This window comes from Mustela erminea, chromosome 18 (genome assembly GCF_009829155.1).
Source record: "Mustela erminea isolate mMusErm1 chromosome 18, mMusErm1.Pri, whole genome shotgun sequence".
NCBI classification, from domain to species: Eukaryota; Metazoa; Chordata; class Mammalia; order Carnivora; family Mustelidae; genus Mustela; species Mustela erminea.
The window spans coordinates 37506696-37647230 of record NC_045631.1 but is presented as its reverse complement, the minus strand read 5'-3'; the positions used below and the strand labels follow the sequence as shown (position 1 = coordinate 37647230).

General features: G+C 48.6%; 3 protein-coding genes, 1 long non-coding RNA gene, 1 other non-coding gene and 1 pseudogene across 9 annotated transcripts; 4 read left to right on the top strand and 2 right to left on the bottom strand.

Moving 5' to 3' along the window:
- The first annotated feature begins 1165 nt into the window (after nucleotides 1-1165).
- On the top strand, nucleotides 1166-1265 carry LOC116578565 (annotated as a pseudogene).
- An 11350-nt stretch (nucleotides 1266-12615) lies between these two features.
- On the top strand, nucleotides 12616-15528 carry LOC116578193. 2 transcript variants are annotated; one of them, XR_004280765.1, is made up of 4 exons: nucleotides 12616-12709; nucleotides 12852-13170; nucleotides 14833-14955; nucleotides 15075-15528. It is a non-coding gene; the product is annotated as an uncharacterized LOC116578193 (long non-coding RNA). The 2 variants fall into 2 exon arrangements; XR_004280764.1 differs by having other exon boundaries at nucleotides 14833-15528.
- Nucleotides 15529-18099: 2571 nt separating this feature from the next.
- On the bottom strand, nucleotides 18100-19874 carry HOXB13 (homeobox B13). The gene is made up of 2 exons (XM_032322983.1): nucleotides 19177-19874; nucleotides 18100-18392 (listed from the first exon to the last, which is right to left on the bottom strand). Exons 1-2 carry the CDS (start codon nucleotides 19787-19789, stop codon nucleotides 18139-18141), a joined length of 867 nt encoding a protein of 288 aa, XP_032178874.1. The 5' UTR covers nucleotides 19790-19874; the 3' UTR covers nucleotides 18100-18138.
- A 33948-nt stretch (nucleotides 19875-53822) lies between these two features.
- Nucleotides 53823-86370, bottom strand: TTLL6 (tubulin tyrosine ligase like 6). 3 transcript variants are annotated; one of them, XM_032320397.1, is made up of 16 exons: nucleotides 86050-86370; nucleotides 81653-81748; nucleotides 79146-79364; nucleotides 77567-77604; nucleotides 76539-76657; nucleotides 76267-76397; nucleotides 74583-74739; nucleotides 73511-73654; nucleotides 72582-72667; nucleotides 66584-66809; nucleotides 65109-65284; nucleotides 62782-62970; nucleotides 61746-61920; nucleotides 60513-60782; nucleotides 55530-55896; nucleotides 53823-55043 (listed from the first exon to the last, which is right to left on the bottom strand). In XM_032320397.1, exons 1-16 carry the CDS (start codon nucleotides 86151-86153, stop codon nucleotides 54784-54786), a joined length of 2757 nt encoding a protein of 918 aa, XP_032176288.1. In that variant the 5' UTR covers nucleotides 86154-86370; the 3' UTR covers nucleotides 53823-54783. The 3 variants fall into 3 exon arrangements, with proteins under 3 accessions (XP_032176288.1, XP_032176289.1, XP_032176291.1); XM_032320398.1 differs by lacking the exons at nucleotides 81653-81748; nucleotides 86050-86370 and having other exon boundaries at nucleotides 77567-77607; nucleotides 79146-79230; XM_032320400.1 differs by lacking the exons at nucleotides 76539-76657; nucleotides 77567-77604; nucleotides 79146-79364; nucleotides 81653-81748; nucleotides 86050-86370 and having other exon boundaries at nucleotides 76331-76397.
- Nucleotides 86371-86833: 463 nt separating this feature from the next.
- Nucleotides 86834-126119, top strand: CALCOCO2 (calcium binding and coiled-coil domain 2). Of its 2 annotated transcripts, XM_032320401.1 has the most exons (13): nucleotides 97920-98023; nucleotides 105681-105870; nucleotides 111592-111694; nucleotides 111846-111979; nucleotides 112994-113119; nucleotides 116116-116204; nucleotides 116775-116844; nucleotides 117444-117566; nucleotides 117830-117916; nucleotides 120403-120498; nucleotides 123045-123180; nucleotides 124489-124517; nucleotides 125048-126119. In XM_032320401.1, the coding sequence occupies exons 2-13, from the start codon at nucleotides 105691-105693 to the stop codon at nucleotides 125222-125224; spliced, it is 1350 nt and encodes a 449-aa protein (XP_032176292.1). In that variant the 5' UTR covers nucleotides 97920-98023; nucleotides 105681-105690; the 3' UTR covers nucleotides 125225-126119. The 2 variants fall into 2 exon arrangements, with proteins under 2 accessions (XP_032176293.1, XP_032176292.1); XM_032320402.1 differs by lacking the exons at nucleotides 97920-98023; nucleotides 123045-123180; nucleotides 124489-124517; nucleotides 125048-126119 and adding exons at nucleotides 86834-86856; nucleotides 119123-119284; nucleotides 119559-119638 and having other exon boundaries at nucleotides 120403-120494.
- LOC116578643 lies at nucleotides 108137-108321 on the top strand. Its single transcript, XR_004281008.1, has one exon. It is a non-coding gene; the product is annotated as a U2 spliceosomal RNA (small nuclear RNA).
- Nucleotides 126120-140535: the final 14416 nt, after the last annotated feature.

Below are 140535 nucleotides of genomic sequence, written 5' to 3'. Positions count from 1 at the left end.
ACACACACACATATATATATATAATGCCTTAAATGAAAAGAACTGCCAGTTATCTGATTAAAAAGAAAAGTTCCTTTTTCTATCCCTTTTCTCCCCGCTTCCTTCCCTACCCTGGCTTTCCATATATCAAGCTGTTTTATCACCATCTGCAGGGGCAGCCGGCCACCTGCCATAGAGCTGATGGGCTGGTGACAATACACGAGGAACTGTCACCTCACAAGTTCAGGGGCAGCATCAGAATAGTCCCCAGTGGCTAAACCACTTCAACAACCTCTTTTACTTTAAAGAGATATACATTATCTGATTTAAAAAAAAAAAACTATAAAAATGTAAGTAAAAAATCTCCCCCACCCAATGTCTCCCTCTCTCCCGTTCTCACTGTCACCCTGTCCCCTCAGAGAAACCACTGTGGCTTTCTATGTCCTTGCGGATTATCTTTATGCAAATGATAACTTTGGTGATGATATATTCTTGTTCCCCCGCTTTTTAGACAGAAGGTAGACGCCTGTAATCTTATTCTATCTTTTTTCACTTAACAATCAGGATTTTTTTTTTTAGATTTTATTTATTTAATTATTGAGAGGGAGAGAATTAGAGGACAAGGGGGTGGAAGGTCAGAGGGAGAAGCAGACTCCCCACCGAGCAGGGAGCCCGATGCGGGACTCGATGTGGAACTCAATCCTGGGACCCCGGGATCATGACCGGAGCTGAAAGCAGTTGTTTAACCAACTGAGCCACCCATGCACCAACAATCAGGATTTTATTAACAAGTGTTTATTGGGGTGCCTGGGTGGCTCAGTTGTTAAGTGTTGCATCTGCCTTCAGCTCGGGTCATGATCTCAGGGTCGGATCGAGTCCCACCTCAGACTCCCTGCTCCGTAGGGAGCCTGCTTCTCCCTCTCCCACTCCCCCTGCTTGTGTTCCCTCTCTTGCTGTGTCTCTCTCTGTCAAATAAATAAAATCTTTAAAAAAAGAAGAAGGGAACACTGAAGACTTCGGGATAAAGAAATGACTTATAGGGCCGAGACAAGATGAGGTGGTATGGTAGGCATGTCATTAGTGCCCTAAGATAGTATTAAAATCTTCTCTCTCAGTTTACATCGAAAAGCACCCCCTATCAAATAAGCTTTCTGATTTTCAGTTTTCCTTTCCAATGCAGTTTCAGGTGCTCGCTTCGGCAGCACATATACTAAAATTGGAACGATACAGAGAAGATTAGCATGGCCCCTGCGCAAGGATGACACCCAATGCAGTTTCAGTTGTGTGACAGGTAAATGCATGGTGGTTTCCCCAGAATATACTGATTTATTCACGCCCCGTTTATTCATTCATCCAACTGGTATTCATCTAGCACCTGGAGAGTCAGGACTTGGGGCTCTGAAGTCAAGGTCCCAAGCTATGCTATGAGGGCAGAGTGAAGAGGGTGATTTCCGCAACCTCTTGGCTATACCCGCTGTCTCTCTGGAACAATGTGACACAGAAAGCAAAACCAGAGCTTCAGAGAAGCTGTCCTCTCCCTCGAATACCAAGATCAACAATGGTCTCATTTTCCCCAGACTTTCAGCTCCCTGCAGTGGGAAGGAATCAGCAGGAGAGTCAGGTGGAGAGAGTGAGGTCCTGGTCACCAGTGTGGATCGTAAGGTTAGCCAAGAGAAACTCAGGGCAGAAAATTCTCTTGCACGTAACCGGGACTCGATGGTATATCATTGCTGGGTTCAGTTCTCCCTTTGGAGGTTCAAGATTGAGGGGCCGGGACGGAAATGCCTCATGGCCACTTGCCTCCCCGCCCCCGACCCCGATTCTTCTCATCTTTGCAGTTTCCTGCTCTTAGAGAGCAGAGGATAAGGACTGAGGTGTCATTTAAGCTTCCGGACAGATCTGGTCAGTCCCTTCACTGAAGCCGAGGTGGCAGAGGTAGCCCCCTAGGAAACCCCTTGGCAACTTGGAGACAGACTTCTCAGCCCAGAGAGTCACACTTCTGCCCAAGAGCTGTGCCAAAAACGAATCTGGGGCATGCAAACATTCAGAGTACAAACAGGACATGGGGCACGGGAGAGGCTTCCGAGGAAACCTTCTCGGGGACAAATAAAATGCTTTTATTGAGAGAGGTCTTGGGTCAGTCCTCCAGATCATCTCTGAAATGAAACAAGAATCCGTCTCCAGTTACTCACCCTGGGCTGCAGGAGGGGCTCCCTCCCAGGAGGAAACCCCTGGTTGCTTTGAGAGTGAAGGCGGGGTGGGAATCCTTTGTTTCAGAGTCTGGCTCACCGTTGGAAGGAGATCAGCCTTAGGCAAGGATGTTGTTGATTCTCAGGTCCAAGCCCAGTTCTGCCTCTAAAGCCAAGTTCTCCCCATTTGGGGCCATGCTGGGAAGGGGACAACGCTGCTTTTAACTGCCGTCTACACACACACTTGACAGGGGTCCCAGACGCCACGTTTTTGGCCCTCCCATGCCTCAGACCCTACCACACTAAACATCCAGATGAAAGATACAGGTAGGCACAAACTGACTTCTCCTACAGGCCACTGATGCTAAAACAACTGGAAATTGAGATGACTTCATTTTGGTTATCCAACTATTTCAATAAAGGGGAGAGAGAATGAAGAAAATACTCTTGAGTCTTCAGCTCGAGTGCCAAGCACACAGCACGTGACCCCAGATTCCTGGAGGGACACAACTTGCTAGGGCGGTTTTTTATGAGTGATAAAAACCACGACAGTACATGAAATCAACCACGTGTATTGGGATACAGCTGATATTCCGTGGCAATGATGTAAGATTCGTGGTTTTTTTGTTAAAATAGACACCAAGATTCAGAACTTTGTGACTATTTTGCTATGATAACAGCTGAAAATGACCCTTCAACCACCCATCTTGGGGAGATCCCCACCACCATCATGTCTAAGAAATCAGGGTCCCCAGTCCCTATGCCCCCACTCCAAGCATTTCAGATGCCATATCTTCTGACAGGCTGGAGTGTTAAGTACTTGTACTCTGTTCAGTCACGTGGCTAATTCTTGTCCTGACCGTTTCAACCATCTCCTTAGATCTCCCTGCATGACATCGAAAGTTCATTGATCATCTGGACAATACAGCTGGAGTGGGAGTAGAGAAACTCTGTGGGAGGGGTGTAAAAATGGGTTCAACCCTGAGAGATCTTCGTGAAATTTCTCCTGCTCCCTTCATTCAAACCTCTTGGATCTACTCTCGAAGCGCATAGGGGAGAGACAAAAGCCAATGAGTAAAGGCTTCCAAAAACAAACAAGGGGCTCCTGGGTGACTCAGTCAGTTAAGCAACCGCCTTTGACTCAGGTCATGATCCCAGGGTCCTGGGATCGAGCCCCTCATCAGGCTCCCTGCTCAGCGGGAAGCCTGCTTCTCCCTCTCCCTCTGCCATTTCCCTTGCTTGTGCTCTCTGACTATCTCTCTGTCAAATAGATAGATAGATGATAGATAGATAGATGATAGATAGATAGATAATAGATAAAATTTTTAACTTAAAAAATAAAAAAACAAGGTGCTGCCTCCAGGGTATTGATTTACCCTCTCTGTAAAATGGGGCAATTTTTTCCCTGTACCTCACACAAGATAGAAGATGAGATGGTACACAGGTACTTGGAAGATTAAAAAGCACCATACAGGGGTGCCTGGGTGGCTCAGTCTGTTAAGTGTCTGCCTTCGGCTCAGGTCATGGTCCCAACATCCTAGGATCAAACTCCATGTCAGGCTCCCTGCTCAGTGGGGAGCCTGCTTCTCCCTCTCCTAGCTGCTTGTGCTCTCTGTTGCCATGACTGTCAATCTATCTCTCTCTCAAATAAATAAAATCTTTTTAAAAATTTTAAAAATAGGGGCACCTGCGTGGCTCAGTGAGTTAAAACCTCTGCCTTCAGCTCCGGTCATGATCCCCAGCGTCCTGGGGTGGAGCCCCACATCCAGCTGTTTGCTCAGCAGGGAGGCTGCTTCCCTCTCTCTCTGCCTGCCTCTCTGCCTACTTGTAATCTCTGTCAAACAAATAAATAAATAAAATCTTTAAAAAAAAATAATATAAAATAAAAAATAAAAATTTTAACAATATAAATAAATAAATAAATAGCACCATACAAACATAAGAGGGCTTTCTCATGGGAGAAAGCTGGGACTTGAATCCAACCCATCAACTCAAAGTTCACTGCTCAATCCAATCCACCACAGCTGCTGTACACAGATGTCAGCTCTGTCTGAGACCAGGCCAAGGCCATGTCCAGAAGCAGATCAAAGCACAGGGGAGAGCCTGAGTGGTGTGTCAACCTGGGGGACCAGGACGTGGGACCCGAGAAATAAAGTCAGCTCCTAATGCTCTCTGGGCTCAGAGGGGTAGCTGCAGAAATAGCACTGGGTGTCCTTCCTCTTGAATATTAAAATGCTCATAATACTCTCTCCATGTCCCAGATTATGATGTGGAGCTGGAAATTAGCATTCTGTTCCAACATACTGTGGCACCTTTGCTTTGGGGGTTGAAATGACGGTTTTTAATAAGCTGGCTCCAGGCACCCATCACCAGTAATGGAAGTTCTGCCCAGGAAGATAGATCACTTCTTGTTAAAAGACCACAGGGCAATAAATTTCCCGTCATAACTCAGCTTCCAGATCAGGACCCCAGAGAATCGCTTCCATTTTTTAGCACGAACCAACCCCTCTGCCCTGGCCCCTGCCCCTGAGCCGCTGGGCCCCAGTGATCCTGACCATTGACCTCGGTCATGGTTTTTCTTTGCCCTGACTCTTTGCACTTGCATTTGGCGGTTCAGTGAGATCCACACAGATGTAATTTGTGGATGCAACTGTGCTTTAGGACTGGATGGGTGGAGAGAGTCTACAAGAAGTACCAGAGCCTGAGTCTTAATGCTGTTATCAGCAAACACAAATTTCTGCTATCCCAAGGATCCAAGTCATTAAGACTGCACGACAAGCTTATTATAGAAATTCTAGTAAATGTAATCATATCCATCCATGTTGGGTTTTTCTTCCTCTTACATCTGAGCACTTGCGCCAGTTGTAGGGAAATTAGGACTGTTGTATAAATAATTTGATTTTTAAAGACGCCACATAGCTAGTGAAGTTAAACACATTATCTACCCTATAATCCAGAAATTCTATAGGAAATGAGTGGATTTTTCCACCAGAAGAACTGTTCAAGAATATTCATAGTAGCAAAAAATAGAAACAATTTCAATATCTATCAAGAGGTGAATGGATAGGGGCACCTGGGTGGCTCAGTGGGTTGAGGATCTGCCTTTGGCTCAGGTCATGATCTCAGAGTCCTAGGACTGAGACCCACGTTGGGCTCTCTGCTCCGCTGGGAGCCTGTTTCCCCCCCCCACCACCACCACCACCTGCCTCTCTGCCTACTTGTGATCTCTGTCTGTCAAATAAATAAATAAAATCTTAAAAAAAAAAAAAGGGTGAATGGATAAACTAGTTGTGGTATGTCCATACAATGGAATAGCATAGAGCAGTTTCAAAGAATAAACTACTGATACACACACCAACGTAGACAAATCACACATTTTGTGGAATGGCATAAAGCAGACCCAAAGAGGCTACCATATGATTCTACTTATATGAATTTCAAGGTAAAACTAATTCATAGCAATGGAAATCAGAATAGCAATCATCTCTGGGATATACTGAAAAGGAACCTCCATGGGTGCAGGAAATGTTCTATATCTTGTTCTGAATGATGATTCCATGGGGAAATATTCTTTGAGCCATGTATTTAAAAATCAATGCACTTTATTGAATTATGTTCTACCTCAAAAGTGGGGGGGAGAGAAGCTTTTTTTATAAAACACCCACAATATCTTTTCCTGACATAGAAAGATGTCTTTGATGTCTTCATCAGATATTAAAAATCCAATTTCAGGGTGCCTGGGTGGCTCAGTGGGTTAAGCCGCTGCCTTCGGCTCAGGTCATGATCTCAGGGTCCTGGGATCGAGTCCCGCATCGGGCTCTCTGCTCAGCAGGGAGCCTGCTTCCTCCTTTCTGTCTCTCTGCCTGCCACTCTGCCTACTTGTAATCTCTCTGTGTCAAATAAATAAATAAAATCTTTAAAAAAAAATCCAATTTCATTCCAATCCTAACTGAAAGGGAATTAAATAACAATGAATTCAAAATCAGGGGCGCCTGGGTGGCTCAGTGGGTTGGGCCTCTGCCTTCTGCTCAGGTCATGATCTCAGGGTCCTGGGATCGAGCCCTGCATTGGGCTCTCTGCTCAGCGGGGAGCCTGCTTCCCCCTCTCTCTCTGCCCACTTGTGATCTCTCTGTCAAATAAATAAAATCTTTAAAAAAAAAAAAAAAGAATTGAAAATCACTGGGCACCTGGCTGGCTTGATTGGTGGAGGGTTGTGAGTTCAAGCCCCATTTTGGGTGGGAAGTCTACTTTAAAAAAAATTAAATTAAAGGGACGCCTGGATGGCTTAGTTGGTTAAGGATCTCCCTTCTGCTCAGGTCATGATTCCAGGGTCCTGGGATCGAGGCCCGCATTGGGATCGAGACCCGCATTGGGCTCGAGCAGGGAGCTCGAGGAGGGAGCCTGGAGCCCCTCAGCAGGGAGCCTGCTTCTTCCTCTTCCTGCCACTGTCCTTGCTTAAGAGTGCCTGCTCTCTCTCTCTGACAAATAAATAAATAAAACTTTTTTTTAATTTAAAAAATTAAATTAAATTAATAAAGATAAATAAAAAGTAAGTGAATAAATAAAAAATTAAAATGTCATAACTGAACTTTTTTATGAATAAAAAAATCATAGCTGAACACTCAGCCGTGGTTGTAACTATCCTCTATCCGAAGGACATCAAGAAATGACTGGTGCCAAATAGTTTGAAGGGTTTTCTCCTCTCCTCCCGCATCCCAGGGACTAAGAACGTGTTCCGGCCAGCACACAGGGCCACACCAGGTAGTGCCAATAAAACCAGACTCAGACACCAGACAGCACTCTGGGCTCCTCCTTGTCAACTGGGAGGGCAGTTATCCCCAAAGGCTCTGGGTCCTGTTGGCCATCTCTCTAAGTGAAAAAGTAGATGGCAACACAGATCCAAAATTAATCTTTTTCCTGAGATTTTAAAAAATTTTTACATCATGTACAAAGCAGCCCACTTCTATTTCCCATGACAATGCTAGCAGGGTCAGCTGCTTATTTGTTCATCTTAACCTTCTTTATAAACCTCTTCTACCCTACTTTTACTCCTCCCCTGCTCACCAGGGAAATTCAAAGCCACGGAGTGGAGCGCAACTATAATAGAAAATCCGGGGCACCTGGGTGGCCTCGGGTCATGATCCTGGGGCCCTGAGATCCAGCCTCACATCCGGCTCCCTGCTTTCTCCCTCTCCCACTCCCCCTGCTTGTGTTCCCTCTCTCACTATGTCTCTCTCTCTGTCAAATAAATAAATGAAATCTTTAAAAAAAAAAAAAAAAGGAAAAGAAAACCCATCTTTACTTAACAAGGGCTAGCGCTGGGGGCAGGGAGAAGGGCCAGTCTCTTTTTCTCCCCCTCAGCACTAGCTGTCAAATATTTACTTTGGGGCTGTGTGAACCTAGCCAAGGGGTGCCTCGATCCAGTTTGGGCTGGTCCCCACCCCTCCCTCCCTTCCTCAACCTGTTTCCTGCATTGTTCTTTCTCTATGGAAACAGACATAAATTTGCAAGAGTGTGAGAGCAGTTTAAAATTTTTGTAAGTGTACCAATCTTACGTGTTCCGCTTAATTAATCTTTCACAGGCATCCCCACCCGTGTGACCACCACCCTGATAGAAACGTGGAATATTTTAAGCACTCTAAAGGGCCCCCCTTTTGTTCCCTCCCAATCAATACTGGGGAGGAGGAATTTTTTACCTAGAAAATGTGAAGCGTTCTAGTGTTTGTATTTTGAAGATTCAACTCCCATCTCCCTATCGAACATACTTAGGGGCATAACAGTGTTCTCTTTCTCGCTGATGAATTATTTTTAAAAGTAAACATAAATGTAGAAATGGTTTTCCACCTGATGACATACCTCAAGGACTAGATACTATGCAATCCTTAAAACCATGCTCTTGGAGAACATTTAATGACACGGAGAATAATATTAAATTAAAAGGCAAGATACACAAATGTTCATGCAGAAACTCAGTTTTGAAATCATATGCATAGGGAAGGAAAAACAACTGAAGAAAATATTAGCTTTGATAAACTTTAGGTGGTAGACTATGGGATGGATTTTATTTTTGTCATTGTATTTTTTATCTTTGAGATTCTGGATGATGGAATTTGTTACTTTTCTAATTAGGAAAAAAACCTATTTTCTTTTTAAATGTGGATCAAACAAAATGACAAACACTTGGGGAAATGGTTTTCTAAATTACACAACTTATTTTGTGGCACATTATGTGGTTATTTATTTATTTATTTTTAAAGATTTTATTTAGTCACTTGACAGAGATCACAAGTAGGCAGAGAGGCAGGCGGGTGAGGGGGGGAAGCAGGCTCCCCGCTGAGCAGAGAGCCGATTCGGGGCTCCATGCCAGGACCTTGGGATCATGACCTGAGCTGAAGGCAGAGGCTTTAACCCACTGAGCCACCCAGGCACCCCTATGTGGTTTTTTTAATGGCATTTTGAAGACTGTAATAACCTGGAAAATTGCCTACGATGTAGTTAGAGTATAGTGTTTCTTAAAATCATGGGGCGCCTGGCTGGGTCAGTCATATCAGGATTTGAGTTCAAACCCCACAGTGGGCGTAGAGCTTGCTTTTAAAAAAAAATTAAAAAGAAAAGAAAACCAGGACAGGATGCGTAGAACTAAGGTGGGGAGGAGGGGACACAAAAGTCACTATAGCAGTGGTTGTAAAACAGGAGTACCAAAATCTCAAATGGAAAAAAAAATGTTTTAAATGCTTAAATGCTTGTTTACTAAAATTAGTTTTTAAAATAGGCATGGGTTTAAAGCTCCACATTTTATTTTCTGTGATCTGGATATGTTTTTTGTACTTTGAGGGTTTTTTGTTTTGTTTTGTTTTTTTTAAGGCAAGAATGTTGGGGGTAATCATTTCAATGTGTTTTAGTCTGAAGCCTTTGGGCAACTTTAGATGTGGCCTCTTTTACTCAGAATCGGATTCCACAGAAAAGGTTGTGTCCAACACTGTAAATCCTTAATTTTTACAAACGCGGGACCGGACTAACGCAAAAACGACCCAAGTGCCAAACACTTACTACCATTTCTGGGAAGCTCACTCCATGAGATCTTGACATTTATTTTTCCACACAAACGCCTTCGTTTCCGATCGATCCCGTGATTTCTCCTGTACAGAGATGAGGGGAGGCCAGCGCAGGGATGTGAGAATCGAACAACAAACTAAAATTGAAAAGCCCTTCTACCGGCTTCTGCCTCCCCGCCCCCTCCCCCTCCTCGCCCCCAGCTTCCCACCCCCCACTACACACACACAAAGTCCTGATTGCTTAGGGTGCTCCTGGTCTGGGTGCCAACCTTGGCCCCACCTGCCCTAAAAGATGTGGCCCTGGTCGGTGAATTTGACCCAGGTGCCACGCCTCTCCCCCATCTCGGGCAAAGTTAGACAAAGGGAGAAGGCCTGGCTGGGGTCTTTCCAGGACCCAGAAAGCCTGGGGATCCAAGGTCGCCGAGGAAGATGAAAGGACAAACCCCTTCGATCCGAGTCCCGTAGCAGGCAAAAACCAAATGGGGGGCTGGGGAGAACGGGGAGCCTCTCATCCCGACAACTCCCTCAGGCCTCTTCTCGGGTTTGCCAGGGTGGCGCTGCCTCCCGGCTCTAGATCTGACCCCAAATCAGGAGGCCAGGTGCTTCTTCGTTGGTTCGGCGGTATTGGGTGCCTTCTTGACGGTCGCCGAGCCGCCAGGGAGGGGAAGCCGGCCGCCACCGGGACCTGGAGTAGCGGAGTCCCCCCTACCCTGCGCGCCCTGTCCCCAGGACACTGCAGTTTATGCAGCCAGGAGGAGACCGCAGGATAAAGTCTTTGATCCTCCCTTGCTCCAGGATCCTAGATTCCTTAAAAAGAAAAAAGGAAAAAAAAGGGGGGGGGCAGGTGGAGAAGAAAAAGAAGAAGAAAATGGAAAAAAACCCAAACCGGCAACTCCGTCTCCACAGGCCGCTCTGTGTAGCCTCCGCCGCCCTGTCGCTGGGAAGGCCGCGCCAGCTTCCCGGGTCTGGCGTCTCCGCAGGCCAGTATTTTCTCGGCCACGAACGTGGGGGTGGGGAGGACGCCCCATTTCCCAAGTTCAAGGTTCCAGAGCCTGAGGAGACCGAGGGCTCCTTAGGCCTCCGCGGCTGCCGGCTGCAATCACCCGACCGAGGGAGGGGCGCTTTGGAAACAGAGGCGACCTTCTCAGAATAACGTACCCGAATGTTCTCTAATAATCCATCTGCTCTAGCTATTATTCGTTGGGTATTTAATTTTTTTAAGATTTTATTTTTTAAGTAATCTCTACACCCAACGTGGGGCTGGAACTCACCACCCCCGAGATCAAGAGTTCGGGCTCCACCGACTAGGCCCGTCAGGCGCCCCTCCTTTGTTATTTATGCCTTTGTTTTTCCTAGGGATTAAAAAAAAAAAAAATAGGGGATTTTGCTGCCTAAAAGTAAGGTAAGAAAACATGACTTAGGAAAGTGAAAATGAAAAAGCTGCCATTATGTCGATCCTGACTACTACACGGCTCTCACTTGCTGGAGAGCCTCAATAACCGGGATTTTTAACGCAGACCTGGCAAGTTTTCCGCGCAAGACAAAGAACAGACGCTTGTTGATAAAGCAGTGCAGGCTTGGCTGGGAGCGGCCCGGCCTCTCCGTTCTGGGTCCTTCCACAACCCTCCCCTGCCCCCTTTCTCTCCGCCCGCTCCGCGCCCGGATCCAGCTCTCCGAGGGGTGAAGGAATGTTTATGGCCTGGCTCAAGTTCGATGACAAAACCCTGCGTGGAGGGGGAAGGGCAGTGAACTTCAACCGTCAGTCGGACAAAGGCCGAGCGCAGGTCTAGGACGAGGCTAGAATGGAGAGCCCAGGGTCCTCAGGAAGGGTACCAGGCCCGCTGTCTCCTTTCCCATGCCTGGGGCCAGCGGTGCCCGGCCGGTAGCCGACGCCGACATTTGGTGCAGTCCCGCCTGCGCGGGAGTGGGGCGGTCACCGTAGGAACGGCTACAAGCGGCGGCTCACTGCGCAGGCTTGGCCCAGTCTCAGAACCCGGTGCTGACGCCCGTGCCCGCTCCTCTGCCTGCTCTTCCCAGCCAAAGCCCCGGGCCCCACTGATCTCTCTGCACAGCCTGCGTTTTCCAGCCTCCTCCCCGAGTTTTGCTCGCATCTTCCCTCCTGGATTTATGTTATAAACATCTTTCAAGGTGTTACTCCAAGACCTTTTCTGGGAAACTCCCTCAGATGCAACGGGGAGAGAGGCGAATCTTTCTCAGTCCTTGTGAGAAAGACTTGTTCTGGTTGTAGTCATGGACCCCACCACGCGACGTCAGAGGTCCCATCTGAGGAAGCTGTAGACCCAAGAACTGGCGGCAAGCGTGAGGCAGGGCTCAGTGGAATGGGAGACGGCCTTTCCAATGTCTCTCCAAAAGCCTCCCACTCCCAGGGGAAGATTCTGCACGCGGTAGGCCCTGGGTAAATGAGTAGTTCATTGAACTAAATTTCCGTTTGTCTTTAATCACGTGTTGATGGTGGTGTTGTTTGCACTTATGCAAATCTGCCTGGTGCACCCAGGTGAAGGTAGGTCTAAGGAGTTTAAGTGCACTTGTGTGGCATCAGAAGCTGGCTACTGATGCAAACAGGTGTTTGCCAGTGTGCAGGGGGCCCTTGTGAAAAGGGGCATGCAGGAAGAGACTGGGATTCCTGATTTCTCCAGGTGGTGTAGACAGAGGATTTTAGACATTAAGAGCTCCTGCTTTGGGACGCCTGGGTAGCTTAGTGGGTTAAAGCCTCTGCCTTCAGCTCAGGTCCTGATCCCAGGGTCCTGGGATGGAGCCCCGCATTGGGCTCTGTGCTCGGCGGGGAGCCTGCTTTCCCCTCTCTCTCTACCTGCCTCTCTGCCTACTTGTGATCTCTGTCTGACAAATAAATAAATAAAATCTTAAAAAAAAAAAAAAGAGCTCCTGCTTCGGGGTTCGGCTCTGCTGCAGCAGGCCGAGGGACTCTGATCAAGTAATTTGCCCTCTCTTGGTCTCAATTTCCTCATTTTATGAAGTGTGCGCTCAGTTGTAGGTTTTGTCAGTGTGAGAGCAGTAGCTCCGAAGGGGGCATGAGCAGGAGGCATTCGCTTGGAGTGGAGGGAAAATGGGTACCGGTGAGTCCAGAGTGTGCGTGTAGATTACTGTGTTCCCCTTAAAACCAAAGGATTAGCAGTGTCAGTGCCTAACGACTTGGGCAAGTGCCCCCCTCCTGCAGCTCTGAACCCTGTCCACATAACACCAGCAGCGTGGATCCCCTCCAGCTGCTCCTCAGATCCTGGCGCTTACCAAGCTTCTGGAAAGGATTCAGGAATGGTGGGGGGGGGCAGCGGTTCAGAGACTAAAATAGACTGAATTTGTTTTTTACGGTTTATGTATTTAAGTCATCTCTACACCCAACATGGGGCTTGAACTCACCACTCCGAAATCAAGTCCCACGCTCTTCCCACGGATCCAGCCACGCGCCCTCCGATTTATATTTTTAAGGCCAGAGCCTTTCTCTTAACGGTGAGTTAGTCAATCATCAGTGTTTTCATTACAGTTAATTTTCACTGAGTTTTCAAAAATAGGTGTGTTGCAAAGAATTCTGATTTTTAAATAAGAACAATAGCAGTAGCATTAACAATAATATTGACTTTGTCTCTGCCAGGACTCCATCCACTCGGAGACCAACAGCGGTCATCTGGGGGGCCTGGTGGCTGGCCCTCGTTCCCACCTGCCAGCCTGTCCCCTGCCCAGGCCACGCCCGTCCCGCATGCTACGAAGCGCTTTCCACTCCCGCAGCTGCGCGTCTCTCCAGGAACCAAAGTGGAGATGCCCTCGCCTGGTGGTCAGTCTCTGGGCTCGAGTTCCTTTTACCCGCCCTTCCTTGCCAGCCTAGATCGTGGACTCTCCGCATTCCTGGGAAGACCTTTCCAGAGCTTTCTGAAGCGGGTCCCAGACAGAGCGGCAACGCCTTCAGCCCATGGGTCAGTTCGTTTACCTTATTACGGAGAAACGCACTCTTGGAGGTATTGAAACTAGCCAGTCCCCGGTCTGAGGAATGGGTGCACAACACTCGTGTTCTCTCTGCAAAGGCCGGCCGGGGATTCAGCTTGCGTCAAGGCCTTGAGCTCGGCAGGCGCCGGCCTGGAGGTTTCAGCCTCCGGAGCAGAGCGGCGCAGGGCTCCGCTGGCTCACCTTAGGCTAGAGGAGGAAGGAGAGGAGCGCGGCACTGGGTGCTCCTCTCCCAGCAGAGTCTGGGGCGGGGCTCAGGGAGAAGGCGCACAACAGAAGGCTCCCCACTTCGGGCGAAGGCCGGAGTGTCCCCTCCCCAGTGCATACAGAGGCCTCCTCGCCTCCCCCCAACCGCGGAGTCCCCAGCCCTTCTTCAGGTCCCTCCAGGCTTTCCCCCGCGGCTTGACCTTCTCCCGCCTTCCCAAGACCGGAGGTGCCCCCCCACCTCTCCTCCCTCTTTCCCCCTCTTCCTGCAAAGAGTTTAAGAGAGTAAGGGCGGAGGCGTTGAAGACCACCTACCAGAAACTTCAAGTTCAATGGCAAAGTCCCTGCCCCTCCCTCCGGGCTCGGGCAAAAGCTGTCGCTTTTCCTCATTCTGGGGGCGACTGAACTCTTGCTGCCGCCGTCCCCTCTCTCACTTCGGGGGCAGTTTAGGGGAGGGGAGCCAGTGGTGGAACTCTTTCCTTCCCCCCATCGACCACCCCCCACCCCCTTTCTAGACAGAAGCAACTTGTAGCCGACGGAGGCAGGAAGGCTGGCATCAGTGCCCCCACTGGATGTTTTTAAGTCTCTCTCCAGGCCCAGATCAGCAGCGGAGGCGGGGGGAGGGGGGGTGGAGGTGCGCGACGAGGGAGGAGGGGCGGGTGGAGGGGCGCGACGGGGGGGAGGGGCGGGGACGGGGAAGAGAGGGGTGTCCCACTCAGGTGAGAGGCCGAGGGCTCGCTCTAGGGCTTTCTGCCCCCTTTCCTGGAGAGGAACTGTTCAAGTCTGGGAGAAGAAGAGACAAATTCCTTCAAAAACAGCAGCATGGCCTTCCTTGGCCCCCGCGCAGCAGGCGCCCCGCGCTTTATTGGAGGTTTACGTATCTAACCCACCATTGTAGTAGCTCTGCCGCTTCTATTAGACCGGACGCAGGCGGCGGCGCAGAGCTTCCCCCGAAGGAAGCCTAATTAAAGTGCAGCACTTAGGGCCTCGGATAAAACTTTAATGAAGGGGAGGCGGGGAGGGCAGTTTTCGCGTTGGAGGAGGGGAGCCGGGCCGCTGGGAGCGCTGGCGGGGCTGGATCAGGGCCTTTTTCCAGCCGCGGGGGCAGCTTCCGGCTCTGGAGCTACTCACAGTAAGGCGGGGGGAGGGCGGGGGACACAGCGGTGCGGATTCTCCGCAGGCCGCAGCCACGGGGGGAGCGGGGGGTGTCCCGAGCGGCCAGCAGCGTTCGCCAGCGTGAGTAAAGGACCCCAGGGCTGGAGCCTCCCCCCGCCTAGCTCTCCGCCGGGCTGCCGCGGGAGTTTAGATTCGAAAAGAGCTTCCAGAGGTCGCGTCTATGCAGTTCTCCACCAGTGCCCCCCCTAATTCAGCCTCCGGAAGCCTAATAAAATACAACGGCTTTGGAGTTAGGCCTGATTTCGGTTCTGCAGCCGGCGTAGACGCGACCCTCTGATCCCGTTTGGACGCCTGCTGAGACTCGCAGCCGGAGGTGTTCAGCTCGGAGTCCGGGAGAGGGCGTGGAGGGCAGCTCCGAGGACAATTATGCCTCGCTGGTAGATAAAGACGCTCGGGGGTATTTTCGGGAATCTATTTGTACGCTTCCCCGTGCATTTGTTTATGAGAATGTTGTCTGAATTCGCCTATTTATGAACGTTGTGTTCGCATGTTTCAGGCTGAATAATTTTTAGCAAGACACGCTGCCCAGTAGCTGCAGATGGCCCTAGTCCAAACCAAATCGCTGCAGACAAGCGACTGCGGGTAGATGGGTTTTGTTGAAATGGAACACAAATTAGCGAGAGATTTTTAAATGCTCGGTCTCGGTGGGAGGGTGTCTAATTTGCCTCGGGAGTAAAAATGGTGTTTGGAAAGGGGTTTCATGAAAGGATTTAAAGCCAAAAGAAATTTAAATTTGTTTTGTTTTGCACAGGTTCCAAGTTCATCCCTGGGCGGGGCGAGGAGGGGGGGATATGAGGGGGCGGTGTCGCCGCGAACTGCTCTGCGGAGGAAGATAACACTCCAGCCGCCTGACGTCCTAGACCCGGGGGAGAAGGTGCCGCAGTCCTGCTCCTGGAAGCCCGACTGGCCTGTTTATTCCACGTCTCTCGTGCTGCCCTCCTTGCCTTCTTCCTGGCTCTCCCGCTCGCTGGACCGATCCATCTGCCGGTACGTTGGCCCAATTCCAGGCGGCTCCGGATCCTGGCTCTCTCACAAGCTGCCCCAAACCCTCCACCCCCGGAGGCCCGAGACCCCAGGCATCCGAAAGCCAGAGGCTCCGTTGGGGGGTTAAGGCCCAGCCGCCCGGCGAGTTTCCCTGAGATAGCAAACTTCTGCCGGCAGGGGGCGCCCTTGGCTTTGTAATAGTCCACAAACTCACATTGAGTTTATAATAAATCTCTAAAATCCCAAATCTTTTGTTCGTTCTGGAAATTATTGCGAACGGGTAATAGAACGAAAGTTTCAGTCCTGGTAACGGTGTGGAGGAGATAGAGCCCTGGGAGAGCAGAGTCTCGAGGTCTCTTTCAGGCCTCCAGCTAGGCTGGCTAGTTTAGTCCTAAAGTGTCAGCCCCTTGTGGGGCTTTTCCTCTCCTCCTGTGGGGACCCCGCACCATGGACCCCCCTTGATGTGTCCCACACCCTGCCCCCATGACCATAGGCACTGAAGTATCGCCATTTCTGAAGTGGTGAGGGAGGGGTCTGCACACACTATTCTTGAGAACCTGCAAAGTTCAAAGCTACTTGCGGGAGACCCTTGAAGGAGACTGTGAAAGGCAGGAAGTAACTTCCTCTGAGCCAGGCGCTTTACCCAAGAGCTTAAACTGAACCACGGGGCTTGGAAGATGGTTGTTGTTGTTTGCTTTTTGTTTTTTTAATCACAAAATTGACACACACACCCCAAAGCCCACAGTCTCTCGAGACCCAAGAGGGGAGGGTGACTGGCAATCTTTGGGGCCTTTCCCCTTAGCCCTGGGTTCCTCTTTGATAAATAGATTTTAGGAGAATCTGAGTTGCTTCCCATCTCATTCCCAGGAGAGGAGCCAGGACTAGGGTCCCACCCAACGGTGGGCTGTAAACACCCCAAACCCTGGGCAACACAGGGCTTCCTGGAGAACCACGAGGCTGAGCCAGCTCCTAGAGGCCATTATGGCAGTACCGCGGGCCTCACAGCTGCTTTGATGGAGGCTTGGATCGTGTGTGGTGCAGGTCCTCTCCACTTGGAACCTGGGCTGTGGATCGCTGGGAGTGTGTCTGCCCGGATGCCCCAGCCCAGGCTACAGGAAGACCCAGGGCAAACCCGCTGACTTGGCTGGGGGACCATGGTCTTGAATCCCACAGGGCCCTGGGCCCAGGTACACAGCAGGAGCGAGGCAGCACAGAGGTGAAGACTCCGTGTCAGGGTCGTGTCAGGGTCCTGGGCTCTGCAGCTCTGCAAACAGCCAGTCTGCCCCAGGTTTCTGGAATTCCATACTATGAGTCTCTGTCTACGTGGATGGAGAAAAGAGAGTTGGCGCCAACGTGATCTTCCATCCACTCAGGGTTCAGGGCACTTGGACTAAACCAGGGCAAAGTGACAAGGAAAGAAATCTGCAGCCCCAGTTGCCTAAGATGCCTGACCTTGGTCTCTGGGTTTCTGCCACCCGCTGTTCTCCCCTGACACACACACACAAAAGGGCCTGTCCCATTTCCCAGGCCTGAGCCCCCCTGCAAACTTCTCTTGGTACCAAGGGGAGGCAAACAGAGGGGGAATAGGTAGTGAAGGGTCATTTTCCGGTTTTCTCTCCAGCCTGGCTATTCCAGCGTGTTTGCGATGTGCCTGCCAGTAGGGTCACGTTCTACTCTCTAGTTCTGTTACTATTTGTGCCTGGAAGGGGCACGTCTACAAGGCCACAAATACCTATCTCATGCAGCTCCCAAATGCCCCATGAACCATAACCCGGACAAAACCACCGGGAAGGTTAAGGGAAGACTTGGAAAGTTTAGGGAAAGAAATGAGAGATGGAGAATTATCCAGGCGCTTTCTCAAACTCAGTTTTTCTGCAGGAAGGAGGACTTGGACTCAGGAGGGCAGCTCTCTGGCTTCGTTTTCACCCAAGGACAAAATCTAAGAGTTCACAGTGGGACTTTCTGAGACGGCCGGGTACAACCTTGGGAGTGGGCAGGGAGGAAGGGAGGGAGGGAGAGGTGCCCTCTAGGGTTGTCCATCCTGCCCAGGGGTCATCTTAGAAAAATGCTAAATAAGAAACAGTAGTCCCAGGGACGAATCTGCCTTTTCTCCTCTCTGCTGCAGTTACTGGGATGGGGGATGGGATTTGGAAACGGAAGTGGATCCAGAGGAAGCTTCCCTGCCTTGGGTCTCCCTCCAAGTTTATTCATAATCAACTCAATTCATGCAAGCAGTTTCTAAAGTGCTCTTCAGAGCTCTAATTAGAAAATACGAAACTAATTATCATAGTAACTCATACTGGTTATGGTGATTACTGCCACCACCAGGATGAATGATTATGACTGCCACGGGCCCTGTGGGTGGTGTGTTACTCTGGTGAACTGAATTGTAACTCTGGGCCTCATGGGCACCCTAGAACACACAGGGGCACCCAGGCCATCCCTGAGGAACAGCCCAGGAGCTGTGGCCTGGGAGCCCCTCAACAGAGTCCTGTGCTTTAGCCTGGTACCCTTGGGCTCTGGGTCTCCCCAGGATACTCCCACTTCTCCCCCACCTCCCCAGCCAGGGATCTCCCTCACGGATTAGTGGTGGTCTTGACCTTGGCCAGGACTTTCTTCTCCTTAACCCGGCGGTTCTGAAACCAGATGGTGATCTGGCGCTCTGAGAGGCTGGTGGCTGCCGAGATCTTGCGCCTCTTGTCCTTGGTGATGAACTTGTTCGCTGAATACTCCAGCTCCAGCTCCCGCAACTGGCCCTTGCTGTAAGGAATGCGCTTCTTTCGGCCACGTAGGAAGGCGCAGCCATCTGGAGGGTGCTGCACGCCTGACTCTGCGCCCAGGAGAAGGAGGGAGAGAAAACCTCGTTCAGACGTCTGCCCGCAAGCCCAGGCGAAGACCCCCGGCCCTACAAGCTAAGTAATCCTACAGGAGCACCCAGATCACCTTCTGGACATGCATACACTCTCCCCCAGAGCACCAGGGGACACTTTGACTTCGGCTGGTTTCTGATGACCGCTCAGGCTTGGAAAGACCAGGCTTCTGCAGGCCACCGTCACCTATCACTGCCCTCTGCAAACACACCCATCACGCATGGCCAGACCTTTGCCCACAGTCACACATACCCACCCTCACATGCATTTTCAGCCTCTTGGCCACTCTTATAGATCCTGCAGGCAAATTAAGTAGAGAAGGGCATGCATTTACGCGCGCGGGCACACACACACCACACACATACACACACGACATGCACACATATACGCACCCCTAAGTTATGACTTCAGGAAATCTAAAATTTGCTTTGGAAACTGAAAAATTCATCTGAGACAAAATGAGGGCTTGAACTCTTTACAGAATATCTGATATCTATGTTCCTACCCAACCCACCTCCCCTACTCACTGAATTGAGTCACTTTGGTGGAATTAAACCTGGGATCTGAGAGGTGGAAACAGCTTGAGCCCCGCAGCAGCAAAAAGAACCAAACACTCGGACCTAATGAAAAGCTGGTCCCAAGGCCTCCTAGGTTGGCAAAGCCCACAGCCACGGCTCCCATGACAGCGCGGCCTACAACCTCCCTGACAGCACCAACGGGACCCAAAATAGCGGGGCAAGTTACCTGCAAATGCCGCCTTCCAGAAGGGACCCGGTGGGTTCTGTTCCCCCTGGCAACACATCTGGCCATTCCAGCCCCCGGTGAGGGCCCAGGGCTGGTAACTGTCCACAGGCAGCAGGGAGTCGTGGCGGGGCTCCCCCGGGGCGCCCAGAGTCTGCACCACCGACACATCCAGGTAACTGGCCATTGGCTGGTAGGGTCCTGGGTACCCCGGATAGAAGGCAAACTCGGTGGGCCGGCTGGGGTACTCCTCCCCGGGCGCGGCGGTCTCGGCGGGGTAGGCAGCGAGGGTGGCCGCCTGGGCACAGGGCTTCAGCGAGCTCCGGGACACCCGGCAGGAATAGTACCCGCCTCCAAAGTAGCCATAGGGCACCGCAGCGGGGGCCGTCCCCTGGGGCACCCCGGGGCACGGGTGGCACTGCTTTGGCGGTTCCGCAGAGCCCGGCAGGTCCAGGGGGGCATAGCTGACGGCGGCGGGCAGCAGCGGAGGCGCCCCGGCGGCGGCGGGGTGGCTGGGAAGGGGGGAGCGGGCGGCTAGATTCCGGCTCCCTCCGGCTCCGGGCAAGCCTTCCATGGCCTTGGCCCCGTCCAGGGTGGCATAATCGCCGGGCTCCATGGGGCCGAGGCTCGGCGCATGGGGTGCCGGGGGTGGGGGATCCGGGGGGCGCCCAGCTCGCTCTCCCCACCCGGGCCCCCAGGAATCCAAGGCGTTTTTAAATCGCCCCCAGCTCGCAGGGCGCCTGCCTTCGCTCCAGCCCGGCTGTCCTGACGCAGGACACGCAGGTGCCAGGGTACGCGCGCTGATTGGCTGCGGCCCCGGGGAGAGAAGCTCATAAAATCTTCATGGCAGAAATTGCGAAAATACTTTACCCTGCTTCTGTCTTTCTCTCGCCCGCTCCTTCCTCCCTCCCTCCCTCTCTCCTCCCCTCTCTCCCTCTTCCCCTCTCCCTCTCTTTTATTGCATTGGAAAACAGGAACAGCAAGGAAAGCCCTTCCCGGTTCGGGGAAACCGAGCTCCGTGGCGGGAGGGGGCGGGGAGAACTGGGAGGAGGAGGAGGGAGAGACGACGGGGAGCCAACCCCACCTCCGCCCGCCTCCTCTCCCTCCCTGTCTCCTGTGCTTTGGCCGGTTTAACGAGAGAATAAAAAGCTCTCCCTATAAAGTGCGCGTCGTCTCCTGGGCTGGGGGTGGGGTGGGGGGGAGTCGGGGGTGGGGCCGGAGGCCGCTCTGCGCCTGAAAGGGGAACCTGGGAATGTGCGTGAACTAGAGGAGGCTGGGAAATGGAGACTAGAAGGTATTTCTGTGAGCCCCCGGCTTGGGATCCTGGGTACAAGCATCCCAGCTCACTCCGGGTGCCCCTCCAATTCCGGATGCGCATAGGAAGTGCCTAGGAAGCCCCTTCCCCAAGGATCCCAGCTACCGCCCAGGCGGCTCCCAGATCCGGGTGGGGCAGAAGGGGGGGGGGGACAAGATCTTTGAAGATGAGGGGAAGATCTGGGGCCTGGGACATGCAACGTTCAGATCTGAAACGGACATGGAGTTTCTAGACGTAGCCAGTGAAAGAGGGTCTGGCTTTTAATTGAATGATGTGGAAAGAGATACGGAGAGAGGCGACACACAGGACCTGAATATCGAGAGAGAGACAGACCCAGGGACATCAGCACAAAGAGAAAAAGAGAAAAGTTGAAGGAAGGAATGGGAGAGGATCTTACAAAATCCTGAAGTACCAGCCAGAAAAGAGGACCTCTTCTCCCCCCTTTTCTGGATTTTAAAGAATTTCTGGGAAGCCAGGCCTAATTGACCATACATTAGTTGCAGGAGTTTTGGACCCCAAGAAAGAAGGAGATGTCCCGCCTCTCTGCCCTGCAGCTCTCCTCTTATACTGACCTGGCACCTGATCCTGGCACATTCCTACCCAAGCTGAGTGTTCAGAAGCCCAGGACCCCTATCTGCTTCATCCAGGCTTTACATTTCCTTAAAAGGAAAAAGGGAGGGAGAGAGAGAGCCCCACCTCTGCGAGAATTGCTGGAGGTCCCTCTGTAGGGCCCCCTTGTACAGTGAAATTCAGAAGACTCAAACCAATTTCTTTCACAGACCTTCAGAGGTTCTGTTTCCTTTGCTACCCGCCCCCCCAAATCAAATCCTTCCGACTCTACGTTTTCTCCAGTTTTTCTGGAGAGGGCAGGAATTTTTCCACTCCACGCCAAGGTCATGGCAATTATAGAGAACAAACCATTCTGACTCTAGGTGGGCTCAGCCAGGCTCAACCTTACCAACCTGAACCTGAACCTGAGCCATCTTTCGGGAAAGGGCCCACGCAAACTGGAATTTCCCCAAGCTATGCGGCTGAGATTAAAACTCACCCTCAACAAACATCGGTAGTAATAGAAGACATCAAGCACAAAACCCTTGATAGATTTAATGGTATTTGAAAACAATATGAGAGAAAAAGGAGAAGATATATCTTTGATGCTTTCTAGTTTCTTGTCATAGCGTCTTGCTTGTGTAACAAGGAAAAGCAGATCAGGGAGTCTGGGTGGCTCAGTGGGTTAAGCCTCTGCCTTCAGCTTAGGTCATGATCTCGGGGTCCTGGGATCGAGTCCCACATCAGGCTCTGTGCTCAGGAGAGAGCCTGCTTCCCCCCCCCTCTCTCTGCCTGCCTCTCTGCCTACTTGTGATCTCTCTGTCAAATAAACAAAATCTTTAAATAAAAGAAAAAAGAAAGAAAGAAAAGCAGAACTACCAGTATTTGTACCTACAGACTAAGACTTCTTCACTTTATTGTTGGGTTTTTTTTTTAAGTATACCCTACACCCAATGTGGGTCTTTAACTTATAACCCCAAGATCAAGAGTTGCATGCTTCACCAAATGAGCCACCCACGAGCCCCTTTTCACTGCTTTTAACTTGGTAGATGACAGGACAGGCATATAGATCCCTAAATTTAGAAATAAATAATTCTCTTTTTAAAGATTTTATTTATTTATTTGACAGACAGAGATCACAAGTAGGCAGAGAGGCAGGCAGAAGTGGGGGAGGAGAAGGCTCCCTGCTGAGCAGAGAGCCCAATGTGGGGCTCCATTGCAGGACCCCTGGATGAGCCGAAGGCAGAGTCTTTAACCCACTGAGCCACCCAGGCACCCAGAAATAAATAATTCTAATCCTAGCTTATGACCCAAAAATTCCATTCCTGGATGTATACCCAACAGAAATGAATGCTTATGTCCATCAAAAGGCACGTACTAGAATGTCCAAAGCTGCCCAGTTCACTGGAGCTCAGAAATAAAAACAAGCCAAAGGTCTATCGGTAGTAGAATAGTTAAGTAAATCATGCTCTAATTAAAGAATGGAGTACTACGTAGCAATAAAAAAAAACTACCATTACCCACAACATGAATGAGTCACACAGATATGTGAATGAAAGTAGCCAGACACAAGACAGCAACTTTTGTATGATTCTATTTCTGTTCAGTTCAAGAACAGGCAAAACTGGGGCACCTGGGTGGCTCAATGAGTTAAAGCCTTTGCCTTCAGCTCAGGTCATGATCCCAGGGTCCTGGGATTGAACCCCACATCCGGCTCTTTGCTCAGCAGGGAGCCTGCTCCCCCGCCCTTGCCTACTTGCGCCAATCTCTGTCTGTCAAATAAATAAATAAAATCTTTTTTTTTTTTTTTTAAAGAACAGGCAAAATTATCTATGGTGATAGAGATCAGAAGAGATTACCCTGGGGAGGGAGGTTCCTGACTGGGAGGTGACATAAGGAAGCCTTCGGGGGTGCTGGAAATGTTCCGGAGCTCAGTCTACTTGCTAGATACCTGGGTGTGTTCCCTTGCGAAAATTCAAGTTGTACGCTTGATATTTCTGGACTTTACTGTCCTTCTGCTTTATCTCTATTTTTTAGAAGGAAAAATAATTAAACACAAGAATGTAATTAAATTAAACACAACACTGCCTGTCACTGTGATTTGGGGATAAGAAGTGTTCTAGTTCACATCCGTGGCCGTGGAAATAAGCAGCCAAATGCCCTGGGCTCTGCATTACTGTGGAATGCAGAGAGGATGAACTCACACCCAGTCCTCCCTAAGCTCCCCAGCTGTGCTGTAGACCCCTATGTAAACAGATACATTTCAGTACAAATAAGTACCACAGGATTTTTGTTTCTGTTTTCATTATAGGCTACAATTTATTTAGTATCTACTAGATCCCAGGGAATAGTTCTGGATGTTATGTTTATTAGTATATGAACATGTGTTCTCATAATCTGTACAGCATATGTATGTGCATCTGTCTGTGACCTATCATAGACCTTAACTGGAGTCAGCTAAGGTAGGACTAATTGTCCTTATCTGTAGAAATTATCTGTCTCCTCCTGGGGACAATGATTCACAGGAATGCTGTGAAGATTAAGTGAAATCTTGCACTTGAGAGCATTTTATAAACTGAATAAAAATGAGTTCTATCTGTGCTTCTCTATGTGTACCTGCGTCTAATCAACTACAGCCACCTGTTCTCAGTTGAAAAGGACAATTGCCCTAAAGAGTACCTGTCACTTCTCACTTGCCTCTCTCAGCCCTGAGTACGTCTGAGGTGCCCACAAAGAGAAAAGAGACTCAGAGCTTCCAAATCCTCCCTGGAGCTCCACCTGAGCTCCGCTAAGGTCTCAGGACAACCCAGATCTCCTGACCTCCCAGCCTGAGGTGGGGGGCGGGAGGGAATGTGGGGAGGGGGGTGAGCCAACCCTTCCCACAGCCCCACAGGCTCCTTTGTGTCCTGCTGGGAGCCTCCACGCCGCCGACCCTCCGGGACCCCGGAGCCGCTCCCCACCCCCAGCTCCCTTTACGGACCCAGCCAAACGCCCTGAAAGCCTCAGCTGCTCCTTTACATACCGCCCAGACACCTCCAGGAAGGTCAAGGCCAAGTTGAAAGTTAAGAGTCTGTTTACCTCCGGGAGCCCATTCAGCTAGGCCCCACAGACCGCCTATGACCTTTATGGCCGGGCCTTTGAGCGCAGCCGCCGCGCCCCCAGGGGTTCCGGCCACGGGGACTTGGAACCTTCGTGTCAACTCCCGCCCCCGCCCGGGCTCGGGCCGCTGGCCAAGGGGGAGGGGGCGAGAGGCGCCCCGTAGCCCCACTTGGGGCATTTGTGAAATTATGTATTTTTTTGGCAAAGCGAGGTGAGCGCCTGGTGGCTTCGTTCTGCCACCTGGAACGGTGTATACGATCTCGGCAACCGCAGGCCTCAGGACGGCCGTGAAGAATAATGGGAATTTATCTGTGGCGGCGACAATGCCTTTTCTGGAAAGTTCGGGGCTCCTATGCCGCTAAACTGCTTGGAGTTGCTTCCTTTACGAAAGGATCTAATTGCGGGGAGGAGGGGGGTGCCCTTTTCTTTCGTCATTTCTAACATTCTTTCTTCCCCTCTGCATTTTCTTTCGTCCGGTCTTTAGTCTCTGATATCTTTCTTTTCTTTTTTCTTTTATCTTTCCTTTTTGCATTCATAGTTCCCTTTATGACTTTCTTTCCTTCAGTTTTAACGAGCTTTCTTTTTGCGCTTTCTTTCTTGCGTTCTTTCTTTCTGTTTGTAGTGCTTACCTCCTCCCCCACCCCCATCCCCGTGTGACTTTATTTATGCTTTGGTCGCCTTCGCTCTGTCTGTCCCTTACACCATTCCCTTCACCCTATCTGTCCCTTACATTATTTTTTCTTCGTTTGCTTTTTCTTCCTTTCGTTTTTATTTCGTTTTCCCTTTTTTCCCCTTTCTCCTTTTCTGTCTTTCCCTCTCATTTATTTATTTTTTGTTTTTTTATTATTATTTATTTCTCCCTTATCTCTGATTTACTGCTCTCTGTCCCCTTCCCCCCAACGCCCGCTCTCGTTTTCTCCTTTCCGGTCCTCTCGATTTTCCATTGTTCTTCTCCAAGTCTAGAAGGGGTCGGCTCGGAGCCAGTCCCTGGCAAGGGCAATAGGCAGGGCGGCCTGGAGCTGGTTGTGGCGGTGGAGCCCTGCCAGCAGCTGGGAGTGAGAGGGGGCCCAGACCCTTCTCTCAGAAATGAAGTCAGGCGGGGCCTCCCCCGACCTTAGAGAAAAGTCTTTTGGGAAAAAATGATGGCTGGATACAGGAGCTACAAGAACCAGAGACCGGAGACAGGGATCTGCAGGAGGCCACTACTACCATCACTGTCACCGTCCCTCCCCACCAAGGGAACCCCCGGCAACAACCCTGGGATCAGGGCCCTCTCAGGACAAATCCAGATGCTTCAGAAGCAGGGACTGAGGAGAGAGCTACAAAAGGAGCCGATCAGGGCCTCCAGTATGGAACACTGGATCTGAGGAGCAATGAAAAGATGGTCTCCTAAGGGAAGCCGCTAGCCCCAACCGCAGGGCCTCTGCTGCCCGCCCTGCTGGTGCCTGGAAATCAGAGGAAGCGCCAAGCCAAGCCCCAGAACCGTGAGTGGGGTCTGGAGGGGAGGGAAGAAGGGAGGGAGGAGAGGGGGCAAAACTCAGGGTCGCTGAACAGACACCAAGAACCTCCAGTCCTTTGGTCCAGCCGCTGTGGGCCAAACAGCCTGTTCCCTGCCTGCCATGGGTGTCCTGTCCCAGTTTGGAAGGCCTGCTGGCGCTAACGTCCCCAGCCCCCTCTTCCCACCGGGGCTTTGCTGGGGAGAGACTTCAGTCATCCCCACCCCCGCACCCCGCACTGGGCTCTCAAGCTGGAAAAGCCCCGCGCAGATCTGGCCCAAACCTCTAGGAATTTTGGGCCTAGAGGGCAACAGTGCAGAGCCCAAGTCTTAAGCAAGGTTTTTTTGGACAGTCATTTCCACTCTGCGAGCCTGTTTTCTCATCTGCCTCTGTAAGGAGAGAAGGGCTGGACCAGCTCTCTAAGTCCGCTTCAATGTTCCCTTTGGCCACAAGAGCAGGCAGTAGGCAGGAGCCGAGAAGGGAGCATTCCTGGAGGTTGAGGGCCTTAGTGGGGGAGCAAAACCGCAGAGAGAGCCACAAATAGGCCCCTGGGCTGGCCACTGATGATTCTGCAAGGATCTATGGTGGAACCCACGTATTAGGTCCTTGAGTCGAGCGCTGCCCTGAGACCTGGCTCCGTGGGTCACCCTGGCTGACTAAGTGGGGATGGTCAGTTCTAGGGTGTAAACTCCACCGTGGCCCATTAAATGGGACCAGATTGGTGGGAGAGATCACCTCCTCTACCCTCATCTTGGAAGGCCCTGAGAAGCCTTCCAGCCTCCCTGCTTATACACGGGCTGGAAGTGGAGTAACAGAGGGGGGATTCTCAAATGGAGACTCACAACCAACGTCTTTGGAGTTTGCAGCAGTTTCTTGGGTCCTGAGAGACTCTGCCTTCGTTATTCTAGCCCCTGCGATCTTGGATGGGACTCAGGAATGGGGAATGTATCAAAAAACCCACCTACAAATTCCAGGAAGTGACAGGAGTCCCTTACAACCTCCCCACCCCCATCTCCATTTGTTTTGTTTTATTTTTTTTCCAAGGCGGGGGTGGGGGTGGGAGGTGGGGGGGGTAATGGCTGTAGATGATAATTATCAGGTTAAATGCTGGCTACTGTTAGAGCTCCCGGTGCATAGACCCCACTAGAAATGAAGACTGAGTTTTCACTCTGCAATCAAGTGGAAAGTCAGAACCAAGGCACTGGCCCCTCAGAGTCCAAACCTACCCACTTGTCCTAGAGTGAAACTGTAGGTTGGAGACTTAGGAGAGAGTATAGTTTGAGAGATTGAATTTCTTGCTCTGGTTCCCCCATTTCCCTTGCGGAGTAGCCTGAGACCATTCCAGTGGTCCAGAACATGGGCATCTTGTGGCTCACGTCCTTTTCCTCTGTCTCTCCCCCACCACTGTAGCAAAACATTTCTCCTTTCCTTTTCACTAAGCTATCTGTTCCAGGAAACAAAGTTGGGAGAGGAGAAAGGTAGGCATATCACACACACACACACACACACACACACACACACCACACACCATATGCATTTCTGAACCTCAGCCCCAGCCTGAGATGAACATCAAATAGTTCCTAGTTACTGTCTAAGTACTCTGACCTGGAGAAAAGTCCATCTTCGGCAGGCCACCAAGGTTCTGGGCCAGCCCTTTATCCCAGACCCCAACATGTTAAGAGTCTGGAAAATCTGGCAGGCAACAGCCTGTCTACTCTGGACTGTAAATGTCCAGAGCCGATATTGCGCCGTACATAGGGAACCCCTACATTAAGGTGAGATTTGGGGGGACGCCTGGGTGGCTCAGTTGGTTAAGCAGCTGCCTTCAGCTCAGGTCATGATCCCAGCGTCCTGGGATCGAGTCCCACATCGGGCTCCTTGCTCCGCAGGGAGCCTGCTTCTCCCTCTGCCTCTAGCCTGCCACTCTGTCTGCCTGTGCTTGCGCTCTGTATCTCTCTCTCTCTCTCTCTAGCAAATAAATAAAAATCTTTATAAAAAAAAAAAAGGTGAGATTTGGGATTGGAACAGAGCTGTGGACTCTGGATTACATGGGCTTAAATTAGTATTTCTTCCCTTCTCACCTCCTTCAGGGATTTTCTAAGAGCTCTGAGAGGATAGATGAAATGTCCTCCACTTTTTTTTTTAAGATTTTATTTATTTATCTGAGAGAGAGAGATCATAAGCAGGCAGAGAGGCAGGCAGAGAGAGGAGGAAGCAGTCTCCCTGCTGAGCAGAGAGCCTGATGCAGGGCTCAGTCCCAGGACCCTGAGATCATGACCTGAGCCCAAGGCAGAGGCTTAACCCACTGAGCCACCCAGGCACCCCAAATGTCCCCAACTTCAAATTGGAAAACCACCTGCCAATTTTTTTTTTTAATATTTTAACTCCACAGAGTCTATAGCTTTGTCCACAGTCAGAGAAAGCTGTAGCTGCTATTGGCTCTGGATTGGCCCTGGGTGCCAGAAATCTTCCCCCTGAGACTTCCCCCCAAGAACATTGCTCTCCCTCAGTTTGTTTCTATGGCTGGGGCAGAGCTTGAGAGAAGATTCTGATCATGGAGGCTACTCTGCAGAAACTCACACCAGGCACTAAGGATCTAGGAGCTGAAGAGGATAGAAAAGCTTTCTTTTATGAAGTCATGAATTAGAGTTATCTCTGATGGGGGATATGTGGGGCCCCCCCTTTCTCTCTTCTCCCCTTGAAGAATAGGAAGTCCCCAATTCTGCAGCGACTCGAACTAGTCTATTGGTGTTTGAGGTTGGGGTCCTTAGAGATCACTCCATTTTAGTCCGTGGTGTGTTCAAGTGATTAGGTGGCAGATGCCTAGGGAAAGAAGCTGTCTTGCCCAAGTCAGAATGAATCGACCTCAGAACGAATGGCCCGTTCCATGGTTCCAGGTAGCTCTGAGCTGCCGTAGTAGGAGCAGGAGGACAGATGAAGAACACAGAAGGTAGACCGCTCTGGTGGCTAGATGCGATGCTGGAACTTGCAGGGAGGCCCTGACTGTCCCTCTCCATGCCTGCCCGGGGGAATTCCAAAAGCCAGGCTGGCTGGCACATGAGCATGTAGAAGGTCTACAAGCTTCGTTTCATGTTTCCCAGGTTCTATGGGGGCCAAAACTTGCTTGGGACTGCTGGTCCGGCTGTTCCCGCCCCATTGAGCAAGACCAGGGTTCTCAGTTTCTTATTCCTAAGGTTAGCCTAGAAATTTCCCCTAAGAATGGGGCTCAGCCGCAGAGGCCAAGATGGAGGCCTGGATAAAAGCCATGGTAAGCAGGCCCCCATCTCTCCATCCCCCCTCAATTCCTTAATAACCCCTCGGGTCTGAGAAGGAGCTGCCCAGGTCTCCAGCTACATGCTTGTGTGTTTGGGGGATGATGTCCACAGGGATTGGGGGCACTTGCCCTCCAGCCTTGGCTCAGAATCTCCCACACCAGCCTACCTTCAGGTTCTGCCTCATTTGTCCCTTGCTTGCCCCTTCTGTGTGGTGTTTCTAGCGTCAGGAATCACCTGTCCCAGGGGTGCCGGCCAAGGCTTGGACCAGGGCAGCCACAGTTGGACAGCGGACCAGCTCTTCATCCGTGGATACTTTGTGGTCTGAGATCTGTACTAGGCGGCTAGGTGGCAACCTCCAGAGAGGAGATTTCATAGGAACCAAAGGGCCCTATGAACAACTCTCTGGCTAGAGAGGAGGGGCAACCGAAAGACTTCCCTTTTAGTCCAAGAGCCTTGGACACCTGGTGGGGCAGATTTTTCTGGAATACGCCTGAACACTCCGCACCCTGCCAGGCTTACCCGCCAGCTCTCAGATGGCCCTGCAGACGAGTGGCTCAGATGGAGCCGCTGGAGAGTGTGGGAGCCTCCTCCTAGACCATCCTTCCACACACAGAGACCTCTGTGCCAGGAGGGAGCCCTCACCCTGAGGCAGAGGCCTGCCTCTTGGTGGAAGATCCCGCGGGACCAAAACCTGCTTTGTTCGCTCAGAGAGGCGTGTGTGTGGGAGGCTGCTGTACCCGGCTTAGGACGGCATTCCCCACAGGCCACTTTGGCCAGCACCAGGCCTGCAGACCCCCGCATCCCTGCCCCCTCCCCCTCCGGCTCCTGGGGGCTGCCGCTTCAGAATTCCTGGTATCCTAATCGAATGTCCTGCGCTGCTGGACTGTAAGTGCCCTATATGTAAATTTCATTTAATCCCCACAACGCGAGATCTGGGTTGGGCAATTGTTACTACCGGTTTTGTAGATAAGAAAACTAAGGTTGAGGAGGTTAATTTGTCCAACTTCTAGAGGCTAATGATAAATGCTGGACTCCAGTACGTGTCTTTACGAAAACCAAATCCTGGCTCTGACCACTTCACTTTCTCTTCCCTGTTCAAACGCCGAGCTTTTCCAGTTTTTGAAATGGAAATAAGGGGCGCCTGGGTGGCTCAGTCCTTAAGCGCCTGCCTTCGCTCGCTCGGGTGCTCGGGTCGTGATCCTGGGGTCCTGGGATGGAGCCCCTGCATCTGGCTCCCTAGTCAGTGGGAAGCCTGCTTCTCTCCCACTCCCCCTGCTTGTGTTCCCTCTCTTGCTGTCTCTCTCTCTGTAAAATAAATGAATAAAATCTTAAAAAAAAAAAAGAAACAGAAATAAATCTCATTAAAAAATACAAACTGGGGACGCCTGCGTGGCTCAGTTGGTTGAGCAGCTGCCTTCAGCTCAGGTCATGATCCCAGCGTCCTGGGATCGAGTCCCGCATCGGGCTCCTTGCTCTGCAGGGAGCCTGCTTCTCCCTCTGACTCTGCCTGCCACTCTGTCTGCCTGTGCTCGCTTTCTCTCTCTGACAAATAAATAAATAAAATCTTTAAAAAAAAATACAAACTGATACTTGATAGACCTGAGATATTTGAGAGGTCCTCAAAGGGAAAAGGGAAAAATAAAGGGGTTCGAGAAAAATAAACTATTGACTCCAAAATAAAGGAACTCTAAACACAATAATTTTAGACCAGTGACACCACCCCTCCCAATTTTCAAAACCATAAAGGTGGGGACTAAATTCAAATCCCTCTCTCCACCCCACTCTCCCCGCTCTTTCACTTTGGAGCTGAGTCTAGATGAGTAACAAGGAACGACACTGGGAAATTTTCACCTAAAGCTGAATGACTGAAGACCAGACTCCTTAGCTTCTCTGCCTGCCGGGTTGTCCACATGCACAGCACCTAAATCACTTTCCAGAGCTGTCCTGTCCTGTGTGTGTGTGTGTGTGGGGGGAAGCTGTTTGGTGAGCCTGAAGATTCTGCACCTTTTCCATGTGCTCAGTCCTTGAAACGGAGGGTGAACGTTGGTGCATGTGTGCGGTTTTCTGGGAGATGGATTCACAACTTTACTGATTTGTTTTCTAGTGGCAAATCTCACATATACAGAAATGTAAACAGTAAAAAAAAAAAAAAAGGTAAAATTCACATATGTTGAAGAGGATAATAACCCCTTCTTTATCCTTATTATTCAGCCTCAATTATCATTCATAGCCAGTCTTATTTCATGGGTTTTTTCTAGAGTATTTTAAAGCAAATCCTAGACATCATTTTACCCAAAATTACTTCAGTTGGAATGTTTAACAGATAAGGACTTCTACCTTTCTTTCTGTTTTCTGGTTTTTTTTTTTTAAGATTTTATTTATTTATTTGACACAGAGAGACAGCAAGAGAAGGAACACAAGCAGGGGGAGTGGGAGAGGGAGTAGCAGGCTTCCCGCTGAGCAGGGAGCTGGATGCGGAGCTTCATTCCAGGACCCTGGGACCCCGACCCCAGCCGAAGGCAGCCGCCTAAGGACTGAGCCGCCCAGGTGCCCCTCTGTTCTCTTTTAACAAATCCTCCATACGATTATTACACGTAACAAAATTAACAATAATCCCTTAATACTATCCATGTTTCAATTTCCTCAGCTGTCTCAAAGTTCTTTCCATGATTAGTTTTTCAAAGCATGACCTAAACAAAATCCACACCTTATATTTGATTGCTACATTTCTTAATTTGCCTATGACCGGTACCAGTTTCCTCCTTTCCTTTTTCTCATGCCATTTATTCATTAATTGGGTCAACCCAATTCTCAAAGGACTGCCTTAGAAAAGTCCCCAAAGGACTTATCCTTACAGATTCCCGCCCCATTGTTCAGTACAGCTTGTGGCCTGGAGAGCTAACCTGGCTCCCTCGGCTCCCTCCCAGAGAGAGTGGAGCAGGGCCAGGCAGAGCCCCCTCCCCACCACCACCACTTCCTGACTCGCTTTGGTTCCTTTGTTGCTCTTGGAATGGGAAACCTCTCTCCCTTTCCCTCTCCCAGACAGACAAGAATAGGATCCTCTGATGAGTCTTTGGGTTATCCAGCTCTCAGACTGTCAAAGATAGAATATATAGTCAGACCTAGAGGCAAAATTGCTGCCATTGGGCCAGGACTAACCAGTTCCTTCCTTGGGGATGCCCCCAGAGACCTCTGTTCTCCCCAAAGGAACCAGAGCACCCTCGGTTTCTGAGGTGGAGTGGCCAGACTAGCTTTGCCATCTCTTATTCCTTTCTGCCCCTAGGGCATCATTGACAGGGGGGCCTTGAACTTCAGTCTCTGCTCTGTCGCGTGTTGCCAGCTGTGTGCCCTTAGGCTAGCCATCTCCTCTCTCTGACCCTCAGTCTCCTCATCGGTAAAATGGAAGTGGATTTTCCCTGCCCCACCTTCCAGGCACCGCTGCTAGGATACAGACAAAGAGGAAGGAAGGGAAGACAGTCAAGTGTACTATACATATGTAAATATCGTGTTGTTTCTCTCACAGTTGGTGGTATCTGAGGTGAGGAACCAGCCTACAGCCTTGTTCTGGCCTCGTGCCTAGAACAGGACTTCCCAAACTGGAAAGAGACCTGAGCTTGGTGGTGTCCAGCCTGCACAGAAGCTGTGACTTCTAGGCTCCGAGAAGAGTTTCAGGATGCCCGTTCCTCTTTCGCAGGGACTGCCAAGGAGCTTGGAGCCAGAATTTTGTCTCATCCCTGAACTCCCTCCCTACAGCCCACACCCCTTCCCTCTTTCCAAGGCTCCCAGCTTTGCTGTATCACCCATCCCCAAACCCCAACTTGTTTCCAGGAAGAACTCCAGAAAACACTGGTGGGGCCCTGGATAGGGCGGGGGTAGTTGCAACCCAGCTGCTCTGCTCTAGGCTTCCAATCTCAAGTCCCACCCACCGCTGGAAGATTTTGCTCTCTGGGACCTGGTGAGAGGGAGACTCCAGGAGCCAGAGCCGAATGCAGTGCAGACCTCGTTCATTGAAGAATACTCACATCTTTCATTTCCAAACCACACTTAGCTCATAAAAAGCCGGCAAATGTAATAAATTCTCCCCTGCAGGACATGGTTTTAATTAATTATTGGGTTATTCAAGGTGACTCATGTGTGAAATACAATTTGCCCTCATAAACGGAACCTCACATAATCCATTCTGAGTAACAGGCTGCTTGTGATCCTCCCTGAGACATATGCAAAGCTTATATGGATCCTTTGAAAGTCTTGGGATGAAATAGAAGCGTGACTTTGGCTTAGAGCAAGTTTACTCATCCCAACAGCAGTGCCCTTGGAGGGGGGTGGGGGAGCTCAGGGAGAGCGAATGAGCTCAGCCAGCTACGGGTATTAAGAGATTGAGTCTGATTTTCTCAACTGCTGGTTTGATAGCATTTCTTTCTTAGAAAATCTGGTGTTGGGGCGCCTGGGTGGCTCAGTGGGTTAAGTGCCTTCGGCTCAGGTCCTGATCTCAGGGTCCTGGGATCGAGCCCCCGCTTGGGGCTCTCTGCTCAGCAGGGAGCCTGCTCCCCCCCTCTCTGCCTGCCTCTCTGCCTACTTGTGCTCTCTTTCTGTCAAGTAAATAAATAAAATTTAAAAAAAAGAAAATTTGGTGTTATATACCCGCCCCACATATATATTTATATACCTTATTCACTTGTTTTGCAATATCTGCAGGGAAAATGTGAAGCCATCTCATTGCAGAAAAGAAATTTATGCTGACTTTTCCTTCCGCTGACCTGGGAGCCTCAGCTCCTCCTGCTACTGAAGACCCTAGGTCTTTATCATCCAAGGTTCATGTTTGCCTTATAGCATGAGGTCTCCACTGTGCAGCCCGGAGTCTCCATTTGGGAGTTAAACTCACTTCTACCTAACTTAAAAGCCCTTTCCTCCAGGCCCCTCATCTACAGAGCGGGCTCCTTCCCTCCAGGGAGCTGGATCCCTACAGAGACATTAGCATTGCGGGGCTGGTTCCCCGCACCAGTGAATCTACATTTCCAAAACCTTTTTCTCCCCCTGGGATTAGAAAGCTGATGCTCCGGAAGTACAATGGTGGGGGGCAGTCTGGGGACTCTGGACAGCGACACCTGTATGTCAGACTCCTCCCCCCTGACCAAGGCAGTGCAGAGTGGGGTGGGGAAGATAGGAGAAGGGCAGGATTCAAGGCTGACTTTGAGCTGGCCACCCAGACTTCAACCACAGAAGGGGTGGAAGACTCCGGCACTGTGGCTGGGTTCCTGCACCAGGGAAGTGTATGGGTCTTTGAGGGGCAAAAAGAAGGGGAGATTTAAGGAAGAACTGCAGATGCCTTCTTTTCTCTTTGGTCCCTGAGTTGGGTGTGGAAGGGTCTGCCAGGGGCCCTGTACTGAGCCAGTTCTGAGCTAAGAAAGGGCTCCCCCAGCTTTTTTTCCTTCCTGGTCTTCTCTTCCCTTTTGCATCCTTTAATTTCCTTCCTTGATTTGGATGCCAGAACTTATTTATTTTTTAGTAAAAGGAAGGCTCGATTCTGGACACCCCCTTAACTCCCTCTGGACCCGCGAACTCTGTCCTGGCCAGTCCATACGGTTTCCAGGTCCTTCCAAATGGTGGGAGAAGTCATATCTCAACTGGAGTCTTGGCCTGGATTTTTTTTTTTTTTTTTTCCCATTCACGGCCAGACCAACAAGACTACAAACTGAAACGAGACAAAATCCTCTTCCGTCTCTGACCTCCTCGAATGTTCAGTTTCAGGAGAAAAGAAATTTTTATACCATTTCAAAGTATGTGAATTTAATAAACACAGGTGGTGGTGGATCACCCTCCCCATGAAGGTAAACTTTACCCCCAAGCACCTGCCGGGAAAAGACGGACTGAGGGAACGACAGGCAGCCGCTGCGTCCTCCCATTCAGGTGCTCTGACCTAGCATTTGAACAAGCCAGTTAGGCGTTAACCAGTTAATTCCATCACCAGACCTGTAGGACTGGACCCAGAGGACCCTCCCTCGCCTCCCAGAGAAATGGATGCAGAGTGTAACAGAGAAACTGGAGCATACATAGATGGGGGTGGGGAGGGGGGCAGAGGATGAAAATCGAGGTTAAAGAACGTAGGGAATTTCAGTGCAAATTCTCTGAGCAAAGGGAAGTCTTGGCAAGCGGGACAGGAGGGCAGCAGTGGCTGGGATCGTGCAGAACCCAGGTCGACACAGATAAAGATCACGCAGCTCAGCACCCCCTAGGCTGGCTTTCTAAGATGTCAAAATAACCAGCCACTCAGCCAATTCTGGAAGAAATCAGCCAGGGCCACCATCGGGCTTTTCTTTGACCAAACACTATTTGATTGGCTGGAATCTTTACTTTACCTGAATTGTTAACTCCTTTAGGGAGTCTGTCAGGACCCCCTTTGCCCTTATCCAGGAACAGACCCACCCGCATGGGGGAAAATCTCTCACCTCCGCCAACTGAATATCAGAGAGAAAATGGCCTGGTTCATTGTTTATAAACAAAACAATCTAGAACGATCCTGAAGTTTTATCAACTCTAATCTTAGGTCAGAAGCAAGACCCCCAAAGTCAATGAGGTTTTGTTTTTATTTTTTTATTTTTAAAAGGTTTTGTTTATTCACTTGAGACAGATGAGAGAGAGAGAGAGAGAGAGAGAGAAGCAGACTCCCCTCTGAGCCGGGAACCGATGTGGGGTTCCATCCCATGACCTGGAGATCATGACCTAAGCTGAAGGCAGACACTTAACTATCTGAACCCCCCAGGTGCCCCTAGTTTTTATTTTTAGTATTAGTCTTATTCTTGGCCATTTCCTCTCTGGTGTGACAGTGTCACAGCCACACGGACACAAAGAAAGCTGGAGCACTCCCATTCCAAGCCTCCCCCAGTTTTAGCCACACCAGTCAAATGGGGGGAGGCGTAGGGGGGTAGGACAAAGGAGTAAGAGTCCAAGGACCCTACTGGCTGACTCTAACCGTCCTTCATTTAGCAGTTTCTTTTGAGGGAACTGACATTGCTGACAGTCCCCAGTAAGGGACAGGAAGGAGAAAAGAGTGGACATTGCAGTTTATCACTCTTGTAATGTTTGGGTCATTTTAGCATGTCAGAGGCTGCTTTTTGAGAAAACACCAGAAGCTGGGGAGGCTGACCGCTAGCTCTCAAGTTAGAGTCCTCCTCCCCAGGACTCCTTGTGGGGCTCCTGGGGGCAGGCTGCTCCTGTCCTCCAGACCCCCTCTCCTAGCCCAGATGTTCCTCACCAACCCCCCACCCGCCCCGGGCCACCCTTACCTGTTTGTTTCCCTTCGCACGTTGCATCCTCCAGGCTTGCCAAGGATCCTGTTAACCAAGAAACCATCCCCAAGATCTCCTAATCCAGCAAATGTCTTTAACCTCGCGTGCCTCGGTTTCCCTCTATTTTTAGCGAGGGAGACTCAGCAGACTGCCCAGGCCTCGGTCTAGGCAAGAAAGAGGATTTGGGCAAAGCTGTGGGGAAGGGGTTTGACCGGAGGACCAGGTTTCTCTCGCACGGGTCGGAGTCGGTCGCTCGTCGCTCCAGGGACACGGAGAGCAAAGCGCCCAGAGTCGTCCCCACCGAAACGGGTGGGAGCCCTGGACCCACGGGCACCCGGCTCTCGCCCCGCGGGGGAGGCGGGGAGCCAGCTCAGTGCGGGCAGCGTGAGAACCTCAGGCCCGCAGGCTCCCCCCACCAAATCCTCGGGTGACCGGCACCAGGGGCCGACCTCCTTTTGGATGAGGCGGGGGAACCGGCCCAACCCGGTGAGATTGCCCCGAAGCGGGGCCCCAGCGGCCGGGGTGGGTCGCGGAGCGGAGGGCTCCGGGTTTGGGCTCTCACCTCTCTCCTGAGGGTCGGGAGAGGGCTCAGAGGGGCGTATAGGGGACGCATTTCCCTGGAGACGCATTTCTTTCGGTCAGGGGTACAGTGCACTCTCTCTCCGTAGGGTGTGGGTCCCCAGATGCCCTGGGACCCCAGCCTCCGCGGCCCAGTTGGCCCAGTAGCGGCGCCTCTGCGGCCCCAGGCTGGCCGGAGATCTACAGAGCCTCCCGCCCGGGGCGGGGGTAAGTCGGGGGGGCCCCAACAGGCACACAGGGCCTATGTTTCCACCGTTAGACTCTGGCTTCATTTTTAGTCTGAATTGTTCATTTGTTTGAAACGTTCAATTGTTTGAAAAAACAATTTCAATTGTTTTTTCATTCGGCCTTCGGAGGTCTCAGCTGTACAGACCTGGTGTGGGAGCTAAAAGAGGGAGTTGCTATACACCCTCCACCCCACCGAGTACATCTTTGCACGCAGACTACCAGCTAAGTACCTGCTTTGCCATCATTCTCTTTCAGTTAAACGCAATTAAACTTAGTTCAGAAAAAAAAAACAACTTTTTTTCATGAATTAAGTCAACAATCTGATTTTTGTTAGTTCGAAGTATCTGAGAAAAGTCCACACTTTGGTTATCATCTGGATTGTGTAGAGACCTTATAAACAGAAATGTAATTAGTTTCTAATTTTTTTGCTTTCAATTTTTTATAAGAAACTTCTATTGCTTATATAACTAAAAAGGAACAACATTAAAATAATAATTGCTGGATTTTAATCTATCTTTTTAAAAATCAGATAATGTATGCTTAAGGAAAAATTCAAAATTTACCAAAGGACATACGTTGAAAAGAAAAGTAATTCTTTTTCCCACTTCTTAACTCCTTCCCAGAAGCAGCCACCGCCCTGAGTTTCATATGCACCCTTACAAATATAGCCTTTACCACAAATGGCAGTATACTGTACACAAAGCTTTGTATTTTGTCTTTTTTTTAAAAAATTATGTTGATAATGGTTCTGTATCTTTACTAATGCCTCATTTTTAGTGACTCCATTTCATTGCGTGGATGTGCTGTAACTTAATCAGGCAACTACGGATAGCTGTTTAAACTGCTTCCAATTTTTTTCTGCTACTGTATTCAATAGTCACGATTCTGTATATATGCAATGTATCTGTATGGTATATTCTTAGAAATGGGTCGTATCAAAAGCCTTGTGCATTTTTAACGTTCACAGAGTTTAAACTTATTTTCTTAGTGTTACTTTAAACAATTTGCATGTCCATTTTTAGAAAACTGTCTTTTTGTGTCCTCCCGTTTTCTGTTTTTTGTTGATCTAGATTCTTACTGATTTGTTTTTGTGAAACTTGATTAAAATGTAAGATTGTGGTTTTGTTCTGTCGATAGGGTTAAGCATGTGACAGAGGATGTAAAATTTATGCATCCGTATGTACTGGAGTTTTCCCAACAATTTTTTCTGGGAGATGGAGGACAGAATAGAGGAAATGGGGTATGGATTTTGGACTATCGCCCACTTGGATTTTCTCTTGCAGAATTCCATCTGTATTGGAAAACGGGGGGAGATTTTCTTTCTCTTAATCATCTCCTGGTCTTCTCCACTCTCCTTAAGATTAGAGGACTCAGGGGCACCTGGCTGTCTCTTTCATCTTGGGTTGTAAATTTAAGATTAAAGATTACTTTAAAGAAAAAAAAAAAAGATTAGAAGACACAGAAAAGTCCCTCATGGGACTATGACGGAAACTTCAGTGCAGATAGAGCCCTCAGGCCCAGTTCCCCCAATCCTGGCTCCCTCTGATCCTCACCCCAGGGCAACCCCCTCCCCAGCTCACCAGACTCTCACCCAACAGCTTACAAAACACTAAAAATTGGGCTAGTGTCTAATATATGGCTCCTCCAGACATCTGGTAGCTGGGCTTCTGGATATTCTACATTTTCACGAGGGGTGATGGTCTGTCTTCTAGGCCTCCAGTTTTCTGGGGAACAGACAGAAAACAGCTAGTGCCCCTGGCGGCTACCTCCCACCACCTAGCGACATGTGCTTATTATGTCCCCAGAAGACACGTGGGAAACTGCAGACCGGCGGGGGCGGGAGGGGGCGGAATAGGAGGGTCGGTGGGGCTGGAGTTGAGGGGCATGAGGGGCAAGGGAGGGGTCGGAGGGATCCAGGGGACCGCAGAGACCACTCTCAGCCTCGGGATCCCCGCGGTGACCCGATCACCCCTCACCCCCGCAGCGCGGAACTCCAGGCCGGGGCTCCGCTGTCCCAGGTTAGGTCGCAATGGCAGCCCCTTGAGGCTGCACGGGTTTTTGTCTGACACACTTTGCAGCCGTAGCCAGCGCCTTGCTGGGGGGCTTGCTGCTCAGTCCCGCGCTCCGGCGAGCTCTTTGGAAGACAGAATGGTTTGTGTCGGTTTACGCACTTGAGATACCAGTGGAGAAACTGGGCAAAACCCCTAAGCGGATCTTTAGAGGGAAGTCAAGAGAGAATTCGGGCATCGATGCGAGCCAAGCCCTCCGCAGTGGGGGAGAGGATGTTGCCAGCATTTCCTGAGCACTTACTTGGAGCTGGGAACTTGCTAACAACTTCGGATGTGCTGGGTTCTCCCTTCTGCTCAAATGCTTCAGGGCAGTGTTGAAGGTTTGAAAATGAAATCTATTCCCCCCTGGGTTTTGTTATCGAGTTTGATCTCTTCAGAATTGTTGAAAGTGTCATATAGGTTGGGAAAAATCAAATTTTAAAGGTTTTATTTTTAAGTATTCAGGTAATGACTTAATATCTATTTCTTTTTTGTCAAAAAACCTCTCTCTCAGGAGAAGTCTTCAGGGCTATATTACCTAATTTCTGACCAAACGACATTGAACTTTTTGGTCCTTTCACTGCATTGTTTTAAGTTAGAAAATGTTCCGATGTATCCAAATAATTGTTCGAAGTGGTAGAAACTGCACACTTGGACTTAAGACCTGAGCTCCTGTCTAGAAAGGGGGTGACCGCTCCAGGAAGGATGAGCTCCCATCTCCACCCCATCTGCCCTCTCCTGTGGATGCCACGTCCCCACATCCCCACCCTGCTTCCTTGGCCAGAGCCTGTCTTCCAGGGGTCTTCTCCAGGAACCTTCTCTTTCTTTGGAGAAGGAGTGGGGAGAAGAGAGCTAAGAAAGGATTTGAGGGCAGAATCCATGCTGCTGGTGGGAGTGGGGGTGCCAGGAGCAAGCAGCTGTAACAGTGACCAGCTTGCTTGCTTTCCTCCCTTTTTTCTTTCTTCTTAAAGCTTTTATTTATTTATTTTAGAGAAAGAGAGAGCAAGTGGGGACAGGCAGAGGGACAGCAAGTCTCAGGCAGACTCTTGAGCCTGGATACTCAGTGCCCAGCCCAACATGGGGCTCAATCTAGCGACCCTGAGATCATGACCTGAGCTGAAACCAAGAATCAGCGGGAGACTTAAACAACTATGCTACCCAGGGATAGCCACCATCCCCATACCTCCCAGCAACTGGTTGTTTTGGGGTAGACATTTTCTCCTATCCTTTTTTGTGTGTGATTTCTCCTTTTTGTGTGTGAGCGAAGTTTTAACAAGGCAAAGGGAAAGGAAAAAATGAGAGAGCACTATTCGGATGTGCGGTCCTAGGGGACGGTCCACCCCTACTCCCTCTTCCCCTCATGTTCAGGGTTGAGCTGAGAGGGATTTTAAGTTTCAGTTTCTGAAAACATTGTTGACCTTCTCTGACATCAACTTCCCCTTTCTGTCCTTTGGTTTTTACTGGTTCCTGGAAGTTTTCTCGGACAGGGTCCACACCGCCAGGGGAGATGAGCTGTGGCATAGTGGACGGTGAGGGAACACTATTTTATTTTTTTAATAAAGATTTTATTTATTTATTTGACAGAGATCACAAGTAGGCAGAGAGGGAGAGGGAGAGAAGCAGGCTCCCTCTTGAGCAGAGAGCCCGATGCGGGGACTCAGTCCTAGGACCCTGGGATCATGACCTGAGCCGAAGGCAGAGGCTTTAACCCACGGAGCCAGCCAGGCGCCCCGAGGGAACACTATTTTAGACCACCCGAATGTGGCAGAAAGTTCGCTCCCGGTCCAGAAGCAGGAAGATGGGAAAGGGAGTGTGTGGCGAAGTTCAAATGTATGGTGTGTAACATTCCAGTTCCTGGGGGAGCTAGGGGCACACACCCAGGCGAGCCCTCAGCCCCAGGTTGGAGAAAAGACAGGGTGGAGTCTAGAAAGACAAAGAAGTTAACAATGTTTGGCCATCTGGGGGCTTATCAGTGCGTGGGGTCAGGCGGGGGCTGAGGCGATATGCTCAGGCAGAGGCAGCCAGGGTGGGAGCTGGGCAGGTATGGAGGGGCTGCGTAGGGCCCAGGCCTCCCCACTGACCCAACCTGGGACACCGTGGTAGCTGGGCCCCTGGGACCTGCCCTTTCCCAGTCTCCAGATGGAAGGGGTAGCTGGTGAAATATTAACCCCTTCTGGGTTCTGAAGTGGGGATGCTGCAAGTCCTTGGAGGGTATGGAGAAAGAGAGATGGGAAGCTACACCCCCTTCTCCTTTCCTGCATCCTGGGACTCAAATCCAAGCCTTTCAACCCCCAACTCCCAGGTGGGGTGGGGGGAAGGGGCAAGTTCTTGGGTTTCTTCTGCCTCCAGGCTCCTCCTCTGCCAGAGGGAAGAGCTGTCAGCCTGGTTAAGGGGTGGGAGGTGGCTGGGCAGAGATCCCAGGAGGGGATGCCTCAGGCAGGGTCAAGAAAATCTTCTAGTGAATTGAGGGGGAGCAGATTATGGGCACGCCCTCTCCACAGCCCTCCATCTCAATCGGGACCGGAGGATGGGGGGGTGTCCAGGGCCCCCCTGGAGTTCTCTCACAGTAGTGCCCACATCTGGGCCTAGCTGACAGAGCAGGGAGGAGGGTCGGTGGCGGTAGCGGGAGAGATGCCCTCCAGTCTGGGGAGTTGGAGAGGCATTTATTGGCCGGGTGGGGTGGCGTTTCCCAGTCTCAGTCTCCTGGCTCAAGCGGGGGCACCGGGTGGGGGCCGAGCTCGGGTGCCTCCCTGCAGTGAATCAGGCTTCTGACCTCAGCCCCAAGTCAGCCTCACTCCCGAGGGTAAACATCCTCTGTGCTCTAGAAACTGGTGGGACCAGAAAGGCGAAGGGGTGGTGAGGTTGGGGGGGTGGTGTGCAGCGGGTAGGAGAGAGGCCTAGAAGAGGAGGGTTCTGAAATCCTGTCTGTCTCCTGCCAGGTGACAGTGGTGACCTTCCTTGGGGGCAGCTGTGCTGCCTGCTTTCTCCTGCTAAATAAAGAATCCATTGCTCAAACCTAGGAAAAGCGTTTTGGAAAAGGTTCCAGGCTTGGGGGGCCTGGGGGGAGAAGGAAAGGGCTCAGAAGTGCCGGCCCTATTCCCATTCTTCCAGGATCACCTGAAGGACATCTGTCTGAAGCGAGACTGGGCATGTGTGAGGGGTTAAGGAAACCCTCACCCCTTAAGGAAGGATTTGGTCATTAGACTTTAAGAATATGGTTACTATGGCATTGGTTTTTTTTTTAATGTTGAAGATGATGTGGAAAGAGCCTGTTTTGACTCACAACTTAAAGCCATTCTTAGAAGGGTAGAAAGAAGCTGTCAAATCAAACAGACCCAGCATAAACCTGGATCCCAGTGCCCACGAGCTTCAGGTCCCAGAAAGTGTCTTCGTCGCCCTGAGCACAGTCTCTTGGCCTGTAAGAGAAGGTTGATACTAACATCCACAGAGTTGATGCTGGAATGAAATCAACCAAGGCGCGCGACACACCCAGCACAGCGGAGCCGCAGGGTTGCTCTGCCGGCCTCTGCTTCCTCTCAGACCTTGCCAAGCCCCAACTGCATGTGTCCCAGAGACACCCTCAGCCACTTGCCCTCTGCTTAGTAGTCCCAGCCAAATGACTAGAGGCACTGAGAAGTGGATCAAAGAAAAAGCCATTCTCGGCTCAGCTCCTCAGCCCCCGAAGGAAGGGAAGGAGGCAGGGAGCTCAGTTCGCTTGGCTCTGGCGAAGAGGGGTAGATGTGAGTAGAACTTCGCTACTGTGGCCCAGAGACACTCCACAAGCCTGTGTTTTCAGCACCCCACTTAAAAAAAAAAAAAAACATTTTATTTATTTATTTGTCAGAGAGAGAGAGAGAGCACAAGCAGGGGGAGCAGCAGGCAGAGGGAGAAGCAGGCTCCTCGCTGAGTAGGGAGACTAATGTGGGGAGACTCACCCTGGGATCATGACCTGAGCCAAAGGCTGGTGCTTAACAGACGGAGCCACCCAGGCATCCCACTAGCACCCTGTTTACTTTAAAAATGAAAATAATTCAGCAGAAGTCCTGGCTGAAAACCCTTCCTGGGTTTAGGACATCAGAAGACCTTTTATTGGAGCTCACTTCTGGACTATTTGCCCTGGTTGCACCTGTTCCTGTTCCAGTCTGTAAAACTGGGGTAACACCATTCCTACCTTGTCTGGGGTGGGGGGTCCTTATAAGAACAGTGACAGAATGGAGGTGACTACGCTGGAATGCTCTGTCCCCTGCATGGTATTACACTGATCTCCAGACTAGAAAATAATCCCTAGTGCACAGTTCAAGTTCAAGCAACTTGAACTTGGCCTGGAAGGGTCTCACCAAGGTTTTGCCTGGTCTTGGAGCCATGCCCCAGTTCATCCTTGCCGTCCACACATATTGCCTCGAAAATTATTCCGCCTCTCAGGGCCCAGTTTTTTCGTCTGTAAATGGGGATTGAACCCGTCACCACACCCCCCCCCCAATCAGGTAGTTTGGGGAGGAATAAAGTTTCTAAAGCGCTTGGCTCCGCTCCTGACACATAATACGCGCTAAATAAACAGCAGGGACGCGTATTCCTAAATAGATACCCGAGGCCGCTGATTGCAATGCCGCCTGAGGGGGACTTTACTTCCGAGGCTTTGGGGTATTTGAGCGGGAGCCGCTGGGGCGCAGTCTGGAGAGCAGCTGGAGCGAAGCGCTTGGTAACTTGCTGTCTGTCCGGCCCCGAGCACTGTTACTGGGAGCTCTGACGCATCTCCTCCAACCTCCGTCATACTTCTTCCAGCCCGGAGCGGATCCTCCTGGAACCCCGCTGGGGCGAAAGCCCGCTTCTCCCCGGGAGCCGCGGGGATCCGCGCTGCCCGTGGCCGCTGAGCAGCGTCCCTCCTGGGACGCCGGAGCCGGGTTGCGCTGGGCTGCGCTGCGCTTGGAGCGAGGCGTCCGGGAGGCGGGCAGGGAGCAACGGTCCACCCGGGATTATCCCTCGCCAAGGAGCGCGGAGCTCAGCACCCTGAATCAGCCGAACTCCTCCGGTCGCATGGAGCAGCATCGCGGGCCTGGATTGTGGGCAGCGAGGTGTTCTCCAATTCTGTGCCAAGTCGCCCGGCTGCGCCTTTTCTGCGCACACTTTCTCCAACAGCTCCGCTCTCTCTCTGGCGGATCCCCAGCTCCACCCTGCTCTCTAGGTCCTCTCTCCAGATAGGGGGAATGGAGACCGCGCTTCAATCATGCCTTCCGCCTCCACTGTCCCAGACCCCAGCAGGGTCCCCAGAGGCAGAGCAAATGAAAATGCCTGGGAAAGAGGGCAGGTTGTAGGGTTTGAGTCTAATAAGGGACGCCATTTTCCTTCTTTGGTCGGTCTTTCTCGCCCCTCAAACAGGAAGGTTGGAAAAGAACCTGGAATTTTCAAAGGATCAGGAAATTTGCTGAGGAATGGAGACCCAGAAGAGAACAGGCAATCCAACAGCTTTCTTCTCTCCCTAGGAATCCAGCCCATAGGAATGCAGTCTCTCCATTAGATATGAATACAGCTACTGGGCATCTTTCCATGAAATATAAATTTCCCAACCAGGCTGCAAGGAATATGAATTTTCATAGGTACATTGAGCCCTCTAACCACCACGAGGCCAGAAGAGTATCTATTTAGGCTGTGTCTAAATACAACCAAATTAGAACATGAAAACCAGAGAACTTGATTCAGATCTTTATTTAGATGTTTAAATAAAGAGGGGGAAAGCATTTTTGAAAAATGCAAATAATGGGAAACATTCATAAATATATTAATCTCATTGGGATTCTGGTAGTTTGGTGGGTGTGGCAGACAAAATCTAGGACATCAACTAGCTGTTTTCTGGTCTAAAAACAAACCTAACCTGGGACACACATCTCCTTTGAGCCTCTGCTTCTCGGTTATAAAATGGAAAGAAGCCAAGTCCCATTTATTTTTTTAAATGATTTTATTTATTTGACACAGAGAGGTCACAAGTAGGCAGGCAGAGAGAGGGGGAAACAGGCTCCCTGCTGAGCAGAGAGCCCCAATGCAGGCTCCATCCCAGGACCCTGAGATCATGACCTGAGCGGAAGACCGAAGACCAAGGCTTAACCCACTGAGCCACCCAGGTGCCCCCCCAAGTCCCATTTAGATGGTGGGAATTGACTTTGGAGAGTTCAAGTGGGAGGGCAGAGGGAATGGGAAGTGCAGCGGGCACTGAGTCAGAGACTCCGAGTCCTGGCTCTGTGTCTTTGGTGGCTCTTAGCCTCTGTGTTCTCTCATCTGTGAGAGGGGAATAATACGGATCTCACAGGACTGCTGTGAGGAATAAGCAAAGTAATACATGCGGAAGTCCTTTATCAGTATCAGACTTTCCCTGGCCTATCCCAAATTGAAAGGGGACCGCGGCAAGGAAAGCAAGGGTCCAGCTTGGGCCCTTGCCCAGGAATGGACATACGCATCCCCACAGCTACCTGATGCCCTGACATGCGGCTCTGCTGGCTCAGTCTCCCAAGAGATATCCAAGGGGAAGCAAGAGTCCGCTGCAGCGGGCCTGCCTCAGCCTCTGTTTGCTTTGGCCAAACCTCTGCTGGGTTTGCCAACAGGATTTTGGTGTTTGCTCTCCTGCCTGGCATGATTGCTGAGGCAGCTGGCACTCTGTTCCCAATTACGATGCCGACCGATGTTGTATCAAGAGGGATCTCTTTCAGCACACCTGTTCTACGTCCTGCTGCTTCCACCCCTTTCTCAGATGGATGGGGACCCTTTTCATTTTTAAAGCAGGATGGAGAGTGATGGCACAGTCTTTCCCTTTAAAATCAGGCACCTGGGCGCCTGGGTGGCTCAGTGGGTTAAGCCGCTGCCTTCGGCTCAGGTCATGATCTCAGGTTCCTGGGATCGAGTTCCCCATCGGGCTCTCTGCTCAGCAGGGAGCCTGCTTCCCTCTCTCTCTCTGCCTGCCTCTCCATCTACTTGTGATTTCTCTCTGTCAAATAAATAAATAAATAAAATCTTTAAAATGAGGCACCTGGGTGGCTCAGTTGGTTAAGCATCTGCCTTTGGCTCAGGTCATGATCCCAGGGTCCCAGGATCGAGCGCCACATCAGACTCCCTGCTCCTCAGGGAGCCTGCTTCTCCCTCTCCCCTGCCCGACACTCCCCCTGCTTGTGCTCTGTCTGTGTCAAATAAATTTTAAAAATCTTTAAAAAAAAAAAGGCTGTGCAAGAAGCCCATTCAAAGATTGAGAAGAATCAAGAGAGACCAGGCACTGATTCTAGATTTTTTTTTTTTAAGGTCTTGTTTTGCTTTCCCACATTCCTTTCCTCGTGTTTTCTGGGGATAGTACATAGTTCAGGAGTAAAGGGGAAGGGGGACGCTTGCTGAAGCTCACCCAGACCAGTCGGAATCTATGGTTCAGGAGAGTCATGGCTAACGTAAAATTAGCAAGTGCATGATGGGAAGAACGCATGCGCAGAGCGATCACAATCCCTTCCCTCCTGCCACCTCCCCCAGCACACAGTGGGCATTCGCGAGTCATGAAATAGCCTCCGCATGGCACATGGCCTGCTTGGCTTTCCCAGGCTGCTGGTTAATAACTTAAGAGTCATAGCTGAAGAATGCAAAATAATTGAAAGCAATGCTTAGTAAAATTGCAGTTCCATGGTCTTCATTGCCTTCCTAACAATTTGCAGAGCCCATTTCATTGCTTTTTTAGATTCCTTGAATTGAAATGGCACTGTGTGCTGTAATTAAGCTAAGTGACATGCCAGCTGTAAAGACAAGGGTTGTGAATGATTACATTCGGCTCATGTAATCATCCAGCACCGGTGGAGGACGACACTGGAGCAAAACAGCTGCCAATCTGCCTGACTTCCATTCCAGGCCAGAGTGGAAGGAAAACTGGAATCTGTGGTGGCAGATTTTTTTTTTTTTTAAGATTTTATTTATTTGACACACACACAGAGAGATCATAAGTGGGCAGAGAGGGAAGGGGAAGCAGGCTCCCTGCTGAGCAGAGAGCCCGATGTGGGACTCCCAGGATCCTGAGATCATGACCTGAGCCGAAGGCAGAAACTTAAGCCACTGAGCCACCCAGGTGCCCCTGCAGTGGCCCTTTTAAGTCTAGGGAGAGTTCCCCCCAGCTAGTGTGAGGAGGGCTAGGGGTTTTAGAGTGTGGGGTGAGACAGGTAAGTTCCCAAATGTGGCTATGCATCAGAACCCTCTGGGGGAGCTTTCTAATCCAGGACAATGTCCTCCCCCGGACTGACTATTCTGGCTTTCAGGAGGTGGGAGCACACGTGTCTTTTCAGCTGCCCAGGTGGTTCTGAGCCTGGAGAACCTCCCCAGTCCAAGATCGCTGTTTTTAACCATCTGGTCGTCAAGGAAAATAATTTTTGCACTTGGAAGGTTTTCCTTCAGAGTTGCTCTTTCTTTCTTATTTATTTATTTAAAATATTTTATTTATTATTTCATAGAGAGAATGACAGCAAGAGCAGGAACACAAGCAGGGCAAGTGGGAGAGGGAAAGCAGGCTTCCCGCTGAGCAGGGAGCTGGACGCAGGGCTCGATTCCAGGATGCTGGGATCATGACCTGAGCAGAAAGCAGATGCTTAACCATCTGAGCCACCCTGAGTGCTGCTCTTTTAAATACATCTGGGAACAGGAACTCATCCATCTGCCTTATGAAATGGATACTCTGACTTCCATCCCCGCAAAGCTCCTTCTCCCAATGTTTCTATTTTCTTTGAGGGGACTCAGTTTTCTTTTCTTTTTTTCTTTTCTTTCTTTAAGTAGTCTCCATGCCCAACGTGGAGTCCAATGTGGGACTTGAACTCACGACCCTGAGATCAAGACCTGAGCTGAGATCAAGTGTTGGATGCTTTATCAACTGCATTACCCAGGCACGGGACTCTCTTTTGAAGCTGTCATTGTTGTTCCCTTTTTCTACTCCCTTCCATTCACTCAGCTATGATGTCCCAGATCTACAGTGCTTTTCTCGCCTGCCTCCTTCTCTTTCCCACAGCTCACCATCCTAAGAGAGGCTGAAAGGCTTGAAACCTGGGCCACCAGAAGAGCCTCCTAACCACTTGCCCAATGGTCTCTCCCTTTGCCAGTCATTCATTCTACCATCTTCTACCAAATTCGACTTTCTAACCCTAAAAGCCCACATTCAAAACCTCCAGTGGTTTTCCACTGAATTATGTAAACACTTCCCAGTGTAACATTTTAGACCCTCAGTATTCACTGATTCAGCAAATAGTTACTGAATTTTTATCATGTCCGAGGCACTAGGCTAAAAGCAGGTAATATAAAGATTTAAAGACATGGTATAGTTCCGCAGAGAGACAACCACATAAATTGGTTCACCGCCACAAGGATGAAATAAACAAGGGCACCAGGGTCTCCAGTATGGCCTCACACATTATTTTCCCATGATAAAAATTCAATAACTATTTGCTGAATCAGTGAATACTGAGGGTCCAATTTTCCTTTCAGATCAGCCTGCTTGGACCAAAGTTTACTTCTCAACCATGTTCAGGGTTGTTTTTTTCTTCCAGACCAGTATGCCTCATATCACACCTCATATCCATTTTTTAAAATCGTATCATGCGGCACCTTGGTGGCTCAGTTCGTTATGCACCAGACTCTTGTTGGTTTTCGCTCAAGTCATGATCTCAGGGTTGTGGGATTGAGGCCCACGCCGGGCTCCACACTCAGCGGGGAGTCTGCTTGAGATTCTCTTCTCCCTCTCCTTCTACCCCTCTCCCGCCCCCAAATGAATCTTTTTAAAACAATTTAAGATTGTATTTCTCTTTCCCTGCTATCTCAAATATCACCTCCTCGGAAGAAGGGGATTTGATCCTCTCAGCTGGTGCGAGGGCATTTCCTTCTCAACTAATGACAGTTAGTGGCACTTAACTCAGGCCAGCTGTCTGTGGACCTGTCTTACTCCAACGCACACTCCATGGGGGCAAGGTCACCCACAAACATTCAGCAGACAGTTGCTCCGCTTAGCCCTGAGGATGAACAGGTGCATGGGGGCTGCCATTTTGCCTTCTCTTTGGATAACCCAGACCTGTTGAAGTCTCTGAGCAGGACTGGCTACATAGTGTGGTGGGTACAAAATGAAAATGTGGGGCTCCTTGTTCAAAAAATGCTCAGAATTTCAAGAGGGTGACAACAGAGCATTTAACCAAGTACAGGGCCCTTCTAAGGGTGGAGCCTGTTGGGACTACACAGATGGCATGCCCATGAAGCTGAGCCTATTTCTAGGATCAAAGATGCTGACACCAAATTGTCCCCTAGAAAGACAAATAATTCTGACTTCATCTTATTAAAAGACTTTCTTTTAATCAGCTTAGGAACCTTGACTGGCTGGTTCAGTGGTGACTAGGGAGAAAAAGGGAGAGAAGCAGAGGTTCTAGAAAACCCCATTTCAGGAAGTCTTACAGCTTTTGTGTGGTCCAGACTATAATCTGTGGCAACCTGATAATGACAATGGAAAAATTGGCCTCGAATCATTTCATTTGGAGGCTCCTAAATGGCATTGTGAAGAGCTGGCAAATGGAGGGTTAATTTTTTAATTTTTTTTTAATTTTTAAATTTTTTAACAGCTTTTTTTAAAAAAGATTTTATTTATTCATTTGACAGACAGGGATCACAAGTAGGTAGAGAAGCAGGCAGAGAGAGAAAAGGAAGCAGGCTCCCCGCTGAGCAGAGAGCCTGATGCTCTCCAGCACCCTGGGATCATGACCTGGGCCGAAGGCAGAGGCTTAACCCACTGAGCCACCCAGGTGCCCCGGGTTAATTTTTTTTAAAAGTCATCTCTATGCCCAACATGGGGCTCAAACTCACAAACCCAAGATCAAGAGTCACATGCTCCACCAACTGAGCCAGCCAGGTGGCCCAGTTAATTTTTTAGTAGTCTCCCTAGTTGTAATCAGGGCTTCCTTTTTTTTGCCATCCAGGTGAGACTTGACTTACTTACAAGAAGAAGTCTACACCAGGAGTCCTTGAAAACCAGGCCTTAAGGTGTTGTGTGTATGTGTGCTTCACAGCTGGACACAAATGGCTTCTCCATTCACTACTCCATCCACTACTTTGGATAACTGAGGAGTACTGAGGGCTTCAAGTATCCCAGAATCCCCTGACATCCTTGACAGAAAGTCATCCCATCAGGACTTCATAAAGCAAATCTGGGTCAACATTGTGAAGCAGATTCTTGACTTTAGACATCAACTTTCTTCCACCCCTGCCCCGTACTTTTCCTCCAAAGCTCATTTCCGGGATCTAATTCCGAAAGAGCAAGTGAGGCAAAGTCTTAGATCACATTCTTGGAGAGGGTAGAGGATGAACAAAATGAAATGGCATGAACAAAATGGCAAAACGAAATGTTATGCCTGGAGTCTAGCCAGGGTTGATGTTGGGCAGACACATGGCAACCACAGAGCTCCCAAAAGGGTCCCCTAGACACCAGGCTCCCAACAGGGAAGGCCAGGCTCACCATTCATCCAAAGAAATTCTTCAAGTTCTCCCAACATGTGTTTGGCGAATTTGGAGCTTTCTTAATGAGGAGAGCTCAGGAGAACTCTCTCTCCTGCTTCCCCCTTCCCATTCTTACTCTGGATCAGGCTCACCATCCCACCAGCATCAAGCATGACAATTTATTTTATTAGTGTACACTTCAGGGGAAGATGCATCATTCTTGCAAGTTGATATAAAAAGACCTGCAGGCTGGGTAACTCTCCCCTCACTTCTTCATCAGAAAGATTGATGTGGATGTGGACTGTAAGGGAGGTAGCAGGAAGGTGTTAGGCATTGAGGTGGCTCAGGTGGGAGGAGGTCTGGTCTGTACCTGGTAAAGTTACATCTGCACCAATTCCCTTACTCAGGGCTCAGAATCCTCCAACATGCCACGCCCTTTCTCTGTCTTTTCTCTTTGGGGTCGAAAACCAAGTGACGCAGACCTGTTGGTAGACTGAGGGCTTCGGATTCCTGGAAACTTTGAGTCCTTCTCTGAAACACTCCTCCTTTCACACTGCTCTATCTGGGGTTGGGGTCGGGGAGTGTTCTGGATGATGGGGCCATCTGAGGGACCCATAGGAATGCTACTGGTGGGGCAACTGGGCTGTGTCCTGGGGCAGAACCAATACGTTTCAGAGGTCATGGTCCTACAGCACTGGAAGCTAACTGGGAGGGCACAGAAGACAAAGCTGTTGGCCCCATGCTGTTAATGGAAAGTCGTTATAAGACCAGGATATCTAGACGAGGAAATAAAACTTTCAGTTGACTCTATGGACATTGTAGACACTTTAAGAAACGATAAATTATTTCCTGGGCGTAAGAGATGGAAAGAGGGGAAAATGACAGAGATCCAGTCTGATTCTGAAAAGAAAAAAAAAAAAAGAATTTTTCCTTAGCATTTCCTTTAAAATGGCCTTTAGAATATTCAAGCCAATTAACTTTTATCACCATCCTGTCTAGTAGGTCAGGAGACACTCCTAGATCCACATCCACAGTCACCAGAAACTCATTTTACCTACGCACCATTCACCTTCCTGCATCCTTCTAGCGCCAGATGCTATGGTATGGACCATTCAAGAGCAGCCAAGATGGCTGGACAGAGACAAGAAGCGGTAGCGGTTAAGTGCGTGAGTGTAGGATCTCTCAATGCCCTTGTGCAAGTTACTTAACCTCTCTCACCCTTGGCTTTCTCTTTTGAAAAAAGAGAATGACAACAGCACTCACCACACAGGGCTGCTTTGAGGACTGAGAGAAGGTAGGCAAAGCCTTTAGTCCACTGAAAGCAAGTGCGTCTTGCTTCAGTCCCTGCTGGGCTCATCGCCATCAACGTGGCATCACCACCATCATCATGCTGGTGGGTCATCCTCACCAGTGCCGCCAACTCACTCGGGTGCCAGGCATCCTGCTTTGGCAAGCTTTTAATCATCTTAAAATCTACAAAATGCGCTCTTTATCCCCTAAAACTCAGTTGTTGACAGATCTGGAATCTGAGGCTCGTTGACCGACCTACTGTGAAAGTGGATCCAGAGGAAGGAAGATGAGATTATAGTGATTTAAGGAAAAACATGGAGGAATGTGTCAGGCCTCCTGTCCTCACATGGGGCAAGGTGGAAGAAACATCATGTTCTTTTGTCCAGAACCCATCACTTCTGTGAGGTTGGGGGAGTCATTTACTGTCCCCCAAACCCTGATTCTCTTCCTCTGCAAATTGAGGATAAATCATAATGTCTTTTTGTCAACCTCACAATATTGACCTGAGGATTGCATGAGACATGGCACCTCTCCTTGATGTGTGGAAGGTATTACAGCAACTGGGAGAGCCCCTGATCCACAATTTGGACCTTTCCTCTTTCTTTCGTTCAATCATTAGTCCTTATGCCAAAGCCCTATTCTTTTTTTTTTTTTTTTTTTTTTTAAAGATTTTATTTATTTATTTGACAGAGGGAGAGAGATCACAAGTAGGCAGAGAGACAGGCAGAGAGAGAGGAGGAAGCAGGCTCCCTGCCGAGCAGAGAGCCCGATGTGGGGCTCGATCCCAGGACCCTGGGATCATGACCTGAGCTGAAGGCAGAGGCTTAACCCACTGAGCCACCCAGGCGCCCCACCAAAGCCCTATTCTTATGCCATCTTTCATTTGTACATCAATGCATCGATAGCCGGGCATTGCCCTGTATATAACCAGATTTTATGAGTTTGCCTTGTATGTGTCAGTTCTTTGTGGACTGATTAATTGGGATTTTTAGACACCATCGTTTGACATAAGAGCAGAGGGCCAGCTCTGAGATCTGGTGACCCCATACAACATGCTAAGAGGGCCTGCCTGGTCTTCCTGGCTACCTGCAGAAATAGAAGAGCTATTTACTACGCCCTTAGCTCAAACTGAAGACTATTACAAACACCATTGGAAAGAAAGATGGTATGGTTTGGGCATCAGAACCATGTGACTCAAATCCTTGCTCTGTCACCAACAAGCTATGGGATCTCCCAAAAGTTAGACGTTAATGTTTTTTGAGCCTCATTTTTTTTTCTTTTCTAAAGGGCACAATGTGATTGGAATGAAATTAGATTAAAAATATATGTAGAAGTGTTCTGGCACCTCTATGGTAGGCTCCCCAAAAAAGGGGTAACTATTACCATCATTAATATTCATTAAAAAGTTACTGCCTTCAGCCTCTGTCCACTACGGTAGTAAAAGTCTATAACAGAAGACTCCGTGTGACAAACTGCTCTGAGAAATTAGAGCCAGAGAAACAAGTCTCTCCTACAGAACTAGCTACCTGTTTATCTTTCCTTTTGAACTTACTTTTACTCACTTAGGAGAAAATATCAAAAACTTCTCTGCCAACAAAATCCCAGAGCCTCTCAGGGAGCCTGAAACCAAGCTGGACTTTGCTGAAGAATGACACAGACACGATATAATGAGCACTGGGTATTGTATGCAACAGATGAGTAACTGACCTCCACATCTGACACTGACGATACACTCTATGTCAACCAACTGAATTTAAACAAAGTAAGTTAAAAAGAAAAAAAAAATAGAGGGGTGCCTGGGTGGCTCAGTGGGTTAAGTCCTCTGCCTTTGGCCCAGGTCATGGTCCCAGGGTCCTGGGATCGAGCCCCACATCAGGCTCTCTGCTCGGCGGGGAGCCTGTTTCCCCTTCTCTCACTGCCTGTCTCTCTGCCTACTTGTGATCTCTGTCTGTCAAATAAATAAATAAAGTCTTTAAAAAAAAAAAAAGAAAGAAAAAATTCCATCTGAAAAAGAAGGACACCTGATGTCAGGGGTTCAAGTAAGTGAGAAGCTCATTTCTAACTCACTATGACCCAAACCTGGTGTTGGGTCACCAATCCCTTAAGTGCCAGTATGGGGACAACTAGGTGGCACAGTCTGGTAAGCCTTCGACTCTAGTTTTTAACTCTCTTTCTCACTAAAATAAATAAATCTTCAAAAAAAATTTTTTTTTAAATTTTAGTACTGGAAGATTACAAATCGAAGATAGTAGGGGTGGGTTTGAGCTCCCTAAGGGCAGGCCAATAGGTCAGGCCTGGCTGTCACAAGTTCCTCTGCCCAGGCCTGGGTCTAGATGCAGGACAGTCCTCCGTACCACACCTGAGATGCTTATTCGAGAGACAGATTCCCAGGGCTTCATCTCAAGCCTCTTGCATCAGAACTTTCAGGGGGTGTGACCCAGAAAACTGTAGGCTTAACAAGCACCTCCCCCGCCACCGTGATTCATACTGTCAGGGAAGTTTGGGAAACACCAGGCCCAGTTTTTCTCTGACAGTGGTGAGAAGGGCATCAGAATCATGGGGAAGCCCTCCTCAAATGCAGATTCCTGGACTCCCCCAGGACCTACTGAATCAGAATTTCCGGAAGCAGGCTGTAGACGTATGCATTTTTACAAGCACCCAAAGTGATGTCTACGGGGCTGATGTTTACCTGTTTGCCCTCCTGCTGCGTGAGCTACCAGTCACAAGGGGGCTGGGTCAAACTGGCGGTCACAGTCTGCTTTAGTAGGAGGGAGGGAGGGAGGTCATAGCAGAATCACATATTGCAAGGGGCTGGGGGGGGCACATTTTGATTGAGGTCCGTCTGAACTGTTTACTTACCTGGATGTCTTTTATCAATCCAGGCACCCTCCTACTTCCCTGACGTTCCAGAAATACACACCTGCGGTGCTTGCCAGGGAGACAAGCCCATGAAGGGAATACAGGTGGACCCACCTAGTCCCTCTCACATCCTTTTTGGCCAGAGACCAGGTTGCGGCTGTAGGCTTCCTGACACGGGTCTCTTGCGGTGCTGCTGTAGCTCCTGCCAGGCCTCGGATCCAGTCGGGCTGGGGTGGCGACCACCAGCAGGTCGCTGAGGGTCATTTCGTGGCTGGGAGGACTGTGCAGGAGCAGGAGCGAGGACAGACGCAGCTGCCTCTTCTCGCCAGAGCTTCGGCTGCTGAAGCAGCACTCCCAGGGCAGGCAGCGGTTTTCTGGAAAGGCAAAATCATTGGCATCACCCATTTGTAAGGCTGGGCGAGGCGCACATGGCCTGCGGAGGCCGCCTCGCCTCCCGCCGGGGTTCCCTGGCTTCAAGCTAGCTCAAGTTCCTGAATCAGAATCAGCCTCTGCTCCTCTCCTGCCAGAAGCTTCTCTTCCCTGTTTCCCTACTTCGTGCCCTTCCGCTGATTCCGACTCAGCCAAATGCTCCTCACCTCAATGACAACCAGCAATCAGGAATCGTCAGACAGGGAGCTTGCCAAAAGCAGTTTATTTTTACCTATTTTTGTAATTTCATTAAGACCAGAGACTCCCTAAGAATGTGAATGATATCTCCCCCACCAGGCAGGGAAGGGGGTGTCTTCCTAAGGCCGCATTCCCCGACCACCACCCCAGACTGGGCGCTCCTCAAAGACAAGGACTGGTCCTGTTGGGAACCCCTAAGCTCTTGGCACCCGCCTGGCTGGGCTGGCACTCACGTGACTTGTGACTCCGCCCCAGCTTTGGGCTGCCGCAAGCTGGGAACAGGGAGAGCTTCTCCCGAAGTGGGACCTTGGTGAAGAGCTCCGACAGCAGGGGCTGCTTCTGAGTCTCATTCTCCAGCGCCGGCCAGCTTGGCTTCAGACTTCGTGAGAAGCTCTGGGATTTTGCTGGAAGGCAAATTTTGGATATTTTCCCCTGGATGAGGTCTTGCGGGAAGTGATGCTCCTTGTATTTAAAGACCACCTTGTCCATCTCGGGGCTACCACAGCCAGAGCTGGTTGTCCCGCTCCCACCAGGCAGAGGCTCTGGGGAGTCTGAGACCTGGGTGGTAGGAGCTGGGCACGTTTCTATGGAGGCTAAGGGCTGGAAGAGAAAACAGTCCAATGTGAGATTGTGGAAGCCTGACACGCCTTCCCATTCCTTCTTGATTTAAATAAACAGACTAAGGAGGCCAAGTTCATCAGTAGCAAGAAAGATTAGGTTAGAATACTTTCGTAACCAGGAATTGGCTGAACACTAGGGCAGAGGATGGCGAATGTCCATAGAGCTTCCTCTGGTTTTTTGTTTTGGGGGTATTTTTTTTTTTAACAAAAGAGAAATTTTATTTTTCAAATTTACTTAGTTTTTATTTAAAGATTTTATTTATTTATTTCAGAGAGAGAGGGAACACAAGCATCTGCCTGAGATCCTCTCTCTCCCTCTGCCCCACCCTCCATGTGCCCCACCCTCTGTGTGCATGTGTGCTCTCTTTCTAAAATAAATAAATACATCTTTAAAAAAAAAAAAAGATTTGATGGAGTGCCTGGGTGGCTCAGTGGGTTAAGCCTCTGCCTTTGGCTCAGATCATGATCTCAGGGTTCTGGGATTGAGCCCCGCATCGGCTCTCTGCTCAGCGGGGAGCCTGCGGCTCCCCCACCCGCTCTGCTTGCTTTTCTGCCTACTTGTGATCTCTGTCTGTCAAATAAATAAATAAAATATTTTTAAAAAAAGATTTGAGCATTTCAATGCATGTAAATTTAATCTTAAAAAAAAAAAAAAGAAAAACAGGCTCAACACAAAAAAGGTCACAGAATGAGATAAATGACCCAATCACATTTAAATAAAGCTTAAATGCATATATTTTTTTAAAAAATACCTACTTTGCCAGGGAAACATATTAACAAAAGATGGTGGATAGGAGAATGGGAGGTGAGCATAGAGATAAGAGGGAAATATAAATAAATGAAAGATGTAAAGTCTTTGAATGAAGCAGGGCTTTTTATTAAATTAACACTACGCATATGAAATACAAAGAAAAACAATAAAAAATTGCTGCTTATTTAAAAAAAACCTCTTTGGAGTTAAGTGATACTACTTTACACTTAGATTAATGAGAGAAGAACAAAGACAGTCTTAAGAAGTTGCAGTAATATTAAAATAACAGCTAATGCTTCCTGAACCCTTTGTGGCAGGTGCCACTCTCTACATTTTCATGTATTCTTCCATTTAATCCTCAAAGCAATCCACTGGCAGGTACTATTATTAAAATTCCGCTTTTTTAGGGGCACCTGGGTAGCTCAGTGGGTTAAAGCCTCTGCCTTCGGCTCAGGTCATGATCCCGGGGTCCTGGGATCGAGCCCCACATCAGGCTCTTTGCTCAGTGGGGAGCCTGCTTCCTCTTCTCTCTCTGCCTACTTGTGATCTCTGTCAAATAAATAAAAATCTTTTAAAAATTTCCATTTTTAAAAGATTTTATTTATTTATTTGAGAGAATGAGAGAGAGACAGAGACAGAGAGAGTGCAAGAGCGGGAGGAGGGGCAGAGGGAGAGGGGGAAGCAGACTCCCTGCTGAGTGCAGAGCCTGCCGACAGGGGGCTGGATCCCAGGATCCCAGGATCCTGAAATCGTGACCTACGCTGAAGTCAGACACTTAACCCACTGAGCCACCCAGGTGCTAAAATTCCAGTTTTTTCAGTTGAGGAAACTGAGGCTTGGGGAGATAAGAGTGACTAGATACAAGTCATAAAGGAGACTCCAGGATCCAAATAGAGGCAACCAGATCAATGCATACTCTTTACTCTTTTCTTTTTTTTCTTTATTGCAGGAAAAAATGCACATGCGCACGCATGACATAGAATTTGCTACCTTAACCATTTTTAAAAGATTTTGTTTATTTGACAGAGAGAGACACAGAGAGAGAGGGAACACAAGCAGGGAGAGTGGGAGAGGGAGAAGCAGGCTTCCCGCTGAGCAGGACCCTGGGATCATGACCTGAGCTGAAGGCAGGCGCTTAACAACTGAGCCACCGAGGTGCCCCATCTACCTTAACCACATTTTTTTAAAAAGATTTTATTTATTTATTTGACAGACAGAGATCGTGAGTAGGCAGAGAGGCAGGCAGAGAGAGAGAGGAAGGGAAGCAGGCTCCCTGCTGAGCAGAGAGCCCGATGCGGGGCTCGAACCCAGAACCCTGAGATCATGACCTGAGCCGAAGGCAGAGGTTTAACCCACTGAGCCACCCAGGCGCCCCTACCTTAACCATTTTTAAGTATACAGTAAGTAGCATCAGTAATATCCCCATCACTGTGCAATAGACCTCCAGGGAGACTCCCTGTTGAGTAGGGAGCCTGACCTGGGGCTCGATCCCATACCCATGAGCAAGGACCTGAGCTAAAACCAAGAGTCAGATGTTTAACCAACTGAGCCACCCTGGTGCCACTCAGGTTTTTAAAGATTTGTTTGTTTATTTGTTTATTTATTTGAGAAAAAGCAGGAGGGTGGGCAGAGGGAGATGGGGAAAGAATCTCAAACAGACTCCACACTGAGGGCAGAGCCCAATGGGGGACTTGACCCCACGACCCCAAGATCACAACCTGAGTGGAAACCAAGAGTCAGGCACTCAACCAAATGGGCCACCCATAAATCCTTCAACCATTTAAAAAATCAGGTTATCTTTGGTATGAGTTGTAAGAATCCTTTATATATTCTGGATACGAACCCCTTATCAGAGACATAGTTTGAAAGTATTTTCTCCCATTTCATAGGTTGCCTTTTCACTCTGTTGACTGTTCAAGTTTATATAGTCCCACTTACCTACTTTTGCTTTTTTTTTAAGTTTTGTTTCCTTCTTTATTATTTATTATTTAAGTATAATAAATACTTAAATATTTAATAATACTAAATTGCTTAAATAAATTTAAGTAATCTCTATATGTAACATGGGACTTGAACTCATGACCCTGAGATCAAGAGCCACACGGTCTTCTGCCTGAACCAGGCAGGCAGCCCAGCTTTTGGTGTGAAATCCAGTGTCATGAAGCTTCAAAGCCTAACCTCTCTCTTTTTTTTTTTTTTTAAGATTTTATTTATTTATCCGACAGACAGAGATCACAAGTAGGCAGAGAGGCAGGCAGAGAGAGAGGAGGAAGCAGGCTCCCTGCTGAGCAGAGAGCCCGATGTGGGGCTCGATCCCAGGACCCTGGGATCATGACCCGAGCCAAAGGCAGCAGCCCAACCCACTGAGCCACCCAGGTGCCCCCAAAGCCTAATCTCTTAAAGGTGTTTATGGAATGGTGGTTGTAAACCTACTAATAAGTCATGAAATTAATGTAGTGGGTTGTAACATGTATTTTTATTTATTTATTTTAAAGATTTTATTTATTCATTTGAGAGAGAGACAGACAGAGAGAACACAAGCAGGGAGAGACGGAGAAGCAGACTTCCCATTGAGCTGGGAGCCTAACGTGGGGCTGGATCCCAGGACCCTGGGATCATGATCTGAGCTGAAGGCAGAGGCTTAGTCAACTGAGCCACCCAGCTGCCCCAGGAACTGGTATTTTTGAAAGAACAGAACAGAACAGAATAAAAAATATCAAAGGAGTCACCATCCGTAGTATGGCTCATCATTGTTTTAGAAGCTTTTTTCCAGTGTGTGTGTATGGACGGATGAAATGAAACAGATTTCTACTGCAGGCTATGGTTAGGAACTTGAAAAGCATTGCACTCCACCGTATTGTACTTAGGCCTGGCAATGCCCAGCAAGGCTGAACATTTTCCAGGACTTACATACAATCATCACATAGCCTGACTACAGTAAACACAAAAGGACCCGTTCTAGAGCTGTCAGGACCACATTTATGTGGCACCCTAGTGTCCACAAAGATAGAAAATCAACTGTCACATTCAATTAATGTTCTTGATGTGAACTTTATGGGTGATGTTTGTTTTGATTTCCTCATTGTAGAAGAGTTATAAAGATTGTATACATCTGGTTTTCTGCTTATAAATATCTATAAAAGTTATTTAGGGCTCCAGGGGAGATCTGAAAGAGTGTTCTCTCCTTCAACAGGTGTCCATACACGAATGGAGTTTGAGAAACACTGTGTAAGGGGATGAACTGGGTTCGACACTGCTACAAAGCTCAGACTGTGACCTTATTCGGAAACAGGGTCTTTGCAAATATCACGAGGCAGGTGAAAGTGAGGTCATACTGGATCCGGGGGAGCCCTCAGTCCAATGACTGGTGGTGTGCTTACAGGAAGGCCACGTGAAGATCTACAGAAGAGACACTCAACGAGTCCCACTGGAGTCCCAGTGCCACAAGTCAAGGAGCGCCAAGGATTGTTGGCAGCCACCAGAATCTAACAAGAATCAAGGAAGGAAAAGAAGGATCCTCCCTCTAGAGCCTTCAGATGAGGCACGGCCCCACCAACACCTTGTTTTCAGACTTCTAGCCTCCAGAACTGTGAACAAATAAATGTGTGTTTTAAGCCCCCAAGTCCGTGGTGATTTGCCCCATGCCTAAAGATGGGGTGCAGAAGACGGCCACTGGAAAAGCCCTAAAATTATGGATCCATTCTCCTAACATGTACGCTCTCACACAACTTGGACTTCCCAGGGGGGGGACACCGAGGCTTAAGTGGCTTGCTCAGAAAGCAAGACTCCTACCACTGCCCCCTGAGTGAGCAGAGCCTTCTGGGGAGGTAGACCGCTCTACTCACCCCTGTGCTGGGAAATATGTTCACTGCAGAGGCAGATTTGACCTCCTCGATTCTGGAGATGGGTTGACTGAGCTCCAGCCCCGGGCAGCTGAGAAGGTTCGAGTGGCTGAGGTCAGGTACAGATGTGTAACGCCTTGCAGCTATAGGCTTGCAAGGAGGAGGGCTGGCCCCTTCTGGGTCAAGGCTGCTGTCTGTCTCATTTGTCTTTGCATCTCTGACACTCAGGAAGAAATCCGGTGTGCAGGATACCAATGCCATTGGCTGGAGATGCTGGGAAGGAGGAAACCAAACACAGCTCATGGGAACCCAGCTCTGTCCACTTACAGATTTATCTGCACCAAGGGTAGGTGCCGAGGAGAGGAGGAGGAGAGGAAAGCAATAGGTATCAAAGTCTCTCTAATCTGAGGTCCTTATCCTGGGGTGCAGGGACCCCCTAGAGGGCTCATGGACAGTTTCACAGGATCTTTGAGCTGCTTAAACCTATACATTTAGAACTTTGTATACTTTGTATCTTTGTATACTTTATGGTAAGAGAGTATCATATATTTTATCAGTTTCTTAAAAGACCTATGACCCTAGCAAAGTTCCAAAAAAAGAAACAACTAAAAATATCCTGCTGTCATCCTGTCCCTTCTGGTGAGCGTTCGAGAAAAAGGAGATGGACCAAAAAGCCAGTTGAGTCCTTCCCCTGAGCCAGAAGAAATAATGAGGCACAGAAGGTCAATCCAAAGATTCAGACTGTAGAACAACGGGACAGCTGCCCGCCGCCCCGCCACGTCCAGGGCTGGTCCACACTTCGAGCAGAGAGCAGGCTGGAAGGACCTAGCTGTGGTCCCTTACCCCACATAAAGGTGAGGGTCCTGCCTCCGTGAAGCCCTTCTCTGCGGCCCCCTCTCTCAGCTGCACCCCTGGCCTGCTAGAGGGGAGCACTCCAGCCCAAGCTGGGCTTGGGACCCATGAGTAGAATGGTCCCGGAGCCCGCTCCCTACACGGGGAATCGTGCTCAGCCTCCCAGCTGCTTTTCTTCCCGACGGAGGAGACCAGGACAGAGCAGCGAGAGTCCTCTGAAGGATGCCCGGCACGTCGTGACTTCCTGTGGCCTGGCCCTCCGTCAGCCCCCTTCCTTCAGTGCGTCAGGGCTCTGAGCAGCGGTCTCCTGAGCACCCCCCCACGGAGCGGCCCCAGCCGGGGAAGGGTGCCGGGCACACACGCTCCCCTCCCAGCAGGGTTTACTTGTTTGAAGGTGAAGGTGGCGGCCTGGGGTTTCTGCTGGGGTCTCTGTCGGCAGCTTTTCGTCCTCTTGCCCCTCGCTTGCTCGCCCGCCGACTCCCCCTGCATCTCAACCTTCTTCTCCTTCACTGGGAAGGACTTTTTCTCCTGCTTCAGCCTCAGGTCCTGGATCAGCTGCCTGTCCAGGTAGAACAGGGAGGGTCGCCGAGGTTAGGGATGGGCTGCAAAAGTGGGCGCTCCCCCACCCCTCCCCGAGGGGTCGCTGATGCTTGGCAAAGAGTGCAGTGTCGTCCCCCCGGGTGTCCAGTCTGCTCAAATGACTACAGGGCCCCACGCAGGAGGTGGAGGGGACAGCCGTGCCTCCCACCATACCATTCCCAGTCTGGGAAATAGCATCCAAGGAGTGGACACAGTCAGGGCCTCTGCCCACCTCTTCCACCTTCTCTCTCTCTCTCTCTCTCTCCACTTCCCAGCAGGCCAAATCCCACATGTGGCAGGGGCTGGGAAGAGGGTCTAGGTAGGGGGCCAACCCGAGGGGCCCCTACGTTGGGCCACTTTATATCCTGGGCCTTTCTGGCCAATGATGTAGTGAGAATAACACAGTCACGTGGGTCAGGAGATGGGGATCCCAACCCTTCTTTGGTCATCACCATTCTGTGACCCCTTCTGTGCTCCAACCTCCCCATCCATAAAATGAGGTGATGGGTAGGGACTGGACAAGACAGGATGAGTGCCTTCCAGCTCTTAGATTTTAGGCCTATGTGAATCTAGGAGATAGCTCCCTGGGAATTATGGAGGAGGGTGCAGGTTCCTGTCTTGGGAGCGAGTTTCTAGAAGCAGCTACATACTGAACACCCCACACCAACGATGCCTATGATGCCTGGTCCCTGTGAGACTAAAGCAAATGTTTCCCTGACAATTTCTAGGTTGGGGATTGAAGCTCAGAGACCCTCCTCACCATCCTAGGCCCGTCACCCAGAAGGTCAAGCATGACCCAACCCATCCCAAAACCCATCCACCTGGCCCGGAGCCCTCCTACCGGGCATACTCCTCCCGAGCCCTGGAGGTAATAGTATTCTGGAAGAGGGAGTTGTTGTCCTGGAAAAACTTCTCATACTTCTCCGAATTCAGAGTAGGATAAATCAGGCGGAACCCCCCACGATTCTCCTGCTCGTACTTCTCAGTTTTCTCCAACTGGACAGCCTGGAAACCCTTGACTTCCTCCATCCTGTGGGGGAACAGAACGCAGGGCTGCTGTAGATTTTCTCGGGATGAAGCCTGGAAGGGACACGCCAAGCCGGACGTCCTGTGGGGCCAGGCCGAGGCCTTGCACACAACAGTGGTCAACCCGTATTTGCTAAATAAACATGTGAACGTTTCCCTGAAAGGAGATCCTAGCCCTCTCAGGACGGCCAATGTCCTAATGCACAGGAAGCTGATCAGAATGGTCGGTCTTTCTGTATGAGACTCTCTCCTCACACAAAAACCCATCTCCCCTTGGCTCAGCTCTGAGGAGGCAGACCGTCATCACCTCCCCGTTCACAACCCCTGCAACCCTCCTCTGGAGAACGGCAGCTTGTGTTTGGCTAAATGTGAGGGCCTTTTGGATGCGCTTTTATGAGAACTGTGATGATCTCATTCTCCTTCACAGCCCCTCAGGGAGGTGGAGGTCAGGGAGGGAGGAATGAGAAACCCCTTTCACAGGAGGGAAACCAAGAGCCCTGAGCTACCAGGGCCAATTCATGACCAAGAGAATGACTCAGGGGAGGGCCCCAGCTTCTCCCTGGTGGATGGATGCTGCCTCCTCCTTGAGCAGTGGGGAGAGAGCTGGCCCAGCAGAAGGCATTCTGGAATCCTAAAGAGCATACTCGCTGTGCTCCGGCCCCAGGCCTGCCCCTTCCCAGCAAGGGGACCTTGCACACAAGTTGGTTCCTCTTCCAGAAGCCTGGTCTCCTTAGCTCCAGCGACAGGACCACACAAGAGCCTCTGCTACCGACCCGCCTCGGAGGGAAGATGGAGAGCACAGGCAAAAGTGCTCGGAGAATCTCAGTGTCCTCCCAACACAGAGGCTACTGTCCCAGTTCCCAAAACTCTGGCCCCAAGAATCAGTGGGTTCTGCTCATGTGGGCATGGCAGTTGCTGTGGGATCTGAAAAGAAACAAAGGCATGTCCTCGGCCGGGTTTAGTCTTCAGACACTAGAATCACCCCACAGAATGAAGGCCCCTATTTACAGGCAAATGCTGCCAGGCAGGGAGCTGGGCACACTCGCCCCCGCCAACCCAGGGATGCGGGGAGGATGGGGGGTAGGGAATGAGGGGGTAGTGAGGGTGGGTAGTAGGGCTCATGTGTCTTTCCATAAAAATAAAGCAACAGTTTTAATTTTTGATTGGTAATCCCTGAATCTTCCTGTTGTATTAGTAAACTCATACCCATAATGTCTAGTTCTGTCTACAACTTAATCTCTTATTTTTAGGTAAAAAAAAAAGAGGCTCAGAGTGAAACTGTGGAAGTTGCCACATTCTGCAAATATAAACTGATTTTCCAAATAGGATTATCATTTGTTAGAACTGACTCCACTCCCCACCAACTTCAAGCAAGATTATTTTTTAAAAACGTAATGACTTTTTAAAATTGAAGTATAATTGATATAGAACAGTCTGTTAGTTTCTCAGGTGTGCAAACACGATTCACTACTTGTATGTATTGGGAAATGAACACCACAATAAGTATACTTAACATCTGTCAACATACACAGTTAAAGTTTTTTTCCAGGGTGCCTGGGTGGCTCAGTAGGTTAAGCATCTGCCTTCGGCTCAGGTCATGATCGAGCCCCGAGTCAGGTTCCCTGCTCACCGTGGAGCCTGATTCTCCATCAGCCCCTCCCTCTGCTCATGCTCTCTCGTTCTCTCTCAAATAAATAAACAAAATCTTTAAAAAAAATGTTTTTTCTTGTGATGAAAACTTTTAAGATCTTAGCAACTTTCCAAATATGCAACACAGCCTTACTAACTATAGTCACCATACCCTACATTACCTCCCCGTGACTTACTTTATAACTGAAAGTTTGTACCTCTTAAGCCTCTTCACTCATTTTGCCCACTGCCCCCTGCCAGGCAAGACTTTTCACCACCTCTAATACACACTATTGTGCCAGACACTATGATGAACCTTTTATTACACATTATCTCATTTAATTCCACCTTATAGATCACTGGCTCCATTTCACAGAAAGAACACTGAGGCTCAGAGAAGAGACGTACAGGCCATATAACTAGTAGGTTGCTGAGGACCAGGACAACTCAGTCTTACTGGGAGCAAGAAAGTCATAGAGAATGGGGTCCCCAGGTGAGGGGACACCTCTGTACCTGGTCTCCCGAGAACGACATTGCTGCCGGAATCGCCCCCGTTGTCTCTCCTCCTCCAAGACTTTCTTTTTGTCACAGTTTCCCAGGTTGATCAGGACCAAGGTGTCATAGAGCAGACTGTCTTTCACCTCTTTATCGAGCCAGGAGTCGGTGGAGAAGCTCGGAGAGTGGTTAACCTGTGAGGGCAGCAGGGGGCCGGGCTGTCCGTGTGGAAGCAGGGAGTAAGGCCCACCGGCCACCTCCAGGGAGCTCCCTAAGCCCAGCATGGGGCCTTGGCTACCACACAGGGGTGGGGGGTGGGGGGAAGTGGGAGAGGGAGTCTGCCCTGGAGGCACGGTGAGGAGAGGAGGAAGCAGAACCTCCTCTAGTTTAACCAGCTTTGATTTCGGTCCTTTCCTCTTGTGAAGCATCAGGGCCACTGTGTCTGATTTCCCTGCACCTGGTGGGTGCGCTTTCCCATGTACATGGCAAAGCCTTGAGCAGAGGGAAGGGTGCTGTCTAAAGGACCAGCCTGGGAGGTGGGGAAGAAACCAGATTGATGTCTTCGGGACCCTCCTCCTTCAGGAGGAGGGAGAGGCCTTGTTCCTGCTCACAGAAAAGACCAGATCATTCAGATGCACTCTGTAACATTTGAAGGTTTTTAGTGATTTCTGAAGGCCTGTGTCCCGTGGCCAGTTCCACTCATTGGGTAAGCGCTCCAAACAGCCATATTCTCCTTCCTACCTATATCTGAGAACAAAGGCTGGGAATGGAGGAAAGCCAAGGCCCCAGGAAGGGGACACATGATTCGGGCTCTGCCCTCTAAAGACTCTGACTCTGTGCCAACCGGCCCAACCGCTGGGATTTGGCACCTGGCTCGGCCAACCCCCATATCCTATAATGCAAACTGACGGGGTTGTTTGAGGGCTGCTGACCTCAGGTGTAATGGGGAAGAGAGATAGCCACCCAGATGCTTTTCTTCCTCCTCCAACCACTCTGCCATGGGTCTGGGGGAGGCAGGAAACTCACTGAGTGGTTCCCCACTCATTCCCTTGGCCACAGATACCAGGACCTGAGTGGCCCAAGCCCCTGAGATCCAGGACTGGCTGCTCCTATATGATCTTGAACGCTGCCACCCAGCTTTGAGGAAGAACACCCCCTTTCTGGGAGATGATTCTGTGACAAAAAAATCAAGTTGTCCCTAGAGTCTTTCTTGTTTTCTCTAGAGTCTTTCTGTGCCTGAGTTCAAAGTTTCCAGGTCTGGGTGGACCTCAAGAGGGCACAGGAGCTCTCTAATTCCCGGCCATCTACTCCCCTCTGGTGGCCACTTCTTAGCTCAGAGAGAAGCCCTAGGCAGCCAGCACCACTGGATGAATGGGCCTGGCCAGGAAGTTGATTAAAATGACTGGCTGAACCAGAGATGAAGGCATGAGCCTGACCCCGGCTGATCCCCAGGAACAGCAGCCAATTTTCACCCCTAACCCCAACCCCTCTACCTCCAGCAGCCAGGGCTTGAGTTTGTGGTCCAACAAAATGTCGAAGCCCAGGATTTCAAAGCAGGCGCTGTTGAGGGTGTGGTTGGGGAAGCAGGTGTGGTAGTTATGCTTGATGATGGGGTGGGCGGAGATGATGGTCTTGATGATGACGTCCTCCATGTCTCTCCAGATCTGCTCCATGTTGTAGCCATGGGTCTCCATGTACATGTTAAAGGTGGAGAGCTTCCTGGAAGGAAACCACAGGCCGTGAGGCGAGGCAGCCCACCTTCTGGTCATCTGAGGCCATCTCCTGCTGGAAACCAGAAACTTCTGGAGAAGTTAAGACCCCAGAGGTAATGGGGACAGACGCCCAGGACCCAGGGTGACAACTAGGGCTATGACAGCTCAGGAGGGGGCTTCAGGAACCTCTATAGCCCAGAAGTGCGTGCAGATAATGACACAGAAGACCTGGCATGGGCACTGTCCCTGTGACCCGGAAAACACATGGGAGGCTGGGGCAGGGACTGGGTATTTGAGGTGGAAAGCTTAATGGATGGGTGAATAAAAAATATTAAAAAAAAAAAAACACCCTACATCATGGTTTTGTTTTGATGGCAAATATTTTGCAAACTTTGGTGGTCATTAGAAACTCACAGGGAGCCTTTTAAGAACACCAATCCCTGGGTCCCCCCCACCAGCCATCTGACGGGATTCTGGGGGGCACCAAAGACACGGAAACTTTGCTTGAGGACTATTCGCAGAGAAAAGGCAGCCCCGGAGCATTTCCACAGATAGGGTTACCAACTGTCCCAGCAAACCAGGATGGTCCCAATTGTTTAGATAAAGAAGATGGGGTGTGTATCTACAATGGAATATGATGCAGCCATCCAAAAAATGGAATCTTACCATTTGTAACCATGTGGATGGAACTAGAGGGTATTATGCTAAGCAAAATAAGCCAATCAGAGGAAGACAATTATCCCGTGATCTCACTCATGGGTGGAATTTGAGAAACAAAACAGAGAGAATTTAAGAAACAAAACAAAAAATAGGGAAAGGAAGGGAAAAATAAAATAAAACAAAATCAGAGAGGGAGGCAAACCGTAAGAGACTCTTAACTACAGGAAATAAACTGAGGGTTGCTGGAGGGGATGTGGGTAGGGGGATGGGGTAACTGGGTGACGGGTATTAAGGAGGGCACGGGATGGAATGAGCACTGGGTGTTATACGCAACAATGAGTCGCTGACCTCTACCTCTGAAACTAATGATACAGTATACTTTAATTACTTGGATTTAAATAAACTAAAATTTTAAAAAATAATAAATTTAAAAAAAAGAACTGAAAGTCTCACATCATGGGAAACCCCTCAGGCAGAGGCAAACTGAGGTGGCTTGTCACCCTATTACAGAGATCGGAGGATGTCTACGGTTCATGAGGAAACATCTGAAGGGTTGCTCTGGTCAGCTCTGAGCTGGGCACTACAGAAAAGAGGCAAAGCTGAGGGTCTGAGAGACAAGGGTGGGGACACAGACACGCCCCCACTCACAGGCACGCGCGCATGCGCACAGAGAGTTGAAATGGGAAGTGAGAAAGGGAGAGGAAGAGAGGCAGGGGTGTAAAGAATAAAGAAGAGAGACTAAGACAAGAGACATGGCTCACAAGGTTGTTCAAAGAGCTCCCTGGACCCCAGCCAGCGGAGCCAAAAAAGGAGGAAACAGGAATGTACACTTGCTGAGGGCCTGCTGTCCATGCAAAGCTCGGGAAATGAGAGAACCCCAAGAAACCACCCCCAGGGTCACGGGAAGCCTAAGGACCATTTGGGGGGTCAACTCACATAGGAAACAACCAAGGTTGCATTTATTTAAGACACATTAGCAAAGGCCACTCGATACAGAGGCCCACTGCCTCTACTTGCCAATGCCAGGGAAGTGTGGCACATAAATGAATTTTCCAGATCGCTTGAAGCCAAGCCATTCAAGTGCAAAATAAAAATGTATTTAATTTGCCTAATTGGGAAATAAATTTTCCCAAAATACATTATACACTTCCCTGCCTTCGTATAACAGACACTGCAAATCATAACATAAACTCTTCTTGATGACTCAGGCACATCACAATGAGCGTACATTACTGTATAATCTCCTAATGCCCCGTGGTTGCCAATTCAATTGAACACATCAGCCATGTGCCAGGAGCCGCGGAAGATGCAGAGGACCTGGTCTCTGACCCCCAAGCCCTGCCAGATTTCCAGTTGTTCTGTCTTCCCCTTCACTGTTCCTGCTGAGTGCATGACTGGTTGGGGGGGTGCCTACTGGGGGGCGCAGTTGGCCTCCTGCTGGGGACGGGGGAACTGGGGACAGGTGAGACAGTCAACAAGAGAAGCAGATCGCCTCAGAAGATGGGGAAGAAGAAGAGAGGAAAGGTGAGGGGCGCCTGGGTGGCTTAGTGGGTTAAGCCACTTAGTGGGTTAAGCTTTGGCTCAGGTCATGATCTCAGGGTCCTGGGATCGAACCCCATGTCAAGCTCTCTGCTCAGCAGGAAGCCTGTTTCCCCCTCTCTCTCTGCCTGCTTCTCGGCCTAATTGTGGTCTCTCTGTCAAATAAATTAATAAAATCTTAAAAAAAAAAAAAAAAAGAAAGAGAAAGAAGAAGAGGAGGAGGAGGAAAGGTGAAAAGAAAAGGGAGGCACAGAAGAAAAGGAGGACTCTGCCTGTCCCATGGGAAGTGCTCAAAAGGCCAGGAAGCCACTCTAACCTTCAGAGAGCTTAAGCATAATGGAGAACACATGAAAATGTGTGCACCAAGCCAAAGCAGTTATGGGCTATGGTCGATGTTGACCAGAGCGTGGTAGGAGTCCAGAGATGGGAAGGTTCCTGCAGAACCTTCAGATCCACGGGCTCGTCCTCAGAGATGGACCCCCAGTTCTCTCATCTGATTATCAAGTGAGCAGAGACTCACGGAGAAGACGGGCTGCACAGCAGCTCTGTGGCTGGACCAGGACCTACAGCCAGATCAGAGAAGGCAACACGGAAGCCTAGCAAGCCAGAAGGGCCTTCAAGGATGTTCTCTCATGTATTCTGTTGGAGCTGAGCGAAGATGGAGAAGTGGGAATGGGCAAGGCCTATATACGGAATGTGAGCCAGAGTGTCCTGGCGGATAACCACAGAGGGGACGGACAGACAGCGCGCCCTAGTGGTGAAGGGTAGACACTCGGGCGTTTTCATGGTGGTTCTATCACCTCCTGGCTGAGGGACCTTGGGCAAGTTATTTAACCCTTTATGCCGCAGAATTCTAATATGCAAAATCGTGCTGATGATAATTCTTAGAGTGTCGTTATGAGGATTAGAGGGGCTGAGGTGTGTGTATTTCTTAGAACAGTGCCCGGCCCCTAGCAAGCTCTCAACAAATAGAAAGCTCACTACCCGTGTAGCAGGACAACAATGGAAAGTGGTGTCTGGTCACATTACAGTAGATTGAGCAGAAGAGTTTGAACTTGACGCTCTAGGCACCCGGGAGTCACAGTGATGTGGAAGTAAGCAGCAGAGAAGTCCCCCCCTTACTCGGAGAAGGTATGTTCTAAGACCCCCCAGAGGATGCCAGAACCCATCCATGGGTAGTACCCAACTCTACAGGTACTGGTTTTTCCTATACATACAGAACTATAATAAAGGTTAATTTGTAAATGGGACAGAGTAAGCGATTCATAATAAAAACTAAAAATAGAAAAATTACAACATTACACCATAATGAAAGTAATGTGAATATTGTTTCTCTCTCTCGGGCTCTCAAAATAGCTTCCTGGGCTGTACTCCCCTTTCTTATGAGGATGATGTGAGATGATGAGACGCCTACCTGGGTCAGATGAATGAGGACAACACAGGCACGTGACCTAGCATTAGGCTACCATTGACCTTCTGACGATGCATCAGAAGGAAGACCATCCATTACCGGACCTCAGTTAACCTTAGCCAGTGATACAAACACAGAATAAGGACTACAGAATATTCACAGCATCTCCCCGTGTGGGGGGTTTTTGCTTCTGAAGCTCATTCATACATGTCCTCTCAATAGGTCCTTAACAGCCTGTCTGAGGCTTGCCAGCCAGGATTGTACGTTTCTGTCATTCTAGAGATGAGAAAATGGAGGCACAGAGAGATCAAAGCCTGGATTTAGGGAGGAGGGCAAGGAGGCCAAGCAGCCGTCAGGTCTGAGGCTGAAGGGAGGCCTGGGTCTGGCGGAAAGGAAGGGACACGGGGACATCTGCAGGAGGAACGTTCAGGATTCAACTACGGAGATGACATCAAACTCTCTAACCTTGCTGGTCGGGAGGCAGAGAAGGGGAGCTGGGCAGGGGAGCCAGTTTGGAAGGCTGGGCTGGGAGCAAGGAGCAAGAAAACGCTGAGTTGGGGGCAACAGATGTCGGGGTGCACCGAGGAGGGATGAGCCTGGACCTCAGGGAGAAGGGGCAGCATGGGGGCTGGGGGAGTGGAGCAGAGGGGCAAGGCCTTGCCTGGTGGGGAGGAGGCAGAGGAGAGGGAAAAGAGGAGGAAGGGGGGGTGGGCGTCACAGAACAATACTGCACACTCTCCCCTGAGCCCTGGCCCCCTAACACCCCCTCCATCGTGGCCTGAGAGTCCAAAGCCTGTCGCTGGGAGGTCTTCTTGTAAGAGGAGGGGAAATGGGGGCCCTTAGGTTACATGCCTTCCGACCGAGGAAAAATCACAGTAAACACCAGCAGCGTCCCTGCAGCCATCACGGGTCATCTGAGCCTCACAATGACCCTGGGGGGGCGGTGAAGAAGCGGCGGTTCAGAGAGAGGAAGAGACGGACCCACGCGTGTCCTGCTGGTGAGAGTCAGGGCCAGGCCTGAGAGCCAGGCCTCGCTGAGTACTGACTCTCGGCTGACCTGGTGCCCAGGGTCCAGGTGGGGAGCCGAGGAGGCGGGACAGCTTCGGGCACCCTCTGAAACAGTGGAGACTGCCCCTCCAAGCAGGTTTCAGCTGGCGATTTTCCATTTGCTTTTTGGAACTCTGCCACCAGGGGAGTTGTGAAATTTCACGTGCCTCTCTGATGCTTTGAAGCCAAACAGACTGTGTATTTACCAGGCCTTTGAAGCCCGGGGCAGGGAACGGAGCCGCACCTTGCAATCCGACAGACCTACCTTCTCCCCCGGCTCTAGAATTTACGACCGTGTGACCTTGGGCAGCTTAACCTCTCAGAGACTCAGTTTCCTTGTCTGTGAAATGGAGATGGTACCTAACTCATGGTTCTGCACCTAAAAAGAGCCGATTACGATGCCTCGGTCATAGAAGAGAGAAGATGCAAAGGTGGAAAACATGTGCAGAGCCCCCGGCATGGGCCCCCCAACACAGGAGGCCTTAGTCCATACTGCCTTGCCTTCCCCTTGGGCCTGGCCCATGTTCACTTCCTCCAGTCCCCCCTTTTGCCTAAAAGTCGAATGAGACAGGATCAGACAACAACGTGAAAGTGATAACTGGGAAGACACTCACGCATTCCTCGCCTTCCCCCCACTTCTGGGGAATCTCAAAGCCAGCCAGCCACAGCCAGGCCACAGCAGGCATCATGACCTATCACTCGAGAATCTCTGTTGGAGCATCACCCTGGGAAACCACAGGCCAAAGGAACAATGGCTTGACATGTCCCTCTCCCTTGGCCAACTAGCAATGGATAAATATCTATTGGTTTGGAAATGTCAGAAGGGCCCGGTGTCATAAATGCATGCTTTGGTGTGTATATGGTGAGTGTGTGTGTTTGTGTGTGTGTGTGTGTGTGTGTGTCCAGCTGGGGATGTTTATCTCGCCTCCTCCCAACCTCCTAGGTTTACGATGTAGCCTTCTTTTAATGATTAACAGCCAGAGGGCAGAGAATAAGGAGGCAAAGGAATATTTGCTGAGCCCAGGTGACCCAAGATGGAAACACTAATGTGGACGGACGGACAAGCAGGATCTGAGCTGAGTGTAGCAGGGCAAGAAGACAAAAGTGAGGCAGCCTCCTTACCTCTTGCTTCCGGTGTGAGCATCTTGAATGAAATTGGAACTGTGCTTATTAATGGAATAATTAGTCAGGTGCATGCAGATATCATCCTGGGGAAAGAGACACAAGGCTGTGTCATCAGGAGGTAGGGCAGGCCTCCTGCTTCTTCTCTGTGCCCTCCCCTTTGGCCGCTGGGGCTTAAAGAGAAGGAAAAGATCGAGTCCCACATCGGGCTCCTTGCTCCGCAGGGAGCCTGCTTCTCCCTCTGACTCTGCCTTCCACTCTGTCTGCCTGTGCTCGCTCTCGCTCGCTCTCTCTCTGACAAATAAATAAATAAAATCTTAAAAAAAAAAAAAAAAAAAGAGAAGGAAAAGAGAGGGACCGCCTTGGGGCTTAAACTGGTAAAACAGGAAGTAATATGGTAGCCTTCAGCCTGGGGTAGAAGAGAGTCTAGCTACTCGCAAGATTGAGGGTTCACTGCCCAAGGGACATTTCAGGAATCCTGGGGGGTCAAAGAGTGAAGGATGGGAGTGGGGGAGAGAGGGAGAGACGGGGGCTATGACCTTCTCTCCTCACGCATCAGAGATCTGAGGCACCGGCTTTGCAGAAGGGAGATCTGGCCACGAGTCGCAGCCTCATCTCTTCCCAGTTCTGTGACCTTGGACAAGTTCCTCAAACTCTTTTTTGAGTTTTCATGAGGAAATGAAAATGAGTTTTCATGAGGAAATGAAAATGAGTTTTCATTTCCTCATCTGTAAAATGGAGATCATAATCTCTGCTTCTGAGGGCTCCTGAGAGGGCTAAAGGAAAGGACATCTGGACGTCCGCAACCTGGCACATAGTAAGTGTTCAACAAATGATGGCCACATCCACAGTGCCTGGAGAATGTGGACTGAAGTGGGATTTTTCATCCTGCTAAGGGAGAGGGGGCAGGGCCCATCCCCGGAGCTCACCACGTTGTCTGGGCTGGGGTGGGAGTAGGAGCTGGTGGCGAAGCGTGCCAGTCCTTCGTTGTACACAAAAATCCTGAGAGGGTCACAGGAGGTCATCAGCACATAAATCCGTAGGTCGAACTTGAACCCATCAATGATAAAGGGCTGCGAGGAGGGAAGAGAAGGCACAGAAGCCTCAGAGGAGAGATTCAGACTTGAAGATTAGTACCTTGGCTTGGTTTTGCCTGGTACTACAGAGTACAGTTTGGGCTGAGGGGAAGAAGACAAGGGGACTTGACCTGTGGGAGTCACTAAACCCCACTGTGCCTCGGTTTCCTACAGCACAAGTAACCACCTCCCAGAGATCTCTGGGCAACCAAGCAAAGTAACATTAAAAAGTTCTGTGATGGGGCGCCTGGGTGGCTCAGTGGGTGAAGTCTGCCTTTGGCTCAGGTCATGATGCCAGGGTCATGGGATCGAGCCCTGCACTGGGCTTTCTACTCAGCGAGGACCATGCTTCTCCCTCTCCCTCTGATGCTCCCCCTACTGTCTCTCTCTTTCTTTCTCAAATAAATAAATAAATATTTTTTTAAATTAAAATTCCCGTGATGAAGGACATGTTGTCACCATCTAAGGCTGTGTTACATGGCAGTTCGGCAAGAAAGTGTTCCTGCAGAGCTAACCAGCCCTTCCCAGTCCATGCACACTTCCAGAGGGCTCCCTCCCTGCGGTGGGCTCTGCCACTATGACCTCTGACCACCAGCCACAGAGCAAACCCGGTTACCATGATCCCTCCAGGACTACTGCCTTCTCCCAAATGAAGTTGGGCATCCACAGGCCAACAGTGTCCTCCAGGGGTCATCTGCTAGAGGCGACAGGCCCAGCCAAGTAAGGCCAGACCAGCTACAAGGGTACAAGGGTGACTGATGCTCTGGGCCAGACACATGTCACATCCCTGTTAGAAGGCCTGGTCTGACAACTTTCAAGGCTGAAGACAGGATATGGCTTTGCCCCCGTCACCTCATTTCCCATGGTGTGGCAGAGCTAGAAGGTTGCTGTGGGCGAGAAAGAAATGATCACCATGAAGAAGTACCTTTGAAATATAGAGTTGACAGATCATATCTTCGCCTGGCTTGATATCTTTCACCGTCCGGGTGATGAATATACCTCTCCCTTGGCAGCCCGAATCCGGCTTACAAATGAATGTCTTATTTTTTCTTGACCTGCTGTAGTTCTGCAAATCTCCCCAGCTACCAGAGCAGCAGGGAGGGAATGAGAGACACCTTTAGCAGGGGGAGCAGTGAAAAGGAACACTAGGTCTTTATTAAAACAAAAACAGTAACAACGACAAGAAACCACTAAAGCTATCTAATGCGGCAAAACTCTAGAGTCGACAGACACATGTTGGGAGATCTGGCAATAGAAGAGACAGCCATGCATGCACACACATGGCAGAGAGAGGGTGGGCTTTGGAGGAAATTCAGGCCTGGATTTAAACCCAGGTGACGCCACTCACCAGCCGTGTCACCCTGTGCAAGGACTTGACCTCTTTAAGCCTCACTTCCATCATCTACACACTGAGGATGAGGACACCTGTCTTGTCTGGAGGTTAATAATGTGACAGAATGCAGGCAAGGTTTCCGATACATGCGACATGCACCATGAAGGTAGCTGTGACCCAAGGATTTTGGCTTTCTGGGTTTGCAGATGGGAGATGTGGAGTTCAGCCCGGACAGGTTGTATGACCTTGGATCAACCAGTCTCCTCCCCTGCTCTAAGCTTCAGGTCTTCCCAGGGAACACCTCCACTCCAGCCAGAGTATCATGGCACAACTACTCTCCTTGAACACACCCTGAAGACACTATCTTCAGAAGAAAGAAACCAACTTAATGCATTCTGAATCTCAGTCTTGCTACACTTCTTGTCTTGCATTGCAACTCATCGGCATGATGACCACTGGCGAACTCACTTCAAGGCAGTGTTCCTCAGTGGCCACTAAAATCTGGAGGTGCCCATTGGTCTGAAGGCAAACATGTTTCCTTCTAAGTTGCTACTAAGTCTTGAAAGTTGTTCCGGACAAGCTAGGAAAGTCTGGGGATCCTGGAGCTCTTGGTTTGGAAAAGTACTGGGCATAGAGGACAGAGTGGGATTCTCACCATGTGAAAAGAATTCCAGTGGCAATGCCTCTCTGTCCCCTTGTCCTTATCCTGAAGACCAGACCCGGGTCACGTCTGTGTCATCTCACCTTTGCTCTGTTTCTTGGTGGTGGGGCCCAGAGCATTTTCTGTACTAATGCCTGGATGCCTGATTTTAAGATGGATAAAGTGAGAAAGGAGACAGGGAAAGGTTGGCTGCCATTCCTGATCCTGCCAGGGACCAGAGGTCAGGCGTCCCTCCCTGCTCCTAATCTGGGCACTAACCACTACCCAACTCCCTCCAGAAGTGCTCACAGTCCTTAAAAATTCAGAAACTGCACAGTTAAAAGGTTGGAACAAGTTCAAAATCAACAGCTTTCAGGGTCAGAACAAATTCTCATCCCAACTGCAGGTGCAGGATCCAAGGCACCCAGCCCTGAAATGTCATCTCATTTTTTATAGCAGAGCCTGGTGTTCTGTTCTCTCAACCTTGGACACACCCTTTATGCCTTCTCTTCCTGAAAAGGAGAGAGAGACGGGGAGATCCTCTGGGAAGAGAAAGCAGCACTGGGGAATCTGGAACAAGAGGGAAACGTAAATTGGGGGTGGGTAGTGTGGAAGGGAATACAGGTGGGCGCTCACTCGGCAGGAAGACACCAGGTCCTAGGGAAAAAGTGGAAATCCTTAGGGAACAGCTTCAACATACGGCTCATATTCCTGGCCAGCAAGTCCTTGCGGCAGATTTCACTCATGCCTGGGAAGTGATTGATTTTCTGCAAAGGAAGCCAGAATTCATGAACAATGGCGTCCACGGGAGTACCCATGAGATGCCCTCAGGGGACAGTCCTAAAATTGGGGGCCCACTGGGTAGATACCAGACTTATACTGAGGACCGGCTCTGCCCCGGATAATACCTGGTAACTTTTCATTTCCATCACCCTCTCCAGCGACACCGAGTAGTCCGTCCAGTAGAGAGTCCAGTCATTGGTCTCTCCTCCTTCTCGAAGGCCATATCGCTGGGCCGCCCTGCGCACTGCCATGGAGTTGGAAAAAGGAAGGCCTGTTAGCCCAGGGAGTGGGGGAGGAGCATGGGGTAGGGAGGTTATGTTTCTCGTTTCTCTGAGACGGTGTGCTGGAGAGAGATGCCTCAGCTCGTTGAGCCTGGAAGCCATCTTGCCTGGTCTGAACGCACCATTGCCAAGAAAGGAACAAGAAGAGCCATTGAGGCATTCGGCCAATACCCAGTGAGACCCACAGAAGGCTCTCTGGGAAGAATGTTTTACCCGCCCTGGCTTCCCCTTGCCAGGAAGTAGGCTTCTGGCTCTCCTCCAAACACCAAGCACAGAATGTTCAGGGAATATAAACTAATCCTTAACATCAGTCAGAGCCAAGCTTAATTAGGAAGGTAAACTGACAGGAAAAAAAAAAAAGTATACGATGCATTTCAAAATCACATATATGCTATGGCATCCTTCTTCCCCTGTCCCTGTTAGCATTGGTAACACAATTCAAATGCCTTCAAGGGCCTGAGAGAGAAGAAGTGCCAGTGACCCAGGGGAGTCAGCACCAGCCTAAAACATTCAAACTTGAAATCAGTCGAATGACTACTCTGTTCCACAACTCAGTGTAGGTCTGTAGGTCGTCTTCTGTCTGTGGACTGCCAGTCTCTAACTCGTGCTCTAACAAGAAGCAACAGCTGCCTTCTCTACAATCAGATTCCCAAATCACCCTGGAGAGGAGCTATACACACCACTGGGGCCAAACCCCGTATTTCCTTGGAATGAGATCCCCAACTTCCTCAAATAGTTAATTGAGGACGGAGACAATGGGATGTAGAAACACCCCCATTTCATCCTCAAGAATACACAAGAATGACCCTTCCCAACCCTTTGGGGTAATCCACTGGGTCCCCGTCATGGATCCCTTGAACGCAGGTGCTCACCGCTCTCATACCGGCAGGTGGAGAGATTGATCACCAATCATCTGGAAAAGAGAAAAAGGAAAGCAAGACAGAGACAGACACGCTTGCCAGAACGGGTGACCACACCCAGGGGCTGCATGAGATCCATCCTGCCATAGGAAGCCTCGTCTGACTACCCCGGCAACTAAAGACACAGATCCCAGGGGTGGCAGAGGGGCGGAAGACACGGACTGTACCAGGACCCTGCCCACAGAGGCAGAAATTCTGTATTGTGGTTGTAACGAATTCTGCTTCCGCTTTATATGAACATTATCACCTCCTCAAATCCTTTTACTCCAGCGGCCCGTCAGGAACAGGAAGCGAAAATCTTTTGGGCCAAATTACTTCATGGTCTCCCTCCTCTTGCCCCCCACTAAGAGAAGTAGTGAGTTAGAAAGTGGACGAGGGACGCCTGGGTGGCTCAGTCGGTAAGCGTCTGCCTTCAGCTTGGGCCATGATCCCAGGATTCTGGGATCAAGTCCCCCATCCGGCTCCCGGCTTAGCAGGAAGCCTGCTTTTCCCTCTCCCTCAGCTGCTCCCCTGCTTGTGTTCCCTCTATCACTGTGTCTCTCTCTGTCAAATAAATAAATAAAATCTTGAAGGAAGGAAAGGAAGGAAGGAATGAAGGAAGGAAGGAAGAAAGGGGGAGGACAAGTTTTCTAGTATCAGTGAATCTGAGGAGTGACTCGTTGTCCCCGAATGGAGACATGTCCCTGAATGTAATGGAATAGTAAATAGGAACCAGAATGCAGAAGCCACAGGCAGATCCTAAGAAGTGAGCGTCAGTTTCACTATTTTTAAAATGTACTAAGTTGGGCACCCGAGTGGTTCAGTTGGTTGAGTGGTTGCCTTTGGCTCAGGTCGAGATCCCGGAGTCCTGGGCTCCCTGCTTGGTGGGGAGTCTGCTTCTACCTCTGACCTTCCCCCCTCTCACGCTCTCTTTCTCTATCATTCTCTCTCTCAAATAAATAGATAAATAAAATCTTAAATAAAATAAAATGTACTAAGTTCCCAGGACAATAAGCACTTCCTTAAAACAAGAAAATTGTCTTTCCCCACACAATTTTTTAAAAAAGCAAGCATTCTAAACACAAATAGAATGAAGATTAGAACAAGGTGTGGTTTGAGATTACACACATCGTATTTGATTCTATAAAACAGGTCACTGGGGGGCCTGAGGGGCTCAGGCAGTTAAGTGTCTGCCTTCGGCTCAGGTCATGATCCCAAGGTCCTGGGATGGATCCTGCACTGGGGAGTGGGGGAGGGGGTGGGGGGGGTGTTCCGTGCTCAGCAGAAAATCTGCTTCTCCCTCTGCCTGCCACTACCCCGTTTGTGCTCTCTCTCTCTGACAAATAAATAAATAAAATCTTTGAACAATCAATCAGTTAATCAAACTGATCACCAGGTAGATTCTTCTCACAAGAACTGAAGGGGGTGTGATTTTGAAGACCCCAGGACACAACATCTCTTTAACCTCTCATCAGTGGCCAAAGTCCCCTCCCCTCCAGGTCCCTTCTGCTCCCAACAACACAGATCCCCATTCTCATCTTTCAATCCTAACCTCTTTTTCTTCCTCTTCTTGCCTTGCTGCTGAGCGTTCTGAAGCCCCTCTTGCCCCCCAGCATTCTCGCTCACGAAAGCCAGGGTGACGCTTTCCTTCGGATCTTCTTGGGAACTGTCCTCCCGCTCTTCGGAGTCTGCCCCTTCTTCGCCTTCTAAAGGCAGGCACTGGAGCATCTCCCCAGGCTGGGAAGCGGCTCTGGGGAAATCCCCGAGCACCCTGGGGAGAGAGCAGAGGGAGCAGCAGTTACTCGGATCCGCCTGCAGGGGGACCCCCTCCCTTGCTCATGTGGGTGGTAGACCCAGTCCAAGACCAGGCACCATCGCCCTTTAGAAAATGCCACCCCACCTCCAGGGTTGGTACAAGCTCAGGGAGAGAGAGCTGATTCCACCTTTTGTCCTTGGGGACGCTGACCTTGGGGACTCACTCAGCCAACCCTGGCTTTAGCTTTTGCTCTCCTGGGATTTTCAGGAGCAGGCTGAGATGCTATGCATGGCACCAGCTGGTAAACAATCTTATTAAAGTGAGTGAGTGTCTGGAGACAGCCTCAGAACCAAGCCCTAAGCCTTCCCAACTGAGGGAGTGAGTCCCACAGGGTACAGATGGGGTGCTCTGAGGAGGTCTGTTAACTGTTTCGACGCTACACAGAACCTCCCACGCCTAGCCTGTTGATGGTGAAGACAACGGTCACTCACGGAGTTCAAGGTCAATGCGTAGCTGCCTGAACACAGTTCAAGCCCAGGGCCTGACGGAGACCTTCAGAGATCTCACACACAGCAAAGGTACAGGTGTCTCCCACACCATGTGATTCAACACAAAAACAAGACCAGATGGCAAAAGACCAATAAGGAGGTCCAGCAAAGTTCTTGTCCCTCCCCCATTCCAAGGATGACTTCTTTGTCGTTTGCTTGAAATTTCTTTTTCTTTGCATGAAAATTCTTTTCATGGTTTTTAATGCCCCTGCTTCAGTAGTCCTTAGGAATATGCTTTGTGTGCCTTTGGCTAGCCCAGAACAGCCCAGATCCAATGAACTACTCCATCTCCTTCACATCTGAGGCTCCTATCACCATAAAGCCAACTTTCTGGGGCTCCTCCTCCTCTTTACCTCCCAAACCTGGCCAGCCTCCTCACCATGGCAACCCCTGCCCTTTGATGCCTTTGCCACTTACTACCTGCTCTTCCCTCATCAAGTCTTTGCTTTTAAAAAAAGATAGTAATATCTTTATGATAATTTATTACAATGAAATCATAAAACAACAAAGGGAGTTTAGAAAAGGATAGGGTGGGAAGTCACCTGTGGCTTTTCTACCCTGGAAGAGCAACTTTGCTCCTTTTGCATATTCTCTTTGATTCTTAATTTCTAAGCATGATTATTCCTCCATAATCGTAACAATAATATAGAAACCATTTTCTATCTGCTTTCCTACACACACACACACACTTAATATCATATCAGAAACATCCTTTCGGTGGTGACAAAGTTTACATGTTTCCAGTGTTTCACGACTGTGTAATAACACCGCACTGAAGGAATGTATCTGAATTTGACCGACCATTGCCCTATTGTTGGCCATGTAAGTTGCTTCCAATTTTGCTATTACAGTAATAGCTCTGAAATGCACACTTTCATGTATAGAGGGCCTTTTACCTCTTGAGGATTATTTTACCTAAGATAATATCCAGAATGAGGATTACTAGGTTAATGTAAAAATTATATAGCTTCTAGCTTTATCAATCGATCGATCTATCTTATTTATATCTATCTATCTATCTTATATCTATCTATCTATCTATCTTATTTATACCGCCATGTTGTTTCCCAGAGGGACTCCAACAATCAGGATTACCACCATACCACGATAACAGCAGGCCCAGCAGGGCCACACAATCTCATGGGAATCACATTTCCTCCACACCCGCACTTGCTAATTCTCACCAACATTTTGTACCTTATGAGTCATGTTTTTAACATTACTGCACCCTTCTATGTGTCTCTCCCCCTTTCCCAAACCAAAATTGGGGACTGGAGGGCTCTAATGTGGAGGCTACCTAGAAATAACGTAATCATAAGCCTTTATGTGAGTGTACTTCTTTATGTTTTTCAGAGAATTATCCTGTACACCGTCAGTCACACTGAATGTTCACAGCCATCGCCAAGAGGAAGGGCAACCAAAAGTCACCATGGGTTTCTCTCTTGCTCAGAAGGGCTGCCACTTACAGCCAACCCCCTTTATGGTGACACCAAGGCAGGGGGTGAAAGAGTTGTATGCAGCACAACAAACCAATGACAACTGGCCCTTGTGAGTCCGTTTTCCCAGTGACCAGGCACATTCTCGTTCAAGAACACCAAGGTGCCTGAAATCTTGACCTTGAGCTACTCCCTCGATTCCAGGTAAACGGCCACTTCCACTCCCCTAGCCCTCCACAAGTGGTTTCTGTTTACCAAGCCCTGGAGGAGTGGCTCCATTTACCCAAAGGTTAATGTTAACGAAGGAGAGAAAACTGACCCTGAATTTGGCCTCTGGAGCTGCGAATTGTCTCTGCTCTTTCTTGAGTCGCTGCCCAAGTTGTAAGAACAAGTCATGGCTGCTGCTGTTTGTCTGCTTCAGAGAGAAAAACAACAACAGGAAAAGGATCAGACTCTGTCGACTCTTGCATGACGAGAGAGCCCCAGGCACAGAGAGCAAGGAGTTGAGCCCATGTACTTCTCAAGGAACTGGTCCCCGCAGCATACTTACCTACCTTCCCCCGGATTCTATGATGTCCATGACATGAGATCCACATGAATGGTACCCAAGCTGGGCACAAGATGGTAGAGAGCAGTCAATGCCACGTGCATCTCTTTTGGCTTTGCCTTTGGCCCCCTAGCTTTCTCTTTCCCCAGTCCTCTCATTCTGTTCCATCCCCAATGCTAAATCCCCGCTGACTTCTCTCAAAGGCTTCTAACAGGGAATCTCTTGCTCCAGGTTTGCTGGGGTGGGAGTTGGGGGGCTGCGGGATTGCGGGAGTTAGTCCACAGAAACGTTCACTTGGCCTACCACTGTGTGTCCTTGTTGTAGTTTTAAATAGAAGTAGTTGCCAACAACCAGACAATGTAGATTTCTCATAAAAATCCAGACTTCCACTTCTTTTGGGAAGGTAGGGCCCCATTGCTTCATGCCAGCAATCCATAGAGCCAAGTCATGGCTCCTTCTTTGGGTACTTTCCAGTCTGCCCCAATTCCATCCCGATGGTCTCCCTGATCCTGGAGCCAAGCCACAGCTGTCCTGGTGCTATCCCTTTCCTTACAGTAGCATTAAGAGAGAGGCAACATTTTTGTATGCCCGGATCACTTCTCTCCTTCAGGACAGAGGCCCAGCCTCATGGACCCCTGGTTTGAGCTGTCCTCCTTTAACACATCTCTGGCCCCCAAGTGGCAATGAGTTAAAGCAAAAGCTGCTTGCCCCAGAACCTCTCAGGTCTCCTCCGACTCCACCAGCCTTCTCTTTGCTAGTCTCAGCAGCCCCTCCCTGCTAACCCGGGGGTCCCCAACTACTCTCCTGCCCAACAATTTCATTGTCAAAAGCAGCCTTGAGGAATCAGAGGAGGAGAGGCACTAAATTTTAAGGACAAAGCCTAAGGAGAAGACAAAAGGGTGAAATGGGTCATGTTTTTAACATTACTGCACCCTTCTATGCGTCTCTGCCCCTTTCCCAAACCAAAATTGGGGACTGGAGGGCTCTAACGTGGAGGCTACCTAGAAATAACGTAATCATAAGGGCTGCCAGCATCCCGAGCCATACACATACCCTGTCTAAGGGCCTCTGCAGTCAGAGAAGTGACATTTATTTATTTATTTATTTATTTAAAAAATAGATTCCATGCCCAGTGTGGGGCACAACGTGGGACCTGAACTCACAACCCTGAAATCAAGACCTGAGCTGAGATCAAGAGTCAGATGCTCAACCAACTGAGCCATGCCAGCGAAGCATCTGATTCTTAGATCCAGCTCATGGCTTGACCTCAGGATCATGAGTTCAAGCCCAGTGTTTGCCCCACACTGGGTGTAGAGCCTACTTAGGAAAAAAAAAAAAAAAGAATCGGATGCTTAAGCGAATGGGCCACCCAGACACCCCCAGAGATGTGATGTTAAATCCTTGCTAAGAGGCAGCTGAAGTTTCCTTCCATTTTAGTGTGGGCTTTGATCTTGGATCTTCCAAGCCAGACAAAGCCAACCAAACCCTGGTCAGACAGCATGAAAATGTACTTCGTTGGCCACCAGGGGGAGGAAATGAGCCTTGGGATGGCTTCAAGCAAACACATCGCAGGTTATTTGGAAAATCTCAAAGGAGGAACCCTATTTCATTTCCAGCTCTGAAGGACTCTACAGGTCAACTACACTTCTTACCTCCTAGAGGTGCTGCAGAGCGTGAAAAATATTTAGGGTTTTCTTTTGCAAGGCTGAATTCAAATACAGGTGCCAAGAAACTGGAGGAAAGAATCATTTGGAGGTTGATTAAAAACAGAGTAGAGCATGTTAAAAGTTTTTGTTTAAAGTTTTAACTGAGTTTTCTCCCCTGAACTTCAGAGCCTGGATCTTGTTTTTGTTTTTGTTTTTAAGATTTTATTTATTTACTTGACAGAGAGACAGTGAGAGAGGAAACACAAGCAGGGGGAGTGGGAGAGGGAGAAGCAGGCTTCCTGCTGAGCCGGGAGCCTGATGCGGGACTTGATTCCAGGACCTTGGGATCATGACCAGAGCCGAATGTCCATGCTTAATGACTGAGCCACCCAGGCACCCCAGAGCCTGGACCTTTCTTTCAGTCTGTAGCCCTATACATGGCACCGAAGAGCTATCCTACTGTGTCTGCTGAGGGCTTCCTTGTCTTCTCACGAATAATATATTTTCCTGCACCTCCTCGCCTTTTCATCTTTTGGTCCTCATTCCCCTACCAGAAGCATCCCTCGGAAGGCTTCCAGTGGCCAACTCTTGGAAAAGGTCAAAGTAGATGGGGGGAGAAGGTGTAGAGGTAAGAACTCCGGATCTTGCTTCCGGCTTTGCTTCTTTGACTTTGTATGCCATAAGAAGCCAAGTAATACCTCCTCCCTTATCTCCTATCTTTTTTTCTTTTCTTTCTTTTTTTTTTTTTAGAATAGCTGATGTACAAGGTTACATTACATGATTCCGTGTCTTTTCTGTGTTTACAGGACCACTAGGAAGATAAAAACTTGACATCTAGGGGCGCCTGGGTGGCTCAGTGGGTTAAGCCGCTGCCTTCGGCTCGGGTCATGATCTCAGGGTCCTGGGATCGAGTCCCGCATCCGGCTCTCTGCTCAGCAGGGAGCCTGCTTCCTCCTCTCTCTCTCTGCCTGCCTCTCTGCCTACTTGTAATCTCTGTCAAATAAATAAATAAAATCTTAAAAAAAAAAAACTCGACATCTAGAAAAGTGCTTTGAGCTTGAATGTAGGCCAGATAAGTTAAGATGCTTTTTATGACCTTTAGGCTTTCCATTCTAGCCACCTTTGAACTTTCAGTACAGGGACTGAATAGGTTCTTAGCAAGACATGGACTAACAAGGGAGGGATGGGGGAACTCAGTTGCTCAAGGAATGGGCCAGTAAGAAGTGCTGAGAATGACTCGCCCCATTCCCTGGAAACACTAAGAATCTTGTGGACTCAGATGACATTTTTTATTCTGCTAAAAATGGAGAGCAATGGGGCATCTAGGTGGCTCAGTGGGTTAAAGCCTCTGCCTTCAGCTCAGGTCATAATCTCAGGGTCCCGGGATCGAGCCCCACACCAGACTCTCTGCTCCTTGGGGAGCCTGCTTCCCCCCACACCTCTCTGCCTGCCTCTCTGTCTACTTGTGATCTCTGTCTGTCAAATAAATAAATAAATAATAAAATCTTAAAAATACATATACATATAAAATAGAACAGTAGGGTTGGTGCACCTATTAAATAACTTCTTGAGGTGCCTGGCACAGGCTGGGTCTTAGTAAACCTTAGCTCTCTTCCACGTGGTCCCCAGATGTAAGTTACATTTTCCCTACTATTCCAATCCCAAAGGGGAACATTCCTCAAGCCTAGAAGAATTCTCCTTCAGAAGATGAGAAATAGTTGTGCCTGGGTGGGTCGGTGGTTAAGAGTCTGCCTCCGGATGGGTCATGATCCCAGAGTCTTGGGATCGAGTCCCACATCATGCTCCCTGCTCTGCCGAAGCCTGCTTCTCTCTCTTCCTCTCCCACTCTCCCTGCCTGTACTCCCTCTCTCCCTGTGTCTCTATCAAATGAATAAATAATTTTTTTAAAGGAGGTGATAAAGAATACTGGAAGGGGGAGGGGGGCTGGAAAGGAGAGGTAGGAGTATTTGCAGAGGGCTGCGCTGGCTATTCAAAACAGAAATGTCTCTCTGAAAGATTTCTCCAGACAAAGGAAGAAAGGTGATGGGGAGAAGGACCCAGGGATAGGGAAGCTGGAGGCAGAGAGAGTTTTGTGATTCCCAGGGATCTCTGGTATCCACGGAACAGCTCCCCGGGCGCACCGGGTTTGGGAAATCGGGGGGGGGGGGCAGGAAGTGAGGGACAGGAGGGACAGGAGGGAATATGGAACTAGGGAAAGAAGAGTTGGCGTGTGAACAAGATCTTGGCATCATCGGAGTCTTGAGGATGAGAAAGGGAACGAGGGTCTTTCAGAGGTGAACGCGAGGATGGGGCTGGGAAGAGACGAGCTACCCCGCCAAGGGAGGACAGGGACCGGGAGGGTGAGTGGCTTTGGAGGTAGAGCGCCACTGGGGAGGGCGGAAGGGGTAACCCTGGGGAACTGGGCTTTGAGCGGGGTTGGGGGGTACGACGGACCCGGTTTTCGGCGGGGAGACACTAGAAGGCCACGATCTAGGGCCAGCACCGAGCTTGGGGGGCTCTTACCCGCGATTCCTACTCCCCGGTCTTGCCCGGGCTGTGCTGCCCGTACCGCTGGCAACTACACCTGCGGGGCCCCTCCTCAAAAGATTAAGGAGACACGCTCCCATTGGCTGCTCGACAACCCGCGCACCCAACCCTCGCTCCTCCTAACTTGGGGTGCGCCCAGCCCTCATTTATTTGCATATAGGGCTTTCTAGGTCGTCGATTGGCCCCAGCGGTAGGCTGCCGTGCCCCCACCTCCCGAATCCAATTAACCGCCCGGCTCTCTGAGAGGGCAGCGCCCGAGGTTGTCCCGGGAGACGCGGAGGACGCTTGAGCCGCGCTCCCAGCGCTCGCGGGCCCCACTACCCGCAGCCCCGCGGGGGTCCCCCGCCCTCCCCCGCCCGCGCCGTCTGGGCGTCGTGCGCAGGCGCAGCCGGAGCCCCAGGGCCCAGCGGACTCGAACCGCGGTCTTCAGAAGCTGCAGCTGCTACGGAGGGGTCGGCGGTTGGGTTTCGCTGAGCCGGGCCGCTCTATATCCAGGCCCTCGCGGGAGGGTAAATAACCGAAACCAGGACCGGGGGAAAGCCCTGCAAAGAGCACGGGATTGAGACCCTAGTCAAGACCTCAGGCACGTGTGTCATCGAACCTCTCTCTGGGCTCAGCGTCTCTAACAGTAAAGTAGCTAATCGTAAACCTGCCAATGAACCTCTCTGGCTTCTTAAATCATGACATCTCAAAGAGTGGGAAGCCTGGCCGAAGAGAGAGAAGGCCGCCCAGAGCTCTGGGGTCTTGGTTTCTCCCAGCGACATTTTGGCTGTCGTCTGGCAGGTAGGGAATCTGGATTCAAATAATGTGGTTTCCTTCCGTTTCCACCTGTCTAAGCCCAGACCGATGCGTGCCAGGCTGCCAGCAAAGGACTGACAGCTGGTAGACCTGGTTCTGCCTGGGTTAGTTCGGGATTGGTGAAAAAGGATCGGTTTAAAATTCCTGAACCACAGTGTTTTTAGGAAACTCTCTTAGGGATCGAGTCAAAGATTCTTGTTGCCCATATCCATCCCTCTCGTTCTGGAGATTTCCAGATGCTTGAATTGATGCTGCGGGAATGTATAATTACAACAGTCAGCTGGCCCTCTGGCTCATACATACCCTAAACCCTGTGGGAAATCTCCAGGCAGGCAGGCTCTGTCCTTGGACATATGGACAGGCCAAAAATTGTGTAAACAAATCTCACTAGGGGCCCATTTTGAAGCCCTAACTCCCACCCCTTAGAAAAGGGATATATGATAAACCTTTATGCCTAGCTATTTGGACAGGTTCTCACTACTGAGTGCTCTCCTATGCAGAGAAATAAACTGTTGCCTTTTGGACCCAAGTTGGAGGAAGTTTTCCTGCCAGCACAGGACACTGCCCTTTTACCTGCTATGTGCCTGGACAGGCAAACTCATGGCTTAGCCCCCAGCAGAATGAAAGTCTGGTTCAAGATGCTTAAATAGACCCTGGAGGGCCTGAGGTGGATCTTGCAGTCCATCTGCTGCTCTTCCAGAAACCTCTCTGCCATCCTATCCTCTTCCTCTTCCCTCTTCCCCCTTCCCTCCAGGTGGCCCTGGGCTATCTTGCCCTGCCCCCTCTCCAGGGCCCAGGAGGCCCAGGTGACTGTCATCAACTGGCCCAGAGCAGATGCTTCCCTAGGACCAACTGTCCCAGCTCTTTTCCCCTCCCCCACCCCGCCTCTTTCTTTCCCCAGTGTCCTACCAATCTGCCCTGCCAAGCTCCTGCTTTGGTCTCAGGTCCCTCTGGAGCGATATTGTGATGGAAATGAGGGAAAGGATGCAGGACGGAGCCGCAAAGATTTACAGCTTCCAGAGGGTTTCCATTAAAATCCCTGACAACTGGTTATTTATGAGAGGATTGGCGGCAGCGGGAGTTAATAGGCCAGAGGCTGGCACCCCTGTCCTTTCAGGGGTGATGACGGGAACAAACGCGGGATGAACCATAGACCTGCCCTCAATGGAGAGCAAAGCCGGCTTCGACCCTGTCAGGCATCCCCTCCAGGGCCAGAGTGACAGCCAGGAAATCAGAAAGCATCAGTGATTTGTGCCAGGCAAACCCAAAACAGAAAATTCCCTGAGGTCCGGAGCACCTGGAGGGTTAGGTCGGTTAGGGTCTGACTCTTGATTTCCACTCAGGTCATGATCGGTGGGCGGGGGTGGGGGTGGGGTTCTGAGGTTGAACCCAGTGTGGGGCTCAGTGCTCAGCAGGAAGTCTGCCTGAGAGTCTCTCTCCCTCTGCCCCTCCCCTTCATTCCACAAATAAATAAATAAATCTTAAAAGGGGTGGGGGGAGGAAGACAAATCCCCTAGGCAGACACCTAGGGTTTTTCTGGGCCTGGGTGTGAAAGTTTAAAGGAGTATGTGGGAGTCTCCCTTCCAGGAGTCAGAAAATTGGGACTGTGTCCCTCCCCTGAGCTCAAGAGGCCAGAGTGTACAAGGGAGACAGCAGGACATAAAGGTATGAAACTTGTTTTCGCTGTTTGTTCCTAAGACACCTACCTGACTAACTAACAAGACGATAACAAAATCCTCGGAATGTTGTTTGCTCTACAGTTGACACACACACTCTTTTTTCTCAGCTTAGGACTCTTCCTCTAAGGTGTTTTTTGTTTTTTTTTTTGCTTTTTTTAAAATATTCTATTTATTTATTTAACAGAGATCACAAGTAGGCAGAGAGGCTGGCAGAGAGAGAGGAGGAAGCAGGCTCCCCTCAGAGCAGAGAGCCCGATGTGGGGCTCGATTCCAGGACTCTGGGATCATGATCTGAGCCAAAGGCAGAGGCTTTAACCCACTGAGTCACCCAGGCAATTTCCTTCTAAGTTGTTAACGGGGAAATCAAAGAGCGTCCCGCTCCTGTCTGTGCCAAAGAAAGTCTTGGTATATGTACCCAGAATGGAATAGGGAGTGGAAATGAGACAAATATTCTTAGAAAATCTAACCCCCCCCCCTTCCCCAGTTTTGGGGTTTTGTTGTTGTTGTCTTGTTTTTTGTTTTTGTTTCTTTGCTTTAGGTCTGCAAGGTATGAGGGCATGTTCTGGAAGTGTGTACAGTCACAGAATCAGAATTCCTGTTAAATTAGAAACGCTCTTAAAAACCAAGTATTTCCCTTGAATTCTATTTAGAAAAGGAAATCGAGGCCCAGAAAAATGTAGTGGCTCGACCAAGGCCTTGCAGTGAGTTCATAGAACCCACTACCCCCTCCTTCACACAATCTTACTACCCGTTACTGGTGAAACAGAGACTGCTGCCCAGCACTCCCACTTTGCTGTGTAGCTGATGGGGCCCGACTGAGCCCCAGGGAATGGGGCTGCTTGCCCTTGAGCAATGGAACTTCTGAGCTTCTGCCTTTATCTTGTCCTTTGTCATCTTCCCCTTCTCCTTCTGGGGAAAACCACTCTCCCTGAAATGAGCTGTTCATGGTTGTTTTCAGCCCATCCTCTTCCCGGTGTGGATGGATCTTAGAAGCAAGTTCTATAGAACGTGTCCTTTTGCATGTGAAGTCGAAAGTGCGTTACTTGAATACTTCCTGTGTGCAAAGCATTTTGCCGGGCACCTTGGAAACCACACAGACACACGCACTAATGTGTGTACCACATGTAGCCGAAGGACCCCCTGCGATCACACTTGCCTTTTTATTTTTCTTCAGAGAGCTTGGAGCATCCATTTCCTGTGAACATTTATTTTTGGTGGGTCCAACAATACGTGTGTGTATGAAGTGAGTATATAGTATGAAGTCCTCTTTCTTGCACAGTGGTATCGTTTTATACGTAAAAAAAAATAGTATCTAGTCTAATCCAGACTTACAAGCAGTTAAATTCACATAGAATCTTTGCTCTTCAAAAAATTATTTAATGAAGAACTTAAATATTCAATGGTTAGAGAATGAAGTAAATTATGGTAAAATCGTTCATTGTTGGGGCACCTGGGTGGCTCAGTCATTAAGCGTCTGCCCTGGGCTCAGGTCATGATCCCAGGGTGGAGCCCCACATCGCTTCTTCCTCTCCCTCTGCCCCTCCCCCCACTCTTGCTATCTCTCTCTCTCAAATACATAAAATCTTTAATTTAAAAAATGTGCACGTGTTAAAGATTTTATGTAACTCAGTCAGTGAGGGAACCAACAGTTCCGCTGGTTCAAAAAAAAGCAGCACAATTTGCCTGGCAAAAGGAATATTGAAAGAAATTGTAAGTGGATGCAAAAACTGCCTCCCCCCACCCCCCTACGGGAAGGAGGGAAAACAGTCAAACCTCTGTCAGACCAGACAGGAATTCCTTACCTATCAGTTACCTACAGTTTACAGAGTTGTAAAATAATTCTTATAGAATCAATTCAAATCAGCTAACCAAGGGAGGGGGTCCAACAGAGAGGTTTTTCTCTACAGACAGCAGTTTTGAAAGTATGGGTGGGATTAAGAAATCTCTCTCTCTCTCCCTTTTAGTTTATTTAACATTGTGTTTTAAAACAGATAGCCCTCCCAAGTTCTTACAGGGACCCGTGCAAAACACCTTTTTTTCTTTTTTTTAAGATCGTATTTATTTATTTGTCACAGAGAGAGATCACAAGTAGGCAGAGAGGCAGGCAGAGAGAAAGGGGAAGCTGGCTTCCTGCTGAGCAGAGGATGGGGAGGGAGTGTGGGTTCAGGGTTCGATCCCAGGACCCTGAGATCATGACCTAAGCTGAAGGCAGAGACTTAACCCACTGAGCCGCTCAGGTGCCCTGCAAAGCACCTTTAAATATTAACATTCCCTGAAGTGTGTAACAAGTGACTTGGTTTGCCCACACATTCTAGACACAGGATTAAGGTGAGGCATACCAGCTCCTGTTTCTCCAGGTTATAAAACACCATACTTGACCTGCACATGGAGAAAACCCAACAGCATCCTAACCTAGTTAGTAGTCTCCTTCTTTCCAATGATTGTTCAGTCCTTCCTTCTCTTTCTCAAATCCAGGCATAGAAACTCTCTGTACTCTGTAAGGCATCCAGTTACAGAGTTCTAGGTGGGTTACAGAGACAGCAAGCTTCCGTGATAACATTCCTCCCTCACCCTCTTTTTTCATGGAGTTGAGAGTCCAAAGGCCAGAGTCATTGCCACTGGGTAGAGCCGGGCAGGGCTGGAGCTGAGGGCAGAGGTGAAAGTAAGCAGCTACTACTGCTGCGTGGACACCTTGTAGGCTGCCTGCCTCTTCTCCCCATAGTCCACTCCCCTGTCACCCAGATGCTCCAGATACGCACCAGCAAGGACAGTGAGCATGTATGTCTGTTTAAACTGCAGTTTCAGGAGCATCTGGGTGGCTCAGTCGGTTAAGTGTCGGACTCTTGAATGGGGCTCAGGTTATGATCTCAGCGGCGTCATGAGATTGAGCTCCGAGTAGGGCTCGAGAACAGGCAGAACTCTGCTTGGGATTCTCTCCCCCCTCCCTCTTCTGTCCCTCTCCCTGCTCGTGCACACCTTCTCTCTCAAATAAATAAATAAAATCTTTTTAAAAAATAAATTTCTGGGGCACCTAGGTGGCTCAATCGTTAAGTGTCTGCCTTCAGCTCAGGTCATGATCCCAGGGACTTGGGATTGAGCCCTGCCTCTGGCTCCCTGCTCTGGTAGAAGCCTGCTTCTCCCTCTCCCACTCTCTCTGCTTGTGTTCCCTCTCTCGCTGTGTCTCTCTTTCTGTCAGTGGGTTAAGCCGCTGCCTTCGGCTCAGGTCATGATCTCGGGGTCCTGGGATCGAGTCCTGTGTCGGGCTCTCTGCTCGGCCGGGAGCCTGCTTCCCTTCCTCTCTTTCTCTCTGCCTGCCTCTCTGTCTACTTGTGATCTCTCTCTGTCAAATAAATAAATAAAAATCTTTAAAAAATGAATAAAATCTTTGAAAATAAATAAACAAGTACATGAATGAATTTCAGTTGAATAGAGAATTTCCACGTCTGTTTGGCTTCCCCATACATACATACATATCCTATTAAATCTGATTTTCTCCCGTAAAATAAATCTAAACTCCATAAAAAACCCAGTTCCCAGTTGCAATAGCCGCATTTCAAGCACTCGGTAGCCACATGTGGTTAGTGGTTACCAGATCAGATAGTGTAGGTAAGGAGCATTTCTGTCACCGCAGAGAATTCTACTGGACAACACTGCTGTAGATGACTATTCCCTCCATGTCAAATTTTGTTCCCATCCCTTTTTTCTGTGGCCAAGCTTGTTATTCAAGTAAATCAAATGTCTCCTTTGATAAAGACTCTCTCTTTGACCAAACTTTAGTCACTTAGGCTCCTCTGAGCCCTCTTCTGGATGAGGTCTCAACCTTGGGCTTCTGTGTCTGTCTTTGCCAAGTCTGCAGCTGGGGTCCTGGGGTGCAAGGGCACTGGGTTCTGGGACCCCCAAACAGACCTGATGCTTCCACTCACCACTGACAAAATCCAAAGGCAGAGAGACAAGTCATGGAGAAACAAGAAATTTTATTTCAGGGAGGCCAACATGAGGAAGTCAGTGGACAGTCTCAAGGACTGTCACCGAAGTCCTGAAAATAGAGGTTTAGATAGGGAAAATGTGAGAGAAAGGTTGGTGGTACAAACAGGTGGGCAGTAAAGGTCAGGTCGATTATTGTCTTGGGGGTTAGTTATGTTGGGTCCTGCGGGCTCTGGGCGGTCCTTGTAGCTTGGAGAGGGGTGGGGTAGTTTCAGTTCCCACAGTGGGATGCTTTGCCTGCAGGGTCTTTTGCCTGAGTTAAGAGATAGGTGGGAAAGAACTTAATTAGAAAGTACAGACTGAGGTCAAAATGGAGGTAGTTGAAATCCTTTTTCAAGTCCAATTTCAGCAAAAATCAGCTTAGAGAGAATCCTTATTTATCATTTTATTTATTTACTTGACAGAGAGACACAACGAGAGAAGGAACACAAGCAGGGAGAGTGGGAGAGGGAGAAGCAGGCTTCCCAAGCAGCAGGGAGCTGGATGTGGGGCTCCATCCCAGGACCCCAGGATCACAACCTGAGCTGAAGGCAGATGCTTAACCACTGAGATACCCCGGCGCCCCAAGAATCCTTATTCTTGAAATTTGATCAATCCTTAGTCTGCCTTCAGCAAGAATCCTATTAAACCAGTTCAGGAAGAATCTCCCATTCTTTTTTTTTTTTTTTTTAAGATTTTATTTATTTGGGGTGCCTGGGTGGCTCAGTTGGTTAAGCAACTGCCTTCAGCTCAGGTCATGATCCTGGAGTCCCAGGATCAAGTCCCACATCGGGCTCCCTGCTCATCGGGGAGTCTGTTCTCTCTTTGACCTCTCCCCTCTCACACTCTCTCTCTCTCTCAAATAAATAAATAAAATCTTAAAAAAAAAAAAAAAGCGTTCTGGAGGAAAAAAAAAAGATTTTATTTATTTGTCAGAGGGAGGGATAGAGAGCACAAGCAGAGGGAGCAGCAGGCAGAGGAAGAAGCAGGCTCCCTGCCAAGCAAGGAGCCCGATGCCAGGACTCAGTCCCAGGACCCTGGGATCATGACCTGAGCTGAAAGCAGATGCTTAACCAACTGAGCCACCCAGGTGTCTCAGAATCCCCCATTCTTGAAGTCTCCTCTTGTAATTTTCCGTCCATTGACTCCCTCATCCTCCCTGACAGCTGTAAATCCCCACTCATCCTCGTTTTTTGGGGAACTAAGCACAGTCTCTCTCCCCTTTTGTAATGTTCTTACTGCAATCATCCCAAATAAAATTTTCCTTACTGTTTTAATAGGCTTCAGAATAATTTTTTCTCTAACACCTTTTTTTTGAAACTTTAAAATTAATGCCATGCTACCTTAAAACTGTGTAATCCCTCTTCTAAAGCCACTATCATGTGGTATCATACTCATTTATGCCCTGGTCTTCCCTTATGGATTACTGAACTCTGGTACAAAGAGTCTAGTGAGTGTCACGATTAGGACCAAAGTTGCTTGAATCAGAATGCTTGGTACAGAACCTTCTGATAACACTAGCCAGGTGAGCCTGTGCAAGTAACTGTACATCTCCAAGCCTCAATGGTCTCATCTGTGAAATGGGGATAATAAAAGGGCTTCCCTTATAAGGAGTAAATGAGAAAACCCACTGTTTCAGGCACAGAATAACTACTCCCAGCCCCAGTCTTTGTTTGTCTCCATTCCTAACACTTGAAGATAGAAATGGAGGATTTTCCCTGTAGGTATGAGTATCAATTCCCATTTCTTCACTATCCAGTTGTACTTGTAGCTCTCCCTTGACACTCCTATCAGAAATAAATCAGATTGGGGCGCCTGGGTGGCTCAGTGGGTTAATCCTCTGCCTTTGGCTCAGGTCATGATCTCAGGGTCCTGGGATTGAGCCCCGCATCGGGCTCTCTGCTCGGCAGGAAGTCTGCTTCCTCCTCTCTCTGCCTGCCTTTCTGCCTACTTGTGATCTCTCTCTCTCTCTGTTACAGGAAGAAAAAAAAAAAATCTTAAAAAAAAAAAAAAAGAAAGAAATCAGACTAATTAATTTTTTTATTCTATGCTATCAAATTTAGCTTCCCAAAGTATCACCAAAACAACCTTCTGATAAGACAAAACTGAGGGACGCCTGGGTGGCTCAGTTGGCTGAGCACCTGACTCTTGATTTCAGCTCAGGTCATGATCTGAGGGTCCTGGGATCCAGCCCTCTGTTGGGCTCCACGCTCAGCGGGGAGTCTCCTTCAGGATTCTCTCTCTCCCTCTGCCCCTCCCCTCCTTGAAAAAATAAATCTTTTTTGTTGTTGTTAATTAACATATAAGGTATTATTATCCTCAGGGGTACAGGTCTGTGAATTGTCAGACTTACACACTTCACAGCATTCACCATAGCACATATCTTCCCCAACGTCCATAACCCAACTACCCTCTCCCTATCCCCCAACCCCCAGCAACCCTCAGTTTGTTTTGTGAAATTAAGAATTTCTTATGGGGGACCTGGCTGGCTCAGTTGGTTAAGCAACTGCCTTCAGCTCAGGTCATTATCCCAGCGTCCCAGGATCGAGTCCTGCATTGGGCTCCCAGCTCCACGGGGGGTCTGCTTTTCCCTCTGACCTTCTCCTGGCTCATGCTCTCTCTCACTGTCTCTCTCAAATAAATAAAATCTTATATCAGGGAGATCATATAATAATTGTCTTTCTCTGACTGACTTATTTTGCTCAGCGTAATACCCTCTAGTTCCATCCACATCGTTGCAAATGGCAAGATTTCATTTCTTTTGATGGCTGATATATATATATATATATATATATATATATATATATATATATATATATCACATCTTCTTTATCCATTCATCTGTTGATGGACATCTCGGCTCTTTCCATAGTTTGGCCATTGTGGACATTGCTGCTATAAACATTTGAGGACACTTGCCTCTTTGATCACTACATTTGTATCTCTAGGGTAAATACCCAGTAGTGCAATTGCTGGGTCGTAAGGTAGTTCTATTTTCAACTTTTTCAAGAACCTCCATACTGTTCTCCAGAGAGGCTGCACCAGCTTGCATTCCCACCAACAGTGTAGGAGGGTTCCCCTTTCTCCACATCCTCGCCAGCATCAGTTGTTTCTGACTTGTAATTTTAGCCATTCTGACTGGTGTGAGGTGGTATCTCATTGTGGTTTTGATTTGTATTTCCCTGATGCCGAGTGATGTGGAGCACTTTTTCATTTGTCTATTGGCCATCTGGATGTCTTCTTTGCAGAAATGTCTGTTCATGTTCTCTGCCTATTTCTTGATTGGATTATTTGTTCTTTGGGTGTTGAGTTTGATAATTTCTTTATAGATTTTGGATACTAGCCCTTTATCTGATATGTCACTTGCAAATATCTTCTCCCATTATGTCAGTTGTATTTTGGTTTTGTTGACTGTTTCCTTTGCTGTGCAAAAGGTTTCGATCTTGATGAAGTCCTAGTAGTTCATATTTGCCCTTGCTTCCCTTGTCTTTGGCGAAAAAATAAATCTTTCTTAAAAAGACAAACCTAAGATTATTCTTACCTTAGTGAGAATACACCATCTTGGCAAAGTTATAGTACCAGCTTGGGGCAGAAGGACAAAACAGTGGTATTTATTGAGACTTTGAAGTTTGGTTTGGGGAAGGGGTGGATCTTTCAATGTGAGGGTAGAGGCAAAAGTTGAGTAGGATAGGATAAGAGTCATGATATAACAGCTTGGGATTGGTGGGCACAGCCAAACAAGGATTTTGAGGCCAGGGGTTCTAAGAGTCTTAAAAGTATAGAGCTATCATCATGTGATGCTTTCTATTGAAAAATTGGTGGCTCTGGGATGCCAAGGTGACTCAGTCAGTTAAGCGTCTGCCTTCAGTTCAGGTCATGATCCCAGGGTCCTGGGATCAAGTCTCACATCTGCTTCTCCCTTTCCATCTCCCCCGTGTTTGTGTTCCCTCTTTTTTGCTATTTGTCAACTTTTTTTTTTTTTTTTTTTAAAGATTTGACAGAGAGACACAGCGAGAGAGGGAACACAAGCAGGGAGAGTAGGAGAGGGAGAAGCAGGCTTTCAGCGGGGGAGGAAGCCCAACATGGGGTCAATCCCAGGACCCTGAGATCATGACCTGAGCCGAAGGCAGACGCTTAACAACTAAGCCACCCAGGCACCCAGAAATAATTTTTTTTTTTTTAAACTGGTGGTTCTTCTAGGCGACTTCTAAAATGCACAGTGGATTCATTTGCATTTTTAACATCCAGGCAAAAAAGTTCCATGAAATAGTTGTATTAATATGGATGGTAAGGTGTGTGGATGTAGGAGATGTCAATAATAAGGGCTTTTTTAAAAGCTAGTAAGTAAAATTAAAGGAGATATATCCAGGATACTGAGGACACTTATCCCTGTAGACAGAGTTTAAAATGGAAGAGCATAATTTTGGTGACACAGAAGGTGATTTGAACTTTCAACAGAACCCCCAGTAAAAGTTTGCTGGCTTACTATTTTCCGCCATCCATTCTTCTCAATTGAATGCCACCGATTTTGTGCTAAGGCAATGTAAGGAATGCTTATTCTTCTGCCTGAAATGTAAAGTGTCTTCAGGGGCATAAATTCCCCAGTTAGACGGCATGGAAAGTTTCTTTCCAGAATTAGATGGATACTACACCTTGGAGAAGAGGCACTTCTAACCACCCATAGATAGCAATTGCGGTGTTAAAGAAGTAATTACTCTGACACTTGTTAAACCACTAAGAGAGGCTTTATCTAGGAGTATTGCCATAGGAACATTACAATAGATAAAGATTGCGCTCAACTCCAAATACAATAAGGACAAGTGGGTGGAAAATTACTAAGAAAAGACATCAAGGGTGGGGGAGGGGGATTCCTGCTGAACCGACTTAACAGGATACTTGTTGAAGACAGGCCAGGGATTGATCACTTATCAAGGATAAGGCATTCGCTCTAATGACTTTATTCTTATTGTATTTAAGAACACTACCTTGGCAGAGTTAATGCTAAAAAATAATTTCTTTTTAGGAAGGGAAAGATGAAACACAGAAACAGGGGCATCCAGGGAGATTGCTGGGTCTCCTTTAGGAGCAGGTGAAGTATGACTAAATGCCAAAGAGGATCTCATGTAGGGCTCTTAGTGAAGTGCTATGTAGAGGCAGGAGAACAATGAAGATGACCTCCAGATGGCCCTTTCTTGTTCAGGACTGAAAGAAATAAACTTCTTTTTTTTTTTTTCAAGGTAAGTAAACGGCTCATTCTAGGGGAAGAAATAGGCTCCTTGGGGAACTCTTCCGGATGAACGAAAACCACATAGTGCAGCGAAGCACCCGTGGGGCCCAGTCACCTGAGCACTACAAGTCCCAGCAAGCGCCGCTGCAGGGGCGGGGCTTGGTAGCCGTTGTGACGTAGTGGGCGGGGCCAGATGGGATCGGCTCTCCCCTGGGCTTTTAGCCCCGCCCCTGTGCCTTGCTCTGCCCTGTTGCTGCTGCGCCGACGCCGGCTGCTACCCCCGGTGAGTCCCTGGAGTGAAGGAGGGCAATTAGGGGCAGTTGGGCCTTCGGGTTCTCCAAATTCAGATTTCCACTCTTCAGAAAGGACCTTGGGCAGGCAGCGGTGCGGCTGGTTTCGGTTTTCACTTCCTTTCATCCTTACAGGGTAACAGTGTGTGTGTGTGGCGTCATGGGGCCCCTGGAGCCCCTTTCGCGGCCTTGGAGGGTCGAGGGCCAGTTTTCTCCGGAGGAGGGCAGAATTTCAGTGCTTATGGCCGAGTGGCAGGCTCCTTGAGCAGAAAGGACCCCTCTGACGGGGGTCGGGGGTCCTGACGTCACGGCGTCAACGCCTCCCTCCCCCCGCGGCCCGAGGTCTCAGTAGTTACTTAATCCCTGTCCTTGAAGGCATCAACATCGCTGTTTGCTACGAGGCCGAGTTACACGCTAGGCAAGTTCCCGTCTCTTTGGGCCTCAGTTTCCCTGTCTATTCCCTGATCGCTAGGGTCCCTTTCCTTCAGAGGAGGCCTTCTCTAATCGGAGATATTCTAGGCAGAACAAAGAGCAACTGGAGAGTAATGACCTGCTTCTTTACCGCTGATCTCCGGAAGCCCTCCCCACCGCTACCATGAGCCCAGTTTGGGGGCTAACGTTCCCCCATTAAGATTTCAGCGCCTTCGGGGCATGTTAACTTTTTTCTATCACTTGGATTCTTCGCTCCCGAAGCAAGCCAACAAGTGGTCATTGCTGGTGCTGAGTAGAATAATACAGATGCTGTGTATTATAACTTACTTCCCTGGTTGCAAAAACCATCAAAAACCGAGGACTTTCAGTGTCTTTGTAGATTATATGTAGAGTACATGATTAGGGAGTATCCAGGTGCCTCACTTTCACAAATATTTCCAAAGGGCCTCTACCTGAAACTCTACCTTTTAGCAGGTATGACAGCTGTGGAGTGGAAAGGACCCCAAGAAAGGTGGTGAGAGTTACATAGCCCTAACAGGTATCATCTTTCAAGTCAGATAGTACCTGTAGGGCTCTTTAAATACTTTGTGCTTTGTTGATAGAATGCCGTGGTTCCTTATTTCCTTAGATGAAAGGAAAGACTGTTAAAACAACCTCTTTCACTTTCTTTTTCTTTCACGTAGGATCATCATTGTAGCTGGAAAATTTCTTGGAGGTTTTCTAGCCTGATCCGTGCGTTTTACTGATGAGGATACTGAGGCCTAAAAGGAGGTTGTGCGACTTAGCCAAGACGTCAAAGCTAGTTAGTTAGTGGCAGACCTAAGACAGGAACCCAGGTCCCTTGGCTCCTAGCCTGGTTTCCCTTTCCAAGGCTCTTCAAACCCGTCACTGCCCATGTGACTTCAGCGGTTAGCCCTGTCACCCCTTTTCAAGGAAAAAGTGTACCATCTCAGTTAAGTTAAAGAGAGGATTAGAACACAGCATTGAGGCTTTCACACAGTTTCTTCTGGTTGCCCACATCTCATATCCCATGACTGTTTTTCTTTCCTTCTCTCCTCCTGCTGGTACTGCTGGCGTGGGATGTCAAACAAGCGGGGGCAACCAATCCCAACAGTTGTTAGTGAGGAGTATTACAGGCCTCCTGGAGGAATACACATTCTCTAAGGACTCTGAAAGATACTAGGTAAAGAACTAAAACAAACTTGGAAATTTGGGTTTAGAACAAGTAGCTCAAGGGGCGCCTGGGTGGCTCAGTGGGTTAAGCCTCTGCCTTTGGCTCAGGTCATGATCTCAAGGTCCTGGGATCAAGCCCCATGTAGGGTGCTCTGCTCAGTGGGGAGCCTGCACCACCCTCTCTCTCTGCCTGCCTCTCTGCCTACTTGTGATCTCTCTCTCTGTCAAATAAATAAATAAAATCTTAAAAAACAAAACAAAACAAGTAGCTCAAGAATTTAAAGACAAGGGACGGTGGGTCTTTGCTTTTGCTCAGGGCCTTAGGAGCTACTGTCCAGGTTCTCTGAGGGTGGTTTTGAGCAAGCATCTCTTCCAGGGCCGGGAGGAGTGAGATTCAAATCAGTTCATCCGTTTTGCTAATGGCTACTAGTTTAGAAAGTTACATCAGCAGGATGAAGGAATTAGATGAAATGCGGTTTGGATTTTTTTGCTTATCTTTTGTTTTTACTGTTCCCAGATGAATTTATTTGCATTTCTTTCTTGGCTGTGGGAACAATCGGTTTCCTTCTGTGAACTAATCCAGATAAACTACTGATAGTCTTTGATTTCTCTAAAACATGTGCCCACAGGCATAAAAGGCTAAGGTAAAAATGTTGAGTATACTCTACGGTAGAACTTAAGTTGTTTTTTTTTTTTTAAAGATTTTACTTATTTATTTGACAGAGATCACAAGTAGCTACAGAGGCAGGCAGAGAGAGAAAGAGAGAGAGAGAGGTGGGGGGCGTGGGGAGCAGGCTCCCTGCTGAGCAGAGAGCCTGATGCAGGACTCAATCCCAGGACCCTGAGATCATGACCTGAGCCAAAGGCAGAGGCTGAACCCACTGAGCCACCCAGGCACCCCAGAATCACTTATTTTTTAATAAGATTATTTCCTCTTCGTGGTTCACACAAAGGGGAAAAACTTTAGGAAAATTGGTGAATTGACTTGGTTGCATATTTGCATTGTTAGAACCTGAACCAGGAAGGTTTATAATATTTTTAAAAATTTTCTGCTAAAAAGTATATTAGTGTATTTTACAGATTGGCTCAGAGCAGAGGCTGAATTAGCTGTTCCTTTTCTTCAGGAGAATGTGAGAGAATGTCTGCCCTCATGGAACAGTCCTGGGACTAGTATATTAGGCTTGAAAAGCTCATTAGATGAAAATGTGTCAGGTTTTCATAGAAGCCAGAAGCCGGTTCAGGGGACTCATTTTAAAACATGTTGCCTGTTATTGCATACATCCTCTGAGGACCCTAATCCGTTTGGAAACGGAGCGGAAAAAAAAAAATCAGAGTCCGAGTAAAGTGCTTCTGACAGTCCATAGACTCTCTGCATTATTTTCCCCTACTCAGTGGCTTGCTTTTGGACATCCCCGTTTGTTTTCCCTGCTCACTCATGTGGCTAGTCTTGGGCATGAGAGTAAGAGGAGGGAATTAGGTTGAATACCATCCCATGATTTCTAGGGGGCCTAATTCATCCCCCTGCTTTTTTATGACTCCATAGCTCTCCAGGCTTCTAAATTTAACTTTTGCTCTTTTCCTACTTCTTTTCATTTCCCTCCATGGATATGGTCAGAACTAGAAATGGTTGGCAGACAGGTTCTATAGTGGAAGGAGCAGTTAAAGAAGGGGAAGTTGAGGGGCACCTGGATGACTCAGAGGGTTAAGCCTCTGCCTTCGGTTCAGGTCATAATCTTAGGGTCCTGGGATGAAGTCCTGCATCAGGCTCTCTGCTTAGCAGGGGGCCTGCTTCCCTCCCCACCCCTCTACACACACCTCCCTCTCTCTCTCTCTCTCTCTCTCTCCCTGCCTCTGTGCCTACTTGTGATCTCCGCCAAATAAATGAAATCTTTAAAAAAATAATTAAAAAAAAAAAGAAGAAGAAGGGGAAGTTGATGCTTAAGTCATTCTGCTTTTTCTTCCATATCCTCTCTGTCCCCTCCACAAATGGTCCTTTCTGGACTGTTTTGACAGCAAGGTGATTTCCCCAGCCATTGTCAGAACCTATTTCCCCCAAAGAATCTGATACTGGGAGGGAGGAAAGGGTTTTAAGGGTCACTGACCTTAAAAATTAGTAGTAGATCCCTTCCTTCCAGGAAAAGTTAAATGAGCTAACTCCTCATTCAGATTAGCTTGGTTATGCTTGTGGCCTTTCACCCTGTGGCCTTTTCTATTTTCAGCTTTGGTAAGAAGCAGAGAAGCAAAGCCATGGCTGCTCTCCACTCCCAACTCCTCAACCCCTTCCCCACCAGTCTCAGTAGAAGAGAGTTTCCTATTTCAAAAACAATTGAATTCCAAATACCTAGAGAGCCACTAGGTGCCCTCTGAGTCATCCCAGGAAGGTGATGAGATCTCTGAAATGGGAAACTTCATGGAATTTTACTTTAAAAAAAATTTTTTGCGGGCACCTGAGTGGCTCAGTGGGTTAATCCTCTGCCTTCAGCTTAGGTCATGATCCCAGGGTCCTGGCATCGAGCCCCACATCGGGCTCTCTGCTCAGCAGGAAGCCTGCTCCCCCCCCCCCCGACCCTCTGACCACCTCTCTGCCTACTTGTGATCTCTTTCTGTCAAATAAATAAATTAAAAAAATTTTTTTTAGGGTGCCTGGGTGGCTCAGTGGGTTAAGCCGCTGCCTTCGGCTCAGGTCATGATCTCAGGGTCCTGGGATCGAGTCCCACATCGGGCTCTCTGCTCAGCGGGGAGCCTGCTTCCTCCTCTCTCTCTCTCTGCCTGCCTCTCTGCCTACTTGTGATCTCTCTCTGTCAAATAAATAAATAAAATCTTTAAAAAAATTTTTTTTTAATTTTTAAAGATTTTATTTATTTATTTGATGGGGGGGGGAAGCAGGTCCCCACTGAGCAGAGTGCCTCGACCCGAGGACCCCGAGATCACAACCTGAGCCGAAGGCAGAGGTTTAACCCACTGAGCCACCCAGGTGCCCCGGAATATTACATTTCTAATAAGGAACCAAGACTGTGGACTTTTCCAGATAGATGATTAGGTGTTCAGATGAATGAAAAGAGCTAGTTTCCACTGGCTATACCTACACTCAGGCCTCAGAAAATGAGCTCTTTTGTGCCTCTGTGTGTGTGAGTGTGCGTGTGTGCGTGTGCACACATGCGTGTCCTTTCTTCGGTGTTCTGTTCATGAGCTTATAGATTGATTGTTTTTCTAGTAGGAAAGAGGGTATACGGAGCCTTCATACCCTTGGCTGGTCTTGCCTTTGAGAGTAACATCCATTTGCAAAACAGCTTGCCAGAGTTTGAGTGTGTAGAAGGTGGGTAATGGAGTGTGAATTTTATGGGTCCTTAAGGAAATCAAATCTGTGCCTTTTGTTTTTTTGGCACTGTGCCACTCGAACCAGCTATGCCAGCTGAACCAGCCATACCAAGAATTGACATAGCACTTGGAGATTATCATCTCTTCACTCTATTTTAGAGAAGAGAAAGCTGAGAAACAGTAGCTTTTCCAAGGGTATCCCACAAATGAAGAGCAGGGCTTAAAAAAGAATTAGCCCCATGGTCATTCCCACCATTGTTTACCTACAAAGCCCCTTCCTTTCACTTTTTGATGAATCCCATGCATTTCACTTATTCTGTGAATAGTTAATCAGCAATTACTGTGGGCTAGGCATTATGTCATGTGTCCAGGGGTGATCCTGTTAGGAAGCAAAAGAAGTGAGAGTTGGGCACTTAGGTTAATTAAGAGACAGGACCCGAAGCCACTCTTACCTGAGTGTTCTTTATGATCCACAGACAACAGATTAAGTCATTTTACGAGCTCAGATGAAAACTGCTCTGTGCTGAGGACAGAGGGCTATGCTGACCTCAGTAAGACTTGAGACTCCTAGGAAAGTGAGGGGTCTGCAAGCTGAGAACTCTGCCTACCCTCCCTTAGCATCCAACAGATCACACAAGCAGCTGCTTATATGAGGAACTAGTTCTGACCTCGACTGGAATGTGACCACCCCCTTCCTCGGACAAAGTGATCTGAGGTTTGAGGTTAAGGATATGGCAAAATTGTCACAAACCAGAAAGCTAATACATTTCTTGGTTCCTTAGCTCAGTCCCAAGAACAGATAGTTCAGTGCCACCAAAAATCCCCTTGCCTTCTCTATGAGAAAATTGACTACTAGGGGAGTTGGAAGAGGAGGCCTGGTTGCTTAGAGTTCGAAATAAAAGCAAGAAATAAGTAGGGTCAGGCAGGACTAAAAGGGCTGTGTTTTTTGGTTGTACTTATTTTTTTAAAAATTGAGTTGTATACAATCTCCCAACATGTTCCAGCAGCTGAATTTGTAAGGGATCACGTGATAGTCCCCTGTATGCAGCTCTCCTTCAGCCTCTGTATAACAGCCACGATACTGTTTCCATTTCCCCATGAAATCCTGGGTTGAGGATCCTGGACTCACTAAATGTTAGACTCAGGGAGCATTTAGAAAATGGAACACCTGGGGCGCCTGGGTGGCTCAGTGGGTTAAAGCCTCTGCCTTCGGCTCAGGTCATGATCCCAGGGTCCTGGGATCGAGCCCCGCATTGGGCTCTCTGCTTGGCAGGGAGCCTGCTTCCCCTTCTCTCTCTGCCTGCCTCTCTGCCTACTTGCGATCTCTCTGTCAAATAAATAAAAATCTTTAAAAAAAAAAAAAAAAAGAAAAGAAAATGGAACACGTGACTTTGAGAGGCAGGAAGTGTCAGATCTCAGCAATTCAAAAGACTTTATTTCTTTTCTATATTGTTTTTACCTCCCTGATATTTTGCCATCCTTGATCACATTCTATCTGTACTATGACCTGCAAAGGTGAAATACAGGTTTTATCCCCAGTGTTACAAATAGGAATCCGACTTGCCTGCTGTGCTCCAAACATGGGCAGCATCTCTCTCTCTCTCATTGCTTTTATGCATGCCATTTCACTCACCTGGAATTTCCTCACCCCCAAATCCTAAGGCTCATCTTCCTTGAGGGCTTTATCCAGGACTCTTCTCACCCCTTAAAGTTCTCCTTCATTTTCCTAGCCAGTTTGCATCTCCCTCTTTTGAACCCCAGAACACTTTGCATTGATTCCATTCGTTTGCTGGTCACTCATTTTCTCATCCAATGGCCATATTGGACCCTTCCAGGGCGAAGACTATGCCAGAAAACAAAACAAAACACCCCACAATGTTAAGAAAATCACATCTGGCAAGCCCTTTCTTCTTGCAGACTCTGCTCGTACGTTATTCTGTCATTCTATGTGTTTCTGCTTTGTGTGATTCTATGGCAGGTAGTGATTTAAAGGCCTGCCGACTTTACATTATTTCAGTTAATGTTCATGAAAAACCAAATGACATAGGTGTTCATAGCCCTGTCTTATAGATGAGGCAGCAGGCAAAGAGCCCAGCTGATGACGTGAGTTGCTCAAGCTCATGCGTTTATAGGTAGTGAGGCTTGAATTTGAACCTCACCATTCTGGTTTCAGAGCCCGTGCTTGTCTGATATGCCTGTGCATATGAGATAATCTCTCAACCCTCCCTTTCTTCCTGCACCCATGCCCAGCTCCTAGCAGAGTGCCTTAATATGTATGTGCAAGGACTCGATAGTTACAGGATGTATGGAACTGAAGGTAGAAGCCGAAATGTAGAGCAACTGATACTCAGAAGTCACAGGACTTGATGAGATAAAAAATCAAGACTCTAGGTCTTACTGTTCCCAGCTCCTAGGCTGCCTTGCTTATTTAAGGCATTAGAAGAAGTGCCACAAACAGCCATGAGCAGAGGGTATGTGAGGTATGAGAGGGTGGTGGGGCCTGTGGTGGAGATCAAAGACATTCTTAGAAAGTTCTTGTAGCATAGGAAGCTATGAATGCAAACTGACTCAAAGTGAAACAGAAAGCAAGTTGTATGGTCTCAATCCCTGTCAGGCTTTTGCTTTTCCTGACTCGCCTCGAATGGAATGTTCCCTGGGTGAGAGCCCAGAAATCTCCCAACATTGCAGACAACTCTAAGCCTTATTTTATCCCGTATCTCATAACAGGACACCCACCATGGAAGAGACAGTAGAAGATCCCCCCACATCAGCTGTCTTGCTGGATCATTGTCATTTCTCTCAGGTCATCTTTAATAGCGTGGAGAAGTTCTATGTCCCTGGAGGGGATGTCACATGCTATTATACGCTCACCCAGCATTTCATTCCCCGCCGAAAGGATTGGATTGGCATCTTTCGAGTAAGTGGTTAATTTAGTACCAAGTGACTGGGAACTAGAGGTGACTCTTCATTCCTGACTGTGTGACTGTCTGTGTGTTACAAGCATTTTGCATCTTCTGTCTAGCCTTTTTTTTTTTTTTTTAATCTATTTATTTGAGAGAGAGAATGAGAGTTTTGGGTGTTGCACAGGGACAAGCAAAAGTCCCTGTTGATCAAGGAGCCCGACACAGGGCTCGATCCCAGGTCCTCACTGAGATCATGACCTTAGCCAAAGTCAGATGCTTAATTGACTGAGCCACCCAGGTGCTCCCCACCCCGCCTTTTTTTCTGGTATGGCCATTTAAAAAAATTTTTTTTAAAGATTTTATTTATTTATTTGACAGAGAGAGTACACAAACAAGGGGAGCAGCAGAGGGGGAGGGAGAAGCAGGCCTCCGCTGACCAGGGAGTCCAACTTGGGGCTCGATCCCAGGACTCCAGGATCATGACCTAAGCCAAAGGCAGACGCTTAACCCACTGAGCCACCCAGGCATCCCTGGGCCAATTTTAAAATCCTAAACTAAATTCCCTGTTACTTCCCTACTTCCACCTTCACACACCAACATGTGCTATGGGACTCAAGTTTTAATTTAACTTTAATTTTAATTTAAAGACCAAATGTAAATGTTTTAAAATTATCCTATTTTGAAATACTCATCTATGAATTGACTAGGATGAGTGGCCCCTTATGTAATTTCTGTGACCTTAAACATTGCTTTCTTACTTAGAAGAATGTTTAACTTGTTTTAATATGAGTACTGCAGGGTGCCTGGGTGGCTCAGTGGGTTAAGCCGCTGCCTTCGGCTCAGGTCATGATCTCAGGGTCCTGGGATCGAGTCCTGCATCCGGCTCTCTGCTCAGCAGGGGGCCTGCTTCCCTTCCCCTCTCTCTGCCTGCCTTTCTGCCTACTGTGATCTCTCTCTGTCAAATAAATAAATAAAATCTTTTAAAAAAAATATGAGTATTACATATCTAAAAAGGAGGTTAAGAAGTTACTGGGTTTGACATCCTGCATCTAAGAAGTTTGTTCCTGAACAAGTATGACTTGTTTCTTTGTAAAGATTGCCATGGATAGAAATTTTCTGAGGTCCCTCAGGGACCTCTCCTAGTGCCTAACACCCTGCCAGTTCAAGTACAGAAATGGTACTTTGTTTTAGTATAGTCAGCTTATTCTCTGCCTCCCTTTCTTTCTCCCCCATCTATGTCTCTCTCCATCTCTCACATAACACACACACACACACACACCCACCCATAATGACAGATCTTCCTATTATATCTAGAGACAGGAGATAAAGGTCAAATTTAAGTAATTTACACTGCTGAGGTCCAACATCAGTGACCTTTGTTTTGACATCTCCGTATGTCATGTGATTGTTTGCCTTGTTGTTCATCCTGAAACCAGACATCATTCTTGACTGCGCTGTGGAGGAGCTCATGCTCGTTCCATCCCTCATAGAGTTACTTTTCCATAATTGTTTGGAATTCTAAGCTAACTAATGGAACCGGGGAAGCTGGCATATAGAGGCAAGGAGAGCAGACAATCAGAGACCCACTGGCGAGTATCAGGGACACCTCCTGAGACTCAGGATATGGACTCCTTAGACTAAAGGATGTCCTGACACACTGGACTGTTTCCTATTTTGGAAGATGATTCTTGTTTTTATTTCTTCTCCACATGTAGCAAAACTGTCCAGGAGAACTTTCTGCAACGGAGCTGTCCTTCACTGTCCAGTACAATGGCCTCTAGCCATTTGTGGCTGTTGAGCACTTAAAATGTGCCTAGTGAATTAACTAAAATTTAATTAATTTAAATTTAAATGGCCTCATGTGGCTAGTGGCTATCATTCTGGACAGTGCAGATAGAGATAATTAAGAAAGAGGACAATTTGAAAATTGCTTGTTTGCCTTTGAAATGTAATCTTAACCCCCCCTCAACAATTATATTTCTGTTTTGTCTAGACTGGTTGTACTTTCCAGGGACTTAGCAATTTCCAGTGAGGACTTGACCATAAACCAGATGAAAATCTTACGCTTTTTAAAAACAAATGTTTAGGGGCGCCTGGGTGGCTCAGTGGGTTAAAGCCTCTTCCTTTGGCTCAGGTTGTGATCTCAGGGTCCTGGGATCGAGCCCTACATCGGGCTCTCTGCTCAGCAGGGAGCCTGCTTCCCTTCCTCTTCCTCTGCCTGCCTCTCTGCCTACTTGTGATCTCTTTCTTTCAAATAAATAAATAAAATCTTTAAAAAAAATTGCTTCTCAGCCTTTTGGCTAAGATCAAGTGTAGTATCTGTTCTTATCAGTTTAATATCTGATACGTCCTCTATCTGAGGACAATATATTAAATGGATTTTTGGAGTAGGGAGTTGGAGCTTGCTCTATCCACTCCACACGTTGGCCTGGCATTGCAGTACCTCCAGGAATAGTGCACCCTCCCCACTAAAATAGTAAGTAAAAGATTTGTTTAGTAAATAAATAAATTAAATTAAATAGAAACAAATGTTTAAAATAATTTTTAAGGGGCGCCTTGGGGGCTCAGTGGATCAGACTTCTGCTGGCTCAGGTCATGATCCCAGGGTCCTGAGATCCAGCCCTGCATCGGGCTCTCTGCTCAGCGGGGAGCCTGCTTCCGCCTCTCTTCTCTGCCTGCCTCTCTGCCTACTTGTGATCTCTCTCTTTGTCAAATAAATAATAAATTCTTAAAAAAAAATAATTTTTGAAAAATGCCTCTGTATTTGGAGTGCTTTGTGCATTTCAGAGACAGCGCAGTGATTCCGTAAAGAAAACCATTAATACAAAAAGTGGCCCCTTGTGTTCATTATCCGTAAAGCTATTGACCTGAGCAACTACCTAGAAGCCTGAAAGAAAGTGTTAAGAGAACTTAGTAACACAAATTTTTATCTTAGAACACAAATTTTTAAGAACATATGATGCACTTTGTCTTTGATGAGGTTTTCTCTGTGTGTCTGTGTGTGTGTGTGCGCGTGCGCGTGCGCGTGCGCGTGTGTGTGTGCTCACTGAGCCTCATGGTCCAGCAGCATCCTCAGACTGGGGGTGTTCCCTCGTGCACAGATGAACAAAATGGATATACTCAAGGTGGTGACTTTCCCAGTGAGTAAGTAGTAAATGAGTTTGTTTCCTAAACCTTGGCTTTTTTTTCTCTTCTGAATTCATCTGAACAGCTGGTAAATTAGAAAATTAAGAACTGATTTAAAGTGTTATCTTCCATATCTCCCTTGGAAAGCTCACCTGTGTGAGCTTTTTTTTTTTTTTTTTTAAGATTTTATTTATTTATTTGACAGAGACACAGTAAGAGAGGAAGCAGAAGCAGGGGGAGTGGGAGAGGGAGAATCAGGCTTCCTGCTGAGCAGGGAGCCGGAGGCGGGTTGGGCTGGATCCTGGGATCCTGGGACTTTGACCTGAGCCGAAGGCAGACACTCAACAACTAAGCCACCCAGGCGCCCCTCACCTGGTGTTCTTATAGTGCAGTCTCTCTCTCTTTTTAAAGGTTTTATTTATTTTAGAGAGAGAGAGAGAGAGCAGGGGGAGGAAGGGCCAGAGGGAGGGAGAGAATGTCAAGCAGACCACACGTTGAGTGCAGAGCCCAGTGCATGGCCCCAGTCCCACGACCTGAGCCAAAATCAACAGTTGGACACAACCAGTGGAGCCACCCAGGCGCCCCTCTTCTTAATTTTATTTTAAGTAAAGTCCACACCACACATGGGGCTCAAACTCACAACCCCGAGATCAAGAGTCGCACGCTCAGGGTGCCTGACTGGCCCAGTCGGCAGAGCTGCACAATCCTTGATCTCAGGGTTGTGAGTTCAAGCCCCACATTGGGGGTAGAGAGCACTTAAAATTTTTATTCTTTCTTTCTAATTTAAAAAAAAAAAGTCACGTGCTCCATCAACTGAATCATTTGCAGTGCCGGGCTCAACCATATTCCTTAGCTCCTCAGCAGTCCTCAGCTCCTCAGCGGGTCCTTCCTGGTACCAGGCAGGCGCTTGTGAACTAGTTTTGAATGTGCTCTGTGCTTCGTCTTCTTGATACAGCAAAAGCTACCAGCAACGATAGAGCCTAAAGTAGGAGATACCTTTCCTGCCTTTAGTGCACAGTCCTGTGCTCCAGTTCCCCTTCCCCTGGGCATTTAAATATTTCGAGGGGCTCCAAGAGGGGACGTGTTGTGCCACGACAGGCCTGCCGGGCCCAGGACCACGCAGGTGGAAGGGCCGAGGGCAGAAGTTGCAGGTGCCCAGAAGCTGTTTCCCTGTTCCAACACTGCAGTAATTCTTGGGCCTTCCCATATGATATTTTGGTCACAGTGCATTAAGAAACTCCAGGATGTGAATGAAGACTCCATAAAATTCCCGCTTCCTGTACCACCACAGGCCGCGGCGGCTGTGAGCTGCTTACAGCAATGGGGTGTGTATTAATGAGACACTAAAACATGCCCCGGTATGTTCTCAGGCGCTTTCAGTGTAGCCTTTTCAACCCTGCACTGATTCCTTCATATATAAAAATGGAATTTATTTTTAGTTCTTGTTCCTCCCACTGAGCTCAGGCAGGGTCAAAATATGGCAATAAATGCAATTTTGCTTCTCATTTGCTGAGTGCTCTCCCCTCGAAGACACAATGGTTCCCTTTCTAGTCTCTGGTGTGCCCTTATCTTCCAGATATGGCTTGAGCCATCTTTTACCCCTCTTCACATTTACTGAGAGTATTTTCCACTTAGCCAGCTTTCTGCTCTGAGGCATATTTTATAGTATCCTTATATCGTGACTTACTGCATTCAAGACCTAGAAGAGGCCTCTGTGACCACCAGATTGTTGTCAGTATCTGCCACCAAAAAGCCTTCATTAAGCTCACATTAAGAAAAATACTGACGTGGGGCGCCTGGGTGGCTCAGTTGGTTAAGCGACTGCCTTCAGCTCAGGTCATGATCCCAGAGTCCTGGGATCGAGTCCTGCATCGGGCTCCCTGCTCCTTGGAGAGTCTGCTTCTCCCTCTGACTTTCTCCCCTCTCATGATCTCTTTCACTGTCTCTCTCTCTCAAATAAATAAATAAAATCTTTTAAAAAAAAAAAAAGAAAGAAAAAAAAATACTGACGAAAATTCTATAGACTGGACTGTTATCTGGGACCTACCTCATAATCTAAAAACCCTTTTGCCCCTCCACTCCTGCATGCACATGATTCAAAACCAGCATTTTTAAAAATGCATGAGTATAACCAGGTCAGTGTGGGTGACAAGACTGGCCGGGACACAGGAGAGGACTGACCCACAGAGACAGCGGGTCAGAAGGGCTTTCTGATTAAGAAGTTCTAAGAACACTGTTGGAGAAGGTAGTGGGATCAGTCACAAGCCCAGAACTGTCTTCACTGTGTTCCCCAGTCACTCACTGTTCTCTTGTCTGAAGTGGTGACAGGATTTTTGGAACCTTCGTCCTGGGTGTCGTGTCAGTTTTCATTTCCTTCTGAGCCAGGTATTCTGAATGGGGTGTGTGTGTGTGTGTGTGTGCGCGCGCACGCGCACGCATACACGTGTGCACATGTGTGCCAATTCCTAGTTGTATCATAAGGGACTCATTCTGTTGTATTTTCAACATAAACAAATGAAAAGTAAGTGCTTTTTAAGGAGACCTCGCACAAATAAGGGTTTTCCCCAGAGCACTGTCAGATGCTGAGTGAGAGCCTTCTGTCATTGCAGGTGGGGTGGAAGACAACCCGTGAGTATTACACCTTCATGTGGGTCACTTTGCCCGTTCACCTAAACAGTGAATCAGCCAAACAACAGGAAGTCCAGTTCAAAGGTGAGAAAAATCCTGGATCAAAGGTGTTTGAAGACAGCCCCTAAGACTAATTCCCTTGAGCTGAAGCTTTCTGGGGCAGATAAAAGACTGGCAGATTTTTAGTTTTCTTAACAGACCTTATTTTGGTTTAAAAATCATGTTGTATTTCCAGCTTATTACCTGCCCAAGGATGATGAGTATTACCAGTTCTGCTATGTGGATCAGGATGGTGTGGTCCGGGGAGCAAGCATCCCTTTCCAGTTCCGTCCAGAAAATGAGGAGGACATCCTGGTTGTTACCACTCAGGTCTGTAAACATCTCACCCCCATCCTTCCTGCCAGTAAGAGTAGTAATTTCAGGATAGGGTGGAATTGGGATCAATAAAGCCTTTATTAAATGTCTTAACAGATACTATGGGGAGAAATGCATACAGTACCCACTCAAACCTACTCAGGAATAACTTAGGAACGTTGAAAAGAATCACAACAATAAGTGGTTCCTCCTTTCTCAAAAGCTGCTGTAACTCAGTTGGCATTCAGTTATTTCCTTAACTTTGCCAGTTGCTTAATTTTGGTCATCTGCGCATATTACCACCACAGTAAATTATAAGCTCCTTTGGGGAGGGACGCACCAAATATGCTTTGTATCGTTCAGTTCTGTCTTTATTTTTTTTCTTAAGATTTTATTTATTCAACAGAGAGCACACAAGTGGGGGATGAGGGAGGGGGAAAAGCAGACTCCCCACTGAGGAGAGAGCCCGATGTGGGATTGAGATCTTGACCCCGTCTGAAGACAGATGCTTAACCGACTGAGCCACCCAGACACCCCATCTCTCCATTCCGACACAGAGCCTGTCCTACTCTGAGTATTAGATCCATTTACTTACTCAGTTATTTCACAGGACACCCTCTTTCCGTCCAGCACTGTGGTAGGCAGTGAAGAATCAATTAAATCACTTGGCTGTCTTGGCCTCTAGGAGCTAAGTCCATTAGGAGAGACAAACAGTAGTAAGTGTTTTACAAGAAGAATCTACATTCTTCTGTTATTCCACCTTTAAACTCTTTATGGTCTTAATTTTGTTTGTCTTTCTTTCTTGGTAATGACAGGCTCAATGTTGCATTTATATGGACGTGCCTCCATTATCCCCTATCCTACATACTGAGCAGGTGCTCCCATTCAGGGGACACAGATGTCGCCGTTGAGTGGGAATCCACCAGACCCTCAGCATCCCAGCCCATGGGAATGTTCCACTAGAGGGACTTGAATATTTTATCAAGCTATAAAGGGTCAAATATGAATTCATGGGATGCTCTTTCGTAGGGTGAAGTGGAAGAAATTGAGCAGCACAATAAGGAGCTCCGCAAAGAAAACCAGGAGCTGAAGGACAGCTGCGTCGGCCTCCAGCAGCAGAACTCAGACATGCAGGCTGAGCTCCACAAGAAGAAGGTATGGCTGCTAGTGAAACACGAACCTGAAAACAAACAGACAAACAAAAAACATGAACCTGGACCACAGAGGTCAGAACTGGATGGTGTGTCTTATACAGCCTCACCTCTTTTGCTTGTGATCTTACTCTCCTATACTAATATCTTTGAATAGGCACCGTGTTAAAATTTTTATATGGATTACTCTATTTAAACTTTGGATTAGGTACTGTTATTACCCTGATTTTACAGATGAGTAATCTGAGGCTTAGAAGGGTACATAATCCCTTATATGGCTAATCTGTGATGGAGCCAGGATTCAAACCAAGCAGTCTGACTGCTGCTTCCTGGTTCCTATGTAGAATGTAATCTCTTCGCTTTGGTTCGCTAGACTGTGGACCTCGAGAGAGTAGAGAGTATAAAAGCAAGGCTGCAGGTTATCCAGACTCTTGGCTACTTCTCTTTTGAAACATCCTTCCAGTTAACAGGTGGTAATTGAGAGTTGATAATGCAAGGAGCTTTAAAGAAGAGAGTCTTCTCTTGGGACTATAAACTAATTACACTGAGGTCGTACCTTATAAGTTCCAGAACATGCAAACCTTGGCAGTCACCATCTGTAGAGCCCTTGATCTACAGGTGAGCAAACTGAGACCCCAAGGAGAGTGGAAGAGGTCAGGTTAGTGATCACACTGGGCTGGGACCCACTTCTCTTGACTCCCAGACAGACTGTTTTTTAATACGTTGCTGTCACACAAATGCCTTGTGTGATGTCCTCAGCCCTGGGCTGGTTGAGAAGTGTGGGTAACAGGTCCAGGCTACAGATCTGGCCTCTTCCAGGCAGTTAGATAACAAACGGGTGGCAGAGGTACAATGCACTGTCTGTCTGTCAAGAACCAGTATCTGGCCACGAGCCCTACAGCTCACCTGCCAGGTTGCCAAGGAATCAGAGGGTCTGGCTTCTCGAGTTAGCTCTCCTACCGACTTGCTACTAGTTATGATAACACAAGCCAGTATTTATTTAGTATCTACTATGTGTACTACTAGCGAGGCACTGTAATTAAGCAGATCGCTTCACTTAATCCTTAAAACCATCCAACAGCTCAGAGAGGTTAGGTGACTTGCCCAATGTTACAGTCAGCTCATGACTTTGAAAGGAGCTTGGATTTGAGCTTAGACTCCTCTGATATTAAAACCCATGTTTTGGAGCACCCTGGTTGCTCAGTGGGTTAAAGCCTCTGCCTTTGGCTTGGGTCATGATCTCAGGGTCCTGGGATCGAGCCCCGCATCCGACTCTCTGCTCAGCGGGGAGCCTGCTTTCCTCTCACTCTCTGCCTGCTTCTCTGCCTACTGGTGATCTCTGTATGTCAAATAAATAAATAAACTATTTTTAAATAAATAAATAAAACCCATGTTTTTTAGGAATTAAAATTAAAAACAAGAATGGGGAAGAAAACCCATGTGTTTTAGAGCCAGGACCATTCACTGGTTAAGAACCCTGTCTTTGGAGTCACACAGACTTGTTCTCCCACTTAATGTCTGATGAAGCAGGGGAAATTTTTTAACATCTCTGAACTTCAGTTTTCCCTTTCTATAAAAGAGAAATTGATGATACTTGTTTTCTGAGAGACTAGTACACGCATGTTCATAACACCATCTTTCCCAACAGCTAAAGGGAGGAGGCAGGTGTCCAGTGACGGATAGAAGGATACACGTTGTTTAGCATGTAGATAACAATGGAGTGTTATTCAGCTTTAAAAAGGAAAGAAGTTCTGACACATGCTACTAAATGGATAGCATGTGATCCCACTCAGGAGGTACCTGGAGTAGCCAGCTTCGCAGACACAGGAAGTAGAGTAGTAGTTGCCGGGAGACGGGTGGGTGGGGAGAACAGGGAGTCAGTGTTTTCACAGGACAGAGCTTTGACTGTACACATGAAAATAGTTCTGTGGGTGGTTATAGGGCCGGTCATACAACAGTGTGCATGTGCTTAATGCCGCTGAACTAGGAGCTTAAAGTTGATGAAGGTGGGAAATTTTATGTGCATATTCCTACAATTTTTTAAATTATTTTTTAAAAGGATGATAAATGTCTAAATCTTGGCGCTAAAAGCAGGGAGTTGTTATTGATGCACGAGGCTGGCTTTGGTGCAGAATGGAGTTGGGGGTAAAAAAGCAAATGTGTAGCCCTAGTGCCAGGGCCGCTAGCTGCCTGTGGCTCTCCCAACACTTGAAACATGGCGTTTTGTGATGCACCATAAGCATAAAGGGTATATCGGATTTTAAAGACATATTATGAAAAAAAGTTAAAGTATTTCCCTCTTATTTACATATTGAAACAATATTTTAGATATATTGGGTTAAAAGTACTATTAGTAAAATTAAGCATAGCTGTTTCTTGTTGCTTTTTATTTTCATATATTTATTTTTTTTTTAAGATTTTATTTATTTAACAGAGAGAGATCACAAGTAGGCAGAGAAGCAGGCAGAGAGAGAGGGGGAAGTAGGCTCCCTGCTGAGCAGAGAGCCCGATGCGGGGTTCGATCCCAGGACCCTGAGACCATGAGCTGAGCTGAAGCCAGAGGCTTACCCACTGAGCCACCCAGGCAACCCTCTTTGCTTTTTAAAATGTGGCTCCTAAACTTGAATTACATATGCAGCATCCGTGAATTTCTTGGCCAGCACCTTTCCAAGAGAAAACCCACTTTATTTCATTTGCTGCTGTGTCTGTAGTGCAGGAACAGTGCCTCATATGCACTCCTTAAATATTTGTTTAATGAGTTAATGGACAGATACAAGCTCCAGTGGAAGAGAAATTAAGGTGACTGCATTGCGTGGAGAAAATAGATTAAGAACAGTTTAATATGGAAACAACTTTCCTTGGATATTTCATTCACCGTTGTGTCATGACATTGAATAAGGGCCTGACATATAGTAAATGCTCAATAAATACTTGTCAGCTGGCCTCGGTACTAAAAAGTGTCTTAGAAATGGTCTGTTCCTTTGGTGTCTCAATCTGCAGGAGGAGCTGGAAACTCTGAAGGGCACCAATAAGGAACTGGAACAGCAGCTGAAGGTGCAGAAGGACCACTGGGAGACCGAGCTGCTCCAGTGAGTGATTCCCAGAGGGGGGGATCTGCTGTGTTCCCAGGTGTCACAGATGAGATCTCCGGAGCTCGTTAGACAGTCTTCCTGTTACGGCAGTGATAGGTGCAATTCTAGGTTGGAGCATTAGTATCCGAACAGTAAGGTGAAGTAACCTGAATTCAGGTATTAATGTGAAATGTCCAGTACATGGGGCTTGAGGTCAGGAAGCTGAGAAAGGACTGAAGAAGAATGGATTTTTTTTTTTTAAAGCTGGTGTTTTGTTTTATTTTTAAAGATTTTATTTTATTTATTTGACAGATCACAAGTAGGCAGAGAGGCAGGTAGAGAGAATGGGGAAGCAGGCTCCCTGCCGAGCAGAGAGGCCAACCCGGGGCTCCATCCTGGGACCCTGAGATCATGACCGGAGCCGAAGGCAGAGGCTTTAACCCACTGAGCCACCCCGGTGCCCCAAAAAGAAAGGATTTTAAACTAATTCCACAGCCTTAGGGCCAAGGCAGCCTTCACTCATTGAAGGCCCAGGGGATCTGACCCAGAATCAGCCTATCCTTCACGCAGTCCTCTTCTCCTCCACAGACTGAAAGAACAAAACCAGAAGATGTCCTCAGAAAATGAGAAGATGGCAGTCCGAGTGGATCAGCTCCAGGTGGGTAACGCCAAGCCTTTGCCAAAGTGTATCATCTTACTCTGCCCGTGCTGCCCCGTGAGTTCCACTGTGGGGGTGCCCAACGGTCAAAGCGCTAGTCTGCAGGTTCACGGAGTTTTCTGTTCTGGACCCCCCCTCCCCCCACACACATACCGTTACTCTTAAAGTCCCGGCCCTCAAGAACTGAATAATTCGTTCAGTTTATATTTATCATGAATTCTTAAGATGGAGCACTGTCACCTCTACCACTGCTTTTCTTAACTTTTTTTCTTTTAGCTACAAAATCTCTTGAAAGTCTTTCTCAAAAGCCTAGAATGAAAAAAAAAAAAAAAAAAGCTGGAATGTAAAGCAGATACCAGCTGAATCACTATTGGTTTTAGGAAGCTGTGCCTTAAAGAGGGGTGTGTTGACTTTTCCTCATTTGAGTCTTAGGCGCAGGGTGTGAGGGAGAGCTGAAAAGTGGGCGTTCTAGGGATATTTGGCAGTCAGGCGTTGCCAAGGAGTACGCATTTCTTTGTGTGAGTGTACATTAAACAGCATTGTTAGTGTTCAGTTTTCTTCCTTTTATATCTTGATTATATTCGCTGTTTTTGCTTTAGGCCCAGCTGTCAACCCAAGAGAGAGAAATGGAGAAGCTCGTGCAGGGAGATCAAGATAAGACAGAGCAGTTGGAACATCTGAGGAAGGAGAATAGCCAGCTCCTCCTCACTTTGGCTCAACAGGTAGAGTCACAAACGGAACCAACGTTTTTAGGCATTCACGAGAAAACACGTACATGGTTCTTTGTTTACTGTGTCACATTCGCCGACCATTGGTGGCTGTGGGAAAGGTCTCAGAGGAAGCCGTCTGAGATGAGGGAGCTCATGGCTCTTCTCAGAAACCTAGGAAGAAACTTGCCTCTCTCTCTGCCGGCTGCTCGCTCATTAGCTCACGTGCGCGTGCCTGTGCTGGCCCAGCAGTGGTCCTGACATCTGTTTTTGTGCAGAGGGAGCACCAGAAGAAGCTGGAGCAGACCGTAGAGGAGATGAAGCAGGAAGAAGCAGCTGCCAAGAAGAAACAGCAGCAGTTAACGGCACGTCTGTCTTTGGATGGCTTTGTGGGAGGGAGCCTGCGGGAAGGAAGGGATGGGTCTATTTTCAGGTGGCAGAAAGGATAAAAAAGACAGAGGAGAATAGCGTTTACCCCTGGACATCGTCCCAGAAGGACAGAGAATTTGTCATTTGCAAAACGTTGAAGGAGAGGTGGCCGTTCCTACTGTGTGATGAATGGCGGAGGGAGATTGAAAGTACTTCGTGACAGGTTGTCCAGTAGAGCCTTGAGCCAGGAATCACCCACAGTCACCCCCTAATCCTTTCTTATCATGGGGGCAGACAAATGAATAATGATAAAGTCAAGCTCTACGGTTAGGAAATATTACAGCAATCAAAATTTTTGTTACGATTAATATAATATTAGCAATTATCATTCTAAATTCTTCCGAGCTATAGTAATGTAGTAGTGAAAGCCTAATTGATAAATTTCTAGAATAGCTTGTTGGAAAAGAGGCCTCGTGGTGATGACAGGTGCCAGGAAGCCCCATTTTCTGAATTTCGCAAGGGTATGAGAAACCCTGCTGTCTGGAGGATATCCAGCTGTTGGGATAAGTCATATCATTCACTCCCTTGGCCATTACTCAGTCAGCTAGAGGCGTCCCTCCCATATGTAAGCTACTAGATACCGTCGCATGAAAAAGAGGAGAACAAAGTTAGAAAAGCAGCTGCTCACAGGTTGAGTTTGGCCCCGAGAAACGTGTTATTTAGCCTAGCTGGTGTTTTTCAAAAATCGAATTGGTTGCCAACAACTAAAAATGGGAACACTTCCCATTTTAAAAAAATGTGTATTTCTAGCTTCTTGAAAACTTGGGGGGCTCTGGCAGCCCAGAGCCCCCATTTCCACACAGCAGCAATGCCCAGCCTGGGTGGCTGCGGCTCCCTCTAGACGGGCCCCATGTTCTCCCCTCCCCCACTGCCTCTACCGGCCCTCATGGCCTTCACGTCCGCCTCTCAGCAACGTCACAGGCCTGGCCCCCACCAGCACACCGCAGCTCGTGGCCTCTGCTGTAGCAAGAAATCACTATTTCACATAAGCTGCCGCCCTTCGAAGGTTTGAACCTCCTTGTGGCAGGTAGGGGTTTCCTGGGTTTCTGTGGCCTATTTTTCAAGACCCAGGGGCTCGATTCTTTATTCCTCACCTAGCCAGAGCACCCCTAACTGTGAGGACTGTGTATCTTGTGCTTTAGGCGCCTAGGAGCAAGAAAACAGCAGTGGAGGAGCAGTTAGTACAAGAGGTGGAGCGCCTAAAGGCAAAGGTAGAGGCCGGGAAAGCCTGTTTCTTAGAGAAGTACAAAGAGTGTCAACGACTCCACAGGCAGATCAGGCAACTCAGGGCGGCTGCGCAACTGGTAGGTGCCAGAGCTCAGGGGGCCCAGGAAGCCAGGGGTGTGAAGGTCTGCGGTTCCTAGACCAAAGCCCGGAGGACTGCCCACCCTCGTTGAGGAGAAACACTTCTCTTCCTGTTAAAAAGAGGAGGGATGGAGTGTGCGGCCAGAGACCAATCTGGGGGTCCCTGGAAGTAGAGGCCCCTGTCTAGCCATGGGTCTCAGGGAAGGTGGTGGTAACCATTGAGCAGGTTTCTGTGCAGACTCAGATAGCCCTTTCTTATTTCTGCCTTTTGAGGAAGTGAAGCAGGACCCGAAGAGCCAGCAAGAGCCCATGGGGATGGGGAGCCGGGAGCCTGCAGTCAGCTCTGTCATCGGGTAGCCCCTCTCGCATTCCTACCTCAGGGTCGGCTAGAAGCGCACAGCAGTTTGGGCACCAGCGTTCAAATAAAAAATCTTGGAAAAAAAAAAAAACACCACAACTAGTAGGATTAGCTTAAGTGTGTCTGTGAGGTATGTGCACGTGTCTGTCTGTAGGTAGGAGATGGGAAGCACGGACGCATGCCTGCCAAGTGTGGGGTTTATGAAGTTAGGTCCACCTGTCACAGCGGGACGCCCAAGACCTCAGTCCAGGGTCCTTGTAGCCTTGGATAAGCGCCTTCCAAGGTTCCTTGTTCCTCAGTGTTCCTTGAGTCCAGATGCCTGTGCTCACTGGGAGGACGTCCCATCAACTTAAGTCCCTCACACTACATTGAGTGAGGTGTTTATTCCAGACCAAGATTCTTGTTTCCATGGTTGGGTGCCGTTAAATAGGACTCCAGTTAGCCCTAATTCTGATAAGTCAGTCTTGGGGCTTTTCCCAAGTCTGTCTGTATGACTTTTCCCCTCTTTGGTCACTTTCACTACCAGCTTAACCAAAAGACATCAGCATCTCTGATGCCGAGCCAGGCCTTCAGGCATTTTGTTAAACCACGGCATCACCTCCACCTTAAGCCCTCTGCCCCTCCCCCCGAGCTGCCTTCTCCCCACCTCAGTCCCACCGCGGGGGAAACCAGACCCTCCACAGGCCCCTTGTGGTACCCCACCCTGGATCCAGATTATAGTATGTGAGCCTAATCCTAACTGGTTTTTGTTATTGACAGGATGAGAACTCGGGCCTGTCAGAAACACTGAATGAGAACAAGATCGTATGTAATGTTCTACAGAGAGAGAAGGAGAGATTGGAAAGAGAAAACGACGTGAGTGTGTACAACAGGGTAGAAAGTCCAAGGTGTTTTGTTCTGTTTAAAGATTTTTTTTTTTTTAAAGATTTTATTTAGTTTTTTGACAGATCACAAGTAGGCAGAGAGGCAGGCAGGAAGAGAGAGGAGGAAGCAGGCTCTCCACGGAGCAGAGAGCCCAATGTGGGGCTCGATCCCAGGACCCTGGGATCATGACCTGAGCCAAAGGCAGAGGCTTTAACCCACTGAGCCACCCAGGTGCCCCTAAAGATTGATTGATTTATTTGAGAGCAAGCGAGCGTGTGGTGGGGAGGAGCAGAGGGAGAGGGAGAGAGAGAATCTTAAGCAGACTGCACGCTGAGCACGGAGCCCAGTGCAGGGCTCTTTCTCACGACCCTGAGATCATGACCTGAGCTGAAATCAAGAGTCGGCTGCCGGGCGCCTGGGTGGCTCAGTGGGTTAAGCCGCTGCCTTCGGCTCAGGTCATGATCTCAGGGTCCTGGGATCGAGTCCCGCATCGGGTTCTCTGCTCCGCGGGGAGCCTGCTTCCTCCTCTCTCTCTCTCTGCCTGCCTCTCTGCCTACTTGTGATCTCTGTCAAATGAATAAATAAAATCTTTAAAAAAAAGTTATAAAAAAAAAAAAAGAGTCGGCTGCCTAACTCACTGAGCCACCCAGATGGCCCTAGAAACCCCAAGGTTTTAAGGAGCAGGAGGAGGGTGACCCAGAGATGTGGTGATTAACAAGTTAAGTAAAAGAGCCCTTTCTGGGACTGTGGGTGAAACCATTGCTCCTATGAGTAAATTTAATCTAGTCCTCATCTACCACGAACCCTCTCTTGGTTCTGTAACTGAAACTTGTTTGTCCTGGCAGTAGTCAGCTTGAAAGGAACACCTTGACGGAAGATCTATCTTAATTCATTTTGCTCTTAACTCCCCGCCTGTAGTAAGTATTGTCTTTGCAGGAGAATATCCGACGTCATTTCTAGGCTAGCTGAGGGACCCCTTTCCTTCAGCGTGACTTTTTCCTTTTCTTCTGCTTCCAGACCAGGGCAGTAGTGACGGCCTCTACCTGCCCTGGACCCGTGGCCGGCTCCTAATAAAATGCTCTACGTTCGTTCCCTCACTCATTCATACATCCCTTCATTCATTCATTCATTCATTCATCCAGGCAGTATTTATCTTCTGCTGTGGGTTAGACACAGGCTATTCTTGGCTGATTGAGGATGATGGCAGCAAATAAAGAAGCTGCACCTTGGGGCGCCTGGCTGGCTCAGTTGGAGAAGCGTGTGACTCTTGATCTCGGGGTTGTGAGTTCAAGCCCCATATTAGGTATAGAGATTATTAAAAACAATAAATAAAAACTTAAAAAAAAAAAAAAAAAAACAGTACTTAAAGGCACTTTCCTGCCCTTGCATCAAAGTCACGTGTCCCAGCCCTCTGGCTTATGCTCCTAGATCTACACCTGCCACAGTTCTCCAGCTCGCCCCTCTCTCTAAGCCTTCAGGGCTGTGCCTCCAAGTGGTCATCTCTAGCTTTGATTATGTCATTTATACCAATGCCTTTCAGCATTATAGGGGCCTTAGGAGTCTCTTTCCGTCATCTTCATCCTCTTGATTCAGATAAACAGAGCTTGACTTTGAAATCTCTATTTTCGGGCACCTGGGTGGCTCAGAGGGTTAAAGCCTCTGCCTTCGGCTCAGGTCATGATCTCAGAATCCTGGGATCGAGCCCCACATTGGGCTCTCTGCTCAGCAGGGAGCCTGCTTCCTCTTCTCTCTCTCTCTCTACCTGCCTCTCTGCCTACTTGTGATCTGTATCTGTCAAATAAAATCTTTAAAAAGAAAAAAAGACATCTCTGTTTTCTGGAATAGTCTGATGGGGCGGTGGGAGGGAGGGAAGAGGACACACACAATTGGCAACAGGGAGGAAAAGAGCCGATACTTGAAAGCTCTGTTAAGAGCTGTAGGAAAGCCCTCTTAATAAAGATGTGAAGAGGGAGTTTACTTTTTTCCTAAGAACTTTTAAAGCGCAGTCTGTCCTCCATGTAGCTTATTGCGTCTCATTCTCTCATCCCCCCTTCCTCCTTTCACTCTCTCTGTTGGTATATCCCTTTGAAAGGATAAAACACGAAGAAGGGAAAATTGTATCTGATGAATATTCCATTGTGTAAGACAGTTATCCTAGGAAAGAGACTAAAAGAAGCATTTTGCTCTCAGTAATGTGCAGCAGCTTCGACCTTAATATAGGTCCCGCCCCCCTCATCTGTGCACACAGCGTTTGTACCCTATCTTGGTTGGTATGTATTTAGAGACTTAAAATTCTTTTTTGCAATTAATTGAAAAAAAATTCAGTAGACACTTAAATTCAAGTGTAAAGAGCTCAGATCTTCCGATTGCGGAGGCTGCTACTTCCCCTTTAGAATTACGACTTGTCGGTTCCTGGGATTCTCCAGCGCCACACTGTTCATGGAGAAGTACCCGTAACGGGCATCCCCTAGCCAGTTGCTTGTGGCCCTCCTTTGTTGTTGTCTTCCAACGTGTGTCTCTAAACATTCTCTCCCTAGCTTTTGAAGAGGGAGAACAGCAGATTGCTGAGTTACATGGGTCTGGATTTTGACTCTCTGCCCTATCAAGCGCCTACTTCGGATCAAGGAGGTGCTGGACAAAACCCAGGACTTGTCTATGGAAACCCATATTCTGGTAAGACAACTGCCGTTGGAGCTAGAAGGCCCTTGCCTGCATCCCTTTCCCCCACTAATTTTTTTTTTTCTTTTTTGTGGTCTGAGATGCTAATTAAGACCAGTCTCATTGTTAAGACTTGCTGGGCAGAAGCCGAGGACCCAATAGAAAGATTGCCAGGCGAGAAGTGTTAATTGAGAAATAAATCTGAATCTAGAAGACGCAAATCAGATCATTCGCCTAGAGGCAGCAGACACAAATTGAGTCCCGTGGCTATATTCCAAATATATAAATCAGAGAAATGTGTCTATGTAGAAGATATACACATACAAAGCTGAGGAAGCTAATTAAGGTTTGGAAATGGAAGCGTAAGAGGTGGGGTATGCCGCCCAGGAATGGGCAGTTAGGGCAACCTCTCAATGGCCTGACCCAGGGTAGCAGGAATGTGCCCCACAGAGAGCCCGGGGTGGTTTAGAGGACAGGAAATGGGGATGAAAACTAGTCTTATCACTCAAGGATGGAGGGTCAGATTGTTCTTGCCAGGGACAAGGGAACAGGGAACTTTCCCTCTTTTGTCTCCAAAAGTGGTAGAAGACCTCGTGTCCTTTTCTTGGACAGTTTAAAGCAGTCATGTTCTCCTTGGAGTCACAGTCAAATCTTTACAGCAGGCAGGAGTATACATTTATTTTCTCTTTAAAAATATTTTTAAGCATTTTTCTGGGGCGCCTGGGTGGCTCAGTGGGTTAAGCCGCTGCCTTCGGTTCGGGTCATGATCTCAGGGTCCTGGGATCAAGCCCCACATCGGGCTCTCTGCTCAGCCGGTAGCCTGCTTCCCTTCCTCTCTCTCTGCCTACTTGTGATCTCTCACTGTCAAATAAATAAATAAAATATTAAAAAAAAAAAGAAGAAGAATATTTTTAAGCATTTTCATTTAAAATACCAGTTTATGTGGCTTCAGTCCTAAAATCTATTCTCAGATTGTTTTCTTATTCTTATTAAATTGTGACTTTTTATTTAAATCTCATTTTGCCCATACTGAGAAGAGGTTGGGTTTAGGTTTTTTTGTTTTTTGTTTTTTGTTTTTCCTGATTCTGTAGCATACACATGGCTATCAAAAGTCTCATTTCATTATTTTTTCCTCTTTTCCCTTCAGCATTGACCTAGATCCCCTCTATCAGCAGTTAATGGTACACAGGAGAGAGAAAGAGTCAGAGGCAGTGGGGAGAAAGGGAAACGAAGGGGGTTACAGAAACCAGCTAACAGATCACAGCTGGAGAATCCAGGGATGGTATTTCTCTCATTGAATGAAACCTTTTTTATGATCCTCAGGTATCCAGGAAAGTTCGGCCCCAGGCCTGGTAAGTATGCGAATCCGGAGACTGCCCACATCAGATCCTTGAAAAGTGCCCCTTCCTGCTCCAGTTCATGGAAGAACCATAGGGAGACTGGTTCATTTTGATACTCCAGAAGTCCCCTGGATCAGCTGGGTCAAACCTCAGCTGAGGGAGCCCGTTGAGGTGGGGAGAAGAAAGCCCAGTTCGCCCCTCAGCTTTCTGCTCCTGTGACCTCCGCCTGTGAGCTGAGGTTGACACCAGAACTAGGGCGCAGATGTGAACTAGGCAGGCAGTCCAGCAAGGTGTGTCCGCTGTCCCCTCTGGGCTGGAGGCTCTTTGAACGCTGTAACAAGTTGTAGGTCCTTTCACTCCTGGGGTAGAGAAAGCCTCAGTGAGTGTCTCCCAATGTGACTTCATTCATTCACCCTCTACTTCTTGAGCACCTGCCATGTGCCAAGTGGTACGCCCCTTGCTGAGGATGTAAACAGATATGAGACATGACCTGGGCCGCAGAGAGCTTACACCTGTCCTCACGCCTTTGCTCTTCCTCCCAGCTCGCCATCAAGAGATGCCCCACCTGCAAGTCAGACTTCGCTGATGACATTTTCGATCACACCTTGGAACAGCAGCGCATGCAGACCCTGTGTCTCAGTTGTCCAATCTGTGACAAGAGCTTCCCAGCAACAGAGAAGCAGATCTTCGAAGACCATGTGTTCTGCCACACTCTCTAAGTGTCCCAGACGCGTGGATCTATACTGTGCATCGATTTTTATAGAGTAGAACCTATAGCTTCTACTTAGAGCTCTGACCCACGATCCTGCCTAACATGAAATTCCTAGGGATTTAATCAGTCCTGGGGCCCTACGGGTGGAGTCGGAGTCATGGTGATTATCTGCAGAGTAGTGGCGAGGGCTGTCACTTCCATCCTTGTGGGTTACTACCTTTTAAATCCCATAACTAGCTGCACCATCCTCACGTCTGGTGCCCCGCCTTCTACAGGTCTCCAGTACAAGGGCCCTGTACAAGCAGTCGAGCTGGCCCTTCTTTCACAACAGGCTGGACTTGAGTACTAAGCAGTTCATTTCCAAGTTGTCCCATTGCCCTTCAAGGTCAGGCCTTGAGTGTGTTCATTGTCGGTTCCCAGTCTTAACCATGCGGCTGGTGATCAAGCAGAGGTTGAGAATTTCTGCCGCCTCCTCAGGTCTCTCTCTCCCACTGATTGCATTTAAACAAGCCACAGATGGCCACCACAGAGAACTCCGACATCCCACTGGGATACCAAAGGTTTCTCATCTTGACTTCTCAGCGCCCAGCAGAAGCATCTTATTCCTGAACTATAGACAGAAAGTATTTCACTCACAGAAAGCCTTCTCTCTCTCTCTGGATACCTCTGTTTGGCATTTTCTACTTCTTCGATCTTTCCTGTGCACATAACTGCACATAACCTTTATTGTAAGTCCGTCCTTAATGATTAGTAGGACTTGTTAGAAACTGTTGGGGTCTGCAACTTTCTGAGCAGGTGAGTTTGACTATGGATAAGTCAGAATAAGAACTATTGTTAATCTCTTTAATACTAAAAATAAACTCGTCCTATCTCGGGGACATTGTTCATTTTAAACTGGGTAATTGGGCTTTCTGGTCCTTTGTTTTAAGCGTCTTGAGAAAAGGAACCAACACGCTAATGCGAATTCTAGAGCCCACCAGCCGATTTCACTTGTCTTAACTAGTCAACAAGAGTGTCCTGGCAATGACCTGGAGATGGAGAGGAAGGTGGTGGAACATTCGTTCGAGCAGTCTGGAGCCCTGGCTTCCTGCTCGAACCTTCCACGCACTTTGTGAAAGGGGTCAGTGTGCATTTGGGAACCCTTTATGATCTAGGTTCAATTCCCTCCATTCAGATCTGCCTAATAGAACGATAAGAACCATTTTCTCACCACCATCCCCAACTCCCCCACCCCCCACCTCAGGATTGAACAAATGGAAATGACTCCAGGAAGTCAACCAGCTGGTCCCTCTAGAGACTTCTGCAGAAACTTCTGAATGATGTAAACCTTGATGTCACAAATAAGGTTGAGTCAACTTCCTTCTGGGGCTTTCCCTGATGTGAGTTATGCCCTAGACTAGCTGTCTCGTCCTAGTCATGGTTCCTTGTCTTCATTTCTCCTTTGATAAAATGAAGATGAAACTACACTCCTCCGGGGGCTTCTGGGCGGCTCAGCTGGTTAAGTGTCCGACTCCTGATTTCGGCTCAGGTCATGATCTCTGGGTCCTGAGATCAAGTCCTGCCATTGGGCTCCGCACTCAGCGGGGCGTCTGCTTGGAGATTTCTCCCTCTGCCCCTTGCCTATGCTCCCTCATTCTCAAATAAAATCTTAAGAAAAGAAACCACTCCCCCTCCTCCTTTATCACCTCAAGGAGATGTCTCTTGGACTCAAGGCTTTTGCCCCTTAAGAATCCTGTGGCATTAAGACTAACTCCAGTAGGTGCGCCTGGGTGGCTCAGTTGGTTAAGCCACTGACTGGCTCAGGTTATAATCCTGGAGTCTTGGGATCAAGTCCTGGGCTCGAGTCTACTTCTCCCCTTGACCTTCTCCCGTCTCGTGTTCTCTCTCTCTCAAATAAAGTCTTTAAAACGAAAAAAAAAAAAAAGACTACGATACAGAAATGTAATGGGGAGATGGTACCACCGTTTTCCTGGCAGACACCCTCCCTCCCTGCAGAATTGCTGCTGCTCCCCAGATCGGTCCAGTGAAGAAGTGCAGTTTCATTTATTTCGTACTCGTCAGCTCTTAATTAAGCACGTGAATGGAGAAGAGCAGCGGTGCACATAATCCGAATGAGTGAAGACCATTTTCTGGTGAATTACCGACCCCTTTGCCCCCGCTACCCTGAGGGTTACCGTGATTATCAACAGCAGCAGGAGCCCTTCCACAGGCTTGGTTTAAAAACCCAAGTGTTAATGATCCTTTTTGCTGGATGTAAAACAAAGCATCTTTAACCACTGTTCATTATCCCCAGCTGCTCTTACCAAGGCTTTGAAGGGGAAATTCTGCTCCAGGCAGCTCCTAGCGAAAGGAAACAATCATTCTTCTATAATCCACTCCTCACCCCAGCCGCCTTCTGCTAACCTCCTCACACCCACACATGTTAACGGTTGTAAAATACCTGCAGAAAGGAGCAGGAAGGTGTGGGAGCAAACCACATGTGCCTAAATTGGATTTTAGCATCTTTGTATTTACGAAACAAGCTTTCTTTCCTCATTCATCACTTCTAGGTCTGATATTAAAACATTTTTGCATTACTTACACACTCAAGTGATGGGCAGTAGGGGAAAAGTCAGCTGGGCACTCTGTGTGTGTGTGTGTGTGTGTGTGTGTGTGTGAGAGAGAGAGAGAGAGAGGTGAGAGGAAGTGAATTAAAATCAGAAAAGAGGGGCACCTGGGTGGCTCAGTGGGTTTAGCCTCTGCCTTCGGCTCAGGTCATGATCTCAGGGTTCTGGGATCGAGCCCCGCATCAGGCTTTCTGCTCGGCAGGGAGCCTGCTTCCCCACCTCTCTCTGCTTCTCTGCCTACTTGTGATCTCTCTCTGTCAAATAAATAAAAATCTTAAAAAAAAAAAAAAAAAACAGAAAAGAGAGTTGGCAAGATATTCCGGAAGCCTAATGCCCCCCTCGCCAGAACACCTGTGGCTTCAGCCCTTTTCCTTGGTCTTGCTAAAAATCGGGATGACATGAAACGGCCTTGATGTTTCAACATCCTTCCCTGCGATTTGGGTGATCTTCGGCAGCGGCAGTGGACCACAGCGAGCTCAGCTCTAACATGGTCTCCTAGCAACAAACGGTAATGAGATGCCAGGCCCGGCCTGAGAGATGCAGACTGCCACCTAGGAAAAAGCAAATTGGCCTCGACATGAGGATCTGACCCAGAGACCCCCAACTGCCCAGAGGTAACCGACAACGGGCCACAGACGCTGGGCCACAAGGCCCAGCCTTCTCAGTGGCTCTCATGTAAATATTAATACTTTGTCTCTGCACGCATGCTTCCTAGTTCAGACTGTGTTCATATATTCCACACCTACTTCAGTAATCTCTGAAGCAGCTATTAACTCCCTTTTTTTTTTTAAGATTTTATTCATTTATTTGACAGATCACAAGTAGGCAGAGAGGCAGGCAGAGAGAGAGAGGAGGAAGCAGTCTCCCCATGGAGCAGAGAGCCCGATGCAGGGCTCAATCCCAGGACCCCGGGATCATGACCTGAGCCGAAGGCAGAGGCCCAACCCACTGAGCCACCCAGGCGCCCCTTAACTCCCATTTTTATAGATGAATAAGTTGGAACCTGGAGAAATAACTTGCTAAAAGTTGGAACAACCCAAATGTCCCTCAGTCGATGAATGGATAAATAAAATACAGTGTATCTAGAGGATGAGATATTATTTGGCAAAAAAAAAAGATCAAGAGGTATCTGGCTGACCCAGTCAATGGAGCGTGTGATTCTCCATCTCCGGGTTGTGATTTTGAGCCCCACATTGAATGTAGGAATTACTCAAAAATAAAAATTTTAAAAAGAGGCACCTGGGGGGGTGCCTGGGTGGCTCAGTGGGTTAAAGCCTTTGCCTTTGGCTCGGGTCATGATCCCAGGGTCCTGGGATCAAGCCCCACATCGGGCTTTCGGCTCAGCGAGGAGCCTGCTTCCCCCTCTCTCTCTGCCTGCCTCTCTGCCTACTTGTGCTCTCTGTCTGTCAAATAAATAAATAAAATCTTAAAAAAATAAAATAAAATAGGCACCTGGGGGGCTCAATTGGCTAAGCAGCCAACTCTGATCTCAGTGATGTGAGCTCAAGCCCCGTGTTGGGCTCCACACTGGGCCCGGAGTCTACTTTATTTTTTTTCTTTTTAAGATTTTATTTGTTTGACAGACAGAGATCACAAGTAGGCAGAGAGAGAGGAGGAAGCAGGCTCCCTGCTGAGCAGAGAGCCCGATGCGGGGCTCAATCCCAAGACTCTGGGATCATGACCTGAGCTGAAGGCAGAGACTTAACCCACTGAGCCACCCAGGCACCCTTGGAGCCTACTTTAAAAAAAAAAAAAAGGAATTGAGTAACTTGCTTCACAACATGGAAGGACCTTGAAAACATGCTAAGTGGAAAAAACCCATCCCAAAAGAACACATAGTTTATGATTCCATTCATATGAAACGTCCAAGATAGGCAAATCTGTAGAAACAAAACATATGAGTGTTTTCCTAGGGCTGAGGCTTGGCGGGGGGGACTGGAGAGTCACTGCTCATGGGTATGGGATCTCTTTTGGAGGGTAAAGAAAATGTTCTAAAATTTATTGTGGAGATGTTTTCACAACTCAATACACTACAAACTACTGAATTACACACTTTAAGTGGGTGAATTCTATCTCAAGTATCTCAAGTTCTATCTCAAGTATTTTTAAAAGGTTAGAGAAAGGGCGTCTGGGTGGCTCAGTCGGTTAAGCCTCTGCCTTCGGCTCAGGTCATGATAATCCCAGGGTCCTGGGATCAAGTCCCACATCAGGCTCCTTGCTCAGTGGGCAGCCTGCTGCCCTGCCTCCCACTGCTGCTCCCCCTACCTGGGATCTCTCTCTCTCTGTCAAATATACAAATAAAATCTTAAGGAAAGAAAAAGGGTTAGAAAAATAACTTGCTCAAGTCATCCATCCACTGACTCAAGGTAGAATGTCTTACAGACAAGGTAGAATGTCTTAATGTGGGCTGGGCCCACATTACCGGATTTGGTTAGAGTGTACTTATTCCAGGAGAGCCCGCTGCCACAGCAGCCTGGGGTTTTCCCCCTCTCTTGGGCTGGAAGCAAGCAGCAGCTTTGGTCATGATGGAATCAAGACGAACAGGGTCAGGGCAATCATCAGTAGTCCACCATTTGGCCAGCAGCTTTAGTGCTCTTTGGGAATATCTATTCTGTGGAGATGAATGTACCCAATAAAGTTGGGGGAGAGAGTCACCAGCCACAAATTTCAGATAATCATATTAAGGGAGCCAGCCTGCTCTGCCTAATGTTATTACTTTCTCCCTGTGGAAAGAAGGAATATGACACCCCGGGGACTAAGTCTATTGTTTACTCAGTCAATCAACATTTATTAAGCACCCACAGTGTGCAGAACGAGCACAGGGCCAGGATTTTAAAAAATAGAAAATTTCTTCCCTTGAGGTAGCTGCAAGATTAATGAAAACAGTCCCTATGTCCTCAGGGAATGCTTAAACTGCTGGGAGGGAGAGGCTCAGGGTTCAGGGGTCTCCTAACCTAATGGGGAAAAGAGACAGTCACCCACGAAAGCGATTTAAGGATATAAAGATAAGGGAAGTCTTCTCACAGACTGAGCACAGAAGGGCCGTGAGACCTGAGTGTTAACAAAGGTGTGACCAAGGCCCAAGTCAATGATGTCGGATAAGAGAGCTTTTGGGGACGCCTGGGTGGCTCAGTTGGTTAAGCTTAAGCATCTGCCTTTGGCTCAGGTCATGATGCCAGGGTCCGTGGTCCGAGTTCTGCATGGGGCTCCTTGCTCAGTGGGGAGACTGCTTCTCCCTCTCCTGTTCCCTCCTGCTTGTGTTCTCTCTCTGTCAAATAAATAATTTTTTTTTTTTTTAAGAGTGCTTTTGGGGACACCTGGGTGGCTCACTGGTTAAGTGTTTGCCTTCAGCTCAGGTCATGATCTCAGGGTCCTGGGATCCAGCTCAGCGGGGAGTTTGTTTCTCCCTCTGCCTGCTGCTCCCCCTGCTTGGGCTCTCTTGCTCCCTCTCGCTCTTGCTCTCCCTCTGGTAAATAAATAAATACAATCTTTTTAAAAAAAATTATTTTATTTATTTGACAGAAAGCACAAGCAGAAGGAGCTGCAGGCAGAGGGAGAGGGAGAAGCAGGCTTACCTCTGAGCAGGGAGCCTGATGCGGGGCTCGATCCCAGGACCCTGGGATCATGACCTGAGCCAAGGGCAGATGCTTAACCTACTGCACCACCAAGGTGCCCTAAGTAAAATCTTTTAAAAAGAAAAAGTCACAGGATGGAATATTACTCAGCAACAGAAAGGAACAAACTTGGATCCATGCAAAAACTTGACTGAAGTCTCCAGAGAATTATGCTAAATTTGCAATACATTTTACATTACATGCTTTTTATTTCCTTTACTTAACACTCTTGACTTCAACATTAGAGAGACAGAGACTAGACCAGTGATTGCTGGGGCTCGGCTGCAGCTAGGTTCGGAAGGAAAGGGAAGGGGGGGAATGGTCTGAAGGGCTAGGCCAGGGGTCCTTGTGGTGACAGAGCTGCACCGTGACCCTGCTGGTGGATAAGAAACCTCCATGCGATACACCTGCACACACATGAATGAGAACCAGTAAACTGGGACATCTCAGTTGACTGTCGGGTGGTACCCGTGTCAATATCCCAGTTGTGAGATTAGACCAAAGTTTTCCAAAATGTTGGGGGAAACTTCATAAGGGGTACATAGGATCTCTCTGTACTGTTTTCTGTAACTGGCCTGCGAATCTACAATTACCTCAAAATTAAAAGTGTTATTTTAAGGGGGGGGGGCACCCGGGTGGCTCAGTTGTTAAGGGTCTGCCTTCAGCTCGGGTCATGATCCCAGAGTCCTGGGATCGAGCCCTCTCTCACCGTTTCTCTCCTTGTCAAATAAATAAATAAAATCTTTTTTTTTTTTTTAATTTTAAAAATTTAACAAAAGAACAGGAGCATCGAGAGAGCAGGTTGGGATGAAGGAACTGCTGTCGTCCATGTGATGAGAGCACAGTGTCCCCTGCGGGGCACAGGAAGAGAGGAGGCTGGAAAGAAGGTTCAAACCTTTTTAAAAGACCTTTTTAAAAACCAAGAACATTTGAAATGGGGCGCCTGGGAGGGCTCAGTGGGTTAAGTCTCTGCCTTCTGCTCCAGTCATGATCTCAGGGTCCTGGGATCGAGCCCTGCATCGGGTCCATCAGACTCCCTGCCCATCAGGGAGTCTGCGTCTCCCTCCACCTCCCCCCAAGCCATGCTCTCTCTCTCAAATAAACAAATAAAATACTTTTTTTAAAAAGAATGTTTGAAATGCATGAAGTGCGGAGAGAGTCAAGTATAGTTCTAGCAAGCAAACACAATCACTACTAACATTTCCAACTGTTTTTTTTTTTTCCTATGAGCTTAAAAAAAAAAAGACCAATTTTTTAGATCCGAGTGCACAGGTAAGGTGCCTGCCTTGATTCCCAGCCTAAGCATCCTTCTCTAAATCCCCCAGCTGCGGGGAATGTGTTCCTCCAGACCTCTGCGAAGATCCCCCAGCAAGCCTGTGGGAGCGTGGCCCTCTGGACCTGGGGCCCTTTCCTGCACCTCCTCCCACGGAAGCTGCCGCCCTGCTTTGGGCTGGATAAACACCAGGCACTTTTCCCTTTCCCTAGGTCAATATTTCACATCCCTCTTCATTCATCTTCAACATCTGCTTGGGGGGAAGGGGAGGTCGTGTTCTGCCCTCCCACCTCTGATGGCCTCCCGCTCTGTGCCCTACCCCCAGCTGACCCTGGAACTCATCATTATCATATTATTTAAATCCAACACATATTGAGTATTTGTGCTATTGTTATCCTTTTTTTTTTTTTTTTTAAGATTTTTATCTGTTAGAGAAACAGAGCCCAAGGAAGGGGAGGGGCAGAGGGAGAGGGAGAGGGAGAAGCAGACACCCCGCTGAGCAGGGTGTCCTACAGGAGGCTTGATCGCAGGACCCCGGGATCATGACCTTAGCCAAAGGCAGACATTTAACCGACTGAGCCACCCAGGTGCTGCATTATTCCCTTTTTATAGAGGATGAGGAAGGCGGCAGAGCCGGGGAGGCAGGGCCAGAGCGGGGGCGGGGGGGGGGGGGGGGGTAGGGTTAGGTGTGTAACGCTCCTGTTTGGGGAAACAGCAAACCCCCCTATGGGGGATGGGAGGGGTGGGTGTGGCGCCGAGCCTGACTTCCTCTCACCCCGCTGTTCTCCCCTCTGCAATTAAGTTCATAGTCCAGGAAAGTCCCAGCAAGTGACAATGACCGTGAAACTTTCCTGGAAGATAAGAACTGCTTGGACAGAGCCTCCCTCACCACTTACCGGCCCCCTTCAGTAACCCTTTCTTGACAGGCTTTCCAGCCTACCTTCAAATCAGGACAAATCCTTCTGAAACAGCCCAGATCCCCATCATCCCCATCATGGGGACTCAGCCCCACTGCCCCCACCCCCGCAACACAACCCCACTGCCCTGCAGCTCAGCCCCCACTCAGCCCAGGAGAAGCAACCATCATGTTCAGCAGGAGGGAGATTGAGGCAGGGTGTTGGAGTACTTGTAAAACAGAAATGTACCCGTGTCCAGGAAATTGCTCTAAGAGGGCACCTTGGCAATACAGGCCCTCCGTCTCCTGCTCGTAAACCCCGGGCAAAGCCAAACAGATCATCTGTTTATCAACTGCGGTGGATTCAGGAAGCCAAACAGCCTCACCCATCCCCAGGGCAAGTCCTCCAGTTCCCAGCCTCCAGAAATGACCACCCCCCTCACCCACTCCCACCCCGCCCTTGAGAAGAAACCAAGGAGTTTTTCCAATATGCTCAGGGCTTCACACCCTTTGTTGTGGGTAAATTCTTCCTGGAGCCAACTTCAGTCTCTGTTCCTAGAGCCCGGAACAATAGGATTGTTTCTGTTTTGTTCCCCATGATACAAAACGTGCTTTTGCTTTGGATCCGAGTGAGCTAGTTGGCATTGAATGCTTGCGGTAGTGGTAAACCTGTGGGGTTAAGCACTTTGTATTTGGTGATTTTAATCCCCACAACAAGCCATTGATCTCAAAGGAATGAATGAACAATTAGTGGTTAAAGATGTCATTGATATACCCATTTTAGAGATGGGACATCAAGACAGAGAGGTTGAGTAAATTGTCCAAGGTCATACAGTAACCGAGTTGGGATTTGAGCTCAGACAGTCCAACTTCAAAGCCCATGAGCTTCGTAATTAATGCTCTATGTCTCACTAGTTTTCACCCCCATCAACCTGCCATTATTCTCCTTTGAGCCAGGAAACCTACAACTGGTGCCAAAGAAGCTGAATAGAGTTATTAGGGACCAGACCCCAGGCTGGCTTCCTTCCCATCACTTAAGGCCACCTCTGACTAGGTCCACACCAGCTGCTGCCTCTGGACAACCGTGTCTTGCTCCCACCCTTCTCGACAAAGTGGTTTCCTAACTCTGACTGGAGGACTGTGCTGGATGTTCAGGAAAGCTCCAGCCGACTGGCGGCCCCGGTCTCAGGAGGAACACGGAACCCCTATTTTAGGCGAGATTTTGCAAGGGTACTATGACCATAGACAAAGGGGCCCCTATTTCAAAATGGCTGGGTTTGCTAATTAAAAACCACTTCAACCAAACATGCACTCAGTAGTCTTGTTGGGAAGTCAGCATTGAATTCCTTCAGAGGAAACAGCAGAGGAAAACACCCCGGGTCTCCTGCGGCTGGGGTGTCCTTCCCTATCCCAGCTCCCTGCACACCTCATAAACCACCCTGTCCCTAGCCCCCTGGGTCTGCGGCCGGCCCCGCGTTCCGGCCGCCCCACACCTGTGTCTCCATCGAGGAGGCTGGCTAGTCGAGTACCTCGGTCAAGAGCCCAGACCCTGGGGCGCCTGGGTGGCTCAGTGGGTTAAAGCCTTTGCCTTCTGCTCAGGTCATGATCCCAGGGTCCTGGAATCGAGCCCCGCATCGGACTCTCTGCTCAGCAGGGAGTCTGCTTCTTCCTCTCTCTCTCTGCCTGTCTCTGCCTACTTGTGATCTCTGTCAAATAAATAAATAAAATCTTAAAAAAAAAAAAAAAAGAGCCCAGACCCTGGGACCGGACCACCTGGCAACAACTTCAGGCAAATTATTGGGAATTTAAGTAAATGAAATACCACCCCTCTTCCATCTCACCTCAAGATCGGGAAAGGGTGGTTGAGGGCAGCCTTTGTTACTGATCCTTACCTTCCCGGGCTTGGCTCCAGAGCCCTCAGCAAGAAGGGGGGCTCTGGTCAGGCAGCCTCTGACCCAGCCACTCAGCGGCTGAGCTCCGGAGAGATGCCCAGAGCCCTCTGGTGGGGAGTCCGGGCTTCCACAGAGCACTCTGGTGGGTTTACTCCCTCCCAGACCCTTTTCAAGGGCATCCAGGGCCCTTGACACTTGTGCCCACATTATGTCAAAAATGCTAAGAGGCATACCCATCCCACAAGCAGTGTGATTTCGAGACAAACCATACAAACGGGACAGCTGCGGATTGGCTGAGGTTTGGTTTTGTCGCCGTTTACTGTAATACCTATGAGTTTCCATTTCGCAATCTTCTCTTTTTATTTTGAAACCAATAACATCATTCTATATTTCAACCACGATCTCTAGGCCTACGCCTACGTATCTAAGGGATGCAGGGCGGTGCCTCTGGCACCTGAACCGGCTTGGTTAGATCCTGGGTCCCAGAGCTTGTCCACTCCAGAGCCCACCGGGACCACACACACCCTACCTGTCTTTCCACGCACCCACTGATCTCTCCACAGATTTCTCCCCAATAACCAAAACTGGAGCGATCCTGAGATCGCTCATTTTGTAAGCCAAAATAACACAAAGGGAAGAAGCAATTATTATTAATTTATATGGTAAATTCGTTTAGGCCTTTGTGATACCTTAGGACACTTCTTGCAAAGGGATGCACAAAACAGATGGAGAAAAAGAGCCCTGGAGGCTGCCGGGTGCTGAGATGCTGAGTGTGGCTGAGAGGAACCGTGGCAGGGGGAGTTTGGGGGGGCCGTGCTGCTGGGGGGTGTCTTCCCTACAAGACTAAGGCTGAGCAAGGGCTATTTTCACTCCCCCCTCCATTTTCACTTTTTTCATAAAAGCAAAGATCCTCTTTGGATTTCTTTCAGGTAGTGAAAACAACTACTACTGTAGATCTTTCGGAAAAGTGAAGTGGTCTGATGACTTTGGAAAAGCGCGAACACCTGTGTCTACGACTTTGCCAAAGACAGAAAGGAAGCAACTGGGCGGGGATGGCGGGGTGGGCAGAGTCCCAAGAAGCCGCGTGTGGTGTGACTGCCCTCTAGAGGTTGCGCTGGGAAGGTGCAGGTGGGGAGACCCCTGTCCACCAGGGTATCCAACCCACTGCTCAACTCACTGCCATTTACTAAGCACCTACCTGGACCAGGCCCCGTGCACCTGCTCTAGGAACAAAGGCTAACACAAAGAGGCATAAAGCTCAGCCTTATCCTCCAGGAGGTCACCATTTTGTTTATGGCCGCTGCAAACACAATGACAGCTTGGTACAATGAGTACCCTACCAGCGTGTGAACCAAGTTCTACGGGAGCACGGGGGGATGGGAGTAAGTGTGGAACAACAGGGGAAGGCATCACAGGAGAGGTGACATTTAACCTGGGCCTTGAAGGACGAGTAAGAGGGCCAGGCTGCCCTGGGGAGGAAAGGCATTCTGGGTAGGAAGGGCATTCTGGGTAGGGGGACTACATGAGCCAAGGCAATGCTCTGCCGAGGGGCAGGCTCCTGGGGGGCCGGTGACAGGTGTGGTGTGGCTGGAATGCGCACAGTGTGGGACAGCGCGAGACCCATCTCAAGAGGCAGGTGGGGCGGACAGTGAGGAAATTCCCATTTGAAAAACAAAAATGTGATGTTTCCGACCAGACGAGAGGGAGCCATGACCCAGCTATGCAGAGAGTCACAGCATCAGGAGGACTCGAACATACCCAGGAGCATGATGTCAGATACGGAGACACAGCAGCTGTTCTCAAAGGGATACAGTTGAAAACATGAGTGCTGAGCCCATGGAAGGGGGGAGCCCCAGGTGAGTGGGGGATTGGACAAAGCAGGAGAGGACCCAGGAGAGCCCTCTATCCTCTGGGCACATCCCACATAAAATGAAATTTATGTATAGACTACATACAAGTGGACTGGCGGGTGACTGGCTTTCCCACCAGCTTGCTGCGAGACTTTGAGCAAGTCACTTCGAGTCATTTCTTCAAGACGGAGCCAGTTTCCTCTTCCCTAAAAGGGGACTATCAACATAATACCTCCACCAAGGTATTATTAATACCACATATTATAATAATACCACATATAGGGGATGTTTGAGGATTAAAGGAGATAAAAGTATGGAAAGGACATCCTTAACTTGGTGCCCAGCATATGGTAGAAGCTCAGTAAATGTTCGCAAGTTCCCACAATTTTATTCTCGAACCTCTTGTCTTCTATATTAACTCCTACTCCTTAGTTACGGCTTTCCCCCCATACCCTCATACCCTTTAAATCTTTAAAAAGAAAGAAAGAAATTATCTCTGTCTGACCTAAGCCGCTGTGCTATGGGGCCTCTTTGTTACAGCAGCATAATGCATACCTTTAAAGAATACAACATCTTGGGCGCCTGGGTAGCTCAGTGAGTTAAACCTCTGCCTTGGGCTCAGGTCATGATCCCCAGGTTCTGGGATTAAATCCGCACTGGTCTCCCTGCTCACTGTGTAGTCTGCTTCTCCTTCTCCCTCTGCCTGCTGCTCCCCCCGCTTGTGTTCCTTCTCTCTCTCTCTCCCTCTGTCAAATAAATACATAAAATCTTAAAAAAAGAAAGTGGGCAAAGGCGTGAGGTGATAATTTACTCATACACAAAAAAAGCTCTACAAATGGCCTTTAAAGATGTGAAAATGTGGTCAATTCACTCACTGAGAAATGCAAATTAAGACCACGCTGTAGGGGCACCTGGATGGCTCAGAGAGTTAAGCCTCTGCCTTCAGCTCAGGTCATGATCTCAGGGTCCTGGGATCAAGCCCCACATTGGGCTCTCTGCTCAGCAGGGAGCCTGCTTTCCCCTCTCTCTCTGCCTGCCTCTCTGCCTACTTGTGATCTCTTTCTCTCTGTCAAATAAATAAATAAAATCTTTTTTTAAAAAAAAAGATGATAGGGGCGCCTGGGTGGCTCAGTGGGTTAAGCCGCTGCCTTCGGCTCAGGTCATGATCTCAGGGTCCTGGGATCGAGTCCCGCATCAGGCTCTCTGCTCGGCAGGGAGCCTGCTTCCCTCTCTCTCTTTCTCTCTGCCTGCCTCTCCATCTACTTGTGATCTCTCTCTGTCAAATAAATAAATAAAATCTTTAAAAAAAAAAAGATGATAAACAGTAAACATAACAATTACGTTTGTTAGAGTCAGAATAGAGCAGTACGCTGTAGCACCTGGGCCGCTCAGACTTTGGATTTTGGCTCAGGTCATGATCTCGGGGTCCTGGGATTGGGTCCTCTGCACTCAGCAGGGAGTCTGCTTGGAATTCTTTCTCCCTCAGCCACTACCCCCTCCCCTCTCTCAAATAAATAAATATTATATATATATATATATATATACATATATATATATTTTTAAAGATTTTATTTATTTGACAGAGAGAAAGATCACAGTAGACAGGGAAGCAGGCAGAGGGGGAAGGGGAAGCAGGCTCCCCACTGAGGAGAGAGCCAATGTGGATGCGGGGCTCTATCCCAGGACCCTGAGCGGAAGGCAAAGGCTTAACCCACTGAGCCACCCAGGCGCCCCAATAAATATATTTTCTAAAGGTGCTAAATAGTATAAAGGATATAATAGAGCTAAGGAAGGAGTTTGGGGAGAGTGGGAGGTGGTGGTTGTAATTTTAAATAGGGAGGTCAGGGCAAGCTTCATGGAAAAGGCAAGCTTTGAGCAAAGACACGAAAAAACAAAGACAAAAAACAAGGCGTGAGTTCCATGGACTTAAAGGGGAAGAGCAGGAACAGGCCCGGGTGTTCAAGCAACAGGAGGGAAGCACTGGGTAGCGGAGGCGCAGGGGCGGTCAGGCAGGCGTCGGGGGACCAAGGAGGATGGGCTTTAGGACTTTAGCTTTCGTTCCAAAAGAAATGGCAAGCCCGTGCAGGATTTTGAGCAGAGGCATGACGTAATGTGTGTATATCTTGAAAGGATCTCTCTGGCTGCTGGGCGGGAGGAGGAGAGATGTTAAGGTTGTAAGGAAAAGCAGACGTGTTAGGCATTCCATGCAGTGATCCAGATGAGAAACTGGAAACGGCTGGGACCAGAGCGGTAGCCCTGGAGGTAGCCAGGAAAAGTGGCCAGACCCTACATGCATTCTGGAGGCAGAACCAGCATGGTTTCCTGGGACGGAGTATAGGGCGTCAGAGAAACCAGCTTTGTTTAAAGGACAGGAACAAACCCCCCAAAACCAAACTTCAGATCTCTCCAAAGTATCTTCCCGTTGAGCCCCCTCTGCTGGACAAATGCGAAATTGCCTCCCTTTTAAAAGACCACGGACTGCTGCGGAATGCAAAAGCGCAGGTTAATTAACCTTCCAGGCTGATTAGCGGAGAAATGCTCCCCTTAGACATTTCCACACACCTCCCCATGCGTACCATTCATACCCTGGGTCTAAGACCCTTAACTGAAGAGGAATTGGTATAGATGAGCAGAGCACCCTAGCTAAGCCAGGTTCTGACTCTTGACTCTTTACCAGGCCTGGGAATTATCAAAGAAACATAAGATTTCTGGTTTGGGCTTTATAGCAGAGACCCCCCCCCCCGACACACACACACCAAATAAAATGCTCAGGCCAGCAAGGTTTTATGGGAATTGTAGCACCAGCAAGAATATGTGTACAATGCTGGCAATCAGAGGTCTGAGATTTTCTTAACCAATGTTGCTGGGAGACTCTGTTCCAAAGCAAAAGGGTACCAGCAGTAGCAGGACGTGAAAGGCACAATCCTCACAACTCCCTGTAGGAGACCCTACCCACTGGTCTTCTTTGGGACAGTCTTGAAGGATGCAGGTTGTACAAAAGCCGTCCTCCAAGCGGGTAGATCATAGGCACCAAGGAATTCACTCCAACTGCACAAAGAGTTAGTTACATGACAGCACCTGTGCGATTTGCTGGTTCTGTCATTTACCTGCACAGACTTGTTCAGCAAGATAGAGTACAGCTTCTAGATCAATGGCCAAGTACGGCACTTTCATAGAGCCTTCCCACT

What these genes read in the sequence shown, in the direction of transcription:
- HOXB13 (XM_032322983.1), bottom strand. Translation starts at nt 19,789, where the DNA reads ATGGAGCCCGGCGATTATGCCACCCTGGACGGGGCCAAGGCCATGGAA. An exon ending in CTGGAAGGCGGCATTTGCAG is followed by an intron (nt 18,393 to 19,176) that starts GTAACTTGCCCC and finishes TCCTGGGCGCAG; the next exon opens with AGTCAGGCGTGCAGCACCCT.
- TTLL6 (XM_032320397.1), bottom strand. Translation starts at nt 86,153, where the DNA reads ATGGGAGCGTGTCTCCTTAATCTTTTGAGGAGGGGCCCCGCAGGTGTA. An exon ending in TGGAAATGAAAAGTTACCAG is followed by an intron (nt 76,398 to 76,538) that starts GTATTATCCGGG and finishes CTTCCTTTGCAG; the next exon opens with AAAATCAATCACTTCCCAGG. An exon ending in GCTCACACCGGAAGCAAGAG is followed by an intron (nt 66,810 to 72,581) that starts GTAAGGAGGCTG and finishes GTTTCCTTCCAG; the next exon opens with GAAGCTCTCCACCTTTAACA.
- CALCOCO2 (XM_032320401.1), top strand. Translation starts at nt 105,691, where the DNA reads ATGGAAGAGACAGTAGAAGATCCCCCCACATCAGCTGTCTTGCTGGAT. An exon ending in ACAGGAAGTCCAGTTCAAAG is followed by an intron (nt 111,695 to 111,845) that starts GTGAGAAAAATC and finishes TTGTATTTCCAG; the next exon opens with CTTATTACCTGCCCAAGGAT. An exon ending in CTATGGAAACCCATATTCTG is followed by an intron (nt 123,181 to 124,488) that starts GTAAGACAACTG and finishes TATGATCCTCAG; the next exon opens with GTATCCAGGAAAGTTCGGCC.